The sequence below is a fragment of the Rana temporaria genome, chromosome 5, assembly GCF_905171775.1.
Source record: "Rana temporaria chromosome 5, aRanTem1.1, whole genome shotgun sequence".
Lineage (NCBI taxonomy): Eukaryota > Metazoa > Chordata > Amphibia > Anura > Ranidae > Rana > Rana temporaria.
In genome coordinates, this window is record NC_053493.1 from 198,113,019 (window position 1) to 198,257,197 (window position 144,179).

A 144,179-nucleotide genomic window follows, 5' to 3' on the forward strand; every position below is an offset into this window, starting at 1 on the left:
CCAGCAATATACTGCAGATACAGTCTATCCAATATATTACATATAATGTATAATATGGACATAATTTGGACATTCTAAGGCAACAACACTCCCTGCTTGTGAGTCAGTACTTGAGAAGCTCTGCCCATTACATATCCTGCTGAAAGCGGCCGGCAGCATGCCATAGATGAAGGAGTTCAGCCTGCCCTGGGTGCCAACACTGACCAGAATGATCGGGAAGCACGGGTCCTTCTCTCTAAGACATCCTCTACTTAGCCAGCTGCTTCTCCCCCACATGCTTGTTATCCTCCCATGGGACCCCGGCTCTGCACTATGCTGACAAAAGCTAAGGGGAGGTTGGGAGCACTTTGCTGGGCTGAGGATGCAGCAGGCATCCCGGAGTGACCAGTACGGGCTTCTTCCCCTAACATTGCAGGGCCTGCACACTCCTGTTGCCTGCACTTACTTTCTCATATGAAGTTCAGCTGTTATCCTGCAGGGGTTGCCTTCCAGAGAAAAGGGAGGAACAAGAGGGCAGTCTGTCTCCTGCCCGGGAATTACGAGCTTCTGTCTGCTGACATGGTCCAGGCTCAGGGACAGTGAACACAGGCAAATGGGCATTTGTACCGCCCCACCTGGAGCTGACCTGGACTCTGGCAGGTCCCAGGCCCCTTGGAACGTCAGGGCCCCTTACATGTGTACTGGCTGTACCCCCCTAATGGCGGCCCTGGAGATCTTTTGTTCTCAGTGATCGGAACAGTGATCTCTGTCATGTTTCAGTGAGCCCATTCCCCTACAGTTAGAATACACCCAGGGAACACACCTAACCCCTTGATCGCCCCAAGTGTTAACCCCATCCCTGCCAGTGTAATTTTTACATTGATTTGTGCATTTTTATAGCACTGATCAATGCAATAATGTCACTGGTCCCAAAAAGTGTAATTTGGGGTCCGATTTGTGCGCCGCAATGTTGCAGTTCCGCTAAAAATCTCAGATGGTCACTATTACTTGTAAAAACAATAAAAAAAGTCCCTAAATCTGTCCCGTAGTTTGTAAACGTGATAACGTTTGTGCCTATTGTGATTTTCAAAAACTGTTGGTATTTTTCGTTAATTTTGTTTGGGTACAGTCGCATTTGTCAATTAAAGCGACACAGTGTTGTATTGCAAAAAAATGGCCTGGTCATTAAGGGGGAAAATCCTTCCAGGACTGAAGTGGTTAATGAGGACAGACTCACTTCTCCTGAGAAACATCTAAATAGTAAGAAAGATTAAAGAAAAAAAAAATTATGTATGTTCTCTGAATGGGAACATGTAAAAAACATACAGTGAACTTTAAGAAAAGGTTGATCAGCATCTCCATATGGAATAAAACATAATTTATTAGAATCCATTAAAATTACCAAAGATGGTGCAGGGAAGCACTGTGTTATGAAATGATAATGTGTTTTGTCCTTTTGTAAATTGACATTTGGGTTGAAACCTGTTAGCTGTGCATAAAGAAGTGTTTTCCTGCACAGGTTATGCTGTTTTTAATGGTTTAAAACACATTTATAGGCTTCATGTACACTGCAGCTAATAAACTAAAAGTTTAGGAGCAGGTGTTTTTTTCAGCAGCCCATGAACTATCCTCTATGCTATCTTATGTACACTCAGTTGTTTATAGTAGTTTAGAGGCAGTTGAGTTTACTGGGTGTTTTTGAAAACAGATAAATCACGTTCAGGACAGTAGTTTACCGGCATTTCAAACGCCAAATGCTTTTAACTGCTTGTAAGGCTTCATGTACATGGGACATTGTTCAACCTCTACTGAACGATTTAGCTTGACAGCTAGAAACCGGCATCTAAAAACAGACGTTTATTTACGTTTACATGCCGTGTTTAGTCGCGTTTGCGTCTATTTTTTTTGTTAAAATGAAAAACGTCTAAAAAACGAAATGCTGCTAGCTAAACATGAGTTACCTGTTTTTTGACATGTCAAAATCAATGGTTCCCTATGAGAGCCATCTTAACTGATCTGACTTTCAGCCCATTGATTTGAATGGAAGTCACATCCAAGTCAGATCGTCATGATCCAACTTGTGGTGCGACTTGTGCTCTGAGGATCTTGAAGGGGAACTCCACACCCAAATATGAAGAAATAAAAATGTTGTGGAATACCTCCAAGAGCCATACCAGGCCCTTTAAGTTTGTTATGGATCTTGAAAGGGGAACCCCATGCCAAAATGAAAAAAAGACAGCGTGGGGTCCCCCCTAATACCATACCAGACCCTTATCCAAGCATGCAGCCTGGCAGGTCAGGAAAGGGGGGGGGGCAGGCTACATGCCCTCAATGTGGGGGTTGGGGTGCTTTGGGGCAGGGGGGTTCTGTGCCCCCACCCCAAAGCACATTGTCCCTATGTTGATGGGGACAAGGGCCTCTTGCCGACAATCATGGGCGGTGGTTGTGGGGGTCTGTGGGCAGGGGGCTTATCAGAATCTGGAGGCTCCCTTTAAAAAGGCCCCCAAATTCAAGCCCCCCATGTGAATGAGTATGGGTTACGTTGTACCCCTACCCATTTACCCCAAACAAAGGCAGTGTAGTGTTAGCAGTGTAGTGTAAATTAAAACAAGAGATCCTGAGACCCCGCGCATTGTGATGCCACGTGACATTACAAGGGGTGGGGTCTCATGGTAACATCACCAGATAGCCACAGTAAATAAGAACCGCCAGAGAGTGGAGCTGGCACAACGATAGGAGACCTCACCGGAAGAGGACTGAGTCAGTGGCGGAGAGGACAGCAGCAGCAGAGAAGACAGCACCGGAGGAAGAAGACCGGAGGGAGAAGACCAGAGGAAGATTTTTAATATAAAGGACTTGTCAAAACTTGTTTTTATTTACACTACACTGCATTTTTTGGGGGTGAATTTGTAGGGGTACAATGTACCCCATACTCATTCACATAGGGGTGGGCCAGGATCTGGGGGCCTCTTTGTTAAAGGGGGCCTCCATATTCTTAACGCGCAGACCCCCACAACCACTGCCCAGGGTTGTCGGAAAGAGCCTTTGTCCTTATCAACATAGGGACAAGGTGCTTTGGAGTGGGGCCTCCACCCCAAAGCACTCACACCCCCCATGTTGAGGGTGTGTGGCCTGGTATAGTCCAGGAAGGGGGGGGCATGCTGTTTTTTTTGGTGTAGTGTTCCATTTTAAGATCCATACCAGACTCAAAGGGCCTGGGGGGACCCCATGCTGTTTTAAAAAAAAAAAAAACATTGGCGTGGGGTTCCCCTTCATGATCCTCAGTGCACAAGTCACACTACGAGTCGGATCATAATGTGACTTCCATGCAAATCAATAGGCTGAAAGTTGGATCAGTTAATATGGCTAGTGATGGACGAACATCCGACTGGATGGTTCGCAAACGCTAACCGGCAAACTTTTGCAAATGTTCGCGAACCGCAAGTTCGCGGCGGGCCCCATTGACTTTAATGGCAGGCGAATATTAAAAACCTGCAGGTCATATTTGCAGCCACAAAATACTTACTAGGTGTGCACAAATAGTCCTACAACATGGACACTGACCTACCAGAAGTATTAAGTGAAAAACTGGATACATAAGTAAGTGCCGGCCATTACAAGCCCCAAAAATTAGCCGACAGGCGTTCACCTGACAGCAAACAACTTTGTATTCTGTGGCTGGAGGTACATTAAGCTATTCACCGGATACAGAAGTACGTTTCGGCCATTACAGGCCCCAAAAATTAGCCCACAGGTGTTCACCTGACAGCAAACAACCTTGTATTCTGTGGCTGGTGGTACATTAGGCATTTACCGGATACAGAAGTAAGTGTCGGCCATTACAGGCCCCAAAAATTAGCCCACGCCCACAGGTGTTCACCTGACAGCAAAAAAACTTGTATTCTGTGGATGGTGGTACATTAGGCATTGTAACAGCACTGGTGAACGGAGTGAACCACAACTGCGGTTAGCAAGTATTAATTGCATACAAGAGATAGTGTAGCTCAGGTACTTTGAGGATACACGTATAATACACAAGTTGTACTGGCAACTAATAGAAATGTATGAGAGGTAATATAGCTCAGGTACTTTGAGAGTACATATAGTATTTGTAGTAACACGTATTAATTGCATATGAGAGGCAATATAGCTCAGGTACTTTGAGATTACATATAGTATTTGTAGTAACAAGTATTAATTGCGTATGAGAGGCAATATAGCTCAGGTACTTTGAGAGTACATATAGTATTGGTAGTAACAAGTATTAATTAGCCCACGGCCACAGGCGTTCACCGGACAGCAAACAACTTTGTATTCTGTGGCTGGTGGTACATTAGGCATTCAACGGATACAGAAGTAAGTGTCGGCCATTACAGGCCTCAAAAATTAGCCCACGGCCACGGGTGTTCACCTGACAGCAAACAACCTTGTAGTCTGTGGCTGGTGGTACATTAGGCATTCACCGGATGCAGAAAAAATTGTCGCCCAGTACAGGCCCAAAAAATTAGCCCACAGGCGTTCACCTGAATTTGAATGAAACATGGTCTACTGGTCACATGTGTTGAATTCCTCCGAGATCCTTGCTTCATTCATTTTTATAAACGTGAGGTAGTCAACACTGTTGTGACCTCACCTGCTGCGCTGACAGGACACTGGACAACAGTTCCATTGCAAATTGTGCAAGCTCTGGCCAGAGGTCAAGTCTGCCCACCCAATAGTCCAGGGGGTTCATCACTTCTCAGTGCGTCCACATCGGCCGTTAACCCGATGTAGTGGTCTAGGCGTTCCCTGATGCTGGATCCAGAGGACAGCTGTCGATGGGTCGGCTGAAAGAATGATCTCATATCATTAGTGACCAAGACATCTTCAAACCGCCCTATTCTTGCAGACACTGTTGGATTGGTACCCGAAACTGTTTCTCTGTGAGTGAAAATTCCTCTGCCAGCGGACGCAAAAGCAGAATGCAGCATTTTTTTAAAGCAAGGCCTGAAAGTGCTGCATTCTGATAGCCCTCTGTAATAGTGGTGACATTTTCACCATGTTTTGTTTGTACCGGGGGTCTAAGTATGTTGCCACCCAGTACTGGTCTTTGCCCTTTTTGTTTTTTATACTGGGGTCCCTCTTAAAACACTGGAGCATGAAGGCCCCCATTTGCACTAAACTGGAAGCGCTGTAGTGGCCTGGCTCCTGCTCATCATCCAGGATAATGTCGTCCTTGTTCTCCTCTCCCCATCCACAAACAACACCAGGGATCCCAGAAAGGTTTAAAGCATGCTCTTCTTGCTCCTCCTCCTCCCCCCCGGCACCATCCTCCTCCTCCTCCTCTTCAGACTCCCATTGTTGACTTGTCTCAAGTGGAGTAGCCCCCCCTGGGAATTCATCCAGCATTGTGACTTCCTCATCTTTCTGCTCCTGCTCCTCAACGGCTTGATCAATGACACAAAGCAATGCACACTCCAGAAAGAAGGCGTAAGGTACAATGTCACTGATGGCGCCCTGGCTGCGACTGACCAGTTTGGTGATCTCATCAAATGGTCGCAGAAGTCTGCATGAGTCGCGCATGAGCAGCCACTGGTGCGGTGCAAAAAAACCAAGCTCCCCAGAACCTGTCCTGCCGCAGAGTTCGTACAGGTAGTCGTTAACTGCACGTTTCTGCTGGAGCAGCCTATCAAGCATATACAATTTTGAGTTCCATCGCGTCAGGCAGTCACAAATAAGATGTCTGACGGGCAGGTTGTGTCGCCGCTGAATGTCAGAAAGGCAAGCCATGGCCGTGTAAAATCTTCTGAAATGGGCCGAGATTTTCCTGGCCAGCCGCAAGACGTCCTGGAGCCCAGGGTATTTGGCAACGAATCGCTGCACGACCAAGTTCAGGACGTGTGCCATGCATGGCACATGTGTAATTTTGCCCTGTTTTAGTGTGCTCAGCAGATTGCACTGTTGTCGCACACCACTTTACCAACTGTCAAATTGAGCGGTGTTAGCCACTGATCTGCCTGTGAACTCAAAGCTGAAAGGAGTGCAGGACCAGTGTGGCTCTTGTCTTCCAGGCACAACAGACGCAGCACAGCATGGCAACGTCTCACCTGGCATATCGAATAGGTTCTGGGGATCTTGGGCGGCGCAGCGGAAGAGATGGTAGCATCGGAAAATGAGGAGTCAGCCGAGGAAGAGAGGGAGGATGGAGTAGGAGGAGGAGAAGAAGAGGCAGGCCTGCATGTAATCTGTGGTGGTAAAACCAAATCTACATGGGTGCCACAGGTTACATGCTTGACGGCCATCAGAAGTTTCACCCAGTGGGCAGTTAAAGTTATATACCTTCCCTGTCCGTGTTTGCTAGACCATGTGTCTGTGGTCAGATGTATCTTGGCATCAACACTGTATGCCAAAGATACATTCACTTGCCGCTGAACATGGCCATATAGCTCTGGGATGCCCTTCTGTGAAAACAAAATTCCTTCCTGGGACCTTCCATTGTGGTGTTCCAATGGCCACAAATTTTCGAAAGGCCTCCGACTCCACCAGTTTATATGGCAGTAGTTGGCAGGCTATCAGTTCTGACAAGCCAGCGGTCAACCATTGGGCAAGAGGGTTATCCGGCATCATTGTTTTTTTACGATCAAACACTTGGGCCATGGAAGCCTGCCTTTTTGCAGAAAAATGCGAGGAAGGCATGATGGAAGGTGGAGTGGAGGACAATTATGAGCATAGAGGGGAAGGAGAAGAGGCTGGACGGTGAGAGCCTGGAGTGTGGTTTTGTGGGTTCTGATGCCGTTGCTCCCACTGGGCTCGGTGATGGGAGGCCAGGTGCCTTCTTAAGGCGGTCGTCCCTAGATGAGTGTTGGGCTTACCGCGACTTATGCGTTGACTGCAAAGACTGCAGATGGCAACACTATTGTCTGCAGCGGACACGTTAAAAAAAGCCCACACTGCGGAGCCATGGCCCGGCGTCCTGGGAGTACCAGATGTGACCGTACATGGTTGATGGCTCGCTCCTGATACATTAGGAGTCTGGTTTGTCCCTCCTGTGCAATTGTTAGGACCTGGGCTTGAACCAGGGACCTCTGGTGTGTCTGGTGGTAGACCACTACATCGGGTTAACGGCCGATGTGGACGCACTGAGAAGTGATGAACTGCTTGCTGAGCCACCTAGAATGCTGCACAGCTACTTGGACAGTTCCTTGGATAGTTCCTTGAATGATCTTGTCTTGAATCTTGTTTGCCTTGAACCTTGAACCCTTTGCTCCTCCCATGAACTTCCTATAAAAGCCATGTCCCTGCACTTCCTATTTGCCAGGTTATTGTGCCTTCCCAGCCAGTAGCTTGCTATTTGTCTGCTCTGCTTCCATTTGTATCTGCAACCACCTGTGTTTGACCCTTAGCCTGTTCCTGGACTACTCAACTGCCTGATCCCAATCTGCAACCACCCGTATTTGACCCTCGGCCTGTCCCTGGACTACTCATCTGCCTGATCCCAATCTGCAACCCCCCGTGTTTGACCCTCGGCCTGTTCTTGGACTACTCTTCTGTTTGATCCCAACCTGCAGCCACTTCCTGATCCAATGCCAAGAATGGCTACGCATCTGAAATGTCTTCTGATGCATCGGAAAGACTCAAGCTGAGGGTATATGGTGGTGGTGGTGGGGGTGTTGGTGGCGAGCCACTCAACCAAGTCTGGTGCATCCTTTGACATAATCGAACGAACATTGTGCCACTTCCCACTTTGGCTCCGGCCTGGTGCCCCTGCCCTACCCCTACCACCCCTGCTGAAAGGCATGCCTCTTCGTCTGCCTGTCATTTTTTAAATGACCCTGTGACAACAAAAGTCTCTAGAGAAGCGCAGTATATGTGGAAAAAGGTATATAACAAAATCTGTAGTTTTGGGGGCCACTGGTTTATCGCACCAGTTATGAAACTTTTTTTCAGGATTTTTTTTAATGTGTGTAGCAGAGGTAACGCAGCGAAAGAGGCAAAAATTCAGCGGTAACCAAATACACCGCAAGTCACAATGCTGCACAATACAAATCCACTATAATATGATTTCTATATTGGAAAGTATATTATAAGTTGATATTACACCTATATACTGCAGAGCAAGTAGCACACATATACCAGTGCTTGAAAGGACTTTTGTGGACCTGTTAGGTAGCAATTTGTGTCGCTAAAGTCTGTCCCTGCTGGAAACGCCAACCTCTCCCTACACTGACAAAAAGTATATGAATGTATTACACACTATCATGTACTGCAGAGCAAGTAGCACACCTATACCAGTGCTTGAAAGGACTTTTGTGGACCTGTTAGGTGCCGATTTGTGTCGCTAAAGTCTGTCCCTGATGGAAACGCCAACCTCTCCCTACACTGACAAAAAGTATATGAATGTATTAGACACATGTACTGCAGAGCAAGTAGCATATCTATACCAGTCCTTAAAATGACTTTTGTGGACCTTTTAGATAGCTTTGATTGAATACAGCCTGTCCCTGATCCAAACAGCACCCTCTCCCTACACTGACAAAAAGCAGAATGTAAGATGACCGCCAGATCAGGTCTATTTATAAGGTAGGGGGTATGTCCATGTGCTGAAATGTCTCAATTGGCTGTCCTGCACCACCTGATGGATGTGTCATAGGTCAAAGTTCTTACCCATGTAACATTGCGGACCGCAGCGAACATCGCCAGATGTCCATTGGTTTGGCGGACCGCGAACACGCAAAGTTCGCCGCGAAATGACCGCCAGATGAACCGGCAGGCCATCTCTAAATATGGCTCTCATAGGGAACCATTTTGAATAGAGTCAGAGAAACGCTGCTAAAAGCTAACACAGCTAAATGTGCATTAACGTCAATGCAAAAAGCTACTAAAAGCAGGTTTTTACAACCGCTTTGTCCTGGCATTGGTAGTGGCTTTGCAGCTTGTTTTTTCAAATGCCTTGTGTGCATGAGGCCTTAAAGATATTTCCCAAGTCTATTGTGTCTTGCAATGGAGTGTGCATTTCCCTGTGGATGACAGAACAGGCATAAATCAGCTGGCCATACACTAATAGATTTCTGAACTTATGTTCATGTGAACATGTGTACAAAAATACGTCCAGTGCCTTGATGATTTGTGTTTGAAAAGGGTTAAAATTGTCTTTGCTTTTAAACAATTTGATTTGAAATTAATACACATTACCAAATGAAAACCACATTCATTGTTAGACGTTTGTTCAATGGAGAAAAATATTCCATCCTGCTTCTTTGAATTTTCTTTTCACTGCAATATTGTTCCATTTAATGAAGGTACAACATTTAGCAATGGTTAATGAGTAAAGGAGGCACATCTAAGTATGCATGCATCAGGCGTAAAGCTGTTCACATAGACTGTCTTCCGCACAGGCTTTCACCGATGTCAGTCTGAAGTCATGACCAGGAAGACTACCCTGTAGTAGAGCGATTTGAAAGCGAAGCTTGAAGCGTGGAAGGGACGACATCAATGGTGATGTGGAGAATGGTCTATGTGGTCAGCTTCACCCTGGATGCCTGCATACTTGGATGTGCCTCTTTTAATCATCAACCATGTGAGTTGCTAAATGTTTTACCTTCATTAAATGTAACCATGTTGCTACATTTAAAGGCACCTCTGTTCTGATTTATACTTAGTTGTGACATGACGCTACTTGTATATCAAGACATTGCTTGTATATCAAGTCAAAATGCATTTAAAAATGTTGCTCGTCTTGCAAAATGCTCTGAAACCAAGTTACTCTCAAACCAAGGTTTTACTGTATTACTAATCATTGTATTAATGTCACTAGTTACTTCAGTGTCAGTTAGTTAGCGTCCCTCCCCGCCAATATCAGTTAGTGCTAGATTTCCAGACACATTATCACAGTCACACTATAAGTCGATGATCACTGCCATTACCAGTTTAGTGTCTGTATGGATCAATATCTTGATCATGATCAGAACTATACTAGTGTCCCCAATAGTATAGTGTCCCCAAAATTGCAGTTTTATTTTTACCAAAAACATGTATTAGAACACATTTTGGCCTAAATTTATGAAGAGAATTTGATTTTATTAGATATGTTTTATAACAGAAAGTAGAAAATAGGGGGCGTGTCCAGGCCACGCTAAAAATGGCTGCCTTTAACCTTAGTCCTTTAACCTTAATGGGGTCAATACCTTTAACCTTTAATCCTTTAACCTTAAAGGACGCAATAGCCCACATAAGTGCTCATTCCTGTGTGAGGGAAGCTTTGATATTTCGGTGTGATATCCTGTGTATCCAGGAGACAGACTTTATTAAGACCAACCCCTTATATGTAAACATCTAAATGTTTCACATTATTTCTTTGCAAAATGTGATAAATAGAATAAGGGTGTTATGATCGCAGTTAGAGATACCGTAGAATTACAAATATACTTGGTCTATTCTAACCCTTATATTAGTAGCAAAAATTGATGAGACCCTAACAACACTAGTAAATGTATACGCCCCCAATAAGGGACAAAAATCTCTCTCCTTTTTTGATAAAATCAAGCTCTATAGACAAGGATCTCTAGTCTTATGCAGAGGTAATTGATGCAACCTTAGATTCCTCTAACAAAACCCACAAAGCAGTGGCGTCTCCAGCTTTCATACTTAGGGGGGCACATGGGGGGGGCAGGGACAAAAGTAGGGGGGTAAACTATAAAATGCAATTATATATATATACATATATATATATATCCTGGGGCCCTTTACTACGATCCCAACGGGCCCTTTCACATGTTCTGCACTGAGCTCCCTTCCTACTATACTAGGGCCCCCCAGGGTGGCAGAAAACAAGAGATATATGTCACCAGCACACCAAGAAAATATCAGGGTCCAAAGCAGTGGGAGAACTATCAGGTTTGCAAAGGTTGTCTTGCCACCGGGCCCTAGTATTCTGCCACTGTGGGGTTCCCCAGCTGTCCTATCCCTGCTATTGACAGCGCTGGTCTGGAATCTGTCTCCTTGGCAGAGGCGGCAGTCTATTAGGACCTAGTGCTGGTGACATTATGGGTGCATGCAGGGGAAGGCTGGCACTAATGGTTTTAGAGAGCCGAGCCCCCAGCTGGTCACCTATCAGCAGTAATGCTGTTTAACCTTCTCTGCTGACATGCTGATCGGGATGTGATCCAGGTGATGCTCCCAGTCAGATCTAATAAACACAGTATTTATTAGCATCAAGAGTACAACCACATATATTTATAATCAATCATATGTTCAGCAGCCATGTGGGCTCCATGCCTGTAAAGCGTGGGCTTTGATCAATAAAATCACTGATATTTAACACTAGGATTTGACTAGGAGCATCACCTGGATTGCATCCCGACCAGCTTGCCAGAGAAGGCTCCACTGCTGCTAAGCAACCTGCATGGAGCTCAACTGTCTACAACCAATAGAGATGGGCTCGGGTGTGTTTGAAATCCCACATGCCTTATCCCGCCAGGAAGCCGACACTCCACAGTGCTAATCACAGCCAGTGAGACATTTCCTGATCTGTGCAGCTGCAGACCGGGAAATGTCTCACTGCCTATGATTAGCTATGTGCAGTGTGGGCTTCCAGGCAGGCTCTGGCATGTGAAATTTTGAACATGCCCAGCCCATCTCTAACAACAAATTGTGCTGGCCCTCCTGTACATCAGCCCCATAAAGTAACCAGCACTGGGTTCCAATGTGCTGCCACCGCTGCCATGGAGACAGACACCAGCGATGTGAATAGCCGGGACAGGACAGCAACTCTGGTTGTTCCAGCACTGGTCCACACTGGGAGGATTTCCCCATCCACCTATAATGTGTAGATGGGGGAATTGGATCATTTCTTTTTTTTTTTTTCATTCAACCTAATAGTTGAATGAAAAAAAGTGATCAATGTATGGGCTGCCTAAGAGCTAAGACCAGCCATAGACAGTTAAAATCTCAGCTGGTTCAGCAGGAACTGGCTGAGATTTGAAACATTAATGAGCCGATTCTCTTATGATTACCACTAGTGGTTGCTGTATAGCCACTAGTGATAATCACTGTTTGCCGGGAGAATACAATTGCTGGGCAGGATGGATATTCCCCGGTCAGCACTGTCTGTCTTGATGGGGGAATCATGCAAGTTTCTTTCCTGCAATCTGTGGATGCAGTAAAAAAAATTTGCACTGTATATTACCTGCCTAACTTAAGGTGACCAGATTTTTTAAATTAAATCCAGGGACATCATTTTTTTTTATTAGTAATGGCGGCAATCAGTGACTCACTGCCCGTCGCCGCCTCACAGCCTGTCAGGTCTTACGCTCCGAGCCCCGCCTACTACTGGGTAGGGAGCAGAGGAAGATCACTCTGCCAGGGAAGGCAAGGAGATAAGCAGGCAGGCAGCTGGCCGGGACTTGAGCCAAGGCAGAAGAACATGCGAACGGAGCTGGATGGGCATGCACCCCGAAACTGAAGAAATATTCCCTCCGCTCCGACCAGCACATTGTCATCAGAAAAGGGTACAGATAATGGAAAAAATAAACCCCCCTAAGCTAGTAGGAGTGGCGGAGCGGGGGGGTGTAATTCAGATTTTTTTTTATTAATTCTGCACTGACTGTCTTTAAAATTGCCCCAGCCCCTGTTCAAATCCAATCCGGGGACAAAGTCGGGGACAGACTTGGTCCGGGGACAGTGTCCTCAATCCAGGGGACTGTCCCCAGAAACGGGAATGCCTGGTCACCCTAGCCTAACTGAAAGTGAAAGTAAATTGTGAATGTCTTGAAAGAACAGGAGAGGGGGAGGGAGACAGATGGGGGAGAGAAGGGATGGAGATAATGCAGTTCAGTGATTACAGTGTACTGCAGTCTGCAGTGCACACACTTACCCACGGTCCAGGCTAGAATCTCAGGCATCATTCACACACAGCCAGGAATGCTGCTCATTTTCATATTTCACGCCCACACATCCCCTCTCTTCAGATACAACATGCCAAGATAGTGTGGGCGGGACTGGAACGAGGAGGAGGAGCTGTATTCCTTCCTGCTGGTATGTGAGGAGAGTGGGGGGGTGGCTGGACGCGCTGGGCTGTGAAAGAGTGTCATAGACTGACACTCGGCTCAGCTTACAGTCACCACTCTCGGAATTTACAGACTGGTTCTACTGTCCTAAGGACGGGAGAAATCAGTCTGTTTTTTCAGTAACTGAGATGAAGGCTTGGGCCTCCACCCCCCTACAGTGCTTGTGGAGTCCTTCCTGCACTTCCCACTCACAACAATTCTAGTGATGGATTAACTTACTATTGATGGACAAGCAATCTTTGCAGCATATGACTAAGACAGAGATTGGATCCATAACGTGGTCAGATCATGTTCTGCTTACTTTTGAAATCTTTGTTCCACCTTGTTCCAAAAGCACCTATGTATGGAGACTAAACTTTGCTTTACTTAAAAGCCCTGACTAGAAATCCCAAATAGGTAATGAGTTATGTCTTTACTTTCAGCACAATTTTACTTCTGATATAGATGATTTTATAGAGAAATTGTGCAAACACTGTCACAAATTAAATGCATTGAAATATACCATAAACAGAGTGCTGATCATGCCATACTACACCAACCTCTTTTCTTTACAGGAAAAATTGAGCCTCATTGAGTTGTACGATTTCATGGTCAAACAGAAAAACAATTCTTACACACAGGCAATGCGAACAGGCCCATGTCTAGCAAAACAATTTAAATCACAACGAAATCTAAAATCTCATACTTAAAATATTCTACTCGGGGGAAATTCATTAATCTTTTAGATATACTTTAGTATTGGGGAAGCCCACCCCTGCTTTAGTAGATACTATGCATCACTATATAATTTGAAGGACTCCCAAGAGTTTGCCCTGCCTACTACTGAGCAAAGTAATACCTTCTTAGATTCATTAAAGCTTTTTCAAAATCTCAATAGATCAATTGACTTCATTATAACAAACCCTTTACCACTTCAAAAATTGATAATGTGATTCCAAATCTCCCCTCTCATAAATCACCAGGTCCAGACAGATATACTAATGAATACTACAAAACATTTAGACCAGCCCTTTTCCAATATCTGTGTAATTATACTAACAAAATAGCCACATCAGGATCTATTCAAAAGGAAGCACTGGAAGTCCTTATTATTACATTACACAAACTGGATAAATCTCCCATGTAACTGTCCAACTTTAGACAAATATCTCTTTTAAATACTGACACGAAGATATACGCCAAACTGTTGGCAAATCGACTCCAATCTTTAATGTCAAATAAATTTATTCAGACCAGGTCAGATTTATTAATGGGCATTAAGCACTGGATAGCACATGAAGATTTATTGACCTGGCTCAATGGGAAAATCACACACTAACACCTTCTCTGCTCTTTTCTTTGGATGCAAAATAGGCATTTGCGACAGGGTTATACTGGCCTTATTTACAGCTGGTTCTTTCAAAATTTGGGCTGACAGGAACCGTGATTATGACTTTCTATATGAGGGTCTGGACTTCAGGTATGCTTTCAGACCTATTTCGGATTTCAAACAGCGCAAGACAGGAATGTCCTTTATCATCCCTGATCTTTGCTATCTGTATTGAACCACTGGCAGAGGCAAATCGCACACACTTAGATATCAAAGGCATTTAACCACTTCCAGACCTTAGGTGTTTTTCAGATTTGGTGTTTGCAAGACTAAAACATTTTTTTCTGCTAGAAAATTACTTAAAACCCCCAAACATTATATATTTTTTTTTCTAACATAAAATTGTGGTCATTGCATTACTTTTTGTCACACCGTATTTGCGCAGCGGTCTTACAAGCGCACTTTTTTTGGAAAAAATTCACTTTTTCGAATTAAAAAATAAGACAACAATAAATTTGGCCCAATTTTTTTATATATTGTGAAAGATAATGTTACGCCGAGTAAAATGATACCCAACATGTCACCCTTAAAAATTGCGCCCGCTCGTGGCATGGCGTCAAACTTTTACCCTTAAAAATCTCGATAGGCGACGTTTAAAAAATTCTATAGGTTGCATTTTTTGAGCTACAGAGTAGGTCTAGGGCTAGAAATTATTGCTCTCACTCTAACGATCGTGGCGATACCTCACTTGTGTGATTTGAACACCATTTTCATATGCGGGCGCTACTCGCGTATGCGTTTGCTTCTGCGCGCGAGCTCGTCGGGATGGGGCGCTTTAAACATTTTTTTTTTGTTTTCTTATTTATTTTTATTTATTTTATTACTTTTTACACTGAAAAAAAAAATGTAATCACTTTTATTCCTATTATAAGGAATGTAAACATCCCTTGTAATAGAAAAAAGCATGACAGGTCCTCTTAAATATGAGATCTGGGGTCAAAAAGACCTCAGATCTCATAATTAGACTAAAATGCAAGAAAAAAAATAAAAATGAAACTGTAATTTTTTCAAATGACAAAAAAAAAATGTTTCTTTAAGAGGCTGGGCGGGACTGACGTTTTGACATCACTTCCGCCCAGCAGAGCTATGGGGACGTGTGAAGGAGATTTTTCCTTCAGTCTCGTCCCCAGTCAGCAGCCGAACGCACCCGATCTCCTTCGCCGCTACCGACGGCTCCGGTAAGCGGCAGAGGGCGCGGGAGGGGGGGGCCTCTCCCGCCACCGATAACGGCGATCTCGCGGCGAATCCACCGCGAAGACTGCCGTTATCGTGTACAGGACCGCGCACACTAAAGATGGATACCTCGGTTGTGGCAGCAGCTGCTGCCGTTACCGAGATATCCATCTTTAAAAAAAGGACGTACATCGTCGTGCGCAGGTCTGGAAGTGGTTAAATATCAATTAAAACACATAAAATAGGACTTTATGTCGATGATATTATAAAAGCCATAACTGACCCCCTTACCACAATACCAGCAATGCATAACGTTTTATCTTAATTTAGCTTTTTATCTCTATATAAGATTAAAGAAACAAAATCTTCCATGCTTCCAATTGCAATCCCACCTAAATTACACATACACATATTGAGGATTTCTCCTTTCTCATGGGCATCATCTTTTCAAGTTATCTATTTGGGAATACAATTAACACCACCTTGCTCTTTACAGGTCCATTTTTCAAATCTGATTATAAAGAATTAAATACAGGCATACCCACTTGTACACAATGGGGTTTATTTACTAAAGCTGTAAAGTGCAAAATCAGGCTCACTTCTGCATAACACTTCTCCTGGAACCTGTTTTGTGCCTGTTAAGACTGGGGAGTGTGATACCTGGCTGTGCGGATATTCAAAGATATTTTTCTTACTGTTGTAGAACTGTGTGTACCAGACTGTATATCTTTCATGGTTCCTGGCTATCTGATCTCTGGATTGAAACGCCTCCCTGCTGTTGACCGTAACACACTGACATGCAATATTGATCCCTTGAGGGTCGCCTAGTTCTGGTAAGGGTCAGTGTGTCTTTATGGTGGTGGTGCTCCAGCTTTACTTCACAGTGTCTGTCAATATTAGCCACCGGGAGTTAGTTTGAGTGTTTGTTCACCAAACGTTTTTGCACTATTTTTTTCTTTTTTCTCTTTTTCTACTGGGCTGAGTCCACTGAAGTAAGAGCTTCTGCACCGTTCCATGTTGGATCTTCTGTTGGCTACACCATGGATGGCTCTTTTTGATCCTTGGGGATCTATACTTCTGGTAAGGGTTAGCCTGAACGTTTTCACTCGGATATTGTTTCAACACTAACCACAGAATTGGATTAATTTCTTATTTTTTGGACTATTTTAAAAAACAAAAAAATTTTTTACCAATTTTTTTACCAATTTTGTATGTGCACACTTATTGGGACTCTTAACTTGTTGATCTTTTGGTCACCTTTACGAGGTGTCTCTAGTACAACTCCTTTTATTTTTATTTTATATGGTCACTTATATATAATTTTTAGCGCAACTCCCACCTTTTAACTTCTGCATAACAACCAATGAGCTTCCAGGTTTTATTACCAAAGCTTAATTGAACAAGCTGTGGTTAGTAGCTCATTGGTTTCTATGCAGAAGTGAGCCTGGTTTTGCGCTTTCCAGCTTTAGTAAATAAACCCCACTGTGTACTTAAAAGTGGGGTATGCCTGTAAAAAGCTATCTCGCAATACAGCCTCTTAGGCAGGTCAAATTTCTATTGTAGAGATGTTTGTCTTACACATATATTATGCCTTTTACAAGCCATTCCAACACTAACCTCATCTCTCTCCTGAAAACTGCAATCTTTGTTAAACAATTCATTTTGGGACCAAAAGAAAGCATATATTAACAAAGCAGCCCTCTATTCTCCTAAAGCTAGCATAGGCATGGGGGACCCAGGCCTAAAATTCTATCATAAAGCTATAATTCTGGAACAAGCACAATATTAGTGGTTGTCCCTCACAATTTAAAAAATGGGTTTAAATTGAGCAACAAATACTACCTATCGATGCACAAGCCACGCTGGGAGCTATCATGCTAACTCATAAAATTTCAACCCTTCAAATTTGGTTATATGCAATATGAACCCCACAATTAATGGCTTCAAACCCTTACTCTCCATTTCAGCGATTACACCTGACCTTGAATTGAAGTCCTGAACTAAAGCAGGTATTCACACTGTCTCCCAACTATACTTTAAGCTCATTCAGCCAACTCCCAAATACCTACTGTATTGTGTCTTAGGACTTTTTCACAGGGCTTTTTTTCTCAGAGAATAGGTGCAGGAACTCCCTCCTTCTGTCACCTATTGTGTCCACCCCCTACCCACCTCCCAGCACCATTCCTTGGTTCCACTCCCTACCCATCTCTGAGTACAGTTCCTTGGTTCCACCCCCTACCCACCTCCTAGCACTATTCCTTGGTTCCACCCCCTACCCACCTCCCAGCACTATTCCTTGGCTCCACCCCCTACCCACCTCTGAGCACCATTCATTGGTTTCACCCCTACCCACCTCTGAGCACCATTAATTGGTTTCACCCCCTACCCACCTCTGAGCACCATTTCTTGGTTCCACCTCCGAGCACCATTCTTTGGTTCCAGCCCTCCCCACCTCCAAGCACCATTCCTTTTCTCCACCCCTACCCACCTCCAAGCACCTTTCCTTGGTTCCACTCCCTACCCATCTTCGAGCAACGTTCCTTGGTTCCACCCCCCACCCACCTCTGAGCACTATTCCTTGGTTCCACCCCCTGGAATAGATGGAAGATCATTTTATTCAAACCATGATCACTTTCTTCCAAATCCTCACAAATGTGGCATATCAGTCATATAATCTGACAAATTACCAGCAATAAAAAGATGAGAGTGAGATTTGTGAAAGCAATATTCCACCCAGCAGTGGAAGGATGCAGATCATTGACTCAGAAAATTGACCAGATGTAACAATCATTGGGAGTCACTCAAAAACTGGTACACAGATGGTACCTAACCCCGCAACAGTTAGCAGCACACTCCCCTTCCCAAAAATGTCCAATTTGTTGGAGGAATTCAACCAAATGTGATCCCTGTATAAAATTGTAGAATGAATGGCCAGCCTTACTGGCAGGATCACCAGATAAAAATAGAAGAAAGAAAGTCTTTTTTTTTTTTTTAATCAGAAAAGTTTTTATTTTGAAAAATAAAAAGGTACAGTAGCAGTACAGAATACCAGGGATGCACAACCCGGATAAACAACACAAAGAAGATAAGCACCTTCACAATACATAGCTAGTCAAACCCATAGCCTATGGATGATACACATTCCTGATGGCGGTGCTAAAACAATGTTTCCATAAACCTGGCATTCCTTCTGTAGGCAATACAAGCTTGAGAAAAATATAAGGCAGATAAACAATAATCAAATAGAAAGAAAGTCTTAAACAGAAAACTAATGCAGCAATCACAAAATTGTCAAGCTGCAATATAATAAATGTTTGATTTGGGGTTTAATACAGGCATACCCCACTTTTAAGTACAAAATGGGGTTTATTTACTAAAGATGGAAAGTGCAAAATCAGGCTCACTTCTGCATAAAAACCAATGAGCTTCCAGGTTTTATTACCAAAGCTTAATTGAACAAGTTGGGGTTAGAATCTCATTTGCTTCTATGCAGAAGTGAGCCTGATTTTGCACTCTCCACCATTAGTAAATAAACCCAATTGTGTACTTTTGTGTACTTTAGTGGGGTGTGCCTGTATTGCATTAAAGTCTAACACCAGTCCCTAACTGCAGGCAATCACTTCATGTGAAATTACATGCAAACAGATGTGGAGCCTGTCATTGAACAACAGCCTATTGAATATCCGCTGTAGCTGCAAAAATACACCGATCTAGGTGGTGTATGACCCTGGACTGCCATATGAATGAGTGCAAAAGAAAACATATTTTGACTGGAACTGAGTTTTAACACTGGTAAACTTATTAACCACTGGAGTCCCCAGCCCTTTTTCTCTAAAGCCCTTTGAGTGCCAGAGCATTTTTTTTATGATGTCTTGGCTTTGCATATTATCAGGGAAATTCAGTAAAGCAGTAACTTCACCTTTCTGGTGATATGGCCCCTTTAACATGGCCTGCACCTATTTCATGACAGCCTTGTGCAAGTTTTGGTATGAGTACCAACATGTGTGCCAGATTCATGCAGTTCATACTACTACCACTAGAACATTATCGTTCAGGCATCACAGTACAGCAGTCTCACCAACTGTGATGGATGAGCGGCCACTATCACTTCTTTACTCGACATCCTGACATCACATCCAGTTATCCAAATCAAATTAATCATATTGTGCCTGGCTGATATACTACATTGAGCCAGCTACTGGTGGAATTTTTTAATAAAAGTGGGTCTCTTAAGATTTTACACTATTGGAGGCATGTTTTCTATTTCCCTCTACCTCCATATGAGATCTGAATGGTGATTGGTACTCCAAGGTGGTATGTATATCAACATTTAAGAGTTATTTGTCAGTCATGAGAATGAATGGCAATACTTTCTGTGAGTGTTATTCTTAAGGTGGTGAGTGTTATTCCACTTTGGTGGCGGATATTTGGTGTGTGATTTACGGTCAGAAGAAGTAAAGCACTATTTCACAATATCACTAAATCATCACACATTTATGGAAATTTATTGTGGCATTTTGGATGGACTTTGGTCATGATTATATATTTTTCATCACCTTATTCGAGTTTTCACTTATTGATATGTTTTTGTTATTGATTTTTATTTAATTTTTTGCAGCCTACTGTGGATTATTATTTGATTAGTATTGTTATTTCACCCTGTTTATATATTTTTTTGCCATTTTTAAGTAGCAGCACTTTATTCGTAGTCATTAACAACTGGTGGTTTAATATATTCTTTTGAGCGCAGTGCAGGGGTTCATACATGTAATAAAGGTAGGTTTGGTAATAAAAGGACCCTATCAAGCTGTTGGAAACTAGATGTACTGTATATATATATATAACATCTAGAACATTTGAAAAGCAAAACCGAAGGGGGAGTGGACTTAAGAGTTAGAAAAAGACTAACATAACCATGCCATGATATAATATCCATAAATATATCCACTTCAACGATGAGTGGAGAAGTCTTAAATGCTAATTTAAACATAAAAAAGTAGCCATACTACAATATACATATTATGAGCACAAAGGGCCAGATCCACAAAAGGGATACGACGGCGTATCTACTGATACGCCGTTGTATCCCTGTTTCTATCTTTGGAACTGATCCACGGAATCAGTTTCCAAATGTGTAAGGGACTTACACTGTCGGATCTTAAGATGCAGTACCTCGGCCGCCGCTGGGGGCATTTCTCGTCGAAATGCCGATTCGGGTATGCAAATTAGCACTTACGGAGATCCACGAAGCTTTTACGCTTCGTTTTTTCTCCGTAAGTATTAGTTTGCAAACGCAATATTAGGGCTGCTTTTACAAGGCCTAAACTGTTTAGGCCTTGTAAAAGTAGACCCTTCTATCCCGCGTCGCCGTCTTTTTTTTCAATTTTTTTTTCCCGCCGCAACTCATATTTTTTTTTTACGCCCGTCGCGATTGTCAAAACCCGGCGCAACGTAAAACCGCGCAAAGCACATCGGGAAAATGACGTCTTGAGCATGCGCAGTAGGTCCGGCGCAGGAGCGCGCCTAATTTAAATGGGACTCGCCCCATTTGAATAGGAACACCTTGCGCCGGCCGGATTTAAGTTACACAGCCGAAAATTTCTAGGTAAGTGCTTTGTGGATCGGGCACTTAGTTAGAAATTTTGCGGCAGTGTAACTTAAATGGGAATATTTAAGTTGCGGCGGCTGGCTGTGGATCTGGCCCAAAGTTATTTAGTATTTTACAATTGACAGAAACAAGAATTGCTAAATGGAAAAGAGATAATAAGAAAAATAAACAAATGGGTGGGAGTTAAAGTGCAAAAGAAAAGGGGGGAATAGGAAGAGGAAGCGTGGAAAGAGATGCCTGTCCGGAGGTCCACTGCTATCCATCCATATGTCCACCCCTATCTAGATTGTAATTGTAGATATGAGAGCCAGGGGTTCCAAACTTTTCAAACATCAATTGCTTATCTTGAAGTACACTATTTTTTCATTAAGGATAATCCATGTGGGTTTACACTTCAGCAAAACAGGTCAACCAATGCACTTTTCCAGGCCATGGCAATCGCTATTTTAGCTGCCAAAAATATAAAATAAATCAGTGTTTGAGTATGCCTAGGAATATTCTTCACCAGCTCATTTAAGAGGGCAACCCTGAACATTCTTGGGGATATTTACCATGGTTACCATATGTGTAGAAATAATAGCACCTGACCACACCGCCAGAAACAAGAGAAAGATGATCCAAGGTACATTTTCTAGAGTTGCTCTTGAGCTAAATACGATCTGGAGTAAACTTTATATATGGCTCTTGTCAGGTCCACATTCTCATATACTGCACACGATTTCCTTTATGTATATGAGAGGTTCAGGCCCTCCAATACTTGTCCTTTATTTCTTGGCCTAGATCTCTTTCCCATGTTAACTGATAAGACAACTTAGAAGGAGAACTAAAAAATATCTTACATACCATTGAGATGCCTCCATGCTGTTCCGTATCTTGTAAGCATATATTTTCAAACATTATCCTTGAAGTAATATCAGGACTACATATCTATAGAATGTATAGATAATGTAAGATCTGTTGTAGTCTGAACAGTTCTGAAGAAGGCATCTCAAGGTGCTGATTAAAATAGGATGAAGGACATATACCTTTATGATCAAGGAAATATCCTATATGATTTAACCCTTTGTTTACCCACTAATGGAACAGATGGAGTTGATGCCATGCAATAACTTTTTAGTTATTAAAACGTGGGGCCACTGGGGTGTGGGGGGAATGGAGAGGCTGTCTTCTTTGGGAAGAGTCCCACAAATTTAGAGAGTGAGATGGTGTGGAGCTAATGACTGCCTTGCAGCATTTCGAGGAGACCCACATAACTAAATTAATTGGTTATGAATGAATGAATGAATGAATGAATGAATGAATGAATGTCTTGTATAGCGCAACTCATGCGAACTGAATCGCCTCTGGGCGCTTTTTCCAGCCAGAGTCTGCTTGGCTGGTGCGGTCATTTTACCCCGTAGGATCGTGACACGCTTGGGACACACAGATAAACATATATATACTGGGCCAATTTGGACAAGATCCAATTTACCTACCAGCATGTCTTTGAATTGGCTCAGGATTGGAATACAATCCTGAGCCTTAAGTGAGATTCAGTCAGGATATTAATAGATGGAATAATGTTGAAGTAATTTGATCAACTGAGCCACGGTATAGTACTTTCTGAAATCAGGGACACCCAGCCTCTGGATTCTTTGAGGGTATATAGTGTGCCTCAGGCTAATGGACAATCTCTGGAACCCCAAATTAATTAAAAAATCCTTGCTTAGAACTTATTTAGTGCAGTTATAGGTACTGGAAAGGGAAAGGTCCTGAAATAATATAATAGTTTAGTCAAAACAATTATTTTGACCAAAGCAATTCTGCTCATCCAGGACAAGAACGTCTGACATTGACCATATTCAGAATCTTCTAAACTGATATTCATTGCCTCCAATTGATCCCAATTGACTAGTAAACTAGAGCTCTGTCCGTATCCTTTCAGAAGGTACATCAGATTTTAAAGCGTAGTGTATAGGGCGAATAACGCACATTTGTGTACTCTAGTCTCCATGGCTATACCTAAAATATTATACTATAGCTTAAGTCTATATTGATATGATAAATAGGAGGGGGATAAATGGGCATCCTTGCCTAGATTGTGTCAAATGCTTTGCGAATGTGAAATGATAACAGCATTCCCCATCCCAAGAGGAATGCAAAAGAGAGATTAAATCAATCAATCATTACACTTTTTCTGCCACCTGCCTATGTGGGAGAAATCCCAGTTGGTCTATGTGGATATATTGTGTTATAAAGTTGTTCAGCCTAGTGGTAAAAATGTATGTTAGCAGATTTAAATTGCTATAAATTAAAGAGATCGGCCTGTAATTTACTGTAAAATACTGTATCTATTGGGCCCTCCTTTTGTATAGCATTAAAATAATAAACCAATCGAGGGGCAATTTTTTTTGTAATACAGGGCTGTCAGACCCTTGGCGCATCAGCCGATCTGGCTTGTTTAATGGCCAAAAGGACTTTTTCAACTGTGATTTCCCGTTCCATTATATGTTCCATTATATGTGGTTATTTTTATCACTAGGATTTAGGAATTCACTAGGAAGTAGTGTAGCTGGGATAAATATTTTGTAAGGGGACACGGTTATTTAGGTGAATCGGGTTTATAGCCATATGTAGCTGTCTCAGCATTCACCCTTAATCAAATAAAATCAATAATGATTCATTTATATTTTAGGGGGTCTTTAACCACTTGCCTACTGGGCACTTAAACACCCCTCCTGCCCAGACCAATTTTCAGCTTTCAGCGCTCTCACACTTTGAATGACAATTACTCATTCATGCAACACTTTACCCAAATGATTTTTTCATACAACTAGAGCTTTCTTTTGGTTGTTTTTGATCACCTCTGGGTTTTTGATTTTTTACGCTATAAATGAAAAAAGACCGAAACTTTTGAAATAAAATGAATTTTTCGTAGTTTCTGTGATAACAGTTTGCAAATTATAAATTTTTCTTCATAAATTTTGGCCACAATTTATACTGCTACATATCTTTGATAAAAATAACCCAAGATTTGGGGAAATTATTTGGTCTGTGTGAAAGTTTTAGAGTCTACAAGCTATAGTGCAAATCATAAAAAATGATCACATCTGATCACACCTGATGTACTGAAGGCCTATCTCATTTATTGATCTCATTTATTGAGACCCTAACAAGCCAGGAAAGTACAAATGTCCCCAAATAACCCCTTTTTGGAAAGTAGACATTCAAAGGTATTTATTAAAAGGCATGGTGAGTTATTTGAAGTTGTAATTTTTTCCCACGATTCTTTGCAAATTAAGATTTTTATTTTTTGTTTTTATTTTTTTCTCAAAATTGTCATTGTAATAGCTTATTTCTCTCACATGGCATGTGCATACCACAAATGACACACCAAAATGCATTCTGCTACGCCTCCTGAGTATAACGATACCACATGTGTGGGACTTTTTCACTGCCTGGCCACATACAGAGGCCCAACATGCAGGGAGAGCCATCAGGTGTTCTAGGAGCATAAATTACACATCTAACTTGTTGACTACCTATAATAATTTTGAAGCACCAGGACAATGGAAACGCCCACAAAATGACCCCATTTTGGAAAGCTAACACCCCAACGTATAATCTTTGAGGCATAATGAGTCTTTTGAACGGTTCATTTTTTTCCAGAAGTTTTTGGAAAATGTGGAAAAAAATGAAAATGCTTTTTTTTACGCAAAGTTGTTCATTTATAAGATATTTCCAACACATAGCATGTACATAGCAAAAATTACACCCCAAAATACATTCTGCTACTCCTCCTGAGTATGGCGATACCAAATGTGTGGAACTTTTACACAGCCTGGCCACATACAGAGGACCTACATTGAAGTAGCACTTTCAGGCGTTCTAGGAGCATAAATTGCACATCTCATTTCTCAACCACCCATTACACTTTTGAAGGCCCTGGAGCTCCAGGACAATGGAAATACCCACAAAATGACCCCATGTTGGAAATCTAACACCCCAACGTATAATCTTTGAGACATAATGAGTCTTTTGAACGGTTAATTTTTTTCCAATTTTTTTTGGAAAATGTGGAAAAAAAATGAAAACGCATTAGGCAGAAGCGTGGTCGCATAACAAGCCGGGGTCAGTTACAGAGCAGGCAGTGGCATTAGGGGTGTAAAGGTGTGTGAAGGCAGGAACTGAGAATTACGTTTACCATACTTCACTAATAATTTAGTGAAGTATGGTAACGGCGAAACTAGCCAACTACACAGAGGCCTGGTTGGGAAGGACACTCGGCACAATGGAAAGATGTGTCTCGTCTGACTCCTCCACTGGTACACACCTTACATTTTTTGTTACGTCATCGGCCTGTTGCTGTGGGAGGGATTTTATTGGGAAAGTGACGTTCGGAGAGTCGACTAAGGACATCAGATCAAATGTTTTGGGGTGGGCTGTTCGAGAATATAAGGGCAGTGACAAGGTCCTCCTGGTAGCCAAGGAAGCGTTTGCGGTTTTGGGTGGAGTTGCGGTAAATTATATAGGAGTTATATATGGCCAATTGAAAAAAATAAATTGCAACTTTTTTGTACCAATGGTACGTCCGTCTTGTGGCAAGGTAGGATTCGAGCATCTGGTCATTGAAGTCGACACAAATTGTAGTCCTGGATGCATGTGGGCTTGGATGGGGCCATTCCTTCTGGGGATTTCCACAAAGGTATCATTGTGGATGGAAGATAACATATAAATGTTCCTTCTGTCCCTCCACCTCACTGCCAGAACCTCCTTGTTTCGCAGACTTGCCAATCCTCCTTTTCTCAGCTTCTTATTCAAGAAGGGACACAGGCAGCACAGAAGTTCCCCGATGCGTGCTCGGGAGCGCGTGGGGAACGAGGAAAGGGGAGGATGTCTTTTGACGTCCTCCCGGCATTGTAGGTCCGCGCTGTAGCTGTCATTCGGCTACAGCACGGGCCTCTAGTGGTTAAAATTAACAGGGGCGTGTGTTTTTTTCACAGGGATTTAGGAATTTACTAGAAAGTAGTGCAACTGGGGCAAAAATTTGGAAAGGGGGCATGTATATTTAGGTAAACCAGGTTGATAGCTATATGTAGCTGTCTTAGTATTCACCCTTAAATTAAACAAAATCAAGAATGATTTCACTGTTAGATTTGGAGGGTTTTTAAGCTTAAACAAAAAAGGGGGTGTGTTGTGTTTTTTTTTAAATTGCAGTGTATTTATAGACAGTAAACACAGGGTGACAGTTTTTTCAGTTCTAAGGGGGTAATTTTGATACACGGAACCAGAGAGATGTCCAATATTTGGACCCCCCTGGTTCCTCACTTTTTATATATTGGACATTTTTTTTTTCCCTGGAGAGAGAGAATGTTAGGAATAATCACATATCAGAGGATGTATTAAATATTTTTATAGTATGCAAACTCTAGGAATGTTATATGTTACATGTAATTGTGGATGTAGAAATGGTATAAACGATTGTGTATCTGTTTGTAATGTTACTTATTTCAATGAAAAAAATAATAAAAAGATTTTGAAATATGTGGTTCCGACAACGAGGGGATAGATAACAGGGAAGTGAAATAATGGAAGTCCTGTTGGATTGAAAATTGTTTGTCTTTGTACAAGACTGACTGGGGGGTTCTGTGTAAAGGATCCATCTGATTTCCAAATTTTAGGGATGGGTGGAACTGACTATCTTGGAGTCAGTTTCCTGGCCAATAGTCCACCAGAGATGCTTCTCTGCTTTTGTGGTGAGGTAAACATTTAGTTCCAGCCTTGCCACCTCAATCTTATCTCGCAAATTGATGTTAGGATTACATGACTTAAGTATTTTGGTCAACTCTTACTAAAGCCACTACTAAATGGGAAAAACAAGTTAAAACTGTTTAAAAAAAAACATCTTCACCAAATGGAGGAGGAAAATCTGTCACAAATATAAAGAACATACAAGCCCCTTACAAGGGCTGAAAAAGTCAATGTTTTCCAGATAAAATAGACTGGCAGGTATTGAGCCAGAGTAGTGTTCAGGACACGCCGAAACAGCCTGTGCTGAACATCAACTAACAGATAACATGAAGTCAATATTGCAGATTTAGTAAATAAACAATATAGTAACATTGCATCAAACAAAATGAAATCAGTAAAAAGACACTAGCAGTGCAATATTAAGTAAAGAACGGGTACACTCGTAGTTGTAACTGAACACATATCTCAAGGTGCTTATGAGTGGAACCCTGAGAAATCTGTATGGACAAAGTCTGAAAACTTTTTATGGTTTGTGTAGACACTGTTAAAGAATGTTTACTTGCAAACTGAATGTTCAGCTTTGTGAATATTGTGATGCTGTTTGGCTAAATTGTCCAATTTTGTGCAAGGAAAAATTATGTTGACTGGATTGAACGTGACTTTACCATATCCATTAAGCCAAGTGGACATCACAAAGTGAATACTTTCTACTCATATTCAATAGTAAATTAACATCTGTCTATGTAACACTGAAAGCTTGTGCACAGAAATAGAAGAGTGGGCAAGGTAATCAATGATTCTTCAAGTGAGTAATTGACCTGGCTATGCTCTTTTGCAGGGATGAATGGTTCATAAATGTAGCAGAACTCAATTGCAAATAATTCACAGATCAAAAAGGCATGTGAATAAATATATGTAAGAATTGAGTATTTATCTGTTTACCATGAGATCAGCTTTAAGCTGTGCTTTACATGCTCAAAATTTTATTATTCCTTAAAGTGGATGTAAACCCATTGATGTCACAATGTAGAGTATAAGATTTCCTATAATCTGTGCCCAGTCTTGCCACACAGAGTTAATCCAGTATTACATATCCTGGTAATATACAATGAACTTTGGATCACCTCATATTATGATAAACATAACATAACATATGATAAACATGTCCAAGCTCTAGATATGTAAATAACCTGTAACACAAAGCAAGAACAGAAAAACAAACTTTATAATTTGGCAAGTTTTTATCTGGAATTCTGTTAATTTTCACTGAACAATAAAAGAGGATTGCTCAGAGCTGGATTAACAAGGAAGACTGGGCACAGATGATAGGGAATCTTATACTCTACATTGTGACATAATTTTTTTTTTTTTTGGGGGGTTTACATCCACTTTAAAGTTACCTTATAGGACTCCTTCGAGAGGTTCCTAGAAGTGCAGCAGGTGCAACCACCCATGGCTTCCTTAAGAACCAGTGACAGCCATCATATATAGAAATACAGTATCTCACAAAAGTGAGTACACCCTCACAATTTTGTAAATATTTTATTATATCTTTTCATGTGACAACACAGAAGAAATGACACTTTGCTACATTGTATAGTAGTGAGTGTACAGCTTGTATAACAGTGTAAATTTCCCGTCCCCTCAAAATAACTCAACACACATTAATGTCTAAACCACTGGCAACTAAAGTAAGTACACCCCAAGTGAAAATGTCTGAATTGGGTCCAATTAGCAATTTTCCCTCCCTGGTGTCATGTGACTCGTTAGTGTTACAAGGTCTCAGGTGTAAATGGGGAGAATGGCAAAGAGGTCTCTGAGGATCTGAAAAAAATAATTTCTGCTCTACATATGGATGACCTAGGCTATAAGAAGATTGCCAAGACCCTGAAACTGAGCTGCATCATGATGGCCAAGACCATACAGCAGTTTAACAGGACAGGTTCCACTCAGAACAGGCCTCGCCATGGTCGACCAAAGAAGTTGAGCGCACTTGCTAAGTGTCATATACAGAGGTTGTCTTTGGGAAATAGACATATGAGTTCTGCTAGCATTGCTGCAGAGGTTGAAGGGGTGTCAGTCAGTGCTCAGACCACACGCCTCACACTGCATGAAATTGGTCTGCATGGCTGTCGTCCAAGAAGGAAGCTTTGTCTAAAGATGATGCACAAGAAAGTCTGCAAACAGCTTGCTAAAGACAAGCAGACTAAGGACATGGATTACTGGAACTGTGATCTGATGAGACCAAGATAAAAGTATTTGGTTCAGATGGCATAAAGCGTGTGCGGCAGCAACCAGGTGAGGAGTACAAAGACAAGTGTGTCTTGCCTACAGTCAAGCATGGTGGTGGGAATGTCATTGTCTGGGGCTGCATGAGTGCTGCCAGCACTGGGGAGCTACAGTTCCTTGAGGGAACCATGAATGCCAACATGTACTGTGACATACTGATCCCCTCTCTTCGGAGTCTGGGGCACAGGGCAGTATTTCAACATAACTGCCTTGTTAAAGAAGCTGAGGGTAAAGGTGGTGGACTGGCCAAGCATGTTTGCAGATCTAAACTCTATTGATCAAGGTCTCTAAGGCCCCATACACACGAGAGGATCCTTCCGCTGAAAAATCTCAGCGGATCGGTTTCAGCGGATAGATCCCCTGGTGTGTACGTTCCAGCGGATATTTATCCGCGGATATTTCCAAATTCCAGCAGATAAAAATTTGTAGACATGTCTACAAATCTATCCGCTGGAATCGGCACCAGCGGATCGATCCGGTGGTCTGTACAGACTCACCGGATCGATCCGTCCGAACCCATCCCTCGCATGCGTCGTAATGATTCGACGCATGCAGGGATATCCTTATATGACAGCGTCGCTCACGTCGCCGCGTCATCATCGCGGCGACGGCGCGACATGTCACCGCGGTGGGAATTCGGCGCGGATTTCAATCGGATTCCATCCACAGAGGATTTATCCGCGGATACGGTCCGGCGGACCGTATCCGCGGATAAATCCTATTGTGTGTATGGGGCCTAACATCCACCACCTCCGTGATGTTATCATGGAGGAGTGGAAGAGGACTGCAGTGGGAACCTGTGAAGCTCTGGTGATCTCCATGCCCAAGAGGGTTAAGGCAGTGCTGCAAAATAATGGTGGCCACACAAAATATTGACACATATGCGCTTTTACTGCATTTTTGCTGTGTTTCAGATGCATGTCCAGTGGTTTTCTGGTTCACTGATGCCTCCACCTGTGAAAAATGGACATGTGACTCAAAAAAGGCACCAAAAATGCAAATCAGGGGTGTGTTTTTACTGCGATTTTTACCTCAATTTCCATTCCTTTCAATAAAATGCTGCATTTTTGGTGTGGTTTTAAAAGCTGCACCAAAGATGCAGCATGCAGGACTTATCAAAATGCAACAACACCCACAGCGCATTGGTGTGAAAAGTTCCCTAGGATTTAAAGGGAAGCATTTTTCCTGCGTTTTTACCTTGCAAGAAAAACGTATCAGTGTGAAAGGGCCCTTAGCATTGCCTAGCATTGTGTCAAGCTAAAACTAACACTGCCTGCAGTGTTTGGCAGGCATTGATGCCTCCATTCCCTTCTATTGAAACACACTACAAGCGCACCATACATGTACATTTCCATTAACGTTGTAAATGCACCTATGGCATGTGCATTGCATTTAAGGTGTGGTTACAAAATGTGAAAAGTGATAATTTCCCATTTTAGCCTTGTACAAATTAAAAAAAACATATGCAACATGAATGCCCTGCAATGCAACCAAAACGCTCATTAACATTATAGGTGCGTTATTGCGCATTAAGGTTGCTGTAGAATACAACACCTGTGTGAAAGAATCTGTAATCATTGTTTTGCCTGTACGGTGTGACAACCATATTTGTTTCCTATTTAAACATGCTAGGTTTAGTGCTTAGTACTGTTGCATAGTCTTGAGGCCCCGTACACACGTCCGAGAAACTCGACGGGCAAAACGCATCGTTTTGCTCGTCGAGTTCCTTGTGAAGCCGCCGAGGATCTCAGCGAGCCAACTTTTCCCATTGACTAACGAGGAAATAGAGAACATGTTCTCTTTTTGGCCCGACGAGATCCTCGTCGGTTTCCTCGGCGAAAAGTGTACACACGACCGGTTTTCTCGGCAGAATACATCTCCCATCGAGTTTCTGCCGAGAAAACCGGTCGTGTGTACGGGCCTAAGGCTGTTTCTCTAGTCCATATCTACTTCAATTATCCAATCGTGTATGGATGAAATATGTAAACAGGAATTTTCTTTACAAAACTGTATAATTATAGTGATTATTTACACAATGCATTGTGTATAGATTCTCAAACTCCTTAGCAAATCTGCTTTAATTATTGTTTTGCATATACTTTGTAAGTTGTAATAGCCATATCTGTTTTCATAAGGACTTGTTTACACTTGCAGAGTGTTTTTGCCACCCCCAAACACTCCGCCTTCAGCTGCTAAAACAGCAGATGGGGGCATACATATGGCACAGCAATGACAAGAATTAAACTCCCTGTTTACTCATGACCCTTTCAAGTATTCAGATATGAACCATTCAAGTGAATACAATACATGCGTTTGGGGGAAGTGGCGAGGCCTTTTAGGGGTTAAAACATGCAGTGAGGAAGAAACGTAACTACCTTCTGACCTTCTGTCAAATGTCCTCTGATAAGCAATCCATCATTCTTCACAGGGCTACTATGAGCACTAAAGTAGTTGAGAATCTTCATACAATAATTTGTATGAATTTTCACTTAAATTGTCCAATTATTTCCAGGATAAATAAGTAATCAGGAATTTGTTTTTAACATAACTGGATAATGTAACTGATTATTCTCAACTCCTTTAGTAAACTAGCCTAATTGTTTTTATTGCTTCTCCTATTTTACCGTATGTGGGAAGTGTTCTGTCAGCAGACTTTTCATTAGCTGGTAATGGAATTCCTTACAGCCAGGAAGCTGATTGCAAACATCTGTTATATAGTAAGAAAGTAGAAAAAGCACCTACCTTTATATATGAAACTGTATATCTCAGAAATAAAATGAAAAACATCACAAGCTTAAAAAGAAACGCATTGTTTTGAGATTAGTATAACTTTAGGCAAACGTTTTCTTTTGTTTGGTATAGAGTGGAGAGGGATTAGAACACCTGTCAGGTTTTATTGCTGTCTGTGTCCCCTGTAAGGAGATGCACCCTCTCTTTTTGTCCTGTTTACCATTATCACTGAAAGTGAGAGTAAAGCCTCGTTCACACGATACGATTGTTGGCCAACCGAGTGTCAGATTTCTGTCAAATGGGCGTGTGCCAGGATCTTGTCTTGCATAATAACGGTACACAATTGTCGTGCCACAAACACGAACGTAGTGAAGTACTACAAGGAATTTTAGCTCTTGAGCGCCACCCTTTGGGCCCCTTCTGCTAATTTCGTGTTTGGTGAGCATTGATTCCGAGCATGCGTGTTTGTACTTTCAACTTTTGTGTGATGGATTTGTGTACTGACCATACTAAAATCTGATGTCAAACTGTTGTCCACCAAAAATTTACTAGGCTGTCATCCAACATTTGTTGGCGGAAAATTGGACAACAATTGTCAAAATTAGCGTACTAACAGTAAGATTTTAGGAAAACAGTCTGTCAACAGACAATCCCCTGCCAACAATCAAACCCTGTGTACAAGGCTTAAGGCCTCATGTACACTGCTACTGGTAAACAAACGTTTAGGAGCAGTTGGGCATTTTTTTTTTCAGCAGCCCCTGAACTCTTCTCTATGTTATCTTATCAGTACATATTTGAAAGTTGAGTTTAGAAGGATTTTTTTTTTTTTTTTGGAAAGCAAAAAAATGCATTTGGGCGGATGTTTAAATGCATTTGAAATGCCAAATACCTGTAAGAGCTTGTAAATGTGGTAACTCACATTTAGCTGCGTTTCAGTTACAGACATTTTTAATGGAGATACATTTTTGACTATCAAAAAAAGCCTCTAAAGCGGCTAAACGCGGCATGTAATCGTCGCAAAATGGAAATGTTTAAACGTCGGTTACTATCTGTCAAGTTAAATCGTTCACTGGACTTTTTAAAACTTATCCTGAACATTAAGCCTTAGGCCGGGTTCACACCTATGCGAATTGAGTGCAGCTTAAACCGCATCCAATACGCAGAACATTTCTAAATACATTGTTTTCAATGAGGCTGGTTTACATATGTGCGATGCATTCGCACTGCACATTGCCGAAAAAACGTGTGCGTAATTTAAGCCTTGCGGTGTGGCTCAGGTGCGAATTCAGGCCCATTATCTTCTATGGGTACGCAGCTAATTCGCAGATGTGTTAATTTCTCTTCAGGATTTCTCTCATTCAGCTCAATACACTTCCCCTCCCCCTCCCCTCTCCCAGGTCTCCAAGTTCGCAGCTAATCTGCAGCTAAAACGCAGTGGATCTGCTGAACAGTTCTCTTATCTCTCTGCAGAGATAAGAGAGCTGAAATTCGCACTGCACTAGTGTGAATCCGGCCTAAAAGTAAATGCCACGTTTTTGGTTTATCCTCATGACAGTAATAGAGGGGGAATCTTCCAATAGGATCGCTTATTCTGGTGCCCTGGTGACAAACTAGGGATTTCCCCATATTGGAGGGATTTCCTCTTACTTTCTGTTTTGGCTCTGGGAGATGAAGTAAAAGGAATTCTCAATGGAACACAAAGGGTAAAAAATAAATAAAACAAACATGGGTTACAATCCTCCCCCACTCTACCCAAAATGAAAAACAAAGTTTTGCCCTTAGTTATTCTTTAGATGTCATATTGTATTTCTTTATCCATAGGGCTCATACAGTTCATCTAGTGCTTTACCTTTCTCCTTCCCTGCCTTTTACACATCTTGGACTTTAAAAACTTTAAAATAATGTGATCATGGCAATAATTTGGGTATGGTAAACTGTACAATTTCTCAATTCTCAAAACCTCCAATCGGATCACCCTCCAAAAGCTACTGCTAGGCAGTGAACAAGTGATACAATACCTCCTCACCCCCTGTTTTGTTGACAAACGTCAACGTGAACTTAAATGTGTAACGTTTGGTGGGCTTGCCACCCGCCGATCACTACATTTCCACTAAGTTTTTCAGTGGGTGCAAAACAAAGCATTAGGTTTGCAGTATGTAAATACCCCCGTCCACTGCCTGTTGCAGCTTTAGAGCCGGTTCACACAGGGGCGACTCGTTAGGCGACTCAGCCGCCTGACAAGTCGCGCTCCGCTCTGTTCAATGGAACCGTTCTAATAGGAGTGACTCAAGTCGCTCCGACTTAGAAAAAGGTTCTTGCGCGACTTTGGGGGTGACTCGGGGAGACTTGCATTGACTTCAATACAGAAGTCATTTTGCAAGTCGCCTCTGAAGTCATCTTGAGATCGCCTTGCCGAGTTGCCCACAAAGTCGTGACGCACCTGTGTGCACCAGGTCTAAAGGAGGAGGCAGTTGTCAGGTTGAAAAAAACGTGCATTTTTGCCACCCTCCCAACCATACATCTAAATGGAGCCCAGAGGGGGCCTTCAATGTATTAGGGCATCTTGAGAGGTTCCTTTTAAAAGAATAGGTAGCTAGATATATTTTTTCTATTGTACAGTACATAAATGTAGGGTTCTTTTTAAAATGTACCCTTATATGTCAGTACTGTTGAATATAAAATTATTATTTCATGCTCTGTTTAGCACGTATTAAAAGCCACATCTTGTTCCATTAATTTAATTATAGAAAGCTACGTTCAGTATAATCAGTGAAAGATGTATGAGATCTTGTTACTTGTAAGCTGCTAAGACTCATGTGACCCAGCTGCCATAATATGCTGCCCTGTCTATTCTTTTTAAAATGTTGATTCATGAAAGGAATACAATAGGGAGTTCTCTCGTAATACACCCGCAAAAATACTATGACAGCAGTCACCAATGACTTTTGAAATGTCAGCCTTTTAAACCGATTATGTAATAATAATGCACATCACTGCTTTCCTTATTAGATAGAGTGACTGTGACCTTTATCAGTAAAAAAAAATAAAAAATAAAAACTTTTGTTCTATTTTATGCTGCTGATTGTGCAGGAAAACAAGAATACGTTGTTTTCTGTTACATTGTAACTTTCTGTGATGATTTGTTAACAATTACAATACTGATTTTGTTTTAGAATGTCTGTGCGTGGGTGTTTAAAGGAGAACATTTGCTCAGCAGTCATGGCGTTGTAATTCCAGAAGAAGGGGTTTTAATGCTCTCCTTTTAGCAATTGTTATTTGGGACAAATCAGCAAACAATTGGTAGTCATTTCCTTGGAAATTCAGCTGCTTTTTGTCCCTGGCTGATGACAGAAGCTGCTCTTTTGTACGATAGTAGTGTAATTTCACTATGATATCACATGGAGGACCATCAGGTTTTTTTTGCAGCAAGGGCTCGATGGATTCTGTCGAATTCCAATCTTTCATGGAAATAGCTGGTTGCAATTCCTGAAACAGAGCAGTTATGGTGGATTGCAGGTCAATGATTGTTTCAGGAATACCCCTGATACATAAGTTGGACCTCCTGTCTCTGTTCTCATGGTCCTCATTTTTAGTATGGAGCAATAGGTTTTCCACTTTGCGGTTTTCTATTTCCATAGTGTGTTCCAGAGAAATATTTTCTAAATCATCTGCTTTAACCTCTAAAGCTGCTGTGCGTTTTCCAAGTTCTCTTATCTCTCTTGTGAGGTAAGAAGTGATTTGATTAGATGTTTGTTTTGGTGCTTTATGGCGCATATGTTCAAATTATTTTAAAATGGCTGGGGCTACTTGAAGGGTCTGAGGAGAGTCTTGTGAGGTAAATAAATCACTGTCAGAATCAGCTGGGGACACAGGTTGTGTCAGGCTTTGCCTGTGGGAGCGCATAGAGGCTGTGAATGAAGAGGGGGGCGGTGCCATTTTAGTCACAGCTTTCCCCTTTGAAGCCTTCATGAAGGAATTCTTTATCTTGGCACGGCCGCCTCCCTGTGCCATAATTTTGCCCACAAATTGGTCAGCTAGATCCCGGGTACTAGTTCCACCCGAGGATATGTCAAAATACTTGCGGGTTTTGGTTAAATACCGGCTCTCCTCCCGAACGGTATGGAGCTCTAGCACTGCATTACCACACCGCATGCACCGCCCCCAAAATTTTGGAGCACCAGCCGCCACTGCTCATCTCTTTTTCGCTGTATAGTAGACGTTAGACATGTGCAATTTGTTTTACTAATCAATTCCTTATTCGGAAATTCAGATGTATGCCAATTTCCAAATCCCAATAGTAACAAATTTCAATGATTCTAAAATAAATTATAATGAAATACATTTTTTGAATTCAAATTTTTAATTAATTTCAATTAGAAAGTGCATTTGAATTCAAAATGGAAACATATTGCAATAAATACAGTAAGAGATAAAAGGGAAATAAGATGATGATTCCTACTTAGGCTCCTTTATGGAATAGAAAATAAAATAATAGAATAGAATAAAACAGATTAATATAGAGTATAAAAGAATAAAATAGAATAAATCAAAATATAATAGAATAAAACAGAACAGAAAAGTATAGAATAGAAAATAAAATAATCAAATTGAATAGAAAATAAAGGACTAGAATAGAAAATAATATAAATAAAAGAATAGAATAGCATAGAACATAATAGAATAGATAATAAAAGCACATAGCCATCTTCCAAAAATTCTAATTTTGAATAGAATAGAGTAAAATAAAAAATATAGCCGTTTTCCAAAATTTTAATTCAAACAGAATAGAACCAGCTATTCTTCACAACAAATTTGGATTCACTCTGTATTTTCAATTCAAATTCGATTTGAATATTTTAAATCCACTGGAAAACATTGAATCTGGTGGAAAATGAATAAACAAAATGAAATAAAACTACACTAAATATATTTTATTACGACAGCAATGAAATTAAATTTGTAACTAAATATGTATTACATTTGTTCTGGCTGAAAGAGCAACGGAGGTGATATTAATGTGTAGAAGTGCCATGTCCGCAGAGGAAAAAAAAGGCAGTGGGGTAAATTCCGATATTAATGTAAAGATCTTGTTCCAATATGACCTAACTGATTGACAGTTCCACAGAATGTGTATCAACAAGCCAGTGGAGCTGCATTCCCACCAACAGGTCAAGGGAATGGTAGTATGCATTCTAGAGAGCTTATATGGCGTATAATTATATATTCATTTTGTGACGGCGGCTAATTTTTGGGCTCTGGTGCATAGTCTGCTTCCGTGTGCCTTTTGCCCTGGATGCGCCAGTGGGCGGGCGGGCAGCGCAGCATGCCATGCCGTCACATGATCGGGTCTGGCATCTGCCCACAATGGTGTCATTTGCATCAGTTTCTCGAGATGGCGTGGTTTTCCAGTGGCGCCGTGACCCAGTGTTACCTTGATTGGCTATACCTGTGTTGGCAACATGACGTGGTGCGCCTTCGGCTCAGGGGGGCCAATCATGGAGCTGCAGCCAAAGAGGACCCTTAGATGACAAAATTTACCACATCCCCTTCTTCATTATGGCCACCATTTAAAAACATGCACTTCCCTATGCTTCTGGTAGCATGTGATACTTTTCCGCTGCTTGGGGTCCATTATCTTTCAACATTTTATGCACTGATGGGATAATGCTTCTTTCCCCCGGTACAATACAAATGTATATCATTCTTGATTTCAGGTTTGGCTGTTGAATGTTCAGCCTCCCCCTGGATACCTGTTGAATAATCTCTGAGCATTTTTTGCTCTCAGACCTCATATGCGGCACAGCTTTGTTTGAATTTCAGTGGCCATTTGTAGTGGGATTTGTTTTCTGCAGATACTTTTATGGATTAATGCCCATAGTGATAGATTCATTTTACAAACCTTCAAGTAATAGGTATGGTTATCATCACCTTTTGGATGATGTTATTGAGCATCAATTTTTTGGTGTATTAATTTATGTTTTGTACAATAACTAGAGTTGAGCGGACACCTGGATGTTCGGGTTCGGACACGAACCCGAACTTTAAAAAAAAAGTTCGGGTTCGGGAACCCGAACCCGAACTCCGAACCCCATTGAAGTCAATGGGACACGGACTTTTAGTAAAAAAAAAAATGCGCGGAGGTCCCCCCAAATTCAATAACCAGACCCTTTAGGTCTGGTATGGATATTAAGGGGAACCCCACCGTCAATTTAAAAAAAAATGACGTGGGGTTCCCCCTAAATATCCATACCCAAACCCGTTATCCGAGCACGTTGACCTGGCCGGCCGCAGAAAAGAGGGGTGCGCCCCCCCCTCTCCTGAACCGAACCAGGCCACATGCCCTCAACATTGGGAGGGTGCTTTGGGGTGCCCCCCAAAGCACCTTGTCCCCATGTTGATGGAGACAAGGGTCTCATCCCCACAACCCTTGCCCGGTGGTTGTGGGGGTATGCGGGCTGGGGGCTTATCAGAATCTGGAAGACCCCTGCGCTCTGGATGGATGGATCATCTCATCGCTGGATCGGAGAGGAGATCACCCGTCGCTGGATACAGACAACGCTGGAGCAGGAAGCCGGGAACGAGTGTCACCACTGGATTTTTTTTTCTTTTTTTCTTTTTTATTAATAAAGGACTTTTTTCTATGGTGTGTGTGTTTTTTCAAACTATTTACACTTCCTTCGTGAAATGGTAGGGGTACAATGTACCGCATTACCAATTCACATAGGGGGGGCCAGGATCTGGGGGTCCCCTTTGTTAAAGGGGTCTTCCAGATTCTGATAAGCCCCCCGCCAGCAGACCCCCACAACCACCGGGCAAGGGTTGTGGGGATGAGGCCCTTGTCCCCATCAACATGGGGACATCCTCCCCATTTTGAGGGCATGTGGCCTGGTATGGTTCAGGAGAGGGGGGGGCGCACTCTGTCCCCCCCTCTTTTCTGCGGCCGGCCAGGTTAACGTGCTCGGATAAGGGGTCTGGTGTCAATTTTTGGGGGAACTTCACGCCATTTTTTTTTAAATTTGGGGTGGAGGTCCCCTTAAAATCCACACCAGACCTGAAGGGTCTGGAATGGATATTTGGGGGGAACCCCACGTCATTTTTTTTTTAAATTGACGGCGGGGTTCCCCTTATTATCCATTCCAGACGTGAAGGGCCTGGTAATGGAATTTGGGGGAACCCCCACGCTATTTTTTTTTTTTTTTTATGAATGAATTCATTCTGAATTGCCAGAGCCGACAATCCATTATAGCCGCAAAGCCGGTTTTAAAAGACTTTTTTTCCTTTCAGAAATTACACTTTGTGCAGGGACAGTTCTATGTACTGGAAACATGCGCTATTTCACATGCTAACTTTACACCCCCCCAGGTACAAAATTTTAAGGAATATTTCACTTTTATTGTTTCACTTTTAGCATTATTAAATTCACTGCTCTCGAAAAAACGGCAGTTTTTAAAACTTATTTTGCATTGATACATGTCCCCTGGGACACGACCCAGGTCCCCAAACACTTTTTACAATAAATTGCATATTAGCCTTTAAAATTAGCACTTTAGATTTCAAATTTTCGAGTCCTATAGACTTTAATAGGGTTCTAAAGTTCACATGAACATTTGGTGTGTTCGCAAGTTCTGGTGCGAACAGAACAGGGGGGTGTTCGGCTCATCCCTAGTATTTACATATGTAGTCCTCCCACACATCTGTGTGCTTGCGTGGTGTGGACAAGAAAATGCATGATGCTCTGTCAGGTTTGAAACAAATTCCATTACATAAATTCATGTGGGTAAATATAACATATTCAGCATCATCAAGGGCCCGATGCGTTTCGTGTTACGACACTCTTCAGGGGCAGATGCTTGAGTATATCTATGGAATGTGTATAACAAAAATAAAATTAGTCTGGCTGTATCTGAAAATATCAGGAAAAGGCCATTTGGACCTTCCTGAATACTTACATAAGGTCCAAAGGGGTAAAATGCGGCGACCATGAAATGGGGGCTCCACAAAGTGTCATCTTTATATAGAGCAATAATTATTTTTTTCAGATCCTCAGAGAGTTCTTTGCCATGAGGTGCCATGCTGAACTTTCAGTGACCAGTTTGAGAGCGTGAGAGCAATAACACCAAATTTAACACATCTGCTCCCCATTCACACCTGAGACCTTGTAACACTAATGAGCCACATGACACCGGGGAGGGGAAATGGCTAATTGGGCCCAATTCGGACATTTTCACTTAGGGGTGTACTCACTTTTGTTGCCAGTGGTATAGACAATAATGGCTGTATGTTATTTTGTTATTTGAGGGGGGAGCAAATTTACACGGTTATACAAGCTGTATACTCACTATTTTACATTGTAGCAAAGTGTAATTTCTTCAGTTTTGTCACATGAAAAGATACAATAATAACAGATTTATTTATTAAAATGTGAGGGGTGTACTCACTTTTGTGAGATACTGTATGTGTGTGTCATCTATAACACTCAACTGATAGTTTTAATTCCAAACACAAAATCACTTACAGAAAGGATAAAAATGGATAGTCCCAAAACAGAACTTTGGGAGACACCACCTTAGGCCATGCAGAGTATCATTAATCATGGCTTTCTGAACAAGGTTCTTAACCCCTTTGTAGCCTTCAGCTGCTAAAGCATTTTATGGCTAGACCCATTTTTGGCAGCTTCAATAAGCATTGGTTCACATGCTAAAAAACGAATTTTCCTATATATATATATATATATATATATATATATATATATATATATATATATATATATATATTTATATATATATATATATATATAAATATCATGTTCATATTCTTAACAATTAAACAGAGATGTTAAAAGTGTGAGTGCCCAGAGAGAAAGAAATAATTGTCATCTGTAGGCTGAAGAGTAGGGATGAGCTTCGTGTTCGAGTCGAACGTATGTTCGACTCGAACGTCGTATGTTCCATCGTTCGTCGAATTACGAACAAAACGGGTCGTTCGCGCCAAATTCGAGTGAGGCGCCATGGCCCATAATTCACTGCGGCATTGCGCGCTGATGATTGACCAAGCAGGGTGGCCTTGTGTAGTGTGTTGCGGCAGTTAACAGAGAGAGAGAGAGAGTGTCATTTTTTTCAGGTAGATAGAGCAGGCAGGCTAGTCAGTTAATGTTACAGTGTGTAGAGGATATATATACATCCCAGGTGTTGTACATATATTTATACACTGTATAGCTTAGCTAGATCAGTTCTTCCTAATTTACTGGTAGGCAGGTGATTGTGCTATTTAAAGACGTTATCACAGGCATACTATAGACACCCAGCAGGTAAAATATGCAGGAGCAGTGATTTTAATGATGCTTAAATAAAAAAAAAAATTCCTTTAAATATTGTACCTGCTGGGTGTCTATAGTTTTCCTGTGAAAACGTCTTTGAGAACCCGGTCTTTTGCTGAGGGAACATGTATCAATGGAAAAAAAGTTTTAAAAACGGTGAGTCCTGCTCCTGAAAAAAACGACTGTTTTTGAAACTTTTTTCCATTGATACATGTTCCCTGGGGCAAGACCCGGGTTCTCAAAGACGTTTTACGACAATAACTTGCATATTAGGCTTTAAAATTAGCACTTTTGAATTTGAACGTTCGAGTCCCATAGACGTCAATGGGGTTCTAAATGTTTGCGCGAATGTTCGGTCGGTTCGAAGGTTCTGGTGCAAACCGAACGGGGGGGGGTGTTCGGTTCATCCCTACTAAAGAAGTTTGTTTGTAAACTTGGCAATAATGTATAGAATACAAGTATACTTATCTATAGTATGTCTTTCCGATTTTTTCTTCATTCTTAATTTTTTCCTAAATTTTTTTGTTCTGTCTCTGTGCATGCATGAGTTCCCATTCCTGCACTTCCATTTTGAAACCTTGCTTCATACTGCGCATGTGGGAGATGAAGCACATTATGTCATATGCCTTATCTTGCGCATGCACTGCATTACACTACATGCATCTGTTGCAAAAAAAATTAAAAATTGTGCACGTGCCATACAAAATGACATGCATTTGCTGGTTAAAAGAAAACTTTTCACAAGATCTCACAATATCTCTTGGAGAATTTTTTTTAACCAGCAAATTATTCAATTTAATGTGACACAACATATTCCTCTGGTGCATGTGCTGTATGACACAGTATGTATATATATATATATATATATATATATATATATATATATATATATATATATATTGTGAGGGGTTAGCCCGGCAGCGGGTGTGTGTGACCCCCTGGAAGGGTTCAGCACACAAAAACACTAGGCACAGCAGACAGTGGTAGAAGGTAAACAAAAAAGGTGTGGTTTTATTAGAACTAAATACACATAAAAATATGACAGAAAACAAAAGAAATACAAAAATAAATCCTGGTCAACTCGACCTGCTTGCTATACACGTTGGTGTCCCTAACTATCAACTGGGTACAGCCTTGTGCTGCCCCAGTCCCTGACTCCCTGCTGTTTAAATCACTTTAGCAAAAGCCACACAAGCTTGGTCTCACCGCACAGAGATCACACTCCCCAGACTAATCACACAGATCTGGTTCCAGGTTGGAGCTTCTCTCTGTGCATGCTGGGAGATATATATATATACACCACAAGTGTCCAAGACTATAGGTTTACAGCCAGCAAGACCAAATATTTGCATTTTTCTTTACAGAGTGAAAGAGCTCCTCATCAAGTCATGGTGAAGCTTAGGCTACCCAATTTCTTGCACTAAGCTTTCTGGCAACAAAAAGAGTTTCTTTGCGTCAAGGACACAAGGTTGGCCTGGTTAGTGCAGACAGACACACCTCTCTTGTATTCTCTTTACAGCCTCCATAGTGTGATGGTCAAGAGTATCTGTATATATAAAAAAATCCCTAAACTATAAGTACAGTAATAAGTAATTCTAACTGTACATGAAAATCCTAGTATGTGGAATTAATTAATGCCAGTACAGCACTAACTTCAATCCTCAAGGAGATGTAGCAGGTCTCCTTGGTCTTACCGCATTTAAAAAAAAAATTGTCCTTCTGAAAATCCATAGCTTATAAAATTGTAGGTGTTGTATAGGCCCTGTGTAACATTTTAAAAAATACTTGTGAGTCTGCATGGTGGAGATAAAGGCACTTTTGATAATGAGATTAAAATGCCATCCCATTACTCATCTGAAATAATTTCTCCCATAGGGTATTTAAAAAAATATTTCAATAAAAATGGGTATACTGGTGGAATATCAACCCCTTAGTATAAGATTCCTGTGTCAGAGAATTGATTAATACCATTGTTTTTTTAAATGCATGCTGGATTTGTAAATATTGAAAAAAAAAATATTTAAGCAATATAGTTCAGTTAATTGCTAAAACAATTAACTAAATGCCATTTCTCCTGGCAGGAGAAAAGCTGGTTAAAAAAAAAATACACAAGCATTTAGGCACATTACATAGGCTAAACACCATCACATAGGCTAACATAGAGGTGTGTTCACAGGCAGTCAAATGGCACTAAAAGCAGTGTTTTTTTTATCCCAGTATGCATGAGCCGCACTGAAGGGTACCTTGAGAATATAAATATGCTACTTTAGTATAACTGGCTTTCTCCTCTTGAGGGAAGGAACACAGCTTAGCTAATTCTGGGAGATACTCATTTGCCCATAATGAAGTAAATTAAGACTTTGAACTCCAAATAGGTGTTTTATGGCATTCCATACTTCCATTCCATACTTGTCCAATAAAATATGGAGTAGATTAAAATACCTTCTTGTCTCCAGTGAATACAAAGGAAAAAAACTGTAAAATTTTATGCAAGGAAGGGCATTTATCCTCTTCCCCTTGCATAAAATGCTGAAATTGGGCAGCAATGAAATACACCCACAGAGAGGGGGTTTTACATCCAGAATAGGCTGGGTTGCCGAAATTCAAACTGTAAATCCTTAAATCTGGAAAATGGGATCTGCATTTTAGGACCAATTTAGGACACGAAACTGCTTCTTTTAGTAAAGTGAGTAGAAAAATGTGAGGAATAAAATATTTAATCTAAAATACACAGTGAATGTATATCAAGCAGTCAATTTATCATTGGTTGCTATCATACCTCAGGCAGAGCTTATAATAAATGCCTGCTATACATCATTTGCATCAAAGTATGTCTCATCGTGTTGTTGGGGCTTTATAAATCAGTGTCAAGGAAAAGAATTACAGTGTTTATCAATTGCTTATGTTATATTACTTTTGTATTACACATAACTATGCCTATCATAACAGGCATAGACAAATAGTAATGCAAAATGTCATATATCACATATTAATTTAAATACAGTTCACATATTTTATTTGTCAATGTTTATTCAATGTGTTCATAGAATTTTAATGTAACGTTTGCGTATTGTAACAAGAAACATCATCTACTGTATATTAACCACTTCCCCCGACCCAAAATATCACAAGAAATATATATAACATACATAAACTATACTGTATTTTATTACTTTAGAGGCAATGCTACTTTTTTCTGTAGATACAAATAGCCTCTATAACCTCCAGGGCCTCCCAAATGGCCACTAAAAGTCTGAAACAATGCTGCACCCTTTAATTTGAGAAAGGGGGTAGTCTTTATATACACACATTCCATTTTTTAAAGGTATTACAATTATAATAGTATTTGGCAATAGTGTTGAGCAGAATATGCCATATTCGATTTCGCGATATATCTCGAATATATATTCGAATATTCGAGATATATTCGCTAAATTCGAATATTCGTGATATTTTATCGAAAGTAAATGATTGCGATTTTTCGCTATTGCGAATGCGAAAATAATTGCGATTTTTTGATAACTGCGGTAGGAGCACTCTGATTGGCTCAGAATATTCGTGATATTTTATCGAAATATCGCAACATGCGAATGCGATATTTATTGCGCAATTTCGAGAAATGCTGGAGGAGCGCTCTGATTGGCTCAGAATATTCGTGATATTTTATCGAAATATCGCAACATGCGAATGCGATATTTATTGCGCAATTTCGAGAAATGCTGTAGGAGCACTCTGATTGGCTCAGAATATTCGTGATATTTTACAATACAAAATAATTGCGAATATTCGGCAAATGCGGAAGGAGCACTCTGATTGGCTCAGAATATTCTTGATATTTTACAATACAAAATAATTGCGAATATTCGGCAAATGCAGAAGGAGCACTCTGATTGGCTCAGAATATTCTTGATATTTTACAATACAAAATAATTGCGAATATTCGGCAAATGCAGAAGGAGCACTCTGATTGGCTCAGAATATTCTTGATATTTTACAATACAAAATAATTGCGAATATTCGGCAAATGCGGAAGGAGCACTCTGATTGGCTCAGAATATTCTTGATATTTTACAATAGAAAATAAAAAGTGTTTTGCATTGGTGGTGATTCTTTACTCTATCCATCTGTCACAGCCGTTTGTCAATCAAACACCTTGAAGAACACGTTCATGCTGCATGCTTTGGACTTTTTTTCACTTCACATATCAAAGACATTTTTATGAAAGATTATTTTTCTATTATTGGGACTATATTTCTTTATATATTTGTTTCACTGTGTATTTCACAAGTTATTTGCGCTTGCTTATTTTATAATTTGCCCACATGTCTTGTCACTAGACATATTTTTTATTTTTGTAGAGCGACTCCATTTTCTGTCTTGTATTAATTTATGTTGTATAACATTTTTGAGTTGCTGCTGTATTCTCCCCTTTTTTAAGGTATGCGCAATTTTTTCCTTCTTACAAAAAATAATAATATCAAACATACAAATATTCATAACATACACATACACAAAGCCCCCCCCTTTTGCATCAGAGACAATCAGAGTTCTCCTACCACAGTTATCGAAAATTCGCAATCATTTTCGCATTCGCAATAGCGAAAAATCGCAATTTTTTTTTTTCAATTTGGCAACATAAAAGGATCGCCTCAGCTTAGCTACTCGGCCCAGGGTCTCTAATCATACCAGCAATGCTTTTAGACGTCGATAGGATGTGATCTGTTTTAAAAATCAAATTGAAAAAATGCGAATATTCGGAATTGCGAATATTCACCGCGAAATTCGAAATATAGCGCGATTTCTCGAATATGCTATATTCGAGTCGAATATTCGCAATGCGAATATTCGTGAGCAACACTATTTGGCAATACAACTTTGTTACAAATAAACTAGATTTGCCCCACCCCCCCTTCTACCTTCTGACTTGTCCTTCTAGTGACTACTGTTAAAGACTTTGGCCGCCAATGGGCAGTTTTGTTGTCAACTGAATGTGTATCATCTTGCTGTTCATCTTCTTTACATTGATTTTATTGGATTGTAACTTTTGCAATAATCATTTTTCCTTAGGAGAAAAGGTTGTGAATAAATATGTTCTAGATTGTGTAACACATTTCAGCCTGTCAGCTCAGTATTTATCAGGCAAAATCGTGATGTGCAGAAACTCGATTCACGATTTGAATCAATTTTTTTTTTTTTGATGGACACCGGTCTTATGTTTTTAGGCGAGGAAAGGGCCGCGGACTAGGCCGAAGCCGCGGCCTAGCCTGAAAACTTAAGACCGGCTCACCGCGGACTTAGGCTGAAGCCGCGGCCTCGCCTAAAACATCCTGCCCACAGCTCGCCACAATCCTGTGAAAAAGCTCCTTTAGGCGAGGCCGCGGCTTTGGCCTAGTCCGCGGAGCAACGGTCCTATGAAAAAAAAAAAAAAAAAAATCGATTTGGTCAAAATCTGAATTGATTTGCCCTCGCAACTTGATTCAAGATTCAAAATGTGCAGCCTTTCTATTGTTTTGCTTGGCTTATCTGTTTTATACACATTGTCCTAGTACTGCGACTTTATGATATGATAATCAAAGAATTTGGTCTCGCTTATGCAAGTTAAGGGCCTTTGGGATGTGTGTCTCATTAGGAGAGGACAGGTCTTTCTGTTTTTTCCAGGATTGGTAAATACTGGTATGGGTTCTGGAGCCAGGAAACGTTGTTAAAAATTGGGTGGGGTGAAGCTTCCAACCCTGAGTACATGTTTTTGGCCCCTAGCATCTTGTTTTTGCAAGTGTGCACAGCCCTTTTAGCATAGGGGCTGACTATGATTCAGGACTCCACCATCCTGCGGAAAACCAATTTGATGCCTAGGAGCAGCAGGTGCATGGACACACATGGAAGGTGTGTCTGTCTGTACTAACCAGGTCAAAATCTGGAGTTGCAGTTTCTGAAGGTGCAGCACCTGAACACCTTGTGCCCTGGACTCAAAGAGACTCAGCTTTTAAATTGAGCTTGTTAAATTAAGCTTTACATAACAAAATAAATCTGGTAGCTGATCCGTTTCTATGAAGAAATGCACCAGGTTTTGCACTCTCCAGTTGTAGTATATCAACCTTTCTTCTATTTGGTTGAGCGTGTAGTCTGAGGTGACATGCTTTATAGCCAGGAGGCTGCATTTTGTTCTTATTACTGTATGAATCTGACCCCTGTGTGGAAATCCTGCTGTACTGAAGTGCATGAAATGTGCTACCTTTGAGCTGAACCCCCACATAATCTATACTGTTTATATGAAAGTTCAAGGAGGTGGAAATGTGTACTAAAGTGGAACTAAACCTTAAAAAAATGAAAGGTAGAGTTTATTTGGTAGAAGAGACTTCATACGTCTCTTCTGCCAATAAAACTTTTTCCCTATTTTCCTAGCACCTACTGTATTTTCCTGGGTTATAATCCCTACGTAGCAAGTGCAGCACAGTTTATATTCCCAGTTCACTTCCAGCATCTGTAAGCTACTGATAACAGAGCTGGTTAACGGAAATATATAACACAGGGCTTACATTATCAGTAGCTGTTATCAATGGCTGAAGAGGGAAGATGCTGGACCCAAAGTAAACAGTATAGAAGATGGCGACAGAGGATGGAGTGTGGACAGCAAGCTTAGATCAGAGTGCTAGAGGAAAGCAGACTAGGATATAAGCCTGTCATGCTGTGCATACTTGCACATTATGTTAAAACCCCACCCCTGCAGCTGATAGTTTAGTTCCACTTTAAGGAAACCATGTTGACTTAAAATACAAATTACTTTAAAATAAAAAGAGTAATACGATTTATAATTTGCATCTAAAAGATTCTATTTGTATGTAATATTTAAGATAACTGATATTCTAATTACAATTGCTCCCTTCAAAACCCCCTTTTTTTACATTTATGCATCGATCTGTACATGTAATTAGTACTGTAGCTATTTGTAATTTTAAACAGTTACTTTGGAAGTGCTGTCCCTTTAATTAAAAAAGTGAACTGCCTAACATGACATGAAATGTGCTCTATGTTCTGCAAACTCTGAAAATAAAGGGAAAATGTTTTATGTCTTTGATAGACTCATATGTTTCCTAAGAAGTAACATGACTTTTCTTGTGTTTGAGTGGAAAACATAAGTGCACCCTGTAACAAATAAATGTAAAACGCATTGGCTTGCAGTGTCAGGATATGTATTACTTATACATATCGAGTTGGTAACAGGACATAAATACTGCACTAAAGCATCCATTTGTAATTTGTATGAACATTTCCAAAGCTATGAAATATAAATTACATTTTGTAATGGCCCTTTGTGTTGGGGTCTACTGGGGAAATATTGTTCTCTGCGAGACAAAGTAAATTGCAATGGTTCCTGAAGGGACTGGACTTTTCTACAAGAAAATACATTTAATCTGACATACTTACTCTAATGATCTCCCATGTTATCTTTTATTGAACACAAAATGAGGTTCACCCTTCAAGGTTCAGCATGCTTTTTAGTGTGCTGACATTACATTGTGAAGCTGTAGGGATTAGTCCAAACACACTTGCTCACTGGTTTGGAAGACAATGATAAGGAGAATACCTTAGAATTAAGGAGGAGGTCCACATTTCCTGTGTAGTATTGGCACTCTCTCGCTCTCCCATCAGTATCCTAATTAGAAATGTCTATACATAACTGGTGCAGCTTGAAGGAATGACCCAGAAGCTTTTATTAAGTATATCCGCAATGACATGTTTATGATGAGAATTTTTGTGCTCTATATAATGTATAGAAAGTATGCTCTGCTTTTAACCATCAAGCTTGCAACTGATATTTCTAAGCTGAAGATACAGTATGTATTTTGCACAACAATGTAGACAGGGCCGGATTAACATAGGGGCTATTGGAGCCACAGCTCTGGGCCCCTTCCTCAATATAGGCCCAATAAACTCAATAAAATCTGAGACTGGACACTGACCACCAGCCGCCGGGCACTACATTGCAATACAGTTATGTAGCGCTCACCCCCGAAGGAGCCGCTGGTTATTGAATGGGCTGGCAGATCTACCTCATGGCTCTTTCCGAACGTCTAGGAATGAATAATGCGCACAGCAGCAGTAAAGGAATGTCTACGAATAAATGTATTTTTGTGTGCGCTTTATTACCCAGCCAGGTAAAACAGTTAACAGGTGATGAGAGGGGTAGAGTTGAAAAGAAGAGAGGAAGGAGAACAGCAGATTCAGGCGTAGTACTTGGAACAGTCCTGCTCCTATGCATAGCAACTTTCCTTACACAACTCCTGCCTAAATGTGCTTAGCGTGCCCGGATAGGCCTCTCTCACTGACCTAGCAGCCGGAACACCGCTCGAATCTCTTTAGAACAGAGTCTCTGCCACAGACCCTCTTGAATGAATGTCAGAATGGAATCTCTGCCACAGGTCCTTTTAAATGAATGTCAGAATGGAACCTCTTTTGTTAACGTCGCCACAGGTACCGACTGAAGGAGGAGTCAATCCCTCAGTGTCCGGTCACCTCGATCCCCGGTGGTTCGTCAGTATCCTGTTGGACCGCCAGCCTCTCATTGGCGCTCCTCAGATGGACTCCCCACCGAACAGCTAAACTCACTTGGGATCTTCAAAGTGGGAACCCAGTCGACCACTGGGTCCCCGTCCTGCTCAAATGCTCCAGACCAACTTAGGCCCGAAACCAGGAACACCGCATATTACGCACACTCCGGCCAGATAGGCCATAACGCTGGAGAGCCATGATGTGGCCACCCTAAAGGTGGGTGCCACACTGGAAGAAGACCACACAAAATGGCGTCTGCCTCATAAGTACCCTCTCCCAGCATGCCCAGCGAGGCCCAAACCTCCTGATTGGCCGCTGGGAGAGAACACCCAAACCTCAGCTCCACTGCTGCCACCTACCGCACCGGGGGATGGGAAAACACCCCAACACGACAGAATGAGCCCACAGCACAGCCAAACTGAAACAGAGACCCTAATCAAATGGTTGCAATTGGAATCAGAGTCACTTACACTCTGATTACCCCTTAAATTTCAATAGCACCGGTTACCTTGGAAGTAACTAGGCGCTACAGTTAAATACTAGCTTCTTGCCACTGTGACGTGGTGCTAGTGCACTGAGCACGCTCCTCCTTTTGGATCAACATACTTCCCTGTCAGGTGGAGTGATCTCCACCCGACAGGAGCTTCCTAGTCCAGGTCAGCGTGACATCATTCACAAGCCGGCTCGGGAGGCTCAATGAGAGAGGAGTGGTGGCGGCACTGCGAGCAGTGAGGAACCACTGCACAAGTGAGCAGAATAATAACTAAAGGGCCAGGGCTTGGTAGTGGCAGATGAATACTTCCTATTCTATGGTCCTATGGTGTGTCTGTTTAGTGTGAACAGGCTAAAGTGGGTTAACTCTTAGGTTGGGGGGTTCATTAACAATATTACTTGTAAAATGCACTACTAATGTACTATCACCAATGCATTAGTGACCAGTGGCAGTTAATTACTTCTTTGTGTGCTGCATTAGTGTGCTGCATTAGTGTGCTGCATTAGTAGTAGTGGCAGCATAAAGGCATTTATAAACACTGGTGTCACTAATGCAGCACCTTTAGAGATTATTTAACTGCCACTGGTAACTAATGCATTAGTGATAGTACATTAACCCCCTTCATGGTGCATATTACAAATAGTATTGTTAATTATATAACCACTTGCCGACCGTGCTATAGACAAATGACTTATTAGTGCCGCCTCATCAGTGCCCATCAGTGCAGCATCATCAGTGTAGCCTTATCAGTGCCCATCAGTGCAGCCTATGAGTGCCCATCAGTGCACCCTCATCAGTGCAGCCTATCAGTGATACCTCATCAGTGCAGCTTATCAGTGCCCGTTTGTGCACACTTATCAGTGCAGCCTATCAGTGCCTATCAGTGCAGCCTCATCAGTGCCCATAGGCGAAAAAGAAAAATTACTTATGTGCAACATTTTATAACAGGAATTAAGAAAAGCATTATTTGTTTCAAAATTTGGAGAGAGAGAGAGAATCATCTGAGATCCGAGGCTCTCATGCACATCGCTGGATAAAGATGGGGCTCAGGTAAGCATTAGAGGGGGTTGCTGTACAGAGAAACATTCTTACCTTCATGCATAGAATGCATAAAGATAAAAATCCTCCTTTTTTTTGGTAATGCATTGACCTGTTGACAAAAAAAGAGTAAACATTACAAATTTAAAAAAAAACACAAATAAAATTTGAAAATAAAAATGTATAAAAATGTATAAAATAAACACTGCAGCAACCCCCTCCCTTACAAAAAATAAACAAAATAACTTACTCTCTAGACGCCTCAGGAAACCAATGCCCTCTGTGCTTCTATTTGCTTATTTAAGTCTCTCTGCATGTGATCACACAGGGGCTTCCACTATGTGTGAAGGATGTCAACTGAAAAAAAATGTGTACATAAGCATATATACTGCAAAAAAAATTACAGCAACATACAAACATATGAACAAATACACTTACGTCGATCCTTCTTTTGGGTGACTATAAGACCATCCGAATCCTCAGTCAGGCTCTGACCAATTTCCTCCCTTTCTCTTAGATATGCAGTCCACATGTCTATGGAGTGATCCCAAATTGGGGGGGTGCATTTGTACAGCTGTGATCAACTGTGACTGGCTCACATCCTTAGCCATTGTGTCTCTCTCTGCAGCTGTGTGGCCACCAAGGAAGGGCAAAGTCACAAGGAACTTGCTGTATACACACACGATTTCATTGGATCTATCACCGCTAGATTAGTTAAATACCTTGACAAATTCCTCCAATAAAGTGTATGTGACACGAAGGCTTATCTTAAGGATACGGCTGATTTATTACAATCCTTGGAGCAAATAGTCATTAACCCAGAGTCTGAATTTTTTTTGGTCACGGCGGATGTGGCATCACTTTACACTATCATTCAGCATGAGGATGCTGCATTAGCATTGAACTGGGCATTAAGCAAAAGGGATGATATCCCACACACTCAGAAGAAGTTTTTGGGACATGTTTTAGAGTTTTGTATGACACATAATTATTTTTGGTTCGATGACTCCTTCTTTTCCCAACAGGTTGGCGTGGCGATGGGGGCCAAGTTCGCCCCCAGCCTAGCCAACCTGTTCATGGCTGAGTGGGAAGATAGGCACATTTTTTTGAATCGTAGAACCCAGCTGATTTTTTACCTAAGATTCATTGACGACCTCTTTTTCATCTGGGAGGGACCAGAAGCTGAAGCATTACAATTTTTGGCAACCCTTAATGTTAACACTAATAACATTAAACTAGAACATGTTATTGGTAATCGGTCTGTCAACTTTCTGGATGTCACCATAGAAAAGGTTGAAGGGAAATTGAAAACTAAAGTATTCTTCAAACCCACAGACCGTAATAGATACCTGTCAATTAGAAGTGGTCACCACCCGGCGTGGATTAAGAATATACCCAAAGGGCAGTTTCTTAGAGTCCGGCGAAATTGTACAGAAGAAAGTGACTATTACATGCAAGCAGAAGTGTTAAAACATAAGTTTATACAAAAAGGATATGAAGAGGTAGAAGTGAATGACAGTATCCAACAAGTAGGTGGTATTCCCAGAGACCAATGTCTTAGGAAGAAGGAATCAACATCTGTGAATAATCAGCACCAATTGGGATTTCTAACAGGGTTTCATGCCCAATATAGAGAAATAGAAATTATTTTTAAAAAACATTGGCACATTTTGGGCAAAGATAGACATTTGGGGGAAATTTGGCCTAACCAACCACGGTTCATCTATAGAAGAGCACCAAATTTTGGGGATCAGGTGGTCCGCAAAATGTTGGACCCGCCCAATCAGCAAGCTTTGAAAATTGATTTTAAAGGCTTCTATTCATGTAGAAAATGTATTTGTTGTCGAACAGTTAAAATACATAATAGGGGTAAACAGCAGGAAATAAATTATGTAAGTGAATGAATGACTTCCTCTCGAGCAGCAGTCACTCACAATCCCATCAAAATTTGTAAAAAATAAAAAGGAGTTGGCATATATTAGGGGAGGTCAGTTCCTCTCCGAATATAGGGATTTTTTGATGTGAGATGTGTTGCTCTTGGTATCAAAGGTAGGCGCACAAAACACAAGGTTTAAAGTAGTATCAAAAATAATTTAATCATGTAAATATAAATATAAAATATCATATTTCATACAGTCATTAACACAATGAGATATATATATGGTCAGAACCACAATTACATGAAAAACAAGGTATAGGGGAGATTGGTTATTTTAAGGAAGATTAATGCGAATTTTGCCAACTAGTTTCGCACTATATGTGCTTCATCAGGGCTTGCATAATGTTCCTGTTCCTTTAATGCATGTAGCGGTCTGTGTATGACATAAAGATTCATCATTAATACAGATATAATACAATAATTTAATATGTTTTATTTTAAACATTTGAAAAAATGTGTGTTTTTAACACATGTATACATAAAGGGGAATATATAGTGCGCTTACCATTTCCGTTAAAAAGAGCTCCGAAAACTGGGCAGAAAAGCCTGCCTAGGAATCAGCAAAGAAGCACTGGATGCAATCAGGAGATTAGTTACTCCACTTATAATCAATGGAAGCCAGATCCACTTGATTTTAGCAGGTGCGGACAATGAAATGTTTATGAGGATTTCCTCCCACAAAGAAGGAGAAGATACAGATGACAAAAAATTGTATCTATATTCTTCCTAGAAGCAAGCAAAAAGATAAAGGTAATAGTAGAGAATATTGAAAAATATGTCTATAAATATATATTGTATAAATAAATTGTTTATGCATTTAATAATAATGGAAAAGAAAATATCTAATGAAAGCTCAATGGAGATGTTTACCTCTATAGTAGCAAGGTTAAACTTAGTGCTGCCAGATGGATCCACAGAGGTTCCCAATAGGTTCCCACAAAGTTCTATAGATGAAAAATAAGTATATATATATATATATAGATATATCAGAAACTAATGATTGTCCTATATATAAATAATAGGACACAGTGCCTGTAACTATTGTCATAGTAGGGCAGCTGTCTGTATATATATATGAAAAATGGATAGAGAGATAAGCAAGAATTTTTACCTTAAATGGTGATAGAAAAAAATTATATATAGTACAGTGATGTTTCCTGTTGTAATTAGGGGATATAATGCCTCCGTTGAATTACACTTCAGGGTAGTATTAGTAGAGTGGTTCAAAGACAATACCACATATTACCACTTAGATTCTAAAAAGAAATGAATAAGAAAAGAATTTAATATTTTAGAATGGTGCATGTGGCTAGATAGTCTAAGTGGGGCATTGATTCATTGAATCAAGGAGTAATTACCTTTGCTGAATAGTAACAGCATAAGGACGAGTGAAGTCCGTATGCTGGCGTCTCGCATAAAGTTGTATGGTCCTTCCTTCAGCCGTCCAAGCCAGCGTCTGACATGTCCATCGTCAGCGCTGACTTAAATAGCTACATTTCCACCGGAGGTGAAAAGAGTCAAAGCTGACCCCTGGCATCACCTCCGGTTCACGTGTCCCAAAACAAATGCGCACGCAAATAGTGCGCTCCAGCATGATGACGTATGCTGGAGCGCATAAGGAAGAGACATAAAATCGCTGTCTCTTAACAGCCAAAGGTGAACAGTTGGCTGGATGTGCGTGCGCGTCCCATCTGAAATTACTGATGGGAAACAGAGGCGTCTAAGAGGCCGCGCCCCCTGTGTTGGGACATGTGATTGGCCGCATCACGCTTAGTGAAAAGTTTAACCTCCCCCTGCATCCAGAAGCCCCCTGCGTAATGAATCATACAGCTCAGAGTTCGAAAAACGGAAATAATAATTTGATATGAAAGAGTAAATAAAATATATACAATTAGACATATATATAACTCCAGAGAAACAGGCCAGAGTTTGTTTCTTAATTTTACAAAAATAAACATCCGATAAGGGTTCATTTTTACATTGTCTACCTAGAGGAGAAGATTGATAGAAGCAGTGTCCATAATAATCACGATTATTAGGGATTTTAATGCTGTCCAGCTATTTTATCTTATCATACAGCCGGACAGAGCAAGAGAGATAATCAACAATGGATGCAAAATAAATCAACAACAGATAGAAAAAGATCAAATAAAACAAAACCAAGCATAACACCATAAATGTAAAAATACAAAAGGTACAGAGATTATATATATATGAGTTAGACGCAAGAGGCGGAGCAATAGAGCCATCACAGTAGATAAGAAGTTAAATATCTCTCGGAGGATCCTCTGAGTATACAGTATGCAAACACAATGTAGAGGCAGACCTGCCAATGACCTATATATAGCAACTAAGAATAGATTATATATGCGGGGTCTTTAAATGACATCTCTGTGATTCAAAACAAGTGACAACTAGTTGTCATGTAAGGAAATAATAATGGACAGCTCATAGGCTTTACTTATAAGAAGGGTTTGAATGACAGCGATGTATTAAGCCCTGGTGAATATGTGGCTTGCTGGTCAAAAATCCAACGAGCCTCGCGTTGGAGGATTTTTTTGTCAAAATCCCCACCTCTTTCTGGTAGGGGGATGACTTCCAAAGCGAAGAAAGAAATAAATGAAGGGTCATAGCTATGGTGCATTCTAAAATATTAAATTCTTTTCTTATTCATTTCTTTTTAGAATCTAAGTGGTAATATGTGGTATTGTCTTTGAACCACTCTACTAATACTACCCTGAAGTGTAATTCAACGGAGGCATTATATCCCCTAATTACAACAGGAAACATCACTGTACTATATATAATTTTTTTCTATCACCATTTAAGGTAAAAATTCTTGCTTATCTCTCTATCCATTTTTCATATATATATACAGACAGCTGCCCTACTATGACAATAGTTACAGGCACTGTGTCCTATTATTTATATATAGGACAATCATTAGTTTCTGATATATCTATATATATATATATATACTTATTTTTCATCTATAGAACTTTGTGGGAACCTATTGGGAACCTCTGTGGATCCATCTGGCAGCACTAAGTTTAACCTTGCTACTATAGAGGTAAACATCTCCATTGAGCTTTCATTAGATATTTTCTTTTCCATTATTATTAAATGCATAAACAATTTATTTATACAATATATATTTATAGACATATTTTTCAATATTCTCTACTATTACCTTTATCTTTTTGCTTGCTTCTAGGAAGAATATAGATACAATTTTTTGTCATCTGTATCTTCTCCTTCTTTGTGGGAGGAAATCCTCATAAACATTTCATTGTCCGCACCTGCTAAAATCAAGTGGATCTGGCTTCCATTGATTATAAGTGGAGTAACTAATCTCCTGATTGCATCCAGTGCTTCTTTGCTGATTCCTAGGCAGGCTTTTCTGCCCAGTTTTCGGAGCTCTTTTTAACGGAAATGGTAAGCGCACTATATATTCCCCTTTATGTATACATGTGTTAAAAACACACATTTTTTCAAATGTTTAAAATAAAACATATTAAATTATTGTATTATATCTGTATTAATGATGAATCTTTATGTCATACACAGACCGCTACATGCATTAAAGGAACAGGAACATTATGCAAGCCCTGATGAAGCACATATAGTGCGAAACTAGTTGGCAAAATTCGCATTAATCTTCCTTAAAATAACCAATCTCCCCTATACCTTGTTTTTCATGTAATTGTGGTTCTGACCATATATATATCTCATTGTGTTAATGACTGTATGAAATATGATATTTTATATTTATATTTACATGATTAAATTATTTTTGATACTACTTTAAACCTTGTGTTTTGTGCGCCTACCTTTGATACCAAGAGCAACACATCTCACATCAAAAAATCCCTATATTCGGAGAGGAACTGACCTCCCCTAATATATGCCAACTCCTTTTTATTTTTTACAAATTTTGATGGGATTGTGAGTGACTGCTGCTCGAGAGGAAGTCATTCATTCACTTACATAATTTATTTCTTGACTTTACCTTGGGTGTAAAACCCGCAATTGAGTGATGAATGACCTCCAGTACTAAGGTGACAACAAAAAACATTAATTTTACTTACTTTGAACTTTCTATGAAACTCTAAAAAACAACCTAGGTTCAACATTGTCTGATTGTATAACTCTGTTCCGAATTAGGTATAAATACTGAGGAGAAATATTTTCTGCCTTTTTCTCTCTTGGTCTCCTTTCTCTCTCTTTCGCTACTTGCATATTTCCTCCTTTTTTCTCACTTCTATAATGTCACAGTTTTCAGGCTTGGATTGGGAGAAGTTTTTGGATACTATCCAAAATTCTTACAAATCCCAAGCAAAGACGGAAGTAGGACTCGATGTCTTCTTTCTGAAACTTAAAAAATTAATGGAAAGAAAATCCAACTTAGGTTGGCATATTCGATTTTTTGATCGATATCTGAAAGAAAAGGTCAATCCTCAAGGATTGAGAGTGCAAATTTTCCCCACGTTTGAAATGACTGAATCAGCACTAAAAGACAAATGGGAGGAAAATTTGAATACATGTTCTTCTAACATGATGATAATGCTGAGGGACAAACACATTATTGATCTTGCAGAATTGGATAGGGAGATTGAAAACTTGCGTAGTTCAAGCAATCACTTAACCTCTAGTAGTGAATATCAGAAAAAGGAATCAGACTTGATACAGCATTTAGAAAACTACAATAAGAACGTAATTATGAGGAAGGACCAAAAGTTCTATAAGGATCAACTAGCATTTGCAGGAGGTTATGCATACAAGTGGCATCACAATCCTAATCAGAAGGGAAAGAAAACCTTTAGACGTAATAATCAATATGAACCGACTGCATATAAATCTGATTCAGATGTATCAGCTTCATCCTCTTCTATTTCTTCACAGAGAACCATCCCAAAACCCTTTCGAGGACCAGCAGGACGAGGACGTGCACCCAAACGCGGTAACGGTGGTGGGCATAACGCACAAGGGGGGACACTCAAAAAACGCATGGTCTCTCCTCAGGCTCCCACTGACCAACCCATAAAGAACCAAGAGTTGGGAATAGACACAAGTGGTGACCTGGTGGTGGGTAACACTCCTTTGGTAATGTTCTCTAATGAAAGGGAAACTATAAGTCAAAAAGAACAGGGAGCTATTCCCAAAACTAGTAATAGACAAACCAACCTAGGTAATATCCCTTTAGGACCTTGCCTAATTCCGTCTACACCACTACCGACAATGAAACTGGGAAAAATGGATCCTTTTGTAGTAAAACAGATACAGCTGACTCAGGATTAGACATTGTAAACCTTTCAACATACAATCTTTCCCCCACTGAGATTGAGGTGCTGAGACTGGGTCTCAGTTTCTGCCCCTCACAAAAAGTGGATAAATTTACTTTAATTAAAGATCTACATTTGTTTGCCAGAAACCTTACATATAAATTTATGTTTGACACCGATAGGGGACGTATAGCCTCTAGGGAAGAGGAACTATACAAAGACTTCAAAGTACAAGACTTTAGGGCGTTAAAAATCCTAATCCAACTGTTGGATGAAAACGAGAGCTCGGAAGATCTAATTGATCTCTCTGACGAAGCTGAACTAGAGGTAGAACCGATCTCAGAACCATGTAAGTTTAAGACAAAATCACAAAGATTCCCTAATCTACAAACTTCCCCAGCAGTATGGGCCTTCCTTAAGCAAACAAGGAAACAAATTGAAAATCTAGTAATCCCTAAAATCACTGATAACAATCTATCAAGACAGCAACAACAAGCACTTACCCAACTCACTAGTAACAGTGATTTGGTGATAAAACCTTCTGATAAAGGGGGTAATGTGGTTGTAATGACCAAGACTCAGTATATCAGAATGTGTGACAAAATTTTATGCAATGGTAACTGGTATCGGACAATATCGGAAGATGACGTTCCAAAAGCCAGATCCAGTTATATTTCTCTGATCTCGTTAGCATTTCAACAAGGTCTGATTGATCAAGACCTTAGGGAATATTTAGAGATTAAATGGCCAATAACTCCTACGTTTTATTCACTGCCAAAAATACATAAGGACATCAGGGTTCCACCTGGCCGTCCTATTATCTCGGGTATAGGCAGCCATACGGAAACTGCAAGTAAGTATGTTGATATGCAATTGAGACCTCATGTAATGGCATTGCCATCATATCTCAAAGATACATTGGAACTTCTTAAAATAGTGGAAGGTATGAGTGTACCCCCAGGATCAATTTTGGCAGCAATAGACGTGGAGGCCCTTTACTCCAGTATCCCGCATACAAAGGGGATCCAAGTTGTTTCCCAATTTTTGCGTGAGCAAGATCACAATAATTGGAAATTGTGTAATTTCGTTACAACTCTATTGGAGCATATACTGACTAACAATGTCTTTGTTTTCAATGGCTCAACCTACCTCCAGGTACAGGGTGTGGCGATGGGGACTTCCTGTGCCCCATCGTATGCCACCCTGTACCTGGGGGGGTGGGAAAGAGCCATCTTTTCGGATGACTCCGCCACGATATACCTCCGCCACATCCTACTGTGGCGGAGGTATATCGATGATGTTTTAGTCGTCTGGACTGGTGGCGCGGACTTATTAGGTAAATTTATGGAATACTTATCCATTAACGATTACAACCTAAAATTTACTATCCAGTCAGATACAAAAAGCATCCCCTTCCTCGATTTAACAATTTCAATAAATGATGATGGTACCCTTTACACTAATCTGTATAGAAAGGAAACAGCAGGAAATACTATTCTTCACTACTCTAGCTCGCATCCAAGATCCTTGGTGCGAAGCATTCCTTACAGTCAGTACCTAAGACTTCGGCGTAATTGTGCAAAGGAGGAGGATTTTGAAAAAGAAGCATCTGCCCTTTATTCACGACTTCTACTGAGAGGATATAGTAAAAAGGTTCTGAAACAAGCATATATAAAATCTAAGACAAATACCAGAGATGCATTATTATTTAAGCAGAGGGAAAAAGAGCACAATCCGACAACCAAACTCATAACCACATTTAGCTCTGATCAAAACATCTTTCGCCAATTGGTTAGTCATAATTGGCATTTTCTTGCCGAAGACCCTATTATCTCAAAATACATTTCTCAGAGACCTGAAATTGTTTATAGGAAATGTAGATCCATTAAGGACGGCCTTACACATAGCCATCTGGTACCTGATGCTCCGGATCTTCAGGAACCTGAGACACCAGGTACGTATAAGTGCGGACAATGTGATGTTTGCCCTTGGATTGAGGAAGGAGACGGCTGTTTCCTCCCTAGAGGAGGTTTCCTTAAGTCCAAGAGGCATGCTAATTGTACAACCATAGGCATTGTATATCTTGCTAAATGTCGCTGCGGCGCATTCTATATAGGAAAGACGAAGAGAACCTTTGCGAGAAGAATTAAAGACCATCTTTATTATCTAGATGCGGGATTGCTCTATACTCCTATTTGCAAACATGTAGGCTTGCACCATAGCTATGACCCTTCATTTATTTCTTTCTTCGCTTTGGAAGTCATCCCCCTACCAGAAAGAGGTGGGGATTTTGACAAAAAAATCCTCCAACGCGAGGCTCGTTGGATTTTTGACCAGCGAGCCACATATTCACCAGGGCTTAATACATCGCTGTCATTCAAACCCTTCTTATAAGTAAAGCCTATGAGCTGTCCATTATTATTTCCTTACATGACAACTAGTTGTCACTTGTTTTGAATCACAGAGATGTCATTTAAAGACCCCGCATATATAATCTATTCTTAGTTGCTATATATAGGTCATTGGCAGGTCTGCCTCTACATTGTGTTTGCATACTGTATACTCAGAGGATCCTCCGAGAGATATTTAACTTCTTATCTACTGTGATGGCTCTATTGCTCCGCCTCTTGCGTCTAACTCATATATATATAATCTCTGTACCTTTTGTATTTTTACATTTATGGTGTTATGCTTGGTTTTGTTTTATTTGATCTTTTTCTATCTGTTGTTGATTTATTTTGCATCCATTGTTGATTATCTCTCTTGCTCTGTCCGGCTGTATGATAAGATAAAATAGCTGGACAGCATTAAAATCCCTAATAATCGTGATTATTATGGACACTGCTTCTATCAATCTTCTCCTCTAGGTAGACAATGTAAAAATGAACCCTTATCGGATGTTTATTTTTGTAAAATTAAGAAACAAACTCTGGCCTGTTTCTCTGGAGTTATATATATGTCTAATTGTATATATTTTATTTACTCTTTCATATCAAATTATTATTTCCGTTTTTCGAACTCTGAGCTGTATGATTCATTACGCAGGAGGCTTCTGGATGCAGGGGGAGGTTAAACTTTTCACTAAGCGTGATGCGGCCAATCACATGTCCCAACACAGGGGGCGCGGCCTCTTAGACGCCTCTGTTTCCCATCAGTAATTTCAGATGGGACGCGCACGCACATCCAGCCAACTGTTCACCTTTGGCTGTTAAGAGACAGCGATTTTATGTCTCTTCCTTATGCGCTCCAGCATACGTCATCATGCTGGAGCGCACTATTTGCGTGCGCATTTGTTTTGGGACACGTGAACCGGAGGTGATGCCAGGGGTCAGCTTTGACTCTTTTCACCTCCGGTGGAAATGTAGCTATTTAAGTCAGCGCTGACGATGGACATGTCAGACGCTGGCTTGGACGGCTGAAGGAAGGACCATACAACTTTATGCGAGACGCCAGCATACGGACTTCACTCGTCCTTATGCTGTTACTATTCAGCAAAGGTAATTACTCCTTGATTCAATGAATCAATGCCCCACTTAGACTATCTAGCCACATGCACCATTCTAAAATATTAAATTCTTTTCTTATTCATTTCTTTTTAGAATCTAAGTGGTAATATGTGGTATTGTCTTTGAACCACTCTACTAATACTACCCTGAAGTGTAATTCAACGGAGGCATTATATCCCCTAATTACAACAGGAAACATCACTGTACTATATATAATTTTTTTCTATCACCATTTAAGGTAAAAATTCTTGCTTATCTCTCTATCCATTTTTCATATATATATACAGACAGCTGCCCTACTATGACAATAGTTACAGGCACTGTGTCCTATTATTTATATATAGGACAATCATTAGTTTCTGATATATCTATATATATATATATATACTTATTTTTCATCTATAGAACTTTGTGGGAACCTATTGGGAACCTCTGTGGATCCATCTGGCAGCACTAAGTTTAACCTTGCTACTATAGAGGTAAACATCTCCATTGAGCTTTCATTAGATATTTTCTTTTCCATTATTATTAAATGCATAAACAATTTATTTATACAATATATATTTATAGACATATTTTTCAATATTCTCTACTATTACCTTTATCTTTTTGCTTGCTTCTAGGAAGAATATAGATACAATTTTTTGTCATCTGTATCTTCTCCTTCTTTGTGGGAGGAAATCCTCATAAACATTTCATTGTCCGCACCTGCTAAAATCAAGTGGATCTGGCTTCCATTGATTATAAGTGGAGTAACTAATCTCCTGATTGCATCCAGTGCTTCTTTGCTGATTCCTAGGCAGGCTTTTCTGCCCAGTTTTCGGAGCTCTTTTTAACGGAAATGGTAAGCGCACTATATATTCCCCTTTATGTATACATGTGTTAAAAACACACATTTTTTCAAATGTTTAAAATAAAACATATTAAATTATTGTATTATATCTGTATTAATGATGAATCTTTATGTCATACACAGACCGCTACATGCATTAAAGGAACAGGAACATTATGCAAGCCCTGATGAAGCACATATAGTGCGAAACTAGTTGGCAAAATTCGCATTAATCTTCCTTAAAATAACCAATCTCCCCTATACCTTGTTTTTCATGTAATTGTGGTTCTGACCATATATATATCTCATTGTGTTAATGACTGTATGAAATATGATATTTTATATTTATATTTACATGATTAAATTATTTTTGATACTACTTTAAACCTTGTGTTTTGTGCGCCTACCTTTGATACCAAGAGCAACACATCTCACATCAAAAAATCCCTATATTCGGAGAGGAACTGACCTCCCCTAATATATGCCAACTCCTTTTTATTTTTTACAAATTTTGATGGGATTGTGAGTGACTGCTGCTCGAGAGGAAGTCATTCATTCACTTACATAATTTATTTCTTGACTTTACCTTGGGTGTAAAACCCGCAATTGAGTGATGAATGACCTCCAGTACTAAGGTGACAACAAAAAACATTAATTTTACTTACTTTGAACTTTCTATGAAACTCTAAAAAACAACCTAGGTTCAACATTGTCTGATTGTATAACTCTGTTCCGAATTAGGTATAAATACTGAGGAGAAATATTTTCTGCCTTTTTCTCTCTTGGTCTCCTTTCTCTCTCTTTCGCTACTTGCATATTTCCTCCTTTTTTCTCACTTCTATAATGTCACAGTTTTCAGGCTTGGATTGGGAGAAGTTTTTGGATTCTATCCAAAATTCTTACAAATCCCAAGCAAAGACGGAAGTAGGACTCGATGTCTTCTTTCTGAAACTTAAAAAATTAATGGAAAGAAAATCCAACTTAGGTTGGCATATTCGATTTTTTGATCGATATCTGAAAGAAAAGGTCAATCCTCAAGGATTGAGAGTGCAAATTTTCCCCACGTTTGAAATGACTGAATCAGCACTAAAAGACAAATGGGAGGAAAATTTGAATACATGTTCTTCTAACATGATGATAATGCTGAGGGACAAACACATTATTGATCTTGCAGAATTGGATAGGGAGATTGAAAACTTGCGTAGTTCAAGCAATCACTTAACCTCTAGTAGTGAATATCAGAAAAAGGAATCAGACTTGATACAGCATTTAGAAAACTACAATAAGAACGTAATTATGAGGAAGGACCAAAAGTTCTATAAGGATCAACTAGCATTTGCAGGAGGTTATGCATACAAGTGGCATCACAATCCTAATCAGAAGGGAAAGAAAACCTTTAGACGTAATAATCAATATGAACCGACTGCATATAAATCTGATTCAGATGTATCAGCTTCATCCTCTTCTATTTCTTCACAGAGAACCATCCCAAAACCCTTTCGAGGACCAGCAGGACGAGGACGTGCACCCAAACGCGGTAACGGTGGTGGGCATAACGCACAAGGGGGGACACTCAAAAAACGCATGGTCTCTCCTCAGGCTCCCACTGACCAACCCATAAAGAACCAAGAGTTGGGAATAGACACAAGTGGTGACCTGGTGGTGGGTAACACTCCTTTGGTAATGTTCTCTAATGAAAGGGAAACTATAAGTCAAAAAGAACAGGGAGCTATTCCCAAAACTAGTAATAGACAAACCAACCTAGGTAATATCCCTTTAGGACCTTGCCTAATTCCGTCTACACCACTACCGACAATGAAACTGGGAAAAATGGATCCTTTTGTAGTAAAACAGATACAGCTGACTCAGGATTAGACATTGTAAACCTTTCAACATACAATCTTTCCCCCACTGAGATTGAGGTGCTGAGACTGGGTCTCAGTTTCTGCCCCTCACAAAAAGTGGATAAATTTACTTTAATTAAAGATCTACATTTGTTTGCCAGAAACCTTACATATAAATTTATGTTTGACACCGATAGGGGACGTATAGCCTCTAGGGAAGAGGAACTATACAAAGACTTCAAAGTACAAGACTTTAGGGCGTTAAAAATCCTAATCCAACTGTTGGATGAAAACGAGAGCTCGGAAGATCTAATTGATCTCTCTGACGAAGCTGAACTAGAGGTAGAACCGATCTCAGAACCATGTAAGTTTAAGACAAAATCACAAAGATTCCCTAATCTACAAACTTCCCCAGCAGTATGGGCCTTCCTTAAGCAAACAAGGAAACAAATTGAAAATCTAGTAATCCCTAAAATCACTGATAACAATCTATCAAGACAGCAACAACAAGCACTTACCCAACTCACTAGTAACAGTGATTTGGTGATAAAACCTTCTGATAAAGGGGGTAATGTGGTTGTAATGACCAAGACTCAGTATATCAGAATGTGTGACAAAATTTTATGCAATGGTAACTGGTATCGGACAATATCGGAAGATGACGTTCCAAAAGCCAGATCCAGTTATATTTCTCTGATCTCGTTAGCATTTCAACAAGGTCTGATTGATCAAGACCTTAGGGAATATTTAGAGATTAAATGGCCAATAACTCCTACGTTTTATTCACTGCCAAAAATACATAAGGACATCAGGGTTCCACCTGGCCGTCCTATTATCTCGGGTATAGGCAGCCATACGGAAACTGCAAGTAAGTATGTTGATATGCAATTGAGACCTCATGTAATGGCATTGCCATCATATCTCAAAGATACATTGGAACTTCTTAAAATAGTGGAAGGTATGAGTGTACCCCCAGGATCAATTTTGGCAGCAATAGACGTGGAGGCCCTTTACTCCAGTATCCCGCATACAAAGGGGATCCAAGTTGTTTCCCAATTTTTGCGTGAGCAAGATCACAATAATTGGAAATTGTGTAATTTCGTTACAACTCTATTGGAGCATATACTGACTAACAATGTCTTTGTTTTCAATGGCTCAACCTACCTCCAGGTACAGGGTGTGGCGATGGGGACTTCCTGTGCCCCATCGTATGCCACCCTGTACCTGGGGGGGTGGGAAAGAGCCATCTTTTCGGATGACTCCGCCACGATATACCTCCGCCACATCCTACTGTGGCGGAGGTATATCGATGATGTTTTAGTCGTCTGGACTGGTGGCGCGGACTTATTAGGTAAATTTATGGAATACTTATCCATTAACGATTACAACCTAAAATTTACTATCCAGTCAGATACAAAAAGCATCCCCTTCCTCGATTTAACAATTTCAATAAATGATGATGGTACCCTTTACACTAATCTGTATAGAAAGGAAACAGCAGGAAATACTATTCTTCACTACTCTAGCTCGCATCCAAGATCCTTGGTGCGAAGCATTCCTTACAGTCAGTACCTAAGACTTCGGCGTAATTGTGCAAAGGAGGAGGATTTTGAAAAAGAAGCATCTGCCCTTTATTCACGACTTCTACTGAGAGGATATAGTAAAAAGGTTCTGAAACAAGCATATATAAAATCTAAGACAAATACCAGAGATGCATTATTATTTAAGCAGAGGGAAAAAGAGCACAATCCGACAACCAAACTCATAACCACATTTAGCTCTGATCAAAACATCTTTCGCCAATTGGTTAGTCATAATTGGCATTTTCTTGCCGAAGACCCTATTATCTCAAAATACATTTCTCAGAGACCTGAAATTGTTTATAGGAAATGTAGATCCATTAAGGACGGCCTTACACATAGCCATCTGGTACCTGATGCTCCGGATCTTCAGGAACCTGAGACACCAGGTACGTATAAGTGCGGACAATGTGATGTTTGCCCTTGGATTGAGGAAGGAGACGGCTGTTTCCTCCCTAGAGGAGGTTTCCTTAAGTCCAAGAGGCATGCTAATTGTACAACCATAGGCATTGTATATCTTGCTAAATGTCGCTGCGGCGCATTCTATATAGGAAAGACGAAGAGAACCTTTGCGAGAAGAATTAAAGACCATCTTTATTATCTAGATGCGGGATTGCTCTATACTCCTATTTGCAAACATGTAGGCTTGCACCATAGCTATGACCCTTCATTTATTTCTTTCTTCGCTTTGGAAGTCATCCCCCTACCAGAAAGAGGTGGGGATTTTGACAAAAAAATCCTCCAACGCGAGGCTCGTTGGATTTTTGACCAGCGAGCCACATATTCACCAGGGCTTAATACATCGCTGTCATTCAAACCCTTCTTATAAGTAAAGCCTATGAGCTGTCCATTATTATTTCCTTACATGACAACTAGTTGTCACTTGTTTTGAATCACAGAGATGTCATTTAAAGACCCCGCATATATAATCTATTCTTAGTTGCTATATATAGGTCATTGGCAGGTCTGCCTCTACATTGTGTTTGCATACTGTATAGTCAGAGGATCCTCCGAGAGATATTTAACTTCTTATCTACTGTGATGGCTCTATTGCTCCGCCTCTTGCGTCTAACTCATATATATATAATCTCTGTACCTTTTGTATTTTTACATTTATGGTGTTATGCTTGGTTTTGTTTTATTTGATCTTTTTCTATCTGTTGTTGATTTATTTTGCATCCATTGTTGATTATCTCTCTTGCTCTGTCCGGCTGTATGATAAGATAAAATAGCTGGACAGCATTAAAATCCCTAATAATCGTGATTATTATGGACACTGCTTCTATCAATCTTCTCCTCTAGGTAGACAATGTAAAAATGAACCCTTATCGGATGTTTATTTTTGTAAAATTAAGAAACAAACTCTGGCCTGTTTCTCTGGAGTTATATATATGTCTAATTGTATATATTTTATTTACTCTTTCATATCAAATTATTATTTCCGTTTTTCGAACTCTGAGCTGTATGATTCATTACGCAGGGGGCTTCTGGATGCAGGGGGAGGTTAAACTTTTCACTAAGCGTGATGCGGCCAATCACATGTCCCAACACAGGGGGCGCGGCCTCTTAGACGCCTCTGTTTCCCATCAGTAATTTCAGATGGGACGCGCACGCACATCCAGCCAACTGTTCACCTTTGGCTGTTAAGAGACAGCGATTTTATGTCTCTTCCTTATGCGCTCCAGCATACGTCATCATGCTGGAGCGCACTATTTGCGTGCGCATTTGTTTTGGGACACGTGAACCGGAGGTGATGCCAGGGGTCAGCTTTGACTCTTTTCACCTCCGGTGGAAATGTAGCTATTTAAGTCAGCGCTGACGATGGACATGTCAGACGCTGGCTTGGACGGCTGAAGGAAGGACCATACAACTTTATGCGAGACGCCAGCATACGGACTTCACTCGTCCTTATGCTGTTACTATTCAGCAAAGGTAATTACTCCTTGATTCAATGAATCAATGCCCCACTTAGACTATCTAGCCACATGCACCATTCTAAAATATTAAATTCTTTTCTTATTCATTTCTTTTTAGAATCTAAGTGGTAATATGTGGTATTGTCTTTGAACCACTCTACTAATACTACCCTGAAGTGTAATTCAACGGAGGCATTATATCCCCTAATTACAACAGGAAACATCACTGTACTATATATAATTTTTTTCTATCACCATTTAAGGTAAAAATTCTTGCTTATCTCTCTATCCATTTTTCATATATATATACAGACAGCTGCCCTACTATGACAATAGTTACAGGCACTGTGTCCTATTATTTATATATAGGACAATCATTAGTTTCTGATATATCTATATATATATATATATACTTATTTTTCATCTATAGAACTTTGTGGGAACCTATTGGGAACCTCTGTGGATCCATCTGGCAGCACTAAGTTTAACCTTGCTACTATAGAGGTAAACATCTCCATTGAGCTTTCATTAGATATTTTCTTTTCCATTATTATTAAATGCATAAACAATTTATTTATACAATATATATTTATAGACATATTTTTCAATATTCTCTACTATTACCTTTATCTTTTTGCTTGCTTCTAGGAAGAATATAGATACAATTTTTTGTCATCTGTATCTTCTCCTTCTTTGTGGGAGGAAATCCTCATAAACATTTCATTGTCCGCACCTGCTAAAATCAAGTGGATCTGGCTTCCATTGATTATAAGTGGAGTAACTAATCTCCTGATTGCATCCAGTGCTTCTTTGCTGATTCCTAGGCAGGCTTTTCTGCCCAGTTTTCGGAGCTCTTTTTAACGGAAATGGTAAGCGCACTATATATTCCCCTTTATGTATACATGTGTTAAAAACACACATTTTTTCAAATGTTTAAAATAAAACATATTAAATTATTGTATTATATCTGTATTAATGATGAATCTTTATGTCATACACAGACCGCTACATGCATTAAAGGAACAGGAACATTATGCAAGCCCTGATGAAGCACATATAGTGCGAAACTAGTTGGCAAAATTCGCATTAATCTTCCTTAAAATAACCAATCTCCCCTATACCTTGTTTTTCATGTAATTGTGGTTCTGACCATATATATATCTCATTGTGTTAATGACTGTATGAAATATGATATTTTATATTTATATTTACATGATTAAATTATTTTTGATACTACTTTAAACCTTGTGTTTTGTGCGCCTACCTTTGATACCAAGAGCAACACATCTCACATCAAAAAATCCCTATATTCGGAGAGGAACTGACCTCCCCTAATATATGCCAACTCCTTTTTATTTTTTACAAATTTTGATGGGATTGTGAGTGACTGCTGCTCGAGAGGAAGTCATTCATTCACTTACATAATTTATTTCTTGACTTTACCTTGGGTGTAAAACCCGCAATTGAGTGATGAATGACCTCCAGTACTAAGGTGACAACAAAAAACATTAATTTTACTTACTTTGAACTTTCTATGAAACTCTAAAAAACAACCTAGGTTCAACATTGTCTGATTGTATAACTCTGTTCCGAATTAGGTATAAATACTGAGGAGAAATATTTTCTGCCTTTTTCTCTCTTGGTCTCCTTTCTCTCTCTTTCGCTACTTGCATATTTCCTCCTTTTTTCTCACTTCTATAATGTCACAGTTTTCAGGCTTGGATTGGGAGAAGTTTTTGGATACTATCCAAAATTCTTACAAATCCCAAGCAAAGACGGAAGTAGGACTCGATGTCTTCTTTCTGAAACTTAAAAAATTAATGGAAAGAAAATCCAACTTAGGTTGGCATATTCGATTTTTTGATCGATATCTGAAAGAAAAGGTCAATCCTCAAGGATTGAGAGTGCAAATTTTCCCCACGTTTGAAATGACTGAATCAGCACTAAAAGACAAATGGGAGGAAAATTTGAATACATGTTCTTCTAACATGATGATAATGCTGAGGGACAAACACATTATTGATCTTGCAGAATTGGATAGGGAGATTGAAAACTTGCGTAGTTCAAGCAATCACTTAACCTCTAGTAGTGAATATCAGAAAAAGGAATCAGACTTGATACAGCATTTAGAAAACTACAATAAGAACGTAATTATGAGGAAGGACCAAAAGTTCTATAAGGATCAACTAGCATTTGCAGGAGGTTATGCATACAAGTGGCATCACAATCCTAATCAGAAGGGAAAGAAAACCTTTAGACGTAATAATCAATATGAACCGACTGCATATAAATCTGATTCAGATGTATCAGCTTCATCCTCTTCTATTTCTTCACAGAGAACCATCCCAAAACCCTTTCGAGGACCAGCAGGACGAGGACGTGCACCCAAACGCGGTAACGGTGGTGGGCATAACGCACAAGGGGGGACACTCAAAAAACGCATGGTCTCTCCTCAGGCTCCCACTGACCAACCCATAAAGAACCAAGAGTTGGGAATAGACACAAGTGGTGACCTGGTGGTGGGTAACACTCCTTTGGTAATGTTCTCTAATGAAAGGGAAACTATAAGTCAAAAAGAACAGGGAGCTATTCCCAAAACTAGTAATAGACAAACCAACCTAGGTAATATCCCTTTAGGACCTTGCCTAATTCCGTCTACACCACTACCGACAATGAAACTGGGAAAAATGGATCCTTTTGTAGTAAAACAGATACAGCTGACTCAGGATTAGACATTGTAAACCTTTCAACATACAATCTTTCCCCCACTGAGATTGAGGTGCTGAGACTGGGTCTCAGTTTCTGCCCCTCACAAAAAGTGGATAAATTTACTTTAATTAAAGATCTACATTTGTTTGCCAGAAACCTTACATATAAATTTATGTTTGACACCGATAGGGGACGTATAGCCTCTAGGGAAGAGGAACTATACAAAGACTTCAAAGTACAAGACTTTAGGGCGTTAAAAATCCTAATCCAACTGTTGGATGAAAACGAGAGCTCGGAAGATCTAATTGATCTCTCTGACGAAGCTGAACTAGAGGTAGAACCGATCTCAGAACCATGTAAGTTTAAGACAAAATCACAAAGATTCCCTAATCTACAAACTTCCCCAGCAGTATGGGCCTTCCTTAAGCAAACAAGGAAACAAATTGAAAATCTAGTAATCCCTAAAATCACTGATAACAATCTATCAAGACAGCAACAACAAGCACTTACCCAACTCACTAGTAACAGTGATTTGGTGATAAAACCTTCTGATAAAGGGGGTAATGTGGTTGTAATGACCAAGACTCAGTATATCAGAATGTGTGACAAAATTTTATGCAATGGTAACTGGTATCGGACAATATCGGAAGATGACGTTCCAAAAGCCAGATCCAGTTATATTTCTCTGATCTCGTTAGCATTTCAACAAGGTCTGATTGATCAAGACCTTAGGGAATATTTAGAGATTAAATGGCCAATAACTCCTACGTTTTATTCACTGCCAAAAATACATAAGGACATCAGGGTTCCACCTGGCCGTCCTATTATCTCGGGTATAGGCAGCCATACGGAAACTGCAAGTAAGTATGTTGATATGCAATTGAGACCTCATGTAATGGCATTGCCATCATATCTCAAAGATACATTGGAACTTCTTAAAATAGTGGAAGGTATGAGTGTACCCCCAGGATCAATTTTGGCAGCAATAGACGTGGAGGCCCTTTACTCCAGTATCCCGCATACAAAGGGGATCCAAGTTGTTTCCCAATTTTTGCGTGAGCAAGATCACAATAATTGGAAATTGTGTAATTTCGTTACAACTCTATTGGAGCATATACTGACTAACAATGTCTTTGTTTTCAATGGCTCAACCTACCTCCAGGTACAGGGTGTGGCGATGGGGACTTCCTGTGCCCCATCGTATGCCACCCTGTACCTGGGGGGGTGGGAAAGAGCCATCTTTTCGGATGACTCCGCCACGATATACCTCCGCCACATCCTACTGTGGCGGAGGTATATCGATGATGTTTTAGTCGTCTGGACTGGTGGCGCGGACTTATTAGGTAAATTTATGGAATACTTATCCATTAACGATTACAACCTAAAATTTACTATCCAGTCAGATACAAAAAGCATCCCCTTCCTCGATTTAACAATTTCAATAAATGATGATGGTACCCTTTACACTAATCTGTATAGAAAGGAAACAGCAGGAAATACTATTCTTCACTACTCTAGCTCGCATCCAAGATCCTTGGTGCGAAGCATTCCTTACAGTCAGTACCTAAGACTTCGGCGTAATTGTGCAAAGGAGGAGGATTTTGAAAAAGAAGCATCTGCCCTTTATTCACGACTTCTACTGAGAGGATATAGTAAAAAGGTTCTGAAACAAGCATATATAAAATCTAAGACAAATACCAGAGATGCATTATTATTTAAGCAGAGGGAAAAAGAGCACAATCCGACAACCAAACTCATAACCACATTTAGCTCTGATCAAAACATCTTTCGCCAATTGGTTAGTCATAATTGGCATTTTCTTGCCGAAGACCCTATTATCTCAAAATACATTTCTCAGAGACCTGAAATTGTTTATAGGAAATGTAGATCCATTAAGGACGGCCTTACACATAGCCATCTGGTACCTGATGCTCCGGATCTTCAGGAACCTGAGACACCAGGTACGTATAAGTGCGGACAATGTGATGTTTGCCCTTGGATTGAGGAAGGAGACGGCTGTTTCCTCCCTAGAGGAGGTTTCCTTAAGTCCAAGAGGCATGCTAATTGTACAACCATAGGCATTGTATATCTTGCTAAATGTCGCTGCGGCGCATTCTATATAGGAAAGACGAAGAGAACCTTTGCGAGAAGAATTAAAGACCATCTTTATTATCTAGATGCGGGATTGCTCTATACTCCTATTTGCAAACATGTAGGCTTGCACCATAGCTATGACCCTTCATTTATTTCTTTCTTCGCTTTGGAAGTCATCCCCCTACCAGAAAGAGGTGGGGATTTTGACAAAAAAATCCTCCAACGCGAGGCTCGTTGGATTTTTGACCAGCGAGCCACATATTCACCAGGGCTTAATACATCGCTGTCATTCAAACCCTTCTTATAAGTAAAGCCTATGAGCTGTCCATTATTATTTCCTTACATGACAACTAGTTGTCACTTGTTTTGAATCACAGAGATGTCATTTAAAGACCCCGCATATATAATCTATTCTTAGTTGCTATATATAGGTCATTGGCAGGTCTGCCTCTACATTGTGTTTGCATACTGTATAGTCAGAGGATCCTCCGAGAGATATTTAACTTCTTATCTACTGTGATGGCTCTATTGCTCCGCCTCTTGCGTCTAACTCATATATATATAATCTCTGTACCTTTTGTATTTTTACATTTATGGTGTTATGCTTGGTTTTGTTTTATTTGATCTTTTTCTATCTGTTGTTGATTTATTTTGCATCCATTGTTGATTATCTCTCTTGCTCTGTCCGGCTGTATGATAAGATAAAATAGCTGGACAGCATTAAAATCCCTAATAATCGTGATTATTATGGACACTGCTTCTATCAATCTTCTCCTCTAGGTAGACAATGTAAAAATGAACCCTTATCGGATGTTTATTTTTGTAAAATTAAGAAACAAACTCTGGCCTGTTTCTCTGGAGTTATATATATGTCTAATTGTATATATTTTATTTACTCTTTCATATCAAATTATTATTTCCGTTTTTCGAACTCTGAGCTGTATGATTCATTACGCAGGGGGCTTCTGGATGCAGGGGGAGGTTAAACTTTTCACTAAGCGTGATGCGGCCAATCACATGTCCCAACACAGGGGGCGCGGCCTCTTAGACGCCTCTGTTTCCCATCAGTAATTTCAGATGGGACGCGCACGCACATCCAGCCAACTGTTCACCTTTGGCTGTTAAGAGACAGCGATTTTATGTCTCTTCCTTATGCGCTCCAGCATACGTCATCATGCTGGAGCGCACTATTTGCGTGCGCATTTGTTTTGGGACACGTGAACCGGAGGTGATGCCAGGGGTCAGCTTTGACTCTTTTCACCTCCGGTGGAAATGTAGCTATTTAAGTCAGCGCTGACGATGGACATGTCAGACGCTGGCTTGGACGGCTGAAGGAAGGACCATACAACTTTATGCGAGACGCCAGCATACGGACTTCACTCGTCCTTATGCTGTTACTATTCAGCAAAGGTAATTACTCCTTGATTCAATGAATCAATGCCCCACTTAGACTATCTAGCCACATGCACCATTCTAAAATATTAAATTCTTTTCTTATTCATTTCTTTTTAGAATCTAAGTGGTAATATGTGGTATTGTCTTTGAACCACTCTACTAATACTACCCTGAAGTGTAATTCAACGGAGGCATTATATCCCCTAATTACAACAGGAAACATCACTGTACTATATATAATTTTTTTCTATCACCATTTAAGGTAAAAATTCTTGCTTATCTCTCTATCCATTTTTCATATATATATACAGACAGCTGCCCTACTATGACAATAGTTACAGGCACTGTGTCCTATTATTTATATATAGGACAATCATTAGTTTCTGATATATCTATATATATATATATATACTTATTTTTCATCTATAGAACTTTGTGGGAACCTATTGGGAACCTCTGTGGATCCATCTGGCAGCACTAAGTTTAACCTTGCTACTATAGAGGTAAACATCTCCATTGAGCTTTCATTAGATATTTTCTTTTCCATTATTATTAAATGCATAAACAATTTATTTATACAATATATATTTATAGACATATTTTTCAATATTCTCTACTATTACCTTTATCTTTTTGCTTGCTTCTAGGAAGAATATAGATACAATTTTTTGTCATCTGTATCTTCTCCTTCTTTGTGGGAGGAAATCCTCATAAACATTTCATTGTCCGCACCTGCTAAAATCAAGTGGATCTGGCTTCCATTGATTATAAGTGGAGTAACTAATCTCCTGATTGCATCCAGTGCTTCTTTGCTGATTCCTAGGCAGGCTTTTCTGCCCAGTTTTCGGAGCTCTTTTTAACGGAAATGGTAAGCGCACTATATATTCCCCTTTATGTATACATGTGTTAAAAACACACATTTTTTCAAATGTTTAAAATAAAACATATTAAATTATTGTATTATATCTGTATTAATGATGAATCTTTATGTCATACACAGACCGCTACATGCATTAAAGGAACAGGAACATTATGCAAGCCCTGATGAAGCACATATAGTGCGAAACTAGTTGGCAAAATTCGCATTAATCTTCCTTAAAATAACCAATCTCCCCTATACCTTGTTTTTCATGTAATTGTGGTTCTGACCATATATATATCTCATTGTGTTAATGACTGTATGAAATATGATATTTTATATTTATATTTACATGATTAAATTATTTTTGATACTACTTTAAACCTTGTGTTTTGTGCGCCTACCTTTGATACCAAGAGCAACACATCTCACATCAAAAAATCCCTATATTCGGAGAGGAACTGACCTCCCCTAATATATGCCAACTCCTTTTTATTTTTTACAAATTTTGATGGGATTGTGAGTGACTGCTGCTCGAGAGGAAGTCATTCATTCACTTACATAATTTATTTCTTGACTTTACCTTGGGTGTAAAACCCGCAATTGAGTGATGAATGACCTCCAGTACTAAGGTGACAACAAAAAACATTAATTTTACTTACTTTGAACTTTCTATGAAACTCTAAAAAACAACCTAGGTTCAACATTGTCTGATTGTATAACTCTGTTCCGAATTAGGTATAAATACTGAGGAGAAATATTTTCTGCCTTTTTCTCTCTTGGTCTCCTTTCTCTCTCTTTCGCTACTTGCATATTTCCTCCTTTTTTCTCACTTCTATAATGTCACAGTTTTCAGGCTTGGATTGGGAGAAGTTTTTGGATTCTATCCAAAATTCTTACAAATCCCAAGCAAAGACGGAAGTAGGACTCGATGTCTTCTTTCTGAAACTTAAAAAATTAATGGAAAGAAAATCCAACTTAGGTTGGCATATTCGATTTTTTGATCGATATCTGAAAGAAAAGGTCAATCCTCAAGGATTGAGAGTGCAAATTTTCCCCACGTTTGAAATGACTGAATCAGCACTAAAAGACAAATGGGAGGAAAATTTGAATACATGTTCTTCTAACATGATGATAATGCTGAGGGACAAACACATTATTGATCTTGCAGAATTGGATAGGGAGATTGAAAACTTGCGTAGTTCAAGCAATCACTTAACCTCTAGTAGTGAATATCAGAAAAAGGAATCAGACTTGATACAGCATTTAGAAAACTACAATAAGAACGTAATTATGAGGAAGGACCAAAAGTTCTATAAGGATCAACTAGCATTTGCAGGAGGTTATGCATACAAGTGGCATCACAATCCTAATCAGAAGGGAAAGAAAACCTTTAGACGTAATAATCAATATGAACCGACTGCATATAAATCTGATTCAGATGTATCAGCTTCATCCTCTTCTATTTCTTCACAGAGAACCATCCCAAAACCCTTTCGAGGACCAGCAGGACGAGGACGTGCACCCAAACGCGGTAACGGTGGTGGGCATAACGCACAAGGGGGGACACTCAAAAAACGCATGGTCTCTCCTCAGGCTCCCACTGACCAACCCATAAAGAACCAAGAGTTGGGAATAGACACAAGTGGTGACCTGGTGGTGGGTAACACTCCTTTGGTAATGTTCTCTAATGAAAGGGAAACTATAAGTCAAAAAGAACAGGGAGCTATTCCCAAAACTAGTAATAGACAAACCAACCTAGGTAATATCCCTTTAGGACCTTGCCTAATTCCGTCTACACCACTACCGACAATGAAACTGGGAAAAATGGATCCTTTTGTAGTAAAACAGATACAGCTGACTCAGGATTAGACATTGTAAACCTTTCAACATACAATCTTTCCCCCACTGAGATTGAGGTGCTGAGACTGGGTCTCAGTTTCTGCCCCTCACAAAAAGTGGATAAATTTACTTTAATTAAAGATCTACATTTGTTTGCCAGAAACCTTACATATAAATTTATGTTTGACACCGATAGGGGACGTATAGCCTCTAGGGAAGAGGAACTATACAAAGACTTCAAAGTACAAGACTTTAGGGCGTTAAAAATCCTAATCCAACTGTTGGATGAAAACGAGAGCTCGGAAGATCTAATTGATCTCTCTGACGAAGCTGAACTAGAGGTAGAACCGATCTCAGAACCATGTAAGTTTAAGACAAAATCACAAAGATTCCCTAATCTACAAACTTCCCCAGCAGTATGGGCCTTCCTTAAGCAAACAAGGAAACAAATTGAAAATCTAGTAATCCCTAAAATCACTGATAACAATCTATCAAGACAGCAACAACAAGCACTTACCCAACTCACTAGTAACAGTGATTTGGTGATAAAACCTTCTGATAAAGGGGGTAATGTGGTTGTAATGACCAAGACTCAGTATATCAGAATGTGTGACAAAATTTTATGCAATGGTAACTGGTATCGGACAATATCGGAAGATGACGTTCCAAAAGCCAGATCCAGTTATATTTCTCTGATCTCGTTAGCATTTCAACAAGGTCTGATTGATCAAGACCTTAGGGAATATTTAGAGATTAAATGGCCAATAACTCCTACGTTTTATTCACTGCCAAAAATACATAAGGACATCAGGGTTCCACCTGGCCGTCCTATTATCTCGGGTATAGGCAGCCATACGGAAACTGCAAGTAAGTATGTTGATATGCAATTGAGACCTCATGTAATGGCATTGCCATCATATCTCAAAGATACATTGGAACTTCTTAAAATAGTGGAAGGTATGAGTGTACCCCCAGGATCAATTTTGGCAGCAATAGACGTGGAGGCCCTTTACTCCAGTATCCCGCATACAAAGGGGATCCAAGTTGTTTCCCAATTTTTGCGTGAGCAAGATCACAATAATTGGAAATTGTGTAATTTCGTTACAACTCTATTGGAGCATATACTGACTAACAATGTCTTTGTTTTCAATGGCTCAACCTACCTCCAGGTACAGGGTGTGGCGATGGGGACTTCCTGTGCCCCATCGTATGCCACCCTGTACCTGGGGGGGTGGGAAAGAGCCATCTTTTCGGATGACTCCGCCACGATATACCTCCGCCACATCCTACTGTGGCGGAGGTATATCGATGATGTTTTAGTCGTCTGGACTGGTGGCGCGGACTTATTAGGTAAATTTATGGAATACTTATCCATTAACGATTACAACCTAAAATTTACTATCCAGTCAGATACAAAAAGCATCCCCTTCCTCGATTTAACAATTTCAATAAATGATGATGGTACCCTTTACACTAATCTGTATAGAAAGGAAACAGCAGGAAATACTATTCTTCACTACTCTAGCTCGCATCCAAGATCCTTGGTGCGAAGCATTCCTTACAGTCAGTACCTAAGACTTCGGCGTAATTGTGCAAAGGAGGAGGATTTTGAAAAAGAAGCATCTGCCCTTTATTCACGACTTCTACTGAGAGGATATAGTAAAAAGGTTCTGAAACAAGCATATATAAAATCTAAGACAAATACCAGAGATGCATTATTATTTAAGCAGAGGGAAAAAGAGCACAATCCGACAACCAAACTCATAACCACATTTAGCTCTGATCAAAACATCTTTCGCCAATTGGTTAGTCATAATTGGCATTTTCTTGCCGAAGACCCTATTATCTCAAAATACATTTCTCAGAGACCTGAAATTGTTTATAGGAAATGTAGATCCATTAAGGACGGCCTTACACATAGCCATCTGGTACCTGATGCTCCGGATCTTCAGGAACCTGAGACACCAGGTACGTATAAGTGCGGACAATGTGATGTTTGCCCTTGGATTGAGGAAGGAGACGGCTGTTTCCTCCCTAGAGGAGGTTTCCTTAAGTCCAAGAGGCATGCTAATTGTACAACCATAGGCATTGTATATCTTGCTAAATGTCGCTGCGGCGCATTCTATATAGGAAAGACGAAGAGAACCTTTGCGAGAAGAATTAAAGACCATCTTTATTATCTAGATGCGGGATTGCTCTATACTCCTATTTGCAAACATGTAGGCTTGCACCATAGCTATGACCCTTCATTTATTTCTTTCTTCGCTTTGGAAGTCATCCCCCTACCAGAAAGAGGTGGGGATTTTGACAAAAAAATCCTCCAACGCGAGGCTCGTTGGATTTTTGACCAGCGAGCCACATATTCACCAGGGCTTAATACATCGCTGTCATTCAAACCCTTCTTATAAGTAAAGCCTATGAGCTGTCCATTATTATTTCCTTACATGACAACTAGTTGTCACTTGTTTTGAATCACAGAGATGTCATTTAAAGACCCCGCATATATAATCTATTCTTAGTTGCTATATATAGGTCATTGGCAGGTCTGCCTCTACATTGTGTTTGCATACTGTATAGTCAGAGGATCCTCCGAGAGATATTTAACTTCTTATCTACTGTGATGGCTCTATTGCTCCGCCTCTTGCGTCTAACTCATATATATATAATCTCTGTACCTTTTGTATTTTTACATTTATGGTGTTATGCTTGGTTTTGTTTTATTTGATCTTTTTCTATCTGTTGTTGATTTATTTTGCATCCATTGTTGATTATCTCTCTTGCTCTGTCCGGCTGTATGATAAGATAAAATAGCTGGACAGCATTAAAATCCCTAATAATCGTGATTATTATGGACACTGCTTCTATCAATCTTCTCCTCTAGGTAGACAATGTAAAAATGAACCCTTATCGGATGTTTATTTTTGTAAAATTAAGAAACAAACTCTGGCCTGTTTCTCTGGAGTTATATATATGTCTAATTGTATATATTTTATTTACTCTTTCATATCAAATTATTATTTCCGTTTTTCGAACTCTGAGCTGTATGATTCATTACGCAGGGGGCTTCTGGATGCAGGGGGAGGTTAAACTTTTCACTAAGCGTGATGCGGCCAATCACATGTCCCAACACAGGGGGCGCGGCCTCTTAGACGCCTCTGTTTCCCATCAGTAATTTCAGATGGGACGCGCACGCACATCCAGCCAACTGTTCACCTTTGGCTGTTAAGAGACAGCGATTTTATGTCTCTTCCTTATGCGCTCCAGCATACGTCATCATGCTGGAGCGCACTATTTGCGTGCGCATTTGTTTTGGGACACGTGAACCGGAGGTGATGCCAGGGGTCAGCTTTGACTCTTTTCACCTCCGGTGGAAATGTAGCTATTTAAGTCAGCGCTGACGATGGACATGTCAGACGCTGGCTTGGACGGCTGAAGGAAGGACCATACAACTTTATGCGAGACGCCAGCATACGGACTTCACTCGTCCTTATGCTGTTACTATTCAGCAAAGGTAATTACTCCTTGATTCAATGAATCAATGCCCCACTTAGACTATCTAGCCACATGCACCATTCTAAAATATTAAATTCTTTTCTTATTCATTTCTTTTTAGAATCTAAGTGGTAATATGTGGTATTGTCTTTGAACCACTCTACTAATACTACCCTGAAGTGTAATTCAACGGAGGCATTATATCCCCTAATTACAACAGGAAACATCACTGTACTATATATAATTTTTTTCTATCACCATTTAAGGTAAAAATTCTTGCTTATCTCTCTATCCATTTTTCATATATATATACAGACAGCTGCCCTACTATGACAATAGTTACAGGCACTGTGTCCTATTATTTATATATAGGACAATCATTAGTTTCTGATATATCTATATATATATATATATATACTTATTTTTCATCTATAGAACTTTGTGGGAACCTATTGGGAACCTCTGTGGATCCATCTGGCAGCACTAAGTTTAACCTTGCTACTATAGAGGTAAACATCTCCATTGAGCTTTCATTAGATATTTTCTTTTCCATTATTATTAAATGCATAAACAATTTATTTATACAATATATATTTATAGACATATTTTTCAATATTCTCTACTATTACCTTTATCTTTTTGCTTGCTTCTAGGAAGAATATAGATACAATTTTTTGTCATCTGTATCTTCTCCTTCTTTGTGGGAGGAAATCCTCATAAACATTTCATTGTCCGCACCTGCTAAAATCAAGTGGATCTGGCTTCCATTGATTATAAGTGGAGTAACTAATCTCCTGATTGCATCCAGTGCTTCTTTGCTGATTCCTAGGCAGGCTTTTCTGCCCAGTTTTCGGAGCTCTTTTTAACGGAAATGGTAAGCGCACTATATATTCCCCTTTATGTATACATGTGTTAAAAACACACATTTTTTCAAATGTTTAAAATAAAACATATTAAATTATTGTATTATATCTGTATTAATGATGAATCTTTATGTCATACACAGACCGCTACATGCATTAAAGGAACAGGAACATTATGCAAGCCCTGATGAAGCACATATAGTGCGAAACTAGTTGGCAAAATTCGCATTAATCTTCCTTAAAATAACCAATCTCCCCTATACCTTGTTTTTCATGTAATTGTGGTTCTGACCATATATATATCTCATTGTGTTAATGACTGTATGAAATATGATATTTTATATTTATATTTACATGATTAAATTATTTTTGATACTACTTTAAACCTTGTGTTTTGTGCGCCTACCTTTGATACCAAGAGCAACACATCTCACATCAAAAAATCCCTATATTCGGAGAGGAACTGACCTCCCCTAATATATGCCAACTCCTTTTTATTTTTTACAAATTTTGATGGGATTGTGAGTGACTGCTGCTCGAGAGGAAGTCATTCATTCACTTACATAATTTATTTCTTGACTTTACCTTGGGTGTAAAACCCGCAATTGAGTGATGAATGACCTCCAGTACTAAGGTGACAACAAAAAACATTAATTTTACTTACTTTGAACTTTCTATGAAACTCTAAAAAACAACCTAGGTTCAACATTGTCTGATTGTATAACTCTGTTCCGAATTAGGTATAAATACTGAGGAGAAATATTTTCTGCCTTTTTCTCTCTTGGTCTCCTTTCTCTCTCTTTCGCTACTTGCATATTTCCTCCTTTTTTCTCACTTCTATAATGTCACAGTTTTCAGGCTTGGATTGGGAGAAGTTTTTGGATACTATCCAAAATTCTTACAAATCCCAAGCAAAGACGGAAGTAGGACTCGATGTCTTCTTTCTGAAACTTAAAAAATTAATGGAAAGAAAATCCAACTTAGGTTGGCATATTCGATTTTTTGATCGATATCTGAAAGAAAAGGTCAATCCTCAAGGATTGAGAGTGCAAATTTTCCCCACGTTTGAAATGACTGAATCAGCACTAAAAGACAAATGGGAGGAAAATTTGAATACATGTTCTTCTAACATGATGATAATGCTGAGGGACAAACACATTATTGATCTTGCAGAATTGGATAGGGAGATTGAAAACTTGCGTAGTTCAAGCAATCACTTAACCTCTAGTAGTGAATATCAGAAAAAGGAATCAGACTTGATACAGCATTTAGAAAACTACAATAAGAACGTAATTATGAGGAAGGACCAAAAGTTCTATAAGGATCAACTAGCATTTGCAGGAGGTTATGCATACAAGTGGCATCACAATCCTAATCAGAAGGGAAAGAAAACCTTTAGACGTAATAATCAATATGAACCGACTGCATATAAATCTGATTCAGATGTATCAGCTTCATCCTCTTCTATTTCTTCACAGAGAACCATCCCAAAACCCTTTCGAGGACCAGCAGGACGAGGACGTGCACCCAAACGCGGTAACGGTGGTGGGCATAACGCACAAGGGGGGACACTCAAAAAACGCATGGTCTCTCCTCAGGCTCCCACTGACCAACCCATAAAGAACCAAGAGTTGGGAATAGACACAAGTGGTGACCTGGTGGTGGGTAACACTCCTTTGGTAATGTTCTCTAATGAAAGGGAAACTATAAGTCAAAAAGAACAGGGAGCTATTCCCAAAACTAGTAATAGACAAACCAACCTAGGTAATATCCCTTTAGGACCTTGCCTAATTCCGTCTACACCACTACCGACAATGAAACTGGGAAAAATGGATCCTTTTGTAGTAAAACAGATACAGCTGACTCAGGATTAGACATTGTAAACCTTTCAACATACAATCTTTCCCCCACTGAGATTGAGGTGCTGAGACTGGGTCTCAGTTTCTGCCCCTCACAAAAAGTGGATAAATTTACTTTAATTAAAGATCTACATTTGTTTGCCAGAAACCTTACATATAAATTTATGTTTGACACCGATAGGGGACGTATAGCCTCTAGGGAAGAGGAACTATACAAAGACTTCAAAGTACAAGACTTTAGGGCGTTAAAAATCCTAATCCAACTGTTGGATGAAAACGAGAGCTCGGAAGATCTAATTGATCTCTCTGACGAAGCTGAACTAGAGGTAGAACCGATCTCAGAACCATGTAAGTTTAAGACAAAATCACAAAGATTCCCTAATCTACAAACTTCCCCAGCAGTATGGGCCTTCCTTAAGCAAACAAGGAAACAAATTGAAAATCTAGTAATCCCTAAAATCACTGATAACAATCTATCAAGACAGCAACAACAAGCACTTACCCAACTCACTAGTAACAGTGATTTGGTGATAAAACCTTCTGATAAAGGGGGTAATGTGGTTGTAATGACCAAGACTCAGTATATCAGAATGTGTGACAAAATTTTATGCAATGGTAACTGGTATCGGACAATATCGGAAGATGACGTTCCAAAAGCCAGATCCAGTTATATTTCTCTGATCTCGTTAGCATTTCAACAAGGTCTGATTGATCAAGACCTTAGGGAATATTTAGAGATTAAATGGCCAATAACTCCTACGTTTTATTCACTGCCAAAAATACATAAGGACATCAGGGTTCCACCTGGCCGTCCTATTATCTCGGGTATAGGCAGCCATACGGAAACTGCAAGTAAGTATGTTGATATGCAATTGAGACCTCATGTAATGGCATTGCCATCATATCTCAAAGATACATTGGAACTTCTTAAAATAGTGGAAGGTATGAGTGTACCCCCAGGATCAATTTTGGCAGCAATAGACGTGGAGGCCCTTTACTCCAGTATCCCGCATACAAAGGGGATCCAAGTTGTTTCCCAATTTTTGCGTGAGCAAGATCACAATAATTGGAAATTGTGTAATTTCGTTACAACTCTATTGGAGCATATACTGACTAACAATGTCTTTGTTTTCAATGGCTCAACCTACCTCCAGGTACAGGGTGTGGCGATGGGGACTTCCTGTGCCCCATCGTATGCCACCCTGTACCTGGGGGGGTGGGAAAGAGCCATCTTTTCGGATGACTCCGCCACGATATACCTCCGCCACATCCTACTGTGGCGGAGGTATATCGATGATGTTTTAGTCGTCTGGACTGGTGGCGCGGACTTATTAGGTAAATTTATGGAATACTTATCCATTAACGATTACAACCTAAAATTTACTATCCAGTCAGATACAAAAAGCATCCCCTTCCTCGATTTAACAATTTCAATAAATGATGATGGTACCCTTTACACTAATCTGTATAGAAAGGAAACAGCAGGAAATACTATTCTTCACTACTCTAGCTCGCATCCAAGATCCTTGGTGCGAAGCATTCCTTACAGTCAGTACCTAAGACTTCGGCGTAATTGTGCAAAGGAGGAGGATTTTGAAAAAGAAGCATCTGCCCTTTATTCACGACTTCTACTGAGAGGATATAGTAAAAAGGTTCTGAAACAAGCATATATAAAATCTAAGACAAATACCAGAGATGCATTATTATTTAAGCAGAGGGAAAAAGAGCACAATCCGACAACCAAACTCATAACCACATTTAGCTCTGATCAAAACATCTTTCGCCAATTGGTTAGTCATAATTGGCATTTTCTTGCCGAAGACCCTATTATCTCAAAATACATTTCTCAGAGACCTGAAATTGTTTATAGGAAATGTAGATCCATTAAGGACGGCCTTACACATAGCCATCTGGTACCTGATGCTCCGGATCTTCAGGAACCTGAGACACCAGGTACGTATAAGTGCGGACAATGTGATGTTTGCCCTTGGATTGAGGAAGGAGACGGCTGTTTCCTCCCTAGAGGAGGTTTCCTTAAGTCCAAGAGGCATGCTAATTGTACAACCATAGGCATTGTATATCTTGCTAAATGTCGCTGCGGCGCATTCTATATAGGAAAGACGAAGAGAACCTTTGCGAGAAGAATTAAAGACCATCTTTATTATCTAGATGCGGGATTGCTCTATACTCCTATTTGCAAACATGTAGGCTTGCACCATAGCTATGACCCTTCATTTATTTCTTTCTTCGCTTTGGAAGTCATCCCCCTACCAGAAAGAGGTGGGGATTTTGACAAAAAAATCCTCCAACGCGAGGCTCGTTGGATTTTTGACCAGCGAGCCACATATTCACCAGGGCTTAATACATCGCTGTCATTCAAACCCTTCTTATAAGTAAAGCCTATGAGCTGTCCATTATTATTTCCTTACATGACAACTAGTTGTCACTTGTTTTGAATCACAGAGATGTCATTTAAAGACCCCGCATATATAATCTATTCTTAGTTGCTATATATAGGTCATTGGCAGGTCTGCCTCTACATTGTGTTTGCATACTGTATAGTCAGAGGATCCTCCGAGAGATATTTAACTTCTTATCTACTGTGATGGCTCTATTGCTCCGCCTCTTGCGTCTAACTCATATATATATAATCTCTGTACCTTTTGTATTTTTACATTTATGGTGTTATGCTTGGTTTTGTTTTATTTGATCTTTTTCTATCTGTTGTTGATTTATTTTGCATCCATTGTTGATTATCTCTCTTGCTCTGTCCGGCTGTATGATAAGATAAAATAGCTGGACAGCATTAAAATCCCTAATAATCGTGATTATTATGGACACTGCTTCTATCAATCTTCTCCTCTAGGTAGACAATGTAAAAATGAACCCTTATCGGATGTTTATTTTTGTAAAATTAAGAAACAAACTCTGGCCTGTTTCTCTGGAGTTATATATATGTCTAATTGTATATATTTTATTTACTCTTTCATATCAAATTATTATTTCCGTTTTTCGAACTCTGAGCTGTATGATTCATTACGCAGGGGGCTTCTGGATGCAGGGGGAGGTTAAACTTTTCACTAAGCGTGATGCGGCCAATCACATGTCCCAACACAGGGGGCGCGGCCTCTTAGACGCCTCTGTTTCCCATCAGTAATTTCAGATGGGACGCGCACGCACATCCAGCCAACTGTTCACCTTTGGCTGTTAAGAGACAGCGATTTTATGTCTCTTCCTTATGCGCTCCAGCATACGTCATCATGCTGGAGCGCACTATTTGCGTGCGCATTTGTTTTGGGACACGTGAACCGGAGGTGATGCCAGGGGTCAGCTTTGACTCTTTTCACCTCCGGTGGAAATGTAGCTATTTAAGTCAGCGCTGACGATGGACATGTCAGACGCTGGCTTGGACGGCTGAAGGAAGGACCATACAACTTTATGCGAGACGCCAGCATACGGACTTCACTCGTCCTTATGCTGTTACTATTCAGCAAAGGTAATTACTCCTTGATTCAATGAATCAATGCCCCACTTAGACTATCTAGCCACATGCACCATTCTAAAATATTAAATTCTTTTCTTATTCATTTCTTTTTAGAATCTAAGTGGTAATATGTGGTATTGTCTTTGAACCACTCTACTAATACTACCCTGAAGTGTAATTCAACGGAGGCATTATATCCCCTAATTACAACAGGAAACATCACTGTACTATATATAATTTTTTTCTATCACCATTTAAGGTAAAAATTCTTGCTTATCTCTCTATCCATTTTTCATATATATATACAGACAGCTGCCCTACTATGACAATAGTTACAGGCACTGTGTCCTATTATTTATATATAGGACAATCATTAGTTTCTGATATATCTATATATATATATATATACTTATTTTTCATCTATAGAACTTTGTGGGAACCTATTGGGAACCTCTGTGGATCCATCTGGCAGCACTAAGTTTAACCTTGCTACTATAGAGGTAAACATCTCCATTGAGCTTTCATTAGATATTTTCTTTTCCATTATTATTAAATGCATAAACAATTTATTTATACAATATATATTTATAGACATATTTTTCAATATTCTCTACTATTACCTTTATCTTTTTGCTTGCTTCTAGGAAGAATATAGATACAATTTTTTGTCATCTGTATCTTCTCCTTCTTTGTGGGAGGAAATCCTCATAAACATTTCATTGTCCGCACCTGCTAAAATCAAGTGGATCTGGCTTCCATTGATTATAAGTGGAGTAACTAATCTCCTGATTGCATCCAGTGCTTCTTTGCTGATTCCTAGGCAGGCTTTTCTGCCCAGTTTTCGGAGCTCTTTTTAACGGAAATGGTAAGCGCACTATATATTCCCCTTTATGTATACATGTGTTAAAAACACACATTTTTTCAAATGTTTAAAATAAAACATATTAAATTATTGTATTATATCTGTATTAATGATGAATCTTTATGTCATACACAGACCGCTACATGCATTAAAGGAACAGGAACATTATGCAAGCCCTGATGAAGCACATATAGTGCGAAACTAGTTGGCAAAATTCGCATTAATCTTCCTTAAAATAACCAATCTCCCCTATACCTTGTTTTTCATGTAATTGTGGTTCTGACCATATATATATCTCATTGTGTTAATGACTGTATGAAATATGATATTTTATATTTATATTTACATGATTAAATTATTTTTGATACTACTTTAAACCTTGTGTTTTGTGCGCCTACCTTTGATACCAAGAGCAACACATCTCACATCAAAAAATCCCTATATTCGGAGAGGAACTGACCTCCCCTAATATATGCCAACTCCTTTTTATTTTTTACAAAGGGGTAAACAGCAGATAATGGGCAGTGATGGAAGTATATTTGATATAAATGAATTCATCACATGCAATTCTACCCATGTTGTTTACTTATTATGGTGCCCCTGTGGGTTATTGTATGTAGGGAGGACTAAGAGGTTCCTGCGAGTAAGCATTGCTGAACATTTAGCAAATATTAAGAAGGGTTTCAAGTACCACAGCGTCTCAGTACATTTTAAAGCAAAACACAATCAAGACCCATCTCTCGCTCAATTCTGCGGTGATGATTGTGTGTACCCGGCTTGGAGGGGATCTAACAGGGTCAGGGATCTATCGCAGTGTGAGACAAAGTGGATTTTTCTTTTGAAGTGTCTCTTTCCTAGGGGACTCAACATAGAAGTGGACTTGAACTGCTTTATTAATAATGCTTAGTCATTTCAGGAGTTTTGGAGTGTAGTCACCTAAAAAGCTGTGAAACTCACCTTTTGAGTCATTAGGGGATGGGTGTGCTATTTTCCTGTACAGGTTTAAGCATAACATCCTCCATCTCCTCTAATATAAGAAAAAAGGGGGTATGATAGAAGTCATCAGATTAGATATATGTTGTCTCGAATAGTTAATGAGTTGGAGGACTAAAGTGGGAATAGTATAACATTGATTGAGGTGTTAATGATATAGTGTTTTATACATACACACATATATAAATACTACCCATATATAGTTTATATTTATATATATATATATATATATATATATATATATATATATATATATATATATATATTTATATTTTATATTTTTCATACATTTTATTGTAGATTTTATGTATATACATACAGATTCAGCTTGGGATCACCCACCAAGGTCTGAAGTATATGTATATATATATATATATATATATATATATATATATATATATATATATATATATATATATATTTTGACTCATCAGTCATTTTAAATAATTTTAGATGATAAGTTGAGATATTTATATACATGTATTCTTTTGTTTATCATGTCTAAGCCATTCAGATTTGGTGGCAGTAATAGTGTGAAACCCATGATTTTATGCTTGTAGAAATACGATAATTTAAATAAGAGCAACAAGAGAATGTGAGGCGGTGACTCGTGGTTGCGGGGACACTCGCTCAGCTAGATAGCGGCTACGGATGGTCCGCACCAGGAGCGCGCGCTTCACTCATTGAAAGAGGCGTTGCTCCTGTTAGTCATTGGGTGGAAGAAGCCAGGGGGTGGGGCTGAGGGAGCCGTCATCACGTCAGGCTCCGAACTCATGCAATCTTCGCTCGCCGTCGTTAGGATGTGCGCACGCACCCTCTAAAGCCATCGTTTGTTATTTTTTTTATTTTTTTATAAAAGGGCGGATTTAGATCGTGATGACCAACCCCATGAATAAGTCACATGATGAAACATGTCGGTGGCGTGGTCATTCTGTCACAATCTGAACTAACGTAAACTATTCAGACGTGTGGCGTTTTTGAGCTTGTTGTGGAACCAGGAAGGAGCTTTTGAATACCATAAGCGATCCGAGAGCTGTGAGTACTTCTATGCTGATTGAGGGTCCGCCGTGACCACTGGCTCACCTGCAAGGAATATTGGATTACATCTTTTTGATTTAGAGAGATTATTGCCTGGTTAAAGAGTTTGTTTGTGAGTGTATAATTTGAAGATTTTCTGCATGGTGTTTTATTAAAACTGGTTTACAGTATTACACTATTGTGAATTTTTGTCATTATTTATGTGGATACATTTTTGGATTGCACTATTTGGAACGGATCTCTTATCAATACATCTGAGTGGTCCTGGTTAAGCTTTTATGCCAAACACGAGAGTGTGAGGCCTATCGTTCTGGTGAGTGCGTATTTCTGAAGGGTGGAGGATTCACTGAACACTGTGGTGTGGTGGAAGAATCTGAGGAAGAAATCAACACTTATGAACTTTATTTTTTGTCACCTTTAAACACTTGTTTTATTCACGGGTTTTTGATATTTATCCGTCCGATCATTTGTGTGTTTTTGTTTCACACAAGAATGTTGTGTTCACAACTACACTTTTATATGAATATTCAATTCATTATTTATATACTTTTGTCACGTTTTAGTTATTCAAGCGCTGCTTAATATATTCAGTCACTTATTTCCTATGAGCAGGTGTTAGTGCACTTTCATATATATTTATTTTGTCATAATAATGAGCTATACTGCCTCTCTCAAGCAATACTAATGTCTCAATAAGAATTACTACAAGTATGCTACTGTAATGACTTTCCTGCAGCTCTCATCCAGTACCCTAGACGGCGGAGATACAGAGGTAACGTGCCACCCAAAACAAACCAGCAGCTCCTTTGGGGGTAGTGCTACATATACTTATTATAATGTTAGCTGAATTCTTAAAAAAAAACAGCAAAGGGTCCCATGTTTATGATGAGTTTATCTATACATTAACTAGCATTTTTATAAAATGCTGAAGATGGTAGAATGATAAACCAGAAAAGTATGGTCTGTGAGTAAGATTAAAATCAAAAATCTAATTAGAAGAAACAGATGGGTGAAAAACATTTTGATAAAAACACTAAACGGGGTACAAAAGCTAATATTAATTATGTCAGCGATTAAGCTGACAAACTCTCCGAGCGCATTCTTCTGACACTTTTGTCACAAAAAAGTGCTCTCACTGGACAAATTGCTAATCAGCCAATCACATGGCAGCAACTCAATGCATTTAGGCATCTAGATGTTGTGAAAACGACTTACTGAAGTTCAAACTGAGCATCTAAATGGGGAAGAAAGGGGATTTAAGTAACTTTGAATGTGGCATGGTTGTTGGTGGGCGGGCTGGTCTGAGCAGGGCTTTTTTTCAGCGGGAACGCAGAGGACTGCAGTTCCGGCACCTCCAGCACTGAATGTATGTAAAGGTAAGGGGTGCTGTGGTGTGTTGGATGGTCTATTGATGCTGGCTGCTGGGAGATCTATTGTTCCTGGAGGGGATCTATTTTTGCGAAAGAAGGGAGTCTATTGTTGCTAGGGAGTTCTTTCTTTTGCTTGTGAGGGGTCTATTGTTGCTGGGGCAGGTCTTATGTTGGTGGGAAGTCGGTCGTTGCTGGGAGGGCTGTACTGTTGAGGGAGGGGTCTATTGATGCTGGCTACTGGGGAATCTATTGTTGCTGGGAAGGATCTATTGTTGCGGGATCTATTGTTCTGGGGGGTGGGTCTTTTGCTGCAAGGGGTCAATCGTTGCTGGGAGGGATCTACTGTTGAGAGAGGGGTCTAGTGTTGCTGGCAGCTGAAGGGCTTATTGATGCTGGCTGTTGGTAGTCCATTGTTGTTGGGTTAATCTATTGTTGCTGGGGTGTCTATTGTTGCTAGATCTATTTTACTACCTTTCTTGTTATCGAAATCTATACAAAATACTTAGCACCACAAAATGATACTTAGCTCTGTTTTCTCTAAAGGGGGTGGTACTGGAAGGTGGGTAAGGGTTGGAACTAGGGTTGTCCCGATACCACTTTTTTAGGACTGAGTACAAGTACCGATACTTTTTTTTATGTACTCGCCGATACCGAATACCGATACTTTTTTTAAATGTGTCCCCAAATGCAGCCATGTCCCCCACATATGCAGCCATGTCCCCCCCATATGCAGCCATTTCCCCCCCATATGCAGCCATGTCCCCCACATATTCCAGCCATGTCCCCCCACATATTCCAGCCATGTCCCCCCACATATTCCAGCCATGTCCCCCACATATTCCAGCCTTGTCCCCCACATATTCCAGCCATGTCCCCCCACATATTCCAGCCATGTCCCCCCACATATTCCAGCCATGTCCCCCACATATTCCAGCCATGTCCCCCACATATTCCAGCCATGTCCCCCCACATATTCCAGCCATTTCCACCACATATTCCAGCCATGTCCCCCACATAATGCAGCCATGTCCCCCACATATTCCAGCCATGTCCCCCACATAATGCAGCCATGTCCCCCACATAATGCAGCCATGTCCCCCACATATTCCAGCCATGTCCCCCACATAATGCAGCCATGTCCCCCACATAATGCAGCCATGTCCCCCACATAATGCAGCCATGTCCCCCACATAATGCAGCCACGTCCCCCACATAATGCAGCCATGTCCCCCACATAATGCAGCCATGTCCCCCACATATTCCAGCCATGTCCCCCACATAATGCAGCCATGTCCCCCACATATTCCAGCCATGTCCCCCACATATTCCAGCCATGTCCCCCACATATTCCAGCCATGTCCCCCACATAATGCAGCCATGTCCCCCACATAATGCAGCCATGTCCCCCACATATTCCAGCCATGTCCCCCACATAATGCAGCCATGTCCCCCACATAATGCAGCCACGTCCCCCACATAATGCAGCCATGTCCCCCACATAATGCAGCCATGTCCCCCACATATTCCAGCCATGTCCCCCACATAATGCAGCCATGTCCCCCACATATTCCAGCCATGTCCCCCACATATTCCAGCCATGTCCCCCACATATTCCAGCCATGTCCCCCACATATTCCAGCCATGTCCCCCACATAATGCAGCCATGTCCCCCACATAATGCAGCCATGTCCCCCACATATTCCAGCCATGTCCCCCACATAATGCAGCCATGTCCCCCACATAATGCAGCCATGTCCCCCACATAATGCAGCCATGTCCCCCACATATTCCAGCCATGTCCCCCACATATTCCAGCCATGTCCTCCACATAATGCAGCCATGTCCCCCACATAATGCAGCCATGTCCCCCACATAATGCAGCCATGTCCCCCACATATTCCAGCCATGTCACCCACATAATGCAGCCATGTCCCCCACATAATGCAGCCATGTCCCCCACATATTCCAGCCATGTCCCCCACATATTCCAGCCATGTCCCCCACATATTCCAGCCATGTCCCCCACATATTCCAGCCATGTCCCCCACATAATGCAGCCATGTCCCCCACATAATGCAGCCATGTCCCCCACATAATGCAGCCATGTCCCCCACATATTCCAGCCATGTCCCCCATATAATGCAGCCATGTCCCCCACATAATGCAGCCATGTCCCCCACATAATGCAGCCATGTCCCCCACATAATGCAGCCATGTCCCCTACATACCTTGATGATGCCGCACGTGCCGCCGTTAATCAGCGTGCGGGGAACATTACAGCTTTCGTTTGAATAGCTGTATCCCCGTCGCGTATAGACACTCCCCTATGCGCGGGATTGGACAGATCATCCATTGAATCCCGCGCAAGGGGGAGTGTCTATACGCGGCGGGGATACAGCTATTCAAACGAAAGCTGTAATGTTCCCCGCACGCTGATTAACGGCGGCGGGTTTGCGGCGACGGGTTTGCGGCGGCGGTGGTGGCGGGGGGGGGAACAAGTATTCTATTTCAGTATCGGGGGTATTTGCGGGAGTACGAGTACTCCCGCAAATACTCGGTATCGGTCCCGATACCGATACTGGTATCGGTATCGGGACAACCCTAGTTGGAACCAAGGAATATAAACACTCATTACAACCAAGGTATGAAGAATACCATCTCTGAATGCACAACACATTGAACCTTGAAGCAGATAGGCTACGGCAGCAGAAGACCACACCAGGTGCCACTCCTGTCAGCCAAGAACATGAAAATGAGGCTACAATTCTGCAGGCTCACCAATATTGGACAATAAAAAGCTGGAAAAATGTTGCCTGGTCTGACGAGTCTTGAATTTGGTGTAAACAACATGAAAGCATGGATCCATTCTACCTTGTAGCAACGGTCCAGGCTGGTGGTGGTGGTGTAATGGTGTGGGGGATATTATCTTGGCACACTTTGGGCCCCTTAGTACCAATTGAGCATTGTTTAAATGCAGCTGCATACCTGAGTATTGTTGCTGACCATGTCCATCCCTTTATGACTACAGTGTACCTATCTTCTGAAGGCTACTTCCAGCAGCAGGATAATGCACCATGTTACAATGCTCAGATCATCTCAAACTGGTTTCTTGAACGTAACAGTTCACCTTACTCCAAAGGCCTCCATAGTCACCGTATCTCAATCCAATAGAGCATCTTTGGGATGTGGTGGAAAGGGAGATTCACACCGTTGATTCACGCCGACAAATCTGCAGCAACTGCGTGATGCTATCATGTCAATATGGATCAAAATCAGTGGAATAACGTCTTTACAGGATGTCGCCAATTTAGAAGCCGACCTCAATGCTCTGTCTAATTGGGCGACTAAGTGGCAGATGAGGTTTAATGTTGATAAATGTAAAGTTATGCACTTGGGGGCTAAGAATATGCATGCATCATCAGTGGCGTAGCGTGGGTTGTCAGTGGCCGGGGCAAGGCAAGTAATTTGCGCCCCCCCCCTAACCTGCGGACTTTTAGCGCTCCCTGAGTCCCTTCTACAATAGTACTGACCAGCCTGATTCCTACACTCTGACCACTACACTAACCTCTACATTACCCTTCATGATTCCAATACTGACAACAACACTAACCTACCTGAGTTCTACACTGTCCACTACACACTGACCACTACACACTGACCACACCACTACACTACACTACACACTGACCACACCACTACACTACACACTGACCACACCACTGACCACTACACACTGACCACACCACTACACTACACACTGACCACACCACTACACACTGACCACACTACTGACCACTACACACTGACCACACCACTGACCACTACACACTGACCACACCACTGACCACTACACACTACACTACACACTGACTAGACCACTGACCACTACACACTATACTACACTAAACACTGAACACTAACCACTACACACTGACCACTAACCACTACACAGTGACCAGACCACTACACTACACACTGACCAGACCACTACACACTACACTACACACTGACCAGACCACTACACTACACACTGACCTGACCACTATACACTACACTACACACTAACCACACCACTGACCACTACACACTGACCACTACACACTGACCAGACCACTACACTACACACTGATCACTACACTACACACTGGCCACTAACCACTATACACTGGCCACTAACCACTATACAATGGCCACTAACCACTACACACTGGCCACTAACCACTACACACTGACCACACCACTAGACACTGACCACTACACTACACACTGACCACTAACCACTACACACTGACCACTACACTACACACTGACCACTACACTACACACTGACCACTAAACTACACACTGACCACTAAACTACACACTGACCACTAAACTACACACTAACCACTACACACTGACCAGACCACTACACACTGACCAGACCACTACACACTGACCAGACCACTACACACTGACCACTAACTACTACACACTGACCAGACCACTACACACTGACCAGACCACTACACACTAACCACTACACACTGACCATTAACCACTACACACTGACCACTAACCACTACACACTGACCACTACACTACGCACTGACCACTAGCCACTACACACTTACCACTAACCACTACACTACACACTGGCCACTAACCACTACACACTGACCACTAACCACTACACTACACACTGACCAGACCACTGACCACTACACACTAAACTACACTACACACTGACCAGACCACTACACTACACACTGACCAGACCACTGACCACTACACACTGACCACACCACTGACCACTACACACTGACCAGACTACTACACTACACACTGACCACTACACTACCCACTGGCCACTAACCACTCTACACTGGCCACTAACCACTATACACTGGCCACTAACCACTACACACTGGCCACTAACCACTACACACTGACCACACCACTAGACACCAACCACACCACTAGACACTGACCACTACACTACACACTGACCACTAACCACTACACACTGACCACTACACTACACACTGACCACTAAACTACACACTGACCACTAAACTACACACAAACCACTAAAAACTGACCAGACCACTAAACACTGACCACTAACCACTACACACTGACCCACTAACCACTACACACTGACCACTAACCACTACACACTGACCACTAACCACTACACACTGACCAGACCACTACACACTGACCAGACCACTACACACTTACCAGACCACTACACTACACACTGACCACTATAAACACTGACCACTAACCACTACACACTGACCAGACCACAGACCACTACACACTGACCACTACACTACACACTGACTACTAACCACTAACCACTACACACTGACCACTACACACTGACCAGGCCACTGACCACTACACACTGACCAAACCACTGACCACTACACACTGACCACTAACCACTGACCAGACCACTACACACTGACCAGACCACTACACACTGACCACTAACCACTACACACTGACCACTAACCACTACACACTGACCAGACCACTGACCACTACACTACACACTGACCACTAACCACTACACACTGACCACTCCACTGACCACTACACTACACACTGACCAAACCACTAACCACTACACACTGACCAGACCACTACACACTGACCATACCACTACACACTGACCACTACACACTGACCAGACCACTACACTACACACTGACCAAACCACTGACCACTACACACTTACCAGACCACAGACCACTACACACTGACCAGACCACATATCACTACACACTGACCACTACACACTGGACAAACCACTGACCACTACACACTGACCAGACCACCACACACTGACCAATACACACTGACCAGACCACTACACTACACACTTACCAAGCCACTAACCACTACACACTTACCAGATCACAGACCACTACACACTGACCAGACCACTGACCACTGCAAACTGACCAAACCACTGACCACTACACACTGACCAGACCACTACACATTGACCAGACCACTGACCACTACACTACACACTGACCACTACACTACAAACTGACCAGACCACTACACTACGCACTGACCACTACATGCTGACCACTAACCACTACACACTGACCACTACACACTAACCAAACCACTGACCACTAACCATTGACCAGACGACCAGACCACTACACACTGACCAGACCACTACACACTGACCACTAACTGATACACACTGACCACTACACACTGACCACTAGACTATACACTGACCACTAACCACTACACACTGACCAGACCACTACACACTGACCAGACCACAACACTACACACTGACCACTAACCACTACACACTGACCACTACACACTGACCACTACACTACACTACACACTGACCACTAACCACTACACACTGACCAGGCCACTGACCACTACACACTGACCAAACCACTGACCACTACACACTGACCACTAACCACTGACCAGACAACTACACACTGACCACTAACCACTACACACTGACCACTAACCACTACACACTGACCTCTACACACTGGCCTGACCACTACACTACACTACACACTGACCACTACACTACACACTGACCACTACACATTGACCAAAGCACTGACCACTACACACTGACCACTAACCACTGACCAGACGACTACACACTGACCAGACCACTACACACTTACCAGACCACTACACACTTACCAGACCACTGCACACTGACCACTAACCACTACACACTGACCACTAACCACTACACACTGACCTATACACACTGACCTGACCACTACACTACACACTGACCACTACACTACACACTGACCACTACTCACTGACCAAACCACTCACCACTACACACTGACCACTGCACACTGACCAGACCACTACACACTGACCTCTACACACTGGCCTGACCACTACACTACACTACACACTGACCACTACACTACACACTGACCACTACACATTGACCAAAGCACTGACCACTAACCACTGACCAGACGACTACACACTGACCAGACGACTACACACTGACCAGACCACTACACACTTACCAGACCACTACACACTGACCAGACCACTGCACACTGACCACTAACCACTACACACTGACCACTAACCACTACACACTGACCTATACACACTGACCTGACCACTACACTACACACTGACCACTACACTACACACTGACCACTACTCACTGATCAAACCACTCACCACTACACACTGACCACTGCACACTGACCAGACCACTACACACTGACCAGACCACTACACACTAACTAGACCACTAAACACTGACCAGACCACTACACACTGACTAGACCACTACACACTGACCACTACACACAGACCAGACCACTACACTACACACTGACCAAACCACTGACCACTACACACTTACCAGACCACAGACCACTACACACTGACCAGACCACAGACCACTACACTACACACTGACCAGACCACTACACACTGACCAGACCACTACACAATGACCACTACACACTGACCACTACACTACACACTGACCAGACCACTGACCACCACACACTGACCAGACCACAGACCACTACACTACACACTGACCAGACCACTACACACTGACCAGACCACTACACAATGACCACTACACACTGACCACTACACTACACACTGACCAGACCACTGACCACCACACACTGACCAGACCACAGACCACTACACTACACACTGACCAGACCACTGACCACTACACTACACACTGACCAGACCACTAGGATTTTGGCATGTAACTGCACTACTTAGGGCCGCAGGCATGCTGTGTGTTTTGCTTGCTGGCAATGGCATTAACACATGGCTTGACTCTCCCAAACTGCAGTGCTGCTGACCGGCGGCTGCTCCCATCTGAGATGGCTCCCTGCCTCAGTGCCTCCCTCACCTTTTTTTGTTGTCCATCGATCGCTGTATGCCACAGGAGAAGATAGCGGTGGCTTACAGAAGCACAGGCGGGACTCCAGTAGATGGTTGCGGAATGGGCGGCTTACATATGCACGGGCGAGACTCCAGGAGGTGGCGGAACGGGCAGCTTACAGAAGCGCGGGCGGGAATCCAGGAGATGGCGGGGGCTAACAGAAGCATGGGCGGGACTCCAGAAGCAGCTTTCGCGCATGCGCCGCCGGCGTTCAAGGACTGGCCAGCCCTGCTGCAGCACATGACCACATTGGCCAATCACAGGGCGACCAGCTACTGCAACATGGCGGCCGGGACACAGTTAATAGAATTTCACAGAATTTAGAAAAGTGACACAAACTGGTGCGGAATTGCACCCCCCCAATGTTGCGCCCGGTGCCACGACCCCCCCCCCACGCTACGCCACTGTGCATCATACATGCTAGGGGGAGTACAACTGGGGGAACCCGTAGTGGAGAAGGATCTGGGGGTTTTGGTAGATCATAAGCTCAACAATGGCATGCAATGCCAAGCTGCAGTTACCAAAGCGAGCAAAGTCCTTTCTTGTATTAAAGTGGAGGTTCACTCAAAAATCCACTTTTTGACATTAGCTGTAGCATACTGCTAACATCTGCAGTATGCTGTTTTTTTTTTTTTTTTACTTGTACTTATCGTTATATGAGCCCTTGTTTTCCGGCTCCGAGCGGGGAATCCTACGGGAAATGGGCGTTTCTAAGCGAAGAGGAGTTGATTGACGGCTGCTAAGGCACGTCTTGGCCTCTGTTTAATCTTCAACTGCCATGATGCTGCACATGTGATCAGTTATGACACCAGCCATTGGATGGTTTGACAGTTTGGTTGAGAGCACAACCAATGTGACAGTTAGCATTCCCGGCATGCCAGGAATGTAACTGCTTTTTCAAACTGTTAAATTGATGGGTTTACTTCCGCTTTAAGGATGCTGGAAAGTTCATTTTGAGGGTGAACCTTCGCTTTAAGAGAGATAGAGAGAGAGAGAGAGAGAGAATTTTGCCCCTGTTCAAGAGGGAACATGGGCAAGTGTTTCAGCCCTTAAGTCAAGGATCCTCAAACTACGGCCCTCCAGCTGTTGCAGAACTACACATCCCATGAGGCATTGTAACAAACTGACATTCACAGACATGACTGGGCATGAAGGGAATAGTAGTTCCTGAACAACTGGAGGGCCGTAGTTTGAGGATCTCTGCCTTAAGTGGACTTTGGTTCTAAAGTTTTGGTACCTCATAGCTTGGATAACTGTCCTGTATCATTCATTTGTGATATCGTATTGCCCCTGTTTGGAAACTATCCACATACGACTCTTTATCAACTAGCGCTAGCAGAACTAGCCGTCTTTAAACTACTCCTATACAGACTATTAGAACTAATTAATTTGGTGGATTATATCTCTATTATTGGATATCTGTTTTGAGACTTACCCTACTGCAATGACAGTGAAATTCGCTTTCTTTTTTGCTATCTTTGAACCCTGAACGTGTCCCGATGAAGCCTGACGGTGAAACGCATTGACACACAAGGTCTCACTGTATGCTTTGTATCATTTTTATGATTTTTAATTTACTCTTGAATACTCTGTTTATACCATGTATTTCTTTGAATAGAAATGTTTATATTTGTTTCTACTTCTTCATTGTTTTCTATGCCTCTAAAGTCCGACCCTAGGGTTACTGTTCTAGTGCCCCCTTTTTGTGTTCCCATTAAACTTACAGATGTGGCGATGTGAGTGCGCTCTTTCTTATCATTATTGCCCCTGTTCAAATCATTAGTAAGACCTCATCTGGAATATGCAATTCAGTTTTGGGCACCAGTTCTCAAGAAGGATATCGGAGAAATGGAGAAAGTGCAGAGAAGGGCAACCAAACTGATAAGAGGCATGGAGGAGCTCAGCTATGAGGAAAGATTAGAGGAACTAAAGTTATTCACTCTTGAGAAAGGGAAAATAAGGGGGGATATGATCATCATGTACAAATATATAAGAGGTCCATACAGTGAACTTAATGTTGTGTTATTCACTTTACGGTCAACACTGAGGACAAGGGGGCACTCTTTACGTCTAGAGGAAAAGAGATTTCATCTCCAAATACGGAAAGGTTTATTCACAATAAGAGCTGTGAAAATGTGAAATAGACTCACTCCAGAGGTGGTTCTGGCCAGCTCAGAAGATTTCTTTAGGAAAAGGCCTGGATACTTTCCTGAATGTACATAATATACCTGGGTAATGACATTTCTAGTTTAAGTTGATCCAGGGAAAATCTGATTGCCTCTCGGGGGTTTATGAAATAATTTTTTCCCCTGCTGTAGCAAATTGGATCATGCTCTGCTGTTTTTTTTTTGCCTTCCTCTGGATTAACTGTGGTTATAGAATTGGGTATATGGGATTGTACGATATTTTTTATTTTATTTTTATTTATTTTTTATGCTTGAACTGGATGGACTTGTGTCTTTTTTTTCAACCTAACTATGTAACTATGTAACCAAACCACTTTTTTTTTATTTTATCAAGCACTGGGGCTCAACATGTAATCTTGCACACAGGCCCACTGATTTCATAAAACGCCCGTAGAGAGAGGGGGGGTGTCATCACTTGCCTGCAAGAAAATGAGAATGACAGAAACGTTTTGACCCCACCATAGGTTAGAATGTCCAGAAGGCAGGGTATACATTTTGGATTTCCAACAACTGGGAGCATGCCTTAAAACAGTATCAGAGCAGAGAGTATATCGGCCACAGATGAAAAAGTCTAGATGTTTGCTGAGATCAAGTGGTGATGTGCGGTAGACTGAAATTATTGCAGCATGAGCAACCTTATGATATAATAAAGGGTCCAGGAATCCAATTCTGTCTTTTAGTTTTGGGAGAGTAGGGACACTGGGCCAGATTCACAGAAGAGATACGACGGCGTATCTCCTGATACGCCGTCGTATCTCTGTGATCCGGCCGTCCTAACTATGCAACTGATTCATAGAATCAGTTACGCATAGATAGCCAAAAGATCCGACAGGTGTAATTGACTTACACCGTCAGATCTTAGGATGCAATTCTATGCCGGCCGCTAGGTGGCGATTCCATAGCGGTCGGCGTAGAATATGCAAATGACTAGTTACGGCGATTTTGCGTAAGACGTCCGGGAATACGAAACGCCGTAACGTACGTCGTATTTCCAAAAAAACTTTGGGGCGCCGTAATTTCGCGCAATGCACATCGGGAAATTTCCTAACGGAGCATGCGCAGACCGTTCGGCGCGGGAACGCGCCTAATTTGAATGGTGCCCGCCCCATTTAAAATAGGCGGGCTTGCGCCGAGCCCATTTACATTACACCGCCGCAAGTTTACAGGTAAGAGCTTTGTGAATCAGGCACTTACGCTGTAAACCTGCGGCGGTGTAACGTAAACGGGATACGTTACGCCGCCGCGGTGTAACGTAATTGTCTGTGAATCTGGCCCACTGTGCTGAAGACAGTGGAATCTAGATCTCTAGATAAAGGTAAGAAATTCCCTACAGATGGCGGATAGGAATTGTTAAGGTATCTGTATGAGGATGTCCTGATATAGGTATGAAAGGCATGGTAATATATTTATTTTCCAGTTATTGTTTCTGCCAAACCATATGAAGTTCTTTTTGCTCCAATGCTGGAGGTCCTTGAGTATGTTGGTTAAGTGATTGGGAAAGTTAACTTGGAACATTTGCTCTTTGCCACATTTAGCTGTTGATCCTTGATGCTAGAACCTTATGGTTTTTAATCCTAGTATACATAATCAGTAACATGTTTCACAGGCTTACTGATTACAGTTTCTGAACATTTATGGAAATCCTCATCTCTGACTGGCGAACATTTTTTTGACAAATTGCCCATTAATGCCTGGAATAGTTGGCACTCTAACTTGTTGGAGATCAAATCAACTTAACATTCAATGTCTCTTTGGTCCATTAACTTCTCTGAACAGAGCTTAAATAACTAAATAAAAGTCTTGTTCTTTAGAATCATTAATGCATATATGATGGATGCATTAATCCACTGACATGTATAAAAACATATTTTAAGAGCCTTAGGACTCAGTTTGCTATTAATAATTGGGAATATTGCCAACATTTACAGTGACATTTGTGGCGTAGAACTGTTTTCTTTTGTTTTTTGTTTTTTTTATTCCTAAAGAAAAACGTAATGGTATAACTACTACTATACAATTTTGTCTTGTAATATTTCAAATTATTATACATTTTTAAACGGATACTTTTCTAGTTCTTGCATCTATAAAAAATAAAAATAAAATATGGAAATGTTTCTGCAATGTTTATGTTTTAAACATAAATCACATTTTTAGCTTGTGTCATTGGCTCACTGTATCCCTAGAAGTCTGCATAAAGCTTGGAAAAACTTTCAAGCATCCCTGTCCTGTCCTTTTTTTTTTTATACACGCATGCAGAGATATATATATATATATATATATATATATATATATATATATATATATATATATATATATATATATATATATATATATATATATATATATATATATATATATTTAAACTGCTTTAGAAAATGTCTTAATAAATGCACCTTTGTTCTACAAATAAACATAAAGTATAGGTTCACAGTTGAAGTTGATGCAGTTTTCAGGCGTGTTTTGCAGGTGCGTTTTGTGTTTTTAAACTCGCGCTCTTGATGGGTTTTTTTTTATGCGATTTGCATTCTTTTTGCATTTTTTTCTCTTTAAACACACTGAGCTAGATTCAGGTAGCTTGGCGCATCTTTTGGCCGGCGTAGCGCATCTCATATGCGATACGCCGACGTAAAACAGGGAGCCCAGAACAGTATTCTGAAAGATCTCGCGCCACACGTTGTGCCGGCGTAGTGTAAATGGGCCGGCGTATGCCCACCTAATTCAAATGTGGAAGGTAGTGGGCGTGTTGTATTAAAATTAGCCGTGACCCCATGTAAATGACTTCCCGAACGAACGGCGCATGCGCGCGCATGCTCAGAATCACGTTGCATATACTCCCTAAGATACGTCAGCTCAATGCTTTCGACGTGAACGTAACCTACGCACAGCCCCATTCACGTACGACTTACGTAAACTACGTAAAATCCGACGGCTATTCTGACGTCCATACCTTAACATTGGCTGCGCCTCATATAGCAGGGGTAACTTTACGCCGCACGTAAGTCTTACGTAAACGGCGTAACGGGCGCAAGTACATTCGTGAATCGGCGTATCTAGCTCATTTACATATTCTACGCGTAAATCTTCGGAAGCGCCCCTAGCGGCCAGCATAAATATGCACCCTAGATACGACGGCGTACTAAGACTTACGTCGGTCGGATGAAGCAGGAATTCAGGCGTATCTAGTTCCCTGAATAGCGCACATAGATACGACGGCGCATCTTTCAACTTACGCGGCGTATCAATAGATACACCGACGTAAAGGGTTTGTGAATCTAGCTCACTGTGTATAGCTGGTTGCCAAGTAGTGGGCCTGGATGCCGACCGCTGCAATCTTAACAACCGACACAAATAGAGCTTCCTTTTGGTGGTACAGTATATTCACCATTGTTTTTTTGTTTTGTTTTGTTTTTTGCTATATAAACAAGAAAAGACAAACATTTTAAAAAAAATTGTCTTATTTTCTGTTATAACATTTTTCAAACAAATAATCTTGCTTCTTAAATTTGGGCCAAAATGTAGTCTGCTACGTTTCTTTTGTAAAAATAACCCAAATCAGTGTAAATTATTTAGTCTGTGTGACAGTTATAGAGTCTACAAACTATGGTATACATATTTGAAAATTGATTAATTCTTTTTACACTGGTATTGCTTATGATGAGTGATAATCACTAAGCAATAGTTAACTGCCATGAATGGTTGCCATTCATGCAGGTTACTTACTGTTGACATGCTGTGTGATTGGCTACAGCTAATCACATGGTACATGGTGCTGTGATTGGCCCAGGTACCATTTGATAGTTGTTAGTCAATCACAGCATCACACTAGTAAGCCAAACAGTCATGAAATTAAGCCATTCATGACTGTTTGGCTTATATTGTAACCATGTGATTGCCATGACCAATCATAGCATGACACCCCAGCTACTGACAGTGACTGAGTACACCAGACACAATGGTCATAGGATTGTGCCACTGCATGTCCCAAGGGGTGTGCTAGTGCGCATGTGTTAGGCAAACTTACCAGTACTTACCTAGCTTAGCTGTGCCACCCATCTGCAGTAAATGTACTGCGGGCGGCAAATAGTTAAATAGTCAATTATGAGCATGGGAAAAGCATGATTGAAGTTAACAGAACTTTACATTGTAAGCTAGATGGACAATCACAATCTTATGCAGTGACTGCCTCCTTTTAACAGTTTCTGATCTTCAATGAATTCATAAATACTGTATATGAATACATGAATATCTCCTATATTTGACAGTGTCCCAGTGATGTAATTTAGATGATCCTCCTCCTAAAGTAAACAATGACTGTGGTTAATTTGAGTGACATCTCTGGAACCCCACTTCCAAAGTAAACAAAGGGGAAGGGGTCATCCAATGACATCATTGGCCAAATATTGACTGTTATGAAGAACAACTGGAGAAGAGGTGCTTAGGAGGGGATATGATCACAGTACGAAAATCTTTAAATGGGGACTGTGTTATCGAGAGGAAACAATTTAATTTAGGGATATGCGGTCATGCAACAAAGTTGGACTAGTAGCAGTTCAATCCTAAACTGTGTAAGGGGTTGTTTACTGGTAAAGAGGTAAGGATGTGGAACTCCCTACGGCAGCTGGTGGTGCCAACGGGGAATGTAGATAAAATAAAAACTTTTAGTTATGTTTCCTTACGAGTGCAGTGTACAGGGATAAGGAAAATAATAGTGAGATACACACACTCAGTTTAAACTGGGTTTACTGGTGTCTTTATTCAACCTTACCAACTATGTAACTATGTAGCTATGTAACTCATTAATATGTGATCATCTTTAACCACTTCAATACTGGGCACTTAAACCCCCTTCCTGCCCAGACCAATTTTTCAGCTTTCAGCGCTGACGCATTATTAAAAGACCAATTGCGCGGTCATACAACACTGTACCCAAATTATATTTTTATCAATTAAATTTTTTCCCACAAATAGAGCTTTCTTTTGGTGGTATTTGATCATCTCTGCGGTTTTTATTTGTTGCGCTATAAACAAAAAAAGACAGAAAATGTTGAAAAAAACACAATATTTTTTTTACTTTTTGTTATAATAATATCCCAATTTTTATTTATTTTTTAATATTTTTTTCTCAGTTTAGGCCGATATGTATTCTTCTACATATTTTTGGTAAAAAAAAAATCGCAATACGCGTTTATTGATTGGTTTGCGCAAAAGATTTAGGGCCAGATTCACCAAAGAGATACGACGGCGTATCTCCTGATACGCCTTCGTATCTCTGTTTCTATCTATGCGACTGATTCATAGAATCAGTTACGCATAGATATCCATAAGATCCGACAGGTGTAATTGTTTTACACTGTCGGATCTTAGGATGCAGTACCGCGGCCGCGGCTGTGGGGAGTCCGCGTCATAAACCAGCGTTGGGTATGCAAATTAGGAGCTACTGCGATTCCTGATGGATTTTTGCGTTCGCTATGTCGCCGCTAGTCTAGTTTACCGTTGCAAAGTTAGTCTATATTTGACCTGCCCTAACTTTACACAGCAATCGTATTGCTGTATAAAGTATGGCCGTCGTTCCCGCGTCGAAATTTAAAATTTAACGTCGTTTGCGTAACACGTCCGGGAATACGGAAGTACGCTACGCGCGTCGCCGTTTGAAAAAATTACGTCACGGCGCGCAAAGCACGACGATAATTGCGCAGTAGGTCCGGCGCGGGAGCGCGCCTAATTTAAATGGCACAGGCCCATTTGAATTGGCCCGCCTTGCGCCGGAGGCCGCCGGCGTAGTTTTCATCGCAAGTGCTCTGTGAATCAGGCACTTGCGATGAAAACTTGCGGCGGTGTAACGTATCTACGATACGTTACGCCGCCGCAGTTCTACGTGAATCTGGCCCTTAGCGCCTACAAAATAGGGGATAGCTTTATGAATTTTTATTTTTTTTATTTTTACTAGTAATGGCGGCGATCTGGGATTTTTGTCAGGCCTGCGATATTGCGGCGAACACATCGGACACTTTTGACACTATTTTGGGACCATTCATATTTATACAGCGATCAGTGCTATAAATATGCACTGTTTACTGTATAAATGTGACTGGCAGGAAAGGGGTTAACACTAGGGGGCGAGGAAGGGGTTAAATGTATTCCCTGGGAGTGATTCTTACTGTGGGGGGAGAGGACCGATCTGTGTCTCTATGTACAAGGGACACAGCATCGGTCTCCTCTCTCCCTGACAGGACGTGGAGCTCTGTGTTGAAACACAGAGCTCCACGTCCTTGCTCTGTCACTGCCGATCGCGGGTACCTGGCGGACATTGCGGCCGCCAGGCACGCGCATCGGCATCACGTGACACGCCGGGCACAGATTTTCCCTGCTGCGCGCCCTTGGCGGCACTCGCGGGGAAAGTAAATAGCGGGACGTCCAGGGACGTCCTCCCGGCAACTGAGAGCCGCGCTGTGGACGCCTTTCGTCTATAGCGTGGCTCTCAAGTGGCTAATGAAGTGATCCTTATTTTTCCTAAGATAATGTATGAAACAGAGACTGTCTTCATAAATTCCACAAAACCTGGGACCTGCGGTGTAATATGTGTATAAAACTGAACAGGTCTGTACGACATAGATTTCATCTAAATGAATTGTTCTTAGATGTGCAAAAAGCAGATAAATCTGTTCCAAGGCCTTGCAGGAAAAATTAATTGAAGACCATATACCCCTTTATACGACTGCCAAAGCACAAAAACAGATACCAAAATGTAATAGTGTACAGAGTGGTGTTTGTTTATTGCTTGTTAGTCCAAAACCCAAATTTGTTGGGAAGATATAAATGATTTCCTAACTAAAGATTAAATAACCAAGTGAACAACGTACAGGGATATACAAGGTAATACTGACATATAATCACACACATAGGTTGGACTTGATGGACTTGTGTCTTTTTTCAACCTCACCTATTATGTAACTATGTAACTCTGAAGTTTTTACAGCAGCTTTTTTTAGCGTTTTTTTACAGCTTAAAAAAGCCTGTCCATGTTATTAAGCACTCCTGGGAATTTCCTGTGTTTACAGAGGCTACAGTGAAAAATTACATCTTTGCTGATAAAACGCTGGAGCTCGAAAACGCGGTAGCGTTTTTGAAGTGTTTTTGAGCGTTTTCTAACGTCTGGCGTTTTTACAGCTCTAACGCTGGAGCTTCAGAACGCACTGGTCCTGGTTTTTTTTGCAGCTTAAAAACGGCTCAGCCATCTACAGCTCAAAAACGTCATGGTGGGCATGAGGCCATAGACTAACACGGAGAGCCGTTTTTTTAGCTGCAAAAAACGCTCAGAAAAGTGGCTGTAAAAACGGCCATGGAAATGAAGCCTAAACCAACTGTAGTAGCTTTGGAAATGACTTGCAAAGCTTTACCCTCTGGATAAAATTGCTTTTTCAAGGCTGTTGATTAAAATAACAGTACAGAGGAAACAATGGTACAACATTTCCAGTTTCTTTCTAAAACCTTTAAAGTAACTGTAAACCTTTTTTAACACCAAAAATTATATATTTACCTGCCCCGATCCTCCTCTTCTTGCGTCCCCTGCCGACTCTCCTGGCTCCTCCTCCTCTCAGTGTGTCACTATAGGAAGTCGCTTCCTATGGTGGCACACCTGCGGGCTCAACACAGACATTGTAGCTTGGCCTTATCCCCTCTCCCTTCACACAGAATTTGATTTGCAACAGTGGGAGCCAATGACTCTCCTGCATAGAGCTGCTTCTCTCGGACACAGCCCTGAATCAAGATCCAGGCTCAGGTAAATAATAGGAAGGGTTGGGGGGTTCCCACAGCTTTGAAGGGTTTTTACCTTAATGACAAGAATGCATTATGGTAAAAATGCTTAAGCCTTTAAAGGGGTTGTAAAGACAAAAATATTTTCCTCTTAACCACTTGACAACTGGGCACTTAAACACCCTTAATAACCAGACCAATTTTCAGCTTTTGGTGCTCTCACATTTTGAATGACAATAACTCAGTCATACAACACTGTAACCAAATGAAAATTTTGTCCTTTTTTTCCCACAAATAGAGCTTTCTTTTGGTGGTATTTGATCACCTCTGCGGTTTTTATTTTTTCCGCTATAAATGAAAAAAGAAAGAAAATTTTGTAAAAAAAATGAATTTTTCTATCATTTCTATTATAACATTTTGCAAAAAAGTATTTTTTTTTCATAAATTTGGCCTAAAATGTATACTGCTACATATCTTTGGTAAAAAAAAAAAAATTGGGTTATTATTTAGTCTGGGTGAAAGTTATAGGGTCTACAAGCTATGGTACCAATTACTGAAAATTTATCAATTTGATCACATCTGATGTACTGACAGCCTCTCTCATTTCTTGAGACCCTAACAAGCCAGAAAAGTACAAATACCCCCCAAATGACCCCTTTTTGGAAAGAAGACATTCCAAGGTATTTAGAAAGAGGCATGGTGAGTTTTTAGAAGTTGTAATTTTTTCCCACAATCCTTTGCAAAATCAAGATTTTTTATTTTTTTTTCTTAACAAAATGTTCATATTCGCCGGTTATTTCTCACACACAGCATATGCAAACACATTCTGCTATTCCTCCCGAGTATGCCGATACCAAATGTGTGAGACTTTTACACAGCGTGGCCACATACAGAGGCCCGACATGCAGGGAGCATCAGGCGTTCTGGAACACCCAGACCAATTCTGACATTCCTCTCCTACATGGAAAAATCATCATTTATTTGCTAGAAAATTACATAGAACCCCAAAACATTATATATGCTTTTTTAGCAAAAACCCTAGAGAATACAATGGCGGTCGTTGCAACTTTTTATCGCGCACGTTATTTTCGCAGCAATTGTTCGAATGTGTTTTTTTGGAAATAAAACGGTTTTGTGCTTTTAAAAAAAAAAAAACATTAAAGTTAGCCCAATGTTTTTGCATAATATGAAAGATGAAGTTACGCCGAGTCAATAGATACCCAACATGTCACCCTTCAAAATTGCACACGCTTGTGGAATGGCGGCAAACTTCACTACTTAAAAATCCCCATAGGCGACGCTTTAAATATTTTTACTGGTTACATCTTTTTAGTTGGAGAAGAGCTCTAGGGCCAAAAGTATTGCTCTTGCTCCAACGTTCGCAGCGATACCTCACATGTGTGGTTTGAACACTGTTTTCATATGTGGGCGGGACTTGCGTGTGCGGTCGCTTCTGTATACGTGCACGCAGGAACAGGGGCGCTTTAAAAAAAAAATCATTTTTATTGTTCATTTTACTTTATTTATTTTAGTTTGATACGTTTTTCCCCAAAAATAAATGTTTTGATCACTTTTATTCCTATTACAAGGAATGTAAACATCCCTTGTAATAGGAATATAGCATGACAGGTCCTCTTTACAGTGAGATGTGGGGTCAATAAGACCCCACATCTCACCTCTAGGCTGGGAAGCCTGAAAAAAATTTTAAAAAAATAAAACGATCCTGGTTTCGATCGTAGCGGTGAGTCAGAAGAGGCACCGGAGGAAGAAGGGAGGGGAGACGTCCCCTTTCGCCTCCCGTAAGAACAATCAAGAGGTGGAACAGCGGCCATGATCGTTCTTATGGTGTAGGGAATCGCCGGCTGAAAAAAATGATATCTGAATGATGCCTGTAGCTGCAGGCATCATTCAGATATCCCTGCACAAAGTCAAGGACGTCATGACGGCCGGCGGGCGGGAAGTGGTTAAAACGCATTTTTTCCCCAGAGTATTTTCTGGGTACTGCACAGTATTGGTGCCGGGGTATTGCAGAGTATTAGCCGGGGTATTGCAGAGTATTGGTGTTGGGGAATTGCAGAGTATTGGTGTGGGGGTATTGCAGAGTATTGGTGCGGGGGTATTGCAGAGTATTGGTGCGGGGGTATTGCAGAGTATTGGTGCGGGGGTATTGCAGAGTATTATTGCGGGGGTATTGCAGAGTATTGGTGCGGGGGTATTGCAGAGTATTGGTGTGGGGGTATTGCAGAGTATTGGTGCGGGGGGTATTGCAGAGTAATTGTGCAGGGGTAATGCAGAGTATTGCCGGGGAGTAATGCAGAGTATTGCCGGGGAGTAATGCAGAGTATTGCCGGGGAGTAATGCAGAGTATTGCGCAGGGGGGTATGCAGAGTATTGAGCAGGGGGGGTATGCAGAGTATTGCGCAGGGGGTGGTATGCAGAGTATTGCGCAGGGGGGTATGCAGAGTATTGCGCAGGGGGGTATGCAGAGTATTTCGCAGGGGGGTATGCAGAGTATTGCGCAGGGGGGTATGCAGAGTATTGCGCAGGGGGGTATGCAGAGTATTGCGCAGGGGGGGTATGCAGAGTATTTCGCAGGGGGGGTATGAAGAGTATTTCGCAATGGGGGGGGGGGTATGCAGAGTATTTCGCAGGGGGGAGTATGCAGAGTATTTCGCAGGGGGGGGTATGCAGAGTATTTCGGAGGGGGTATGCAGAGTATTGCGCAGGGGGATATGCAGAGTATTGCGCAGGGGGGGTATGCAGAGTATTTCGCAGGGGGGGTATGAAGAGTATTTCGCAGGGGGGGGGGTATGCAGAGTATTTCGCAGGGGGGAGTATGCAGAGTATTTCGCGGGGGGGTATGCAGAGTATTTCGGAGGGGGTATGCAGAGTATTGCGCAGGGGGGTATGCAGAGTATTGCGCAGGGGGGTATGCAGAGTATTGCGCAGGGGGGTATGCAGAGTATTGCGCAGGGGGATATGCAGAGTATTGCGCAGGGGGATATGCAGAGTATTGCGCAGGGGGGTATGCAGAGTATTTTGCAGGGGGATATGCAGAGTATTGCGCAGGGGGATATGCAGAGTATTTTGCAGGGGGATATGCAGAGTATTGCGCAGGGGGGTATGCAGAGTATTGCGCAGGGGGGTATGCAGAGTATTGCCGGGGGTATGCAGAGTATTGCGCAGGGGGGTATGCAGAGTATTGCCGGGGGTATGCAGAGTATTGCGCAGGGGGGGTATTGCAGAGTATTGTAGGGGGTATGCAGAGTATTGTAGGGGGTATGCAGAGTATTGCAGAGTATTGTAGGGGGGGTATTGCACAGTATTGCAGGGGGTTTCAGGGATGGCTGAGCAGGGATGGATGGATCTGTGACTGCAATAGTCACAGATCCATCCACAGCGCTGCTGACACCCGCGCTCCCCCCCCTCACACTGTACCGGTCGGTACAGAGAGAGGAGGGAGGAACCGGCGTCATCAAAAGACGCTGGTTTGTTTACATTTGATCGCTCCGTCATTGGACGGAGCGATCACATGGTAAACGGCCGCTATCAGCAGATCACGTGATTCGTGATCGGCCGGGTCCTCTGGACCCGGCGGTCACGAATGTTCCCGTGTGCGCGCCCCAGACGGACTCTGGGAGGACGTACATTGACGCCCTCCTAGAGTTAACCACCCGCCCTGTAGACGTATATTGTCTATGGGGCGGTTACCAAGTGGTTAAATTAAAGTTTGACAGTAGCTGATAAAGTAAAAAGTAATGTTTTGCATTATAACTAGTTTGATACCTGTTGAAATCTAGCTGTTTTATTCACCTCCATCACTCCTGAATCATTATTCTCACTGACTTCCTGGTTTGCGGTGCGCATTCATTCTTGCTACATCACGGCCATAATGGGAACTACAGTTCCCATTAAGCTTAGCCTCCATGCCTGTGAGGGATAAGAGAGCATCTTCACGCAGGTCTGTAGTCATAGGGAGGGGGTGAGCACATTCTGCTTTCCACCATGCAAAACAGCTCAAATGCTGGTGGAAAGCAAGAAGAGGAGAGACAGGAAATGGCATTTTCAAACCTGGATTACTGTATTTTGGAGGTCAAAAGGAAAAACGAGGTAAGTGATATTTAAATGCTCTAGCTTACAGCAATCAATTGATCTAATAAAAAAACGAACCTTTAGTGTTCCTTTAAGGCCAATTCCAGAATATTAGTAAAAAATTATTTTTTTTCTTGTCAAATTTGTTTATTATTTTTTAAAGATAACAAAGATTGACAAATTGAGTACAAGTATGGTGGTGCGATATTCAATATACAATAGCAAAAAAGCTAAACATAGCGATTTATGAACAGGATGAGTACATAACAATGTAAATAGGAGTAGATAGAGAGAAGAGGGTAGACAAAGGAGGGGGTGGGGGGTGGGGGGTTACAGGTGGTGATGCAATGCCAAATGAATAGAAATTATAGTCAAGGCAAAAAGAGTAAAATTAACAAGATGATAGAAGAAGAAAAAAAACGTAAATAAAAACATCACTTTTGAGCGGCCTGACCCTTTAAATTACAAGATGGTTTGTGTAGCAATTACTTATATTATATACATGTTTTATGAACTTTGTACATTTGGAACTAGTCGTGTTGCATGACACCTAAACAGTAATACAACCATGTGAATGTAGTAACTAAAGTCTGACTCATTTAACATTTCCTGTTTGAGTTTAGCTTTGTATTGTACATCAAAGCTATGCCAATTCTTTTGTGTGACAGTTTGGCTTATGCTGATATTTGCATTAAGACTTTGGAGAGGTGCAGATTGACCCATGACAACAGGTTCAAGTTGTCCTGGAGAAGAGCATTTTTATCACTCTGAGTCTCCCAGATTACAACTGAGTGTTTAGGGCAAGAGTTGCTGGTTAAGATACAGAAGCAGTCAGCTGAGTGATAATCTACTTATTCAGAGAGATAAGTATACAGAGAATATGTCTATCCAAGCTCACTGCTGTCTGCCAAAACACACAAGGGATGGATAGCATTACACTTAAATGCTTGATGCCAACTGTCAGTATTAATGTACCACAAACTTTGTAGAGTGAAATGTCTGATCAGATGGGTATTTTGCTAATGGATCAAAAGAAAAATTGCACTTTTACACCAAATCACTGCAGAGGTTAATACATCTTGTAGAAAAACCTGAAGATTGTAATCTCAAACAACCACTTCACTTATATCGGGCTCTTAAAGCGGGAGTTCACCCATTTAAAAAAAAAAAAAAAATCTCCCCTTAGCTTCCTGCTCGTTCGGTCTAGGGGAATCGGCTATTTATATTAAAATATGTGCAGTACTTACCCGTTTTCGAGCTGCATCTTCTTCCGTCGCTTCCGGGTATGGGTCTTCGGGAGCGGGCGTTCCTTCTTGATTGACATTCTTCCGAGAGGCTTCCGACGGTCGCATCCATCGCGTCACTCGTAGCCGAAAGAAGCCGAACGTCGGTGCGGCTCTATACTGCGCCTGCGCACCGACGTTCGGCTTCTTTCGGAAAATCGTGACGCGATGGATGCGACCGTCGGAAGCCTCTCGGAAACCTGTCAATCAAGAAGGAACGCCCATTCCCGAAGCCCATACCCGGAAGCGACGGAGAGGATGCGTCTCGTAAACGGGTAAGTACTGCACATATTTTAAAATAAATAGCCGATTCCCCTAGTAATAACGAGCAGGAATCTAAGGGGGAAAAGTGCCCTCTAAGGGTGAACCCCCGCTTTAAAAACATAACCTTAGACCATTTGTGCTTGTAGGTATTCTGAAGCATAATTGCTTATTTTCACTCACTTACACAATAAACTTAAAGCTGTTTATTGTGTGCACAGTTTCACAAATTAGTAATAATAATCTAGCTGTGTTTTTACCATTTTACTTTTTTTAAGTTGCAGACATGGTGTGGAAAGGTTAGAAGCCCTTTAATGTTTATAGTTCACTTTGTGTTCAAACTGAGTTGATTTTCTTTGTATTTGCATTTTTTTCCTGGTGGTATGAAGTCATCAGGACAGGAAATAACAGTCTTTCGTTCAAAGAGGGTCAGAGGCCGCAAAGTAAAGGCTGGCCATACAATATACAATTTTCTTGTACAATTTTAGATTCACCAAAAACATAAAATGAGGTCAAACCTAAACACTTTCAATTTCTTTACAATCAGGAAGGTCCTTGCACTACAAAGCTGAAGGTAAATTTAAAGAAAATTAAATAAGAAAATTGTATAATGTATTGCCAAGCCTAAGGGTTAAAATAGCAGACCTTGGGGCGTGGCTACCGCGCAGCAGCATGGACATCTGAATCCACTGCTCTACTCCAGCGATGGGAATCACCATCAACAGGGGTACCGGTCCACCTTCTGAGATGACCCGCAAATGAAAAGAGGTCACCCGGCCAAGGAGATTGCCGAATTTCTTCCCCAATACACAATGCAAAAACGCAAATCACTACTGTCTGTGATGAAAGTGCTACGCAACCACAACATCCCATACCACTGGGGATACCCAACAAAACTCACTGTCACTCATGATGGAAACACCACAATGATCACCTGCTTGGAAGAAGGTCTAGAGTTCCTTCCCTCTTTGGACAATATACCTGAGAGAACCACTGAAAGCTCCTCTCCCTCTGCAAAGCTGAGCACTCAGGGTGATTGGCAAACAGTGTCACATAAGAAGAAAAACAAAAACAAAATAATTCCCTAGATACCCCACCTACAAATTTAACAACAACCTACTGGATCCCTAAAGCACTATGGAGCACATAGCGGGCAAACTTTCCCCTCCTCAGCAGCAATGGGTAGATGTTCTGCCTCCAGATTCCTGTTCAAATCTACCTTTTTACAGAACTGTTTATTTTTCTGTTGTATGTTTTTTTTCTCCCTTTTCACCTTTTTTTGTCTCCCTTCCCACTGGCCTGACCTGCACGAGATGAACCTCACCATCACTATAATCTGTCTGCGAAGTCTTCTCTCCACCATCCGCATCCCGGACTGCTGTACACAGAGACCAATTGGAACCTTTATCAGCATTTTTATCTAACCCACACCTATGGTCCTTAAAATAGTATAATTTAACATGCACAGACTAAATCATCCAGCCAAGAGAGCCTCAGTTTGGGGGAAGGCGCTCAAACTCCAGGCAGATGTCCTCTGTATTCAGGAGACCAATTTCTCAATGTGTAATACACCCTACTTCCACCACAGAAAGTTTTCTCACATCTTTTTGGCCTCAGCACCAACGAAACAAAATGGAGTTCTCATCACCAGTAAGGACTCTGTAACCTTTAATCTACAAGAAACTCAGGTAGATCTGGAAGGATGTTATCTAATCCTGATAGGAGAACTTAACAACAAACCCTTCACTATTGTGAACCGTTATGTGCCTAACTCCCACCAAATACGCTTCTTGAAGAAACAGTTTTTCGCAGAATAGCCGATACGCAAAGAGGCTCCCTGGTAATCTGTGGAGACTACAACTCAACCACAGATTTCACAATAGACACTACTTCTAAATCCAAACTACCTCTTCCAAGAATACAGCTTCTCTTGCACTCAGAGAATGTTTATGATGTCTGAGATGCCAACTTGTCAAGGGAAAGCCAATCCACTAGATGGCGGTAGCGGCACTTCGGCACGCACGGGCGTGCAAATGAGCAGTAGCGGCACAATGACGCTCACGGGCGCACGCACGAGCGGCAGCGGCACGCGGACACGTGCTGGCGCCATTTTCACGCAGAACTAGACTTTTTAGTGGGGCTGATGCCTGGGCCTCTTGTTGTTAGGTCTACAGCATCTTCTGAGACCCATCTGCCAACTGTTACCTGTTTGCCCACCAGTTCCTGCGACCCGGCTAGTTCCTGATTACCCCTGATCTCTGCCTGCCTTGACCTTGGCTTACTTGACTACATCTTTGACTCTCCCTCTGATCTGACTGCTGCCCGCCTGTTGCTGACCCGGCCTGAACCACGACCCTGCTCCTGTCTTAACCCTGTACCTGATCCACCCGCCAGTGTATGACCCGGCCTGTCTGGACCTGCTTGTGTCTGGACTACAGCACACCTTCCTCCTGCTGCTGATTCCGGCTTCCTGCACCGTGCCTCCAGTTGTCTGCTGTCTCAGCCAACACCTGCTCTACTGACATCTCCCCGGAGTTCACAGGAGTCCAGCTCAGCTCCAGCATCAGCGTTCCTGTAAGGCGCTTGTGCGACTCTGCACTCTCAAGCTCCCTGTCCATACTACCAGGGGTTCCAGAGTCAGAGGAGTAAGAGTAACCGCTCCCTGCATATCAGGCTCTACCACCAGGTACGTGACACAACTTTTCAGTGAACGGGATTACTCCTTTCACTCGGCCAGACATAACACATATTCGAGAATCGTTATAATTTTAGTTGTATCAACCTACTTACTCTTTCACAAGCACAATTAGCATCTCTTAATGCCCCCATTACAGAGCCTGAGATCATAAAAGCGATACGACCACTGCCCTCTGGTATATCACTTAGACATGATGGTTTAACAAATGACTACTACAAAACTTTTCAAAATAATTTATCCCCAACACTACATTCGGTCTATGCTGATGCAATGTCCTTTGCCTCATTCCCCTCTGAAATGCTTAAAGCTTATGTTGTTACCATTCCTAAACCAGGCAAAGACCCTACCACCCAATCGTTATTTAGGCCCATCTCACTATTCAACACCGATGTGAAACTATATGCTAAAATTTTAGCCCATAGACTTCTCCCTATCTTACCTACTCTCATAAAACCTGACCAAACTGGTTTCACCCCAGGCAGGCAAGAATCCGATGCTACGAGGAGAGTCATCAACAACATACAATATTCCAGTACCTGTCGGATGCCTTCTCTGCTCCTCTCTTTGGATGCAAATAAGGCATTCAACAGGATACATTGGGGCTATATGACCCATATCCTTAAAATATTTGGCTTCACAGGGCCCATTCTCTCGCTATCCTGGCCCTTTACTCCCCCCCCCCTTGTGCACAGGTCTACACATCCAATATGCTTTCAACTCATTTTACCATATCCAATGTTACAAGACAGGGATGCCCCTTATCTCCCTGCATTTTTAACCTTCTTATAGAGCCACTAGCTGAGAGGCTTAGAACGCACCCCAATATATCATGTTTCTCCATTCAAGATAAACCCTACAATATAAATCTATTTGTGGATGACATCATCCTGTTCCCAACCTCTCCAAATACATCTTTACCTCATGCTAATACTAGACATGTGCACAGCAAAAATTTTCGTTTATTTCTGTTTCGTTTCTGTTCGTTTATCGTGATTCGTAACGAGTCGTAATTTCGTAAGACGTTAGTTATCGTATTCGTACTCTTTAGTATTTTCGTAACACTCTTTTTTCCGTTTCCGTTTTTTTCTGTTAGTTTATTTTTCGTTGAATCGAGATTTGTATTTTTGTTATATTTTGTATTCTGCCGCGTTCGTATTTTTAAAATGATTTTATTCGTTCCTTCGTTTTTACGTTAGTTTAATTTTCGTTGTTTTGTTATTCGTATTTACATTATATTTTCCATCATGCCGCATTCTTATTTTCGTAAAGAAATATATTTTCGTTGCTTTATGATCATTCGTATTTTCATGTCTAATTTCCTTTGATTGTAAAAACGTACTTTTGTAGATTTTATTGCATTCGTAATTCTGTTAGAATACATTTTACGTTTATTCGACACACTACTCGTCGTAATTTTGTAATTCGGATTTTACTGTGATTGACTTGACTGTCTTAGTTAGCACACACACCCTGTCTAGAATGAAGTCTGACGTAGAAGAAAACTAAAATATGTCAGATATTACAAATACAAATCTAGAAATTAGATGCACTGCAGTCTAACACAGAAAAAGACACAATGAGCCAGGAGGTAATGAGAAAGAAGCTCATTGGGGGAAGGAACAAACCTCTTCAGAGGAAAGGGACAGCGCTCAGTGGCTATTGGTCAATGTCCAGAAATATTTCAGTACTAACGAAAGCTAATTTACATTATTTTGTATTTTCGTTGTTTTCATTTCAGTTTTCCGAAGATTCGTAATTTCTTTTTCGTTAGTTTTGATTTTCGTTTTTTAGTCTTTGTTCAGCATTTCGTTTTCTTTTCGGTCTTCGAATATTAGTAAGTTTGCATTTTCGTTCATTTTGTTTTTCGTAATTTTTTTTTTTTTTGGGTTCGGTATTTTCGTTGTTTCTATGTTTTCGTTTCTTTCATCTTTCGTATCTTCGTTGTTTTTCATATTCGTTATTTTGAAAATATCGTTATTCGTTATCAATTGCGCTAAACCATTCGTTCATTCGTATGTTAACGAATCAACTAAAATAACGAAAATTGACGGAAAACGTATTCGTAACTTAAAAAATTGCACATGCCTAGCCAATACTATCCTGACTGAGTTTAGCCATATTTCCTTTTATAAAGTAAACTTTACAAAATCACTCATCCTAAAACTAAATATTCCACCCTCTATTCGCTCTCAACTACAATCAGATTTCCCCTACACATGGAGTAAGTCAATTATATCATATTTGGGGCTGCAACTTATGGAAGACCTTCAGAAGTTAGCAGATGCCAACCACTCACCCTTGATAGAATAACTAGGGAAACCAAAATGTATATAGAAACCCCAAACCGGGGAGTCACTGCAGCGGCGACGCACCTGTGGGTGCTTAATGGTGACATACTGTGTGGGAATGTCCCACACAGGAAGAGAGGCGTGCGCAGACTTGATGGTATCTCTGAGACGCAAGAAGTGCATCATCACGGCGACTGATGGAGTAGACGCCGTTGGGCGTGCCTTAGCACAGATTCGCCTAAGCACAAAAGTGACACCCCTGCTGTGGTAGAGATTTTTCAAATCCATAAGAGTTGTATGAAGATGTATATGTAATTCTTTTACAAGGCTTTTTTCTTAATAATGTGACTGGGATATATCGTTAGTTGACTGTCCTGTTTTTCGATGTTAGAGTTAACCTAACAAAAGGCTTTTGAACCTATAGTAGCAGGTTATCTCAAAGGGATGGGGATCTGATAAGAAGTGTCCTCACATGGGGCAAGGGTATTGGTGCTGGTATCAAATGTCCAAGGATGCCCTATATTCTGCCTACGGGTTGAACTGTACTCAACGGGGTACATTACCTCAGGGAGTCTACTGTACATCTTCCCCGGTCCTGGAAATAGATATAGCCGGGACACAAGGACGTACCCCTGTTACCCCAGAGGAAAGGCTTGATATCAAACCTGACACCCCCATACATCTACAGAAACTTCCTCTGGGATTTGGGGCTGAGTTAAAGGCTTGGCTGGTAGATTTTGAACAACAGGATGAAATATTAAATGTGCTGAGAGATGCTGAGAAAGAAGCCACTATACGACTCACCCATGATCAAAATAAGTTGATCCAAGTATCCCACGCTTTAGAGGCAGACGCTAGGATTTCATGGTGGGAAAGTATATTTGGGTATAGTCCTAACGCATCAGCTTTCCTAAACATTGTGCTCCGCCCTGTTGTTCTAATCTGTGTAGCTTTATTGCTCTCCCTGATGCTAGTAATGAGGTGCATTACTATCAGGAGAATGAACGCCAAAACTATGAGAATGTGCACCTCAACGAGGTATCTTCTCTCAAGGAACAGAAAAGCCACTAACTCAGAAACAAATTTCTGAAGAAGCCTGTTCCAATCCAGACCAATACAAATGTACCGTTTTTAATACTCCTAGTTTAAATTTTCATCATGTTCGTGTCATTTTTTTTGTCATTTTTTATTTCTATTGTTTTATTCATTTTTTATTCCATTACAATTGTTTTTCACTTTTCCTTTTTATACGTTTTTTAAAATTTTTGTAAAAGTTATTTTTTTATTCATTTTTTTCTCTCTCGGTTTTTTTCAATTGTTATTCATTTTTTTTGTAATCAATTTTCTCATTTCTCATATTTTTTATTGTTGTCAGTTTTATTTTTTTATTCTTTTTTATTTGTTTCTCTCATTTTTCTCCCTGAAATGTTATGGTTATAATTTTTTACTTAATTTTTTTAAAGTTTTTTCATTATTATTATTTTTTTTCTCTCTCATTCCATTCAGGTGAGAAAAGTTCCAAAAGCTTTGAACTTTATCCACCTGAAGGGGGGAGTAGTGCATAGACCTGGAAGGAAAAAAATAAATAATGCATTTGACTTGTACATTGTTAAGTGACCATGATCATGTTCACCTGTTGATCACCAATAGGGCAGAAGAGTCAATTTTTTTTTTTTTTTGTCTTGTTTTGTTCTTGTTTTTTTTTTTAAGAAAGGACCCTAGACCTGTTGATCTAGGAATAATCCTCTTCAATTCGTAATAATAAAGTGTGGTCAGGTTTACCCAAATTCTACAAATTTAAATCATCTCTCTCTCGTTATTATCTGTGTACCTGACCAGCAAAAATACCACCAATTACTAGTAGGAGAGAGGAGTCGTTTTTTTTAACGGAACAATGTTCTATTTTCTTTTTTTTTATTATTATTATTTTTTTTCTCGCTGTCAGCTAAATTTGACAGGGCAACTAGATATTACGTTTTTTTGAATACCGATTCAATGCTCTTTAACAATCGAAAGTGGAATCTAAACTGGAGAGCTTGGTTGGAGCAGCATTAAATCTGTAGTTTTTATTTTTTGTGTTTTTTTCTATTCTCCATATTCTTTTTCATCACTCATCTCTTTTCCTTTCCTCCTTTAATATTATGCTCTCTAAGTTTTTATTTTTGGCTTCTATCATACAGCTTCTCAGAATAATGTAACTAGAACTTCAGTCATATTTTGTTTCTAAGGCGCGTGAGCATTCCTGCCCGCCAGTGCCATATTGTACAGTACACCCATTTGACCAAAGTATCCCTGGACATCCAGGTTTTCATGTCTTAAAGAAATTCTACCTCCCCTAGTCTACCTACGGCTTTATAGTCATAAAGGCCACCCCACGGCTCCTGTCTGACATTCCTCCAATAACTGTACACTGACGTTCTCCTTTCTCCTTTTGTATTCATACATGACTGTCTGGAGGCCCACCCAACCACCACCTGAAGAAACAACGACAACCAAGTCATCTTTTTTGAAGACAAACGTGCCATGAATAAGACACTCCGAAACCCTTCTTCACCATGCTGAAAAAGTGCTGTCTCGCGGTCCGATCCAATGGTGACAATCAGAACACCATCTTTCCAAGATACAGGACTAAATATATAAGGATCCCGCCATCGATGTTGGAATTCCACTCCTCCAATGCAGAGGGGCGATGAAACATTGCAGTATAGACACTCAGGGTTCGGATCGGAAGTCTCAAAGGCACCAGGACTGTCTCAAGTCTACCTTGATGAGTTACAGCGAGTTCAAGAAAGGAAGAGGCCGCAGTGGTGGTGGGGGAAGGGTCGGGGCTTCTGGGCCATTGTGGGGGGGTACCGAATCATTGAAGGAGGACATAAGTTCAAGGATGAACTTCAGGGGGAACTGTGGTAGAGATTTTTCAAATCCATATTTCTAAGAGTTGTATGAAGATGTATATGTAATTCTTTTACAAGGCTTTTTTCTAAATAATGTGACTGGGATATATCGTTAGTTGACTGTCCTGTTTTTCGATGTTAGAGTTCACCTAACAAAAGGCTTTTGAACCTATAGTAGCATCGGGAGGTTATCTCAAAGGGATGGGGATCTGATAAGAAGTGTCCTCTCATTGAAGTACAAGAATTTCCTGTCATCTCCTGTTTGAAGACCACATTTAGGACTGTGTTAATTAGATAATAATACCAGGTGTGTGTGTATATTAAAAAAGGGTCCTTTCATCTCTTGTCTGATTACAGGCCACAATAGGACATTACCTACAGGGGCATACTGGGGGGGGGTCCTTAACTGCCATTCTGAAAAGACACATACTCAACCAATCATATTAGAGGGGTTTTTTCATTCTTAGAGCGGGAAAAATTACATCTGAAGGGAATAAAAAGACAGTCCTAGCTTGACACAGTTCAGTGTATGATGTGTTGACCAAGCAGACTGAAGCATGATGGATGAGCTGACCCAGGCGTGGTGATGTAACCTCTCTATCTCTGTCTCTCTCTGTCTCTCTCTCTGTCTGTCTCTCTGTCTGTCTCGCTGTCTGTCTCTCTCTCTCTGTGTCTCTCTCTCTGTGTCTCTCTCTCTGTGTCTCTCTCTCTCTCTCTCTCGCCCTCTGTCTCTCTGTCTCTCTCTACAATTTAGCATTACTTATTGTTGAATCCTCTATAGCCATATTATCATGTATGTTGTATCAGTATTCAGCAATATCCTCTATGTTTTAACAAGTGATATCCTTTATGTTATGGTTGGAAACATTGGAGTAATACAAGTTTCTTCTCTGTATCAATAAATGTAATATTTTTTTGCTTTAAGTTTTATATAGACAAAAAGGTTTTTATAGCTTATTTTAATTATTTACGTGTGATATTAATATTTCTCTGATTATTAATTATGTACGTGCTTTCACCATGGTTACGGACAAGCATAACATCCGTGTTTCCACACAGGTTCAGTAACGGCTTGACCCTGTACTGATGTTTGCACCTGAGCGCCCACAGTGGACCCCTAAAAAACACACATGCATGTCGGGGGAATCATGTGAAGGGAAAACCTGCTGTGCATATAAAGAGGTGAAAAAACACCCCTGCATAGGGGAAAATAGAGGGGGGGAGGAGAGGGGGGAAAACAGTAACTGGATTAAAACAATGATAAATGATATAGTTGCATATAAATGACCATGATAAATGTTGATAACAGGGACCAGATGGTATGTTGTGTACCATATGCAGAAGCATCCTATATGAGAATGCTTATCAATTGTACATAACAGATGATATTGAACTGATTAGGTGCATACCTTAAAATTGCAAGGATATGCTATTTGAGTTCCCAAAAGTTGCAAGGCATCATATATACATTTAAATAAAGAAAAAATAGCTGTAAAGCAAAATTGTTATAATAATTAACATATTATGTAGTGATTACAAGACTAAGAGCCAAAATGGCTTCATCATGTCAAGATACCACAAAGACACTAAATATGAGAGCATATAGGGTCCCGGTGCCATAGCGGTTATCATAGGTCCTTTGCACTGACGACATTCCAAGGAAACGGTTCAAAGCCCTCCAAAATCGGCCTTGAAAAGTCGAAAAGGGGAGCAAGTCATATAGCGGACAGGATATGCAGAAAAGAAGGGGATAGAAAAATGAGCATCATCAAGAAAAGCAGGTCGAATGACAGATGCCAGCTAAAGAAAGGGTTTGTAACTTATGCCTTAGTTTAGGCCAGGGTATTTGGTAGCGTGGAGGCAATAAATCCATTTAGCTTTAATCTGAAGCAGACTTTGATCTGCATCACCTCCTCTCTCATTCAATGAGATATGTTCCCTGGCGAAAAAGCCGATCATTTTAAGATTGCGATTATGAAACAGACCCATGTGTCGGCTGATGGGGGTTTCCATCAGTTTTTTGGAGATGGCCGACACATGGTCGCAAAATGCGCCACAGAAACATTTCATGAGGTAAATCTACTCCTACTGTTTAGCACGTAACTCTACATTTAGGTACCCAGGTGTCTTCGTTCAGCAAATTAATGTTAGGACCTACTATTATAAATCAACAGTAGTTACATTTACCACATAGAAATTTACCTGTTTTCAATAACCCAGGACTGGTATGAGTTACATAGTGACTTGATACTGTAGTATCCTTAATGGAGCGCGAACGTTTAAATGTTATTTCAGGGTAGCTTTTGATGTATTTGTTGATTTATTCATCTGATGTCAAGAGATTCCAGAATTTGTTATAGATTTTTCTAATGGATTCATGTTGTCTACTATATCTGGCTATATTCTTGGTAGACACAGAGCCCCGGATTCACATACATCGGCACATATTTATGCGAGCGTAGCGTAACTATCTAATATACGCTACGCCGACGCATCGCACAGATGCAAGAACTGGATTCACAAAGCACTCGCCCCCAAATCTACGTTGGGTTTCCTCGGCGTAAGCCAGCGTAGGTGGAAGTGGGCGTGAGCCATGCTAATGAGGCGTGGCCCCATGCTAATGATGGCCTGAGTGACAGACAAGTACTTTAAAGGAACAGCGCATGCGCCGTCCCGTGGACGCAACCCAGTGCGCATGCTCAGAATCACGTCGAAACTACTCCCTAAGATACGTCGAATCACTGCCTACGACGTGAACGTAACCTACGCCCAGCCCTATTCACGTACTACTACATAAACAACGTGAAATACGATGGCTGTTCCCTGGTCCATACCTTTGCATGAGTTGCGCCTCATAGATGGGGAATAACTATACGCCGGATGTAAGCCTTTCGCAAACCGCGTATATTATGCGCCGGGCGCAACTACGTTCGTGAATCGACGTATCTCCCTCATTTGCATATTTGCAATGAGGTGGCCAATGTAAATATGCGCCCACGATACGCCGGCGTAGGAAAGCCTATTTTCAGGTGTATCTAGTTCTGTGGGCACGGCGCACAGATACGACGGCGCATAGTTACACTTATGCGGCGTATATCGAGATACGTCGGCGTAAGTGCTTTGTGAATCCGGACCAGAGTTCTTTTTCCCTTTGGTGTTATAAATTAGGGTGTTTCTATCTAGTGTACTTACTTTGTTGTAGGTCCTTTTCAAGCAAGTCTTAGTGTACTCTCTGGATCTCAGATGATCATAGAGTTGGTTGGACTCTTGTCTGAAATCTGCTTCTTGAGAGCAGTTACGTTTAAGCCTCAAGTATTGGCTATAAGGGATACTGGTAATGAGTGATTTTGGATGAAAGCTTGTGGCATGCAGTAATGTATTTCTTGCCATGGGCTTCCTGTAAAGTGTAGAGCGTAGATTGCCTTTGTCGTTCACAAACAGTTCTACATCCAGCAAGGTGATCCTTTCCTGGCTGAAACTGTAGGTGAATTTTAGATTGTAGGTAGATTTTAGCCCTCTAAAAATGATATAAGCACTTCCTTTGATCCTGCCCAAATCATTAGGACATCATCAATACAATGGTGCCATGTGAGCACGTTCTTAAAGTTCACATTCGTCCTCTCACCGGAAAAAAGGTTAGCGGCCTCAATTTCCCTGGTTACCTGCAGGACAAACGCCCAAATATTGGGGTTGCCCTGCAGGACCAGGAAGGAGTGTGATTTGGGTTTATATGTCTTGGGTGTGACATAGATGGGTTTATTAGATCTGGACTGTATTGAGCCACCTGGAACAACTCCTGGTACTGAATAAGTCCTGCCTTCCTCTTCAGGATTGCTCTCATCCCATAAGTCCATGAGATCTTGCAGGGCTTTATGTTTCTGAAGGGTAACATCTTTAAGAGCAGAATTGTCATTTTCAATAGGGATGGCTGCATTGTGTTGTATGTCGTATAAGACTTTACCTAGTTACCGACTGTAGTTGATTACTAATACTATATATATAATTTTGTTTGTGTTCAAGATATCATTAGGATCACGTATCAGCTATATCCATTTGGACCCTTTTGGTAATTTACATATGCTTTGTCGGGTGCTGCCATTATGTGAACTCTGACGCCCTGGTCTTTTTTTCACATTGCCCCTGGTTGACCCCAACAGGGACCCAGGAGAATATTCTCATTCTTTGTGGGTTTCCCATAAGTTCCAAGGTATCAACTTACATTAATTTCTCTTCTCATAATTTCATGAATTTGATATATATTGGTTTTGTAATGCATTGTACATATATATTTATATCAAAACGTTGTACTTTTATATCTGTTTTAGACATTTAAAGTCCTCACACGTCCCTGAAGAAGTCTAAAATATGTAGGACAGCAAGTTTGTGACTTACACAGAGGAATTGCACTGCGTTGTACTTCTTTCCATACTTTTTAATGCCATGTGTATACATGAATAAAATATGTTTTTTACGAATATTCTTATTTCTTAAACGTTATTGTAACGAATTGTGTAAGCACCCAGAAAATCCCATGCATCTCCCCAGTTTGGGGTTTCTACAGTTGTGGCCAGAAGTTTTGAGAATGACACAAATATTAGTTTTCACAAAGTTTGCTGCTAAACTGCTTTTAGATCTTTGTTTCAGTTGTTTCTGTGATGTAGTGAAATATAAATTACACGCACTTCATACGTTTTAAAGGCTTTTATTGATAATTACATGACATTTATGCAAAGAGTCAGTATTTGCAGTGTTCTTTTTCAGGACCTCTGCAATTCCACTGGGCATGCTCTCAATCAACCTGGGCCAATTCCTGACTGATAGCAACCCATTCTTTCATAATCACTTCTTGGAGTTTGTCAGAATTAGTGGGTTTTTGTTTGTCCACCCGCCACAAGTTCTCAATGGGATTAAGATCTGGGGAGTTTCCAGGCCATGGACCCAAAATGTCAACATTTTGGTCCCCGAGCCACTTAGTTATCACTTTTGCCTTATGGCACGGTGCTCCATCGTGCTGGAAAATGCATTGTTCTTCACTAAACTGTTGTTGGATTGTTGGAAGAAGTTGCTGTTGGAGGGTGTTTTGGTACCATTCTTTATTCATGGCTGTGTTTTTGGGCCAAATTGTGTATGAGCCCACTCCCTTGGATGAGAAGCAACCCCACACATGAATGGTCTTAGGATGCTTTACTGTTGGCATGACACAGGACTGATGGTAGCGCTTACCTTTTCTTCTCCGGACAAGCCTTTTTCCTGATGCCCCAAACAATTGAAAAGAGGCTTTGTAACAGAATGGCCCGGGACACCCAGAGACATTTGAAGGATGGGGGGTACTCCTGTGCCAGCGTCACTAATGACTCTTGGGTTCTAGGGTCATCCTGTGCCCCTTTTGGGCATAGGGTGACTGAGAAATATTAATTATAAATTACATGAGATGGGACATTACTGATAATTCATGTTTTGCAGGATATCTTGGAATATTACAAGTTGTTAAAGTCTGACTCCAAATGGAGTGTTTTCAATTAATGGGGGGACACATGCTTTTGAGGTGTTAATTGCATCTGCTCCTAGACATTCCATTGTGTGATGCTAATGACACTGTTGGTGTAAGAAGCCTATTGATGATCAGGTGTGAATAGCTTATTATTGCGGAGACGTGACGTCTGGGGGATGACTACTATTCAACTAAACTGAATGTCATTGTCTAAGAGAGTGTGTATTGAAGTGCCGTGTGGGTGGAGTTGATTCATTGTTCACTTGGTTTCTAAAACTGTATATAAGAAAGCTAAGTTACAATTAAAAGTATTCATTCATACATTTTGAAACCAGAGAACAGAGCGTATGTCTCGTTTATTCTGGGAAATGAGATGGATCGTGTCTGATGTCTGCTGGCTTGTCGGATAAGCTGTCGTGGGGCGATGGAATGGGAATATCATAAACGGTGGTGACCGTTACAGTATGTGAACTTTAATATTGTGGCATTTGGTCAACAAGTTACTAAAGAGATAGAGAAATTGTCAAGGGTTAATACACAAGTATGGAATTTAACCAAAGTTCACTCCAAAGCCTTATCTGTTCTACAACATAACTATAATATTATTATTAAGCCTTTTTGTCATGCCTTCGGCCTAAAAGGAAGAGATAATGGCCCGGATTCACATACAGCGGTGCATATTTATGCCACTGTAGCGTATCTCCTTTACGCTACGCCAACACAGCGCAGAGAGGCAAGCACTGGATTCACAAAGCACTTCCTCCCAAATCTGCGCTGGGTTTCTCAGGCGTAAGTCGGCATAAGTGGAAGTGGGTGTGAGCCATGCTAATGAGGCGTGACCCCATGCAAATGATGGGCCGAGCGCCAGACAGATACGATTCGCCAACTGCGCATGCACCGTCCCGTGGACACATCCCAGTGCGCATGCTCACAATCACGTCGGAAATACTCCCTAAGATACGCCGGATCACTGCCTACGGCGTGAACGTAACCTACGCCTAGTCATATTCACGTCCTACGTAAACTACGTAAAATACGTCGGCTTGTGATCCCTTTGCATGGATGCTGCTGAGTTACACCTCCTTTATGGGGCATAACTTTGCGCCGGACATATGACTTTACGCGCACTGCGTCAGATGGACGTACGTATCTCCCTCATTTGCATATGTGAATAGAAAAACAATGGGAGCGCCAAATACGTCCAGCGAAAATATGCGCCTACTCTACCCCGGCGTAGGCAAGTTACGTTGGTCGGATGTAAAGTGTTATAGGTGTCACTGGCGCAAACAAAATTATTTATTTTATACGTGATCTGCTGCAATACTGTGTAGACCCTCAGTGGAGGGTTAAATGTGCATATGAAGAAAAAGTGTTACTGCGCTGATCTGATTATCCAGAGAATGCAATCTCTGGAAATATTATTTAAACTGTGAACTGAATTAGTGCACAAACAACCATAAATAAAGTGCTATATCAAGTGCAACAACATAATTGATATACTGGATAAACATACGTGAATCTATCACGCTATACAAAAAGCTCATGTTAAACAAATGAGTGAATAAAAAGTGTTATAAACTGCATAAATTGTGCAATAAACACAATATTAAAGGTGTAACCAGCAGTTAATTGTCAACAACATAAGACATCAACGCACATAGTGCTCTTATGGTGAAAATATTACCGCTAATAGTGCTCTTATGTGAAATAAATACCAAAAAATTCGAAATAACAAAAGTCCCAAAAATAACTAATAGATGTGCCAACAGCACTTAAAAAAGTCCAACAATGAAACAGCAGACAATATTGCAATTGCACGATGGATTCCAATGAGGTAAAGAGGTAGGGGTTCAATGCTGGTAGTGCTTGTTACATGAAAAAAGGTGCAGCTGTCTCTTCAACCCGACAAACATGTGCCACCATCACCAACGGCTAAACTGAACACTCACCAGACCCCGGATAGTAAAAGGCCCCAAAATGGTTTCTTTTCTGACTGCCACTGAGTATATCCTCCTTTTTCCTCTGTCAAGATTTCCTTATTGCCTCAAAAACAAGGGGCTCATCATAGTGTAGTATGTAAAAATGCTTATTTATTAAAATAATAAAAACAGTGCACTTACAAGAAAAAGTGCCTCTGACCGGCAGTGAGTATCTCTGGCAGGGTCGAGCATTATAGCCGCTGACCAGCGTTTGTTTTGTACCTCGAGAGGTGTGCATGCCTCGCTCCTGTTCCCCTGTGTTACTACAGGTAGTCCCGACGCGCTGGTGCACTCCCCCTCCGTGTATATCCAGACAACTTCTACGCGTTTCGCAATACTTGCGCCATCAGGAAAGCTGTGGATACTACTTACTTTGCTGTTTTTATACCCTGGCGTCCTGTCTGGAAAATGTCGGATGTAGCCTATTTTCAGGCGTATCTAGTTTTGTGGGCACGACGCACAGATACGACGGCACATATTTGCACTTACGTGGCGTATCTCGAGATACGTCGGCGCAAGTGCTTTGTTAATCCAGGCCAATATCTTCTGGACTTACTGGCAATACCAACATTGTCCAAGATGCCACTCTAACAGAACACTACTGATGGGCAGTGTTCTATGGTGAATACACATTTCCTGTCATATCACTGGAAACTAGCTCCACTTCCTACTACAACTCTCTTTCACCTTTTCCACTGGGACAGACCGTATGGAGCCAGATAAGCCTGCACCACATGTTTCTTAAGAAAATCCTGGTCCTTCTAAAGCAGCATCGCTGGTATGCTAAAATAGTGTTTTCCTGTATACCTAGTGGACATTTGTTTATGTTCATGTAATTACTATATGTTCATTTATCTGTTCATTTCTAGTTTCACTGTGTGTACATCCTATTCTTATATGGCCACCACCTGTTCATTGTAATACAGATCCAAAGTTACAGACAGTCTGGTTATTTTAGAATGCAAGGTTTAAGCTGTATGTTGAGCTACATACACGCCAGGGGCAAACGAGCGAGAACAGAACACTTTTGATACTGTGGGACACATTGTTATCCTTAACCGCTTAAGGACCACCTCCTGCCCATATACGTCGGCAGAATGCATGGACAGGCATATCAATGTACCTGTACGTCCCTTTTAAATGCCTGTACACGTGGTCGCACGCGTGCTGCAGGCGGTGCGCTAGCGACTCTGCCGCCATTCCCCGTGAGTCAGACCCGGACTCAATCGTCGCGGGGATGCCTGCGATCGTCTCACGGAGATTTAGAGCCGGGAGATGCTTGCTTGTGTAAACAAGCATCTCCCCGCTCTGACTAGTGACAATGACACTGATCTCAGCTCCGTGTACTCGGAGTGGAGATCAGTGTCATGTGACACAGAGCCCATCCCCCCTACAGTAAAAAACACTATGCAGGGAACTCTTAACCCCTACAGTGCCACCTAGTGGTTAACCCCTTCACTGCCAGTGTCATTTTCACAGTAAACAGTGCATTTTTATAGTACTAATCGCTGTGAAAATGACAATGGTCCCAAAAATGTGTCAAAAGTGTTTGATGTGTCTGCCATAATGTCGCATTTACAAATAAATAGATAAATAAAAATGCCATAAAACTATCACCTATTTTGTAAACGCTATAACTTTTGCGCAAAGCAATCAATAAACGCTTATTGAGATTTTTTTTTTGTTTTTGAAAAAATATGTAGAAGAATACGTATCGGCCTAAACTGAGGAAAAAGAATGTTTTATATATATTTTTGGGGGGATATTTATTATAGCAAAAAGTAAAAAATATAGTTTTTTTTTTCAAAATTGTCGCTCTATTTTTGTTTATAGCGCAAAAAATAAAAACAACTAAGGTGACCAAATACCACCAAAAGAAAGCTTTATTTGTGGGAAAAAAAGAACATACATTTTGTTTGGGAGCCACGTCGCACGACCGCGCAATTGTCAGTTAAAGCGACGCAGTGCCGAATCACAAAAAGTGGCCTGATCTTTTAGCTGCAAAATGGTCCGGGGCTTAAGTGGTTAATAACACATGATATTAGCCTATGGGGTTAATTTGGCTGTGTATGGTAGCCAATCAGCTTCTAACTTCAGCTTGTTCAGTTAAGCTTTGACAAAATACCTGGAAGATGATTGGTTTCTATGCAAAGCCGCACACCAGATTTTTTACTCTCAAGTTTTAGCAAATCAACCCTAATGTATTTGTATTAAAAAATAAATAAATAGAAAAATCATACAGAAAGATGTCTGCTGTTGTAGAGGGCTTCGATCAGGAGTGCCCGAATATCCCCATGTGAAAGAAAAATATATTTTAAATATATTTTAAAAAAACATTCTTAATATATTTTCTCAAATATATTGCCATATATTTGAAATGCTACAATTTTGGCCAGATTCAATATATTTGTGAATATATTTTGGAATACATTGTGAAATATATTGCAAATATATTCATAAATATATGTTAAATGTACTTCTGAATGCATTTAGCAATATAGTTATGCAACCATACATATATTGCAATGTGCATTTTGGAATGCATTGTGAATATATTCAGAAATATATCGCTAAATGCATTCAGAAGTACATTTCACATATATTTCTGAATACATTCACAATGCATTCCAAAATGCACTTTGCAATATATTTATGGCTGAAAAAATATATTGCTAAATGCATTCAGAAGTACATTTAACATATATTTATGAATATATTTGCAACATATTTCACAATGCATTCCACAATATATTCACAATTATATTGAAATATATTTTTGAAATATATTGAATCTAGCCAAAATTGTAGCATTTCAAATATATGGCAATATATTTTGGAAAAATATATTCAGAATGTTTTTTTTAAATATAAATGTAAATGTACTTCTGAATGCAAAAATGTTAAAAAATACATTCCTATTACATTTTGAAATGCTGTGTATTTATATATTGTATTTTATATGTTGTACATTCAAAAGGCATTTCATTGCGATATATTTTAAAATAAAAGAATATGGTAATTTTTATTGTTGACCACCCTACAGTACCTATTCGTTGTTGAATACACACAAAAGTATTGAACCCATGTAAACACATGGTGCCAGTCATTATGTGCTTGATGGGAAATGCTTACCATCTTACACCAAGGACACTATACAATAGATATACTAATTAAACACCTACGTGTCCCTACTGAGAAATGGCTTGTAACCCTGAACATTGAGACACTGTACCACATTAAAAGGATTTAAAAAAGTTTAAAATATTTGTCACAAATAGGTTACAAACTGTTTGCGTACAATACTTTTGCATACTATAACAAAGGTATGCTTTTATTGAGTTGGCATATCTTAGTAAAGTCCATTTAAATTATACATTGTTTTGAAACCAAGCCTTGCTACATTTAGAGGTTTGTTTCACAATTTTATAGTTATATATATATATATATATATATATATATATATATATATATATATATATATATATATATATATATATATATATATATATTTTTTACATATATTTCAACAATAATGTAAAAGATTTTTTCTTTAGTGTGCTTTATCACTACAACACCAGTATGGCCTGCACAGGGTAGAAACAACATTTGTGCTTTCCCCACAGAAATAAATGAGGAAAGATCTCCAATGATTAGAGAAAAAATGACATGTTGTAGTCAAATTTTATTAATGACTAAACCATATGCATTCATGGGATAATTAACTATTCACAGGTGAAATTAGCTGATAGGAGTGGCTGTCGGGAACAAATCGAATGAGCTTTGATTGTATCAAGTAGTTTAAACCAGTGTCCTGTGGTTATCAGGCTATCAGAGAAATGTGTCCACTCTATTCCCTTAGTGGAAAAAAAACTTTAATTATGCAGTCATGGAGTAAGTGGCAGGTCATTAATAAAACCTACTTATCTGCCTGTAGGTTTTGGAGTATTACAGTTATCTGCACACCATCTAAATAAAGAATTGGTTGCTGTCCTTAAAATTATTATAGATTCCCTGTGTAAATGTTTGCAATAGATATTTAAAACTGAAGTTTGCTGAAACAGAAATCCTTTATATAACACAATGCCATAGATGGCATTGTGTGTAAATAAAGGATTTCTGTTTACTGCTCCCATGTACTCTAAGAATGGAATTATATATATAAAAAAAACTATTTTGATATCAGCTGTATTACAATAAAAACTGCAACTTTGGAAAACACTCTAGTGATTTGATTTATGCAATTTATGCATATGTATTCACCCTCTGTTTGTGAATATATTTTGTATTTTAAGTTCATTATGTGAAAATATATAATACACTTTTTTTTAAATTATGGCCAGTGCAAGCTGAAATAAATAGGCAGTAACAAAAACAATGTTTGTATTCATTTTCTTTTTTTGCAGAAAGGTTTTATATCTTTTTAAAACACATTGATCATTCATATCAATCCCTGCCCCTGAGGAACATACAGTATCATCCAATGGTCCTATCACAGCCATACAAAGATACTACCAAGATCAGTGGATGCTAGTTAACCTACCAGCAGGTGTGTAGTGTGGGAGAAATTAGAAATACAGAGTTAAAAATATACAATCATGGGTAAAATGTACCAATTTCCATTAGGTAGTATCCCTAATGAGAATTGACCCCTATAGAAACCCATTTTTTTTTTTACAAGGTACAGTAAGATTCGGTTCACACAGGGGTGCAACGACTTTGGGGGCGACTCGGCAAGGTGATCTTAAGACGACTTCAGAGGTGACTTGCAAAATGACTTCTGTATTGAAGTCAATGCAAGTCTCCCCGAGTCTACCCCAAAGTCGTACAAAAACCTTTTTCTAAGTCGGAGCGACTTGAGTTACTCCTATTAGAACGATTCCATTGAACAGAACGGGACGCGACTTGTCAGGCGGCTGAGTCGCCTGACGAGTCGCCCCTGTGTGAACCGGCTCTAATGCCCTGTACACACGATCGGTTCATCCGATGAAAACGGACCGATGGATTTTTTCATCAGATATCCGATGAAGCTGACTTTCATCAGTCTTGCCTACACACCATTGGTTAAAAATCAGATTGTGTCCAATGCAGTGACGTAAAACACAACGACGTGCTGAGAAAAATGAAGTTCAATGCTTCCGAGCATGCGTTGACTTGATTCTGAGCATGCATGGATTTTTAACCAATGGATTTCCCCACAGACGATCGTTTTTTTCTATCGGTTTTTTAACCATCAGAAATTTTAAAACAGGTTCTACATTTTTTCACCGATGGGAATAAAACGATGGGGCCCACACACTATTGGTTCGTCTGATGAAAACGGTCCATCGGACCTTTTTTCCTCAGACGAACCGATCGTGTGTACGCGGCATAAGAGTTATTTTACTGCTGTGTTTTATGTTTTTACAAAATACTTACACAATTTTAGTTGTACCAAACCTTCTACTAGCATGAATAAATGCAGAACTTTTAGTTGTGTGGAATTCAAAATAAAAAAATAAAAAAGAGGAAAAAAAATAATACTATTTAGTATGTTCACAATGCTTGTACTGAGTAGAATGTTGCACATAAAACTATTGGTGTCCTACTGCATTTCTCCCTGGTCTGCTACTATCAAGTTTCTGTCTTGCAGCTTTGCTTTAGGCCAGATTGGACATGAAACTTGCTCTGCCATCAAGTATTCTAAACTAGATTTTGTATTGTTGTATTGTTTTATTTTTGTTTGGCAGGTGCAAAAATGGGCCATTGAGTGGTCAGAAGAGCACCTCTATTGCAAACTTGGCTAGTTGTGGTTCATTTTGCTAATCAAATAATCCATGGGGTCATTGGTTTTGCATACAGCAGTGAAAAATAAGCCTGTCCAACTAAAAGACTGCCATTATTCCACCGAATTTTACAAAACACAAACTATTTTGAATACTAGGTCAGACCAAGACAGATCAACAAATTAGATTTCAGGACTCCAGTAAACAAAGAAAATAATTGACACATTTCCAAACTAACTGGGTCATTCTAAATGACAGCATAAAGTCAAAATTCCATTGTAAAATGAAAACAATTTACACTTTCTCAGTGGTGTTTACCAATTTGGTCAAACCATTAAAGATCAGCAAAGCAAGTCAGAACTTCCCTACAAAAAAAGAAAAACAAGACATAGCAGAAGTCATTGTGGCAGTACATCACTTTCATAAAAAGTTAAAGGCATTAGAATAAACATGTTGTTTAGTACAAAAACCTACAGTGTCTGCATTAAAACCTACACTTTCAAAAATTAATGGTGAAAATATCATAAAATTGTCTTGCAAAATCAGGCCACCTGATCCTGCTGGTTTGCTTTAGGCAGACATGGATCATATATTCTCTTCGAATAGCGCTCTTTAAATTGCTGGTCAATGGTAGTCTTATACCCACACTAAAATTATACACTTCAATATACTGCAGTAAACCTGCCCTGACACTAAAGTAAAAAAAAGGAAGGTCATGCTACACTCACGCTGCACTATCACTATATTTACACTACAATGATACTACATTGAGAGCCCTGTTCTATCTTTCTCCACTCCAATATCACACTGCAAATGGCTGCTCTGGCAAGAAACCTTTTATAGTGTGGGGTAGGTCCATGAGCATTGAGCCATGATTGGACACAGTCATCATTACTTTCTCCAATCATGGCTCTGCCAGGGTTCTGTGCCCTGATTGGGCAAAGCCTTCATTGCTTTAGCCAATCAAGGCTTCCAATGCACTGTGCGGAGCAATGCATTGTGGGGTATTTAGCGGGCTGAGCAAACAGTCGAATGCCCTGACAATTCGGGTGTTCGCCAAATGGCAGAACAGAAAATGTTCAGACTGAACTTATGCTTGGCCCAAACCTTTTGTCCAAAACTACGTTTTACATATAAAACACTGTTGGGAGAATGAAACATTTAAAATGGGGCGCATGCGCAGAGTCTAACAGGACAGTAATGCTCTGTTAGAGCTCTGCTCCGTGAGGGGAGAAAAGGCGTCATTCACAGACAGCCCGACGGCATTAACGAGACCTGGCTTTTCCCGTTAGCTTCCAAATACCTGGAGGATTGTTTGGGACACAAAATGGTACTGGGAGGACCCGAACTAAAGTAAAAAAACACCTCCGGCGGCAATACACATTCCAGGACAGCAGCTAAAATGGTGCCAGTCTCCTCAGCCACCGTTACCTCAGAGCGCTCTCACTAACTAAAATATTCACAGCATGTGTCCCCAGGGTAGTCAGACAGAGATAATTCTCACACAGAAATCCTCACAGAAAGCCTCTGCTTCCCCAGGTATTATTAAGCAATTTGAGAGAATGCTACAGAAAGCATTAAAGCAGACCCCTGAGCACATAACCAGCAGCCTAACTAAAAAAATAAGAGAATTGGAAAACCGCACTGCAGCTTTGGAACATAGGGTTGATGAGATTGAAAAATCTGCTCAGGACTATATGACTAAAATAGAACATCTCATAGAGGAGAACTTAACATTGCAAACTAGATTAGAGGATTATGAAAACCATGCCAGAAGATCCAATTTGCGCATCAGGGGCATACCTGAAACAATCACAGACCTGCATTCTACTATAATGGTGCTATTTCAGGAGCTGCTTACAGCTATACCACTTGAACGCCTGGAAATGGACAGAGTCCACAAGCCCTTGTGCCCAAAAAAATAGATGGTCCTCCACACAATATTATTGCTAAATTCCATTATTATCAAACAAAAGAACAGCTTCTGGCCACAGCCAGAGAGAAAGATGCCTTAATATTTCAGGGTCTACCAGCTCTTTACAGACCTCTTCCAACTCACCATTTACAAAAGGCGTGCAATGGAATCCCAGCTAATGTAGCTGCAGCGACACAACACCTACCAATGGGTTTTCCCATTCTCCATTCGCTTCAGCCATCAGGGCTTCAAGCGCACCTGCAGGTCACCAGAAGAACTTCAGCAGGCCCTTCAAGACTTACATCTGGTAGACAACCTACCCACCGCTTCTACCTCACGCAGAGGAACAGCTTCATCTTCCTCTCCATGCAATTTATCTCAGTCCCTGGAGAAAAATGGAAAGCATCCGTCCCACAAGAGAGGTTGCTTTGCCTCTCTGCCTCTGGATCAAGAAGATTTCATGGACTGACGAGATACCCCTAAGTCCTATTCCCCATAAACATTGAAAAATTCGAAATTCGAAAATTGAAAAATTCGAAATTTGAAACATTTTTCAATTTTCGAACTTCGATTTTTTCAATTTTCGAATTTCGAATTTTTAAATTTTCGAAATACGAAAATTCGAAAAATTCGTAATTTGAAAAATTCGAAATTCGAAAATTGAAAAAATCGAAGTTCGAAATTCGAAAATTGAAAAATCGAAAATCGAAATTTCTAAAATTGAAAAATTCAAAAATAGAAATTTCGAAAATTGAAAAATTCGAAAATAGAAATTTTTAAAATTGAAAAATTCGAAAATAGAAATTTCTAAAATTGAAAAATTCGAAAATAGAAATTTCGAAGATTCAAAAATTCAAAAATTCGAAAACTGAAAAATTCAAAATACGAAATTTCGAAAATACGAAATGTCCAATTTTCAATTTTTTCAGATTTCGAATTTTTCAATTTTCGATTTTTTTTCAGATTTCGAATTTTTCAGATTTCGAATTTTTCAAATTTCGAATTTTTCAAATTTCGAATTTATCAATTTTCGAATTTTTCAATTTTCGAATTTTTCGGATTTCGAATTTTTCGGATTTCGAATTTTTAAAATTTCGAATTTATCAATATTCGAATTTTCGAAATTTGGAATTTTTCAATTTTCGAATTTTCGTATTTCCGAATTTCGAAATTCGAAAATTAAAAAATTCGAAAAATTGAAAAATTCGAAAATTGAAAAATTCTAAATGTCACAAATTCAAAAATCGAAATTTCGAAAATTGAAAAATTCAAAAATCAAAATTTCGAAAATTGAAAAATTCGAAATTCGAAATTTCGAAAATTGAAAAATTTGAAAATTTAAAAATTCGAAAAATGAAAAATTCGAAAATTAAAAAAATCGAAAACTGAAAAATTCGAAATACGAAATTTCGAAAATATGAAATTACGAAATTACGAAATTTTGAAAATACGAAATTTCGAAAATTGAAAAATTCGAAATTCGAAAATTGTCTATTGTTGTGACTTAGATGAAGATCAGATAACATTTTATGACCAATTTGTGGAGAAATCCATATCATTCCAAAAGGTTTCACATACTTTTTGTGGCAACAGTACATGGTTTGGAGGACCCCCATATGTATGATGTTGCTTTTTTCTGTACTTGTCTTAAGTAATAGCAGGAATTGGTAAAACTCTGAATAAATATAGTAGCTTAGGCAGGATCGTCATTTTTAGACATGTGCACTGCCAAAAAAATCGTTTTTTTCATTTATGTTATTTTCGTTTTTTTATTCTTTCGTAAATTCGGGAAATTCGAAAAATTCTTTTTTTCTGTTTTTTCGAGAAAAAAAATCGTTTTATTCTTTTTTTTGTTTTTTTCGTAAATTCGGGAAATTTTCGGAATTCCGAAAAAGCAAAAAACGGAAAAAAACGAATGAAACGAAAAAAAGAATTCGGAAATTTACGAATTTTCGAAATTTCGAATTTTCGAATTTCGAATTTTTCAATTTTCGAAATTTCGAATTTCGAATTTTTCAATTTTCGAATTTTCGAAATGTCGTATTTTCGAAATTTCAGTTTTCGAATTTTTTCATTTTCGAATTTTTCAATTTTTGAATTTCGAATTTTTCAATTTTCGAAATTTCTAATTTCTAATTTTTCAATTTTCTGAATTTGAGACATTTCGAATTTTTCAATTTTCGAATTTTTGACATTTCGAAATTTCGAAAATTGAAAAATTGAAAAATTCGAAATGTCAAAAATTCGAAAATCGAAATTTCGAAAATTGAAAAATTCGAAATGTCACAAATTCCGAAAATTGAAAAATTCGAAATTAAAAAATTGAAAAATTCGAAAATCAAAAAATTCGAAAAATTCGAAATACGAAATTTCGAAAATTGAAAAATTCAAAAAATTGAAATGTCAAAAATTCGAAAATCGAAATTTCGAAAATTGAAAAATTCGAAATGTCACAAATTCTGAAATTTGAAAAATTCGAAATTTCGAAAATTAAAAAAATCGAAAAATTCGAAATACGAAATTTCGAAAATTGAAAAATTAAAAAATTAAAAAATTCGAAAACTAAAAAATTCGAAATGCGAAATTTCGAAAATACGAAATTTAGAAATTATGAAATTTCGAAAATACGACATTTTGAAAATTCGAAAATTGAAAAATTCTAAATTGGAAAATTGAAACATTCTAAATTCTAAATTTTGAAAAATTCTAAATTTCGAAAATTTTAAAATTCGAAATTTCGAAAATTCGTAAATTTCCGAATTCGTTTTTTTCGTTTCATTCGTTTTTTCCGTTTTTTGCTTTTTCGGAATTCCGAAAATTTCCCGAATTTACGAAAAAACAGAAAAAACAAATTTTTCGAATTTGCCGAATTTACGAATTTACGAAAGAATAAAAAAAACGAGAATAGCATAAACGAAAAAAACTGCTTTTTGTTAAAGGGGTCTTCCAGATTTGGATAAACCCCCCGCCCGCAGACCCCCACAACCACCGGGCAAGGGTTGTGGGGATGAGGCTCTTGTCCCCATCAACATGGGGACATCCTCCCCATGTTGAGGGCATGTTGCCTGGTACGGTTCAGGAGAGGGGGGCACACTCTGTCCCCCCCTCTTTTCTGCGGCCGGCCAGGTTTACATGCTCGAATAAGGGGTCTGGTGTAGATTTTTGGGGGAGTTCCCCTTAAAATCCACACCAGACCTGAAGGGTCTGGAATGGATATTTGGGGGGAACCCCCACATAATTTTTTTAAAAATTTACGGTGGGGTTCCCCTTAATATCCATACCAGACCTGAAGGGCCTGGTAATTGAATTTGGGGGGACACCCACGCTTTTTTTTTTATGAATGAATCCTCTCTGAATTTCCGGGAGCAGACAATTCATTATAGCTGCAAGTCCGGTTTTAAATTATTTTTTTTTCTTTCAGAAATGACACTTTGTGCAGGGACAGTTCTAAGTACTGGAAACATGCGCTATTTCACATGCTAACTTTACACCCCCCCATGGTACGAAATTTAAAGGAATATTTCACTTTTATTGTTTCACTTTTAGCATTATTAAATTCACTGCTCCCGAAAAAACGGATATGTTTAAAACTTTTTTTGCATTGATACATGTCCCCTGGGGCAGGACCCAGGTCCCCAAACATTTTTTAGGACAATAACTTTCATATTACCCTTTAAAATTAGCACTTTAGATTTCAAATGTTCCAGTCCCATAGACTTTAACAGGGTTCTAAAGTTCACATGAACATTTGGTGTGTTCGCAAGTTCTTGTGCCAACCGAACAGGGGGGTGTTCGGCTCATCCCTAGTCATGGGTGGCCCCGCTCCTCGGTTATAAAAGATCTGTCAGACGGCTCGCACGTCATTCAGCTGGGAGCCCATGGTGGAGGCGGTATCGTTCGTAGCAGCGCTCCACCGGAGGCTCCTGGCCGAATGACGCGTGAGCCGTCTGACAGTTCTTTTATAACTGAGGGCGGGATCACCCGTGACGTGGACGGGTGTCCCCCCCTCTGACGCAATGGGGGTTTCCCGAGACACGTCAGAGGGGACGGGTCACATGTCACAGGTGGCCTCGCCCTTGGTTATAAAAGAGTTGTCAGATGGCTTGTGCGTCATTCGGCCGGGAGCCTCCGGTGGAGGTGGTATCGTTCGTAGCAGCGGGTCTGGGATCGAAAAAAGGATTACTGTGCTGGAGTTTTTATTTTATTAAAGGTCTTGTCACAACTTGGTGTGTGTGTTTTTTTTTTTGCATTGATATATGTCCCCTGGGGCAGGACACGTGTTTCCAAACACTTTTTATGACAATAACTTGCATATTAACCTTTAAAATTAGCACTTTTGATTTTTCATGATCGTGTCCCATTGACAGTGTTTTATGCTTGTTCGCAAGGAAGATATATTAAGTGCATCTAATGGTGAGAGATCTTCTGCCATCCTTGTGTAAGTGGATCTTGCTTAATCCTGCTAGGTCCTATTTACTGCTAATGAAGCTCTATCTGAAGGTGGATCACCACATCTGTTAATCTTTGTTGAGCGGACACCTGGATGTTCGGGTTCGGGTCCGAACCCGAACTTAAAAAAAAAGTTCCCGAACTCCGAACCCCATTGTAGTCAATGGGACACGGACTTTTAGAAAAAAAAATGCGCGGAGGTCCCCTCAAATTCAATAACCAGACCCTTTAGGTCTGGTATGGATATTAAGGGGAACCCCGCCGTCAATTTAAAAAAAAAATGACGTGCGGTTCCCCCTAAATATACATAACCAGACCCTTCAGGTCTGGTATGAATATTAATGGGAACCCCCACTGTCAATTTAAAACAAAAATTATGTGCGGTTCCCCCTAAATATCCATAACCAGACCAGTTATCCGAGCAGGTTGACCTGGCCGGCTGCAGAAAAGAGGGGGGGACAAGAGTCTCATCCTCACAACCCTTGCCCGGTGGTTGTGGGGGTATGCGGGCGGGAGGCTTATCAGAATCTGGAAGACCCCTTTAACAAAGGGGACCCCCAGATCATGTCCCCATCAACATGGGGACATCCTCCCCATGTTGAGGGCATGTGGCCTGGTGCGGTTCAGGAGAGGGGGGGCCGCACTCTGTCCCCCCCTCTTTTCTGCGGCCGGCCAGGTCAACGTGCTCGGATAACGGGTCTGGTTATGGATATTTATGGGGAACCGCACGTCATTTTTGATTTAAATTAACGGCGGGGTTCCCCTTAATATCCATACCAGACCTGAAGGGTCTGGTTATGGATATTTAGGGGGAACCGCACATCATTTTTTTTTTAAATTGACGGCGGGGTTCCCCTTAATATCCATACCAGACCTACATTTTTTTTTCCCGAACTCCGATCCCGGACCCAAACTTTTTCCAATTATTCGGGTTCGGGTCCGGGTTCGGGGAAAACCCAAAGTCCGTACCGAAACCCGAACTTTACAGTTTGGGTTCGCTCAACCCTACCCCTGACACTTTGCGAAGATACCCCTTTCCATTCTGTGGATTACAAATATTACTTTACAAAAGTCTGAGTACTCAAACACATGATTTAAAGGGCCCCACCGCTGGTAGACTGTGTGTGTTTGTGTGAATAGAATTCCCACTGGCCAGTAGTTAGCTAGAATCTACAAGATCTAGATAGGATCTTATAGTCAGTAACATCACTTTTGGGAAATTGTTGAACATTTTGTTTTGTATTGTATTGTACAGTTTCGTTCACCACACGTTAGGGGCATTTCAGGCAAGGCCTTCTACTGGCATTTAAAGTGAATGAACACCAATCCTGTTTTCATTTACTGAGCAGTTGTATTATATAATTTCATTTAATATTGGTATTCTGTTAATTAGTTTATATTTTTTCATAGCTTATTGCTAGTTCTAATAAAGCCCAGCTAAAAGTTTAAACTGTGTTTTGGTGTTACTTGGATCCAGGTGAGGTTGAGCCATCACTGGTGTGGGACAGAAGACCCGTATATTACAGCAGTCCTTGCGGGGGTAGTGCTACAGATATACTGTGAAATTACATATTTTACAGCAGACTGCAACTGGGTGTACCACAAAGTGTTAAGTGCAAGATATGTGATATAGATATTTTTATGTATATATTCTATACTATGTACAAGATTTATTTTTCTTGCCACAAGTGTGTGGCAGATATTTTACTATGTTTAAATAACAATTTTGAATTTTGTACTTTTAAAAAAAGTTTATTTATATTTTTTGTGTACAATTTTGGTTGCCGACAAAGTTCAATTAGAGGTTTTTGGTCCAAATCTCTATAAAGATTAACTAGTCCTGGATGAGCAATGAGTACCACTACAACTGATGCTCAATATTATTTTATTTTATTTCTTTAAATACTGCATTACCTTCTCCAGCTACCTGTATCAACTTCTTCTACCCCTGGCCTAACACTATAACCATCTCCTGCCACTGCTGTGGCTAGGGATGAGCTTTGTGTTCGAGTCGAGCCTATGTTCGACTCGAACATCGTGTGTTCGACCGTTCGTCGAAATTCGAACAAAATGGGTCGTTCGTGCCAAATTCGAGTGACGCGCCACG